Source organism: Sinohyriopsis cumingii, chromosome 7 (genome assembly GCF_028554795.1).
Source record: "Sinohyriopsis cumingii isolate HCF-2022 chromosome 7, ASM2855479v2, whole genome shotgun sequence".
In the NCBI taxonomy this organism is placed as follows: Eukaryota; Metazoa; Mollusca; class Bivalvia; order Unionida; family Unionidae; genus Sinohyriopsis; species Sinohyriopsis cumingii.
Window position 1 is genome coordinate 136,789,175 of NC_142967.1, and position 142,026 is coordinate 136,931,200.

Here is a 142,026-nt window from a genome sequence, read left to right on the forward strand (position 1 = left end):
TCTCTATCACACGTAATTATAATAATGTGTTTTCGCTGCAATTCATTTAATTGTTCCTGCGTGAACAAAAAATGTTAATTGCCGTATTTATCAATAATTATGTTAACACTAAATTGTTCTGTATTGACTAGGGACGGTGTCATTATTGTTCTGATGGCATTTTCAAGTACCTCTTTGTCGTGTATAAAAACTCCTGAATGTTGGTACATTATATAATACTTCTTGATTAAAAATCGTTAAGATCTTACATATAAATTTATACTAAGAATTGCATTCCTTAAATTAAGCAAGTGTCCGGTCTGGTCAGTTAGTTTAAAATGTTACCTTGATAATAGCGGATTATGACATCGTAGATAAACCGGATTGATCGGTTCTTGCACGATCAAATATTCAGGTGGTACTTGAGGCGTAAAAGTATACAAAATGTCTCCTAGCTGAACTTGAATTGATTTTTCAAGACTTGTTTGATAACTACCATCGATTGCATCACATAAAAGTTTCACCGCTATCGTTGAAGTTATATTTACAATTCCGGGTGAAATATAACGGCCTTCACCGTATCGACTATTGTTATATCTGAGAATATATTCTGGCTGTTGCATTTTTAACACTGCTCAAGTATTTTAGGAAAATATTCATTGATGATATCATTGACTAATTGTTTTAGTTAAATCCAGGAAAATTAAAGGTTGCTAGATCCGCTTCTGTTATCGAATATTTTTTCATCAAAAATTGGTTATATATGTATTCCGACTGAATTACCGTTTTGTATAATACTTTGATAAACAATTTCTTGGTCAATTACAATTTTGATTTAATATTTCTATTTGTTTGATTATTTCTTTTGAAGACGATTAATATAATTAAACGTAATTTGTAATTTTGATATCATCGGCGTTGGCATCCGCCCTTAGGGGTGTTTCATACACCCACCATACATACATACATACATACAAACATACATACATACATACATATATATATATATATATATATATATATATATATATATATATATATATATATATATATATATATATATATATATATATATACGAATATCACCGACGAAGAATAAATAGCAACAGCGTAATCTGGTGAATTTATTTCTATCCCTGTTAAAAAATTTGGTTAATGAACCGATATAGCTATTTTTGATTCTCTTCTTGTAACAGATTATATTCTGCGCTGAAATTCATCGTTCATTTGTTCGATTTCATAACTGCCTGTTGGTATTCGAACAACCTGAAACTCAGGAGCTAACCCACCAAATTATTTTGAGCTGATATTAGGCCAGCTATAATATACTCGCAACTGCGCTAACGCTATTTCTTTTACTGGAATTGCAGTTGGAGAATTAACACTATTCGGGGTTGATTGAATTTATTGATATCATCGGGATTTTTTTGCGGTGCTGTATTCGTGATGATCTGTTGAAGTAGTTCTGTCATTATTTAAATCCTGATTAATTAAATCCGGATTACTTATCACTGTGTTGTAAATTTCAATCATCGCTGTAAATTCAGACTCTTATATTTTTCCGTCGTTGAGACTTGCCACTATCAACGAAGACAACTTAGAATACGCCAACGTAGCCGCATGTAATTTTACGGCGTAATCATATAATTTTTTTATTTGTACACGTAGATATTATTTTCGCGATAATATTAAAAATACCGGCAATAGAAGATGACGAAGAAATACAAATAGTTAAAATTACGGCGTCTTCATTGGTACTGATGATAATAATAATCCAGCACCAGTAACAACATCCGAAACCGTATAAACAACAACGTAGATAACAACTACACGGTTTTTTTTTTTATATATTTTTACTCTATACTCGTCAACGATATTTTTTAGTTTTGTTTGCCATCGTGCTTGATTGTACCTAAATTTCTGAACATTGATTGGAAGGTTCATTATATTTGTTTTAGTAATTAATTGAGGTGTTTCAGCGACAAATTTCAGGCACCACCAGTAAGACGCTGCGGTTAATCTTTTATCAGATGATTCCAGTATAAATGTTTCTACGTCTCCTTTAATTAACACAATAGACACGGTTCCAGAAAAATTATCGGTTGAATGACGCCGATGATACGTAGTAAACGTACTAAATTTTGCACCGCTGAACACGGACAGCCTGTACACACCAGTAACTTCTGCAGTATGTTTGATAGTGTTATCTTGCTGTGACCATGTTGAGAATCCTGATGACACTGTGTATACTATGTTGATAATCTGCTTGTGGGGAATTTAAATCAAATTAATTGTTTTAACGATATCAGGAATTCCACTTATAATATCTTCTACTTTTTTAAAATCGTTTCAATATCTGATATAGCTGCTTTAATATCGCCGATTTTTGTGTTAATTTCAGAGTGTTTTACGTCAACATTCAACGTACTTCCAAAGAAATCATCTGCGATTTCATTAAGTATTCGAAAGTTTCTACGGAGATTTGAAAACATATTTACGTGAAAGTCATATTCAGCTCGCAGCGTGGTTAATTTAGTACATACTATTGTATAGTTATTGTCTACATATTTTTTGTTGCGACATCTTCATCAGATGTTGGATCTCTTAAAACAACTATTTTATTTCCGTTCATGCTGCGTTCATCTGTCATCGTATCATTGGTAGATCGTAAACGATTAGCAACACCTTTTTCAATTTCATTTCTAATAGTTGCGATTGATATATTCGAGTCTCTGATTCTACTGCCGTCAGTAAATACTGGAATATTATCTGTAGTAGCAACGAGAACTCTACGAACTATGTCATTCCATTTGATGTTACTCGTCTTTAAAACACCGTATTTATCCTGAAAACAACAACTTCATCTCGGTCAACTCCAGAGAGGTTCATATATATTTAATCTGTGACTAGTTGGCAAAACACACCTTCCATGAAATAGCTTATTCATGACCTGAGAATCACAGATTTCAAAATCTGCATATATTTGAACTATACATATATGACAAATAACTACACGAATGGTCTGTATTGACAAAAAACGTTCATTTTAATGTTTAACCATAAACAACATGAACTCTAGTTGAAACGTTATTTTTCATCAATCTTTGAAATATGATATTCCAACTGTATTCATAAATCTAATTGTTTTTTTTTTTCTCCTTATATTTGTTTTATACATATAACTCTTGTCGTTCGTAAACTTTACTTTGACAGTAATTTTCCGTCAAATCTAACACATTATTAAGTACGAGATCACTTAAAATTAATTGTCTCGTTTTCTCAGCTATTTTTTTTATATTTTATTTCCAATTTTGACTGTTTCACCAATTTTGATTTCGGAGCTAGGGACGTGTCACAGTTGTCAGGAAAGCAAATAAATGGATCAATATTTCTGATCTGTTTTTGTTTTCTTCTTTCTTTTATTCATTATTTGTCTCAACTGGAGTCATGTTCATTACTGCATGAAGAGTGTTACACACACACACACACACACACACACACACACACACACACACAAACACGCAACGTTATAAGCAGGTATTCTAACCCAGAACGCTGCAAACATCAACTGTAGCCTAGCTAATGTAAACCAGCACCCCACCATCACAGCCCTGCGCTGGTCCCCACAAAGGATAGAAGTAGGTCGAACGGATGGCTTCGTGGCGCTCACTCGGTTGGCACTCAGCTACATGTAGAAATCCACTGGATTTATATTGAGAGGCCCAAACGCATTAAATTATAATTATACAATAACATCTACATGGCAAAAAGAGAGGTACGATTATATGATTATATCAAACAAATTAATTAATAATGACATCAATATAATCCAACAGGTTAGAGAGTAATAATCCATTCACAGCTGGAATCGAAACCATGCTGCGCATAATGTCGCCTAGTTCCCATGCACGAGCTTCCCTATATATATATATTCCTTTTATACACTAATGTCGTCTGTCTTGGCGTTCGAGTACAAAATACACGTGATCTGTTTGTTCGATCGAAGGATCATTTGTTGTTAAACTTTTATGTGATTTCTCCTTTGTTTCATATTTGGTATTTATTGGATTTTGTACCGTCTGGGTATTCATATATGTACAAATATTCCGTTCTGTTTCTGAAACAATTTCATCACTCTGATTCTTCTGTGCTTCTAGAATATAATACACGTGACTCTGCCGGCAATAATTCTCGGGGTCGTTTTGATCATTCGAATTCTCTGCCTCGCTTTGAGAGTCCAGCTGATATCTCGCAGGATTTGGTCCATTGCCATTTTCTTTTCTGCTACATACATCTATGCTTTTATCAATGCCTCTAACACCAGGTGTTGCCTCCAGAATGAAGTAGTCATGTGACTTTGATTCATCGCCAGACGCGTCACCTGAAATAGATATGTCCTCTGCGGAGCCGTTTATGGGTTTAAGCTTCGTTGTCAAAATGGGAAAGCCACTAGCGCCTATCTCAACAGATTCATGTGATGCTAGCTTACGAGTGTAAGTGATGCAGGGACTATTTGTAACAGAATCACTTTCTAGAACAGATGCATTGCTTACGTTACTGTTTCGGATACTGTCGTAATCATTTACAGAACTATATCCAGGAACCCCATGGCCGCCATTTGCTACAATGTCATATTTCAAAGCGTCGTAAGTTTTGGCCCGCCTTACACTTGAGTAGATATCTTCATACTGATATACTTCCGTTAAGATCTCCTCTTTCGCAGGTCTACTTTTGACCCCGTTCTCACTTTCAGCACCTCTCTTTGAAAGGGCTGTCTGGGATGCAAGCTAAAACAAACAAAACAGAACATGAAAGTAGATATACATCCGGTTGTTATCATCATCCGAGGATTTTGTTTGTTTCTTTGTTTGCCAGTTGACTGTTTCTCTTTTCTTTACTGCAATCTTTAGCCTGTCATGCAACGTATTTAGGTTATGGTAGTCGCAAAAATGGTGACATGATTGGGATGCAGAAAGATAAAATCGATATTAACAGCAGTTACAATTGTTATCTAATACATCTGAGTGATTGAATTTGAAAGACTAAAGCAACATGTTGGGCAAATTCATGTTATCTAAATACTGTATGCATATATATATATATATATATATATATATATATATATATATATATATATATATATATATATATATATATATATATATATATATATATATATGATCTATTTTTAAATATCAAATATTAAACATAAAAGACAACAACTGATGACAACTGATCATTTAAATAATTCAAACATTGTTGGTTATGGTGTATCGGCTATATATTTGAGGAAATATTCCCACAGTATTACAGTATTTCAAGAGTTAACATGACTGAGCTGATAATGCACACAATGTTCCCAACTATCACTGGATCTGCCTGCAAGAGGATATTTGTAAAGCAAATGAATAGCCGCGTGCCAGTGTCAGTTTTTTAGCATTACTGAATTATGATATTTTGAAGTAGCCAATTAAAGCTACTATGTAAGCTGAAAAAGAGTGGAATACCTTGATATCAGTTTTCGGCTTTGTTTGGAAGCAACTGAAAAATAAAATGAAATTAAACTAGAAAATTAAAATGGAAATTAAAATTAAAATGAGTCTGAACTCATGAAAAGTAATTCTTTCAATGAAAAATATGTGGATGTTAGATAATAACAAAAATGGCTGATGATAAGTGAAAGTAGGTCAGTTTTTCAATATTGTCTAAAATGTTTATGGAGCTATTTCTTCGTTTTACATTGTATTTTGTTGTGCTTGAATTTGACTGCGACCGAAAAGATGCAGCCAGACGCAGCGGTCCCTTCTAATATTCTAATTTAATCACTAAAATGTAATATTAACACGTCGGCTATTAAAATACGGTGCAAATTTATGTCGATCTATGAAAAGCACATTAACTTGGGGTCAGAGATCAATCAATTAGATTTATGGGGACAGATGCTTGCAAAATCGCTATACTGCAATGATGTATAATGTCTGTGTCGGGAGAGGAAGTGATACGTAATTAAGCCTTCGTTATTTTGCCGTCAGACTGACTAGAAAAGGGAAGGTTAACTTCGATTTAATATCGGAACTGTCAGAATTCAAACTGACCAGAATCAGGTTTGGAAATCTAGAAATCAGCCTCACCGCAATTTTTGCGACTTGTCATAAAAGGTGGTAGATATATTTGATCCTGATTGGTTACGCCAAATAAGGGGCGTGGTACCCACACGACGTTTCATAGTTTTAAAATTGTCCTCGTCGAAAACTCGTGTCAGTCTGCATTTTCCCGCAAGAGTGAAAATATAAGGGACTTTGAATTTGGAAGCGAACAAAGCTTGAAAGCACGATGTATTTGCGTCAGTCTCGTGTAATTCGTTGATACTAAAATAATGGCTTGTTTGAATTTATTTGCTTATATTTGCATGAATTTATTTGTTTACATTTGTAGATCAGTTCTCTTGATATGAGTATAACTATGTTTGAGTTCATCTATCTGAATTCGTACAATTATCTTCTTTACATATGTTTGGCGAATTGTTTGAACTTGTCGTCTGGTTTGTATATGAATTAAGTATTCTAAGATATCATGCATTACTTTAGTTGACATGAGTTACAAGATTCCATTTGAATTCATTGATCTTAGATGATTTCGTGTATGCTAAGACTCGAATGTGTGTATTCGCTGAAAATAACGTAGTTAAGTCATGTAATGAATCTTTTAATTTTTGTAATTTCGACGAGAACGGAACTGTTATGTCTCATGTGAGGTTAATGGAAGTCAGGATGGAATAGCCGTTAGGAAGTACATTAATCTTATGAAGCTAGGATTTGTAATGGTCTGTCAGGTTTAGCTTTACTAGATAGCATTTGGTATCTGTTTGAATTCAGATAGAAAGATATCTGACATAACGAGAGGGGAGTAAGGATTTATTCCCAGTAGAATATCTGACAGAAGATTTAGATTGCTCTCTGTTTTATTTGAAAGGGGAAATAGCTCCCCTGACGTATCCACTGAAGTATCTACTGACGTTGTTTTGTGAGTGCGATACGTAGTTGTTTTGTGGGTGCTGTAAGTACAGGTGTTTTGTCAGTGTGATACGATAGGTTGTTTTTTTTTAGTGCTATACGTACAGTCGTTTTGTCCTATGGATGTATATTAAGACTAAGATGGCGACTCCTGTGATGGCTCCAACTAGGAAAGACACGATAACAGCGGCAGCCATACCTCCTGCACAATTCTCTTCACAATGTTCTGTTATAATAATAATAATAATAATAATAATAATAATAATAATTGAAAGAATAAAGTTTTTATTTGATTTTTGTTTTTTGTTTTTTAAATGGACAATATTATATGTACCCTCATAAGTTTTCTGACTCTCATCAGTTTTCTGACTTCAAACGGCACTTAACTTCCATTTTAACTTATTATGCATATATTAAAAGTGACTTAATGTCTTCAAGGTTTTGAAAGAAACCTGTAATGTACTAAAACATACTAAGTATGACTCAAAAATAGTCATGTATGGGGTATATGTTGGACGTACTGATAAAATGACCGTGGTAAAAAGCCCATATGCCTCCACCATATAAAGCGATATCAACATGTCTGTCAAGTTCTGCTAATACACTTTAGAAACAAAAACAATGCGTATGAAATACGTGAGCAAAAAACAAAACAGAAAAGTGAAAGTAAGAAAACAATTACATAAAATGATATTATAGATGTAATAAGGACAATAATCTGCAACATAGCCATTTAAAAGATACATTGTGTACCTCCGGAACGGTTGGTCCATTCCTTCGATGCCTGTGTGAACCAATTATATTCTTGTGAAGGGGTCGTACTATCTTCTGAAGGGGTCATACTATATATGCTTTTAAGTGTAGATGCAGTCTTTTGTGTGTTAGAAACTGACTCTTCTTCTCCTCCTGTACCTACAACACGTACGCTTGTGCGAGGCCCTGTCAAATGTGGAAACAGAATTAACTTCCAGAACAGCCACTAAACACGCAAACAACAAAACAACAACAATAACAGCAATACTACTAATAATAACATTTTTATCGGCTTAATAGCATGTTTCAGACATGGAAGAAGACGTTACTATGAAAGGGGGAAGGAGGAAGAGAACTGACTAGGGAGAAAAGGCAAACATTTCATAATTTTACTTTGATCAGAAAAACATTCTGTTTTATTACGTATGATTCGAGAACACTGAAAATCAAAATAAAAATTTACTAACCATGATGACTTAGAGGATTTTGAAAATTAGAAATCACTAATCATTCATATATTTTGGTATGCCCATCCCGAGAAGAGATAGGAAAACATTAAAAATCAAAATTAAAAAATTACTCCACCAGCGACATCGAAGACAGAATATCACGGGACTGCAGTTGTATATCAGAATTCACTGAACTGAGTGGCATGTGTCTACGCCATTATTATTCTGTGTCATTACTTGTGCTTCACATTCCCAGAAATCTTGAATCAATTATTGACCGAATCATACTGGCAGTCAAGTTATGAAGGATTTTTCAGGAATATATATATTCAAATTTTTAAGTAAAACACTATTTCGATAACTTATCGTTTATTTTACAATTAAATAGAATCGTATTTTGCTGTGAATTTTATAGAATTAAAGGGTATAATTTCTGAATTGGTGTTGTCCAACGTCGCCATTGGTCATTACCATGCTGCCTTTTGGCCATTAAGCAGCAATTGGTATAACTATGTTGTTTTGTGATCATCGTGAGAAAGAGCATACGTTTCTGATGTACTTAAAGGCGATAAAAAATATTAAAGCACACAACGGCATGACATTATTAAACAATGTTTGAATCTGCGGAACTATATTAACGTGTCGTCATGAGACACTTTCTATGAGATACCACTGCAAAACCTCTCTACAGTAACTCAGTGATACACCCAAACGTATCTGCATTATTTAAGTGCCTGCGTGTCTAAAGTGAACTTATATGCAAAATGCTTATCTTTGCAAAATGCCTCTAAGTCATTTCAACACAGACACCTGATCATAACTGACATATATAGTCACCATCTCCTTTTTAAAGGGATCTTGTTTAGGATCAACACATGAAAATCGTGAAATAAATTTTGAAATAATTCTGCTAAAATAAATCAATGGGAGCGCTTGAACACTTCATATGCCAAAACCAAACCAAATGAGAACAAAATAATAGAATCATCACTAAACGATTTTCAGATTCATTTTCCATAAATATTAATGAAAATAAGTTTGTCTTGGCATCAATCAATATTTTGGACGAGGTTTTAAAGGATTTTTCCCATATTTTAAAACGCATCATTTAAAAAATTCGAATGTTTCAAGAGACCCATTCATTAAATTAAATAAGCGTAACACATGCATTTTGACAGAGAACAAAAACAATTTAAACATATTAAGTAGAGACAAACTGGATAATGACATTAAACATTTATCTCATATTTTACATCTAAATTTGGCCAGAAAACAAACGAAAGTAAAAGATGGACATTTACGAAATTTAATATTTACCATTGCTCTTAGAGAGGTACAAGCCGCTCAAAAGAAATTCGTACTTGGATTTACCTGAATGAATTAAGAACATAAATGTTATGATCAGTATGAAAAGTATCGGTGCTATATGATTATGCTGTGGGGCCTGTGTTCAACGCGATAAAGAATAATGTATACATACCATCAAAACACATTTTGCTTTGGTTTAAATGATATGCATATAATAAGGGGACGTAAAATTATTTCGATTTGAATTTATATATTTGCCAATATTGGTGAAGTGTTTAAACTAATTTATATCAATCATGTTAGTATAATTGAAATAGAGATAGACGACGGCATGTTGACCTGTTAAGCGTACTTCTATATGGCGGTTTTAGTGACAATAAAGAGCGAATGTACATTCAAATTAAAATCTGTTAAAGATTAGAGTGATCACAGGCATTATTTGTAAACTAAATGCTTGAAGTTTGCAATACACACGTCATAAAAAGTATCAGAACAGAAAAAACTACCCTACGATGTAGATAATTATAATTATATAGCTATTATGCATAAATCATATCCTGTTATACAAATTTTAAACTATTAGTATCAGTAAATAGTTTTGTGTGTCCTTTTTTGTTGCTAAAACAATCTGTCATATATTGGACAACAAATAAACAAAAGTATTTCATCATTATCAATTCAATCCACGCAACTTTTCAATGATGTAGAGAAACAGAATATATGTACCTATTTTACGGTACGTTTGGATACGATTGCAAAACGGTGCTTGAAAATTTAAGACCATGAAAACCTATTGTATCCTACCTATTAATTTAGCCAAAACGAACCTAACATTTGGAGTAAATAAAAGGGATGAAAAGTTAGAGACTTTTAGCATTCAATACCATGGGACTCTATAAAAATAAAATTAAAATATATCCTGCCGGAGTAAAGCCTCCGCACCTAAGACCAGCCCCAAGCTTAGCGACAAATCATCTAGCATCAGCAACACGGAAGAGATAATTATTCCGATTGTCTCTGCCAAAGTCATGGTGAAACTACTAGACCTTTCATAAGTGCATAAAGAATGTAAAAGATTGGTTTACATTACTGGCAAGTGACTCGTTGATCTTATCTGCGAGCTCTACAGTGCTCCGCACAACAAAGAGACATGTATTGTTCCTGCGGGAACTGCGTCGTTGAAGGTGGCTTTTCTGTTCCGGTAGGCATGGCTCTTGCCGGGTACAGCACTCTCTGACTGGATATAATGTAAACAACCACTAGAAATGGATCGAAAAGCGCTACTGACACGTTCTGATCGATAAGCTACCCAATAAATAAAAACTGCAAACTCTCGCACTTCATCCAAGACGGTCAGTTACATTAAGTCGCTCGCGCCTTCATAATTGCTAAACTATTGTCTCCAATTTGTATTGCCTGCAGAAGCTTAGTGACAACCCAGTCTGTCAAGTCCAACGATTTAACATAGTACAGGTCGGAACCACCGCCCCAATTCTGATCCCCTCGAAGCATGACTTTGTTTTAGGGTTGGATTCGCCGTTCTCAGAAACCTTTCCACAAAGGTCTACCCTATAAAACCTCCAAGATCCTACCGCAGCTGCATAACAGCAAGCCAAGAATTAGGTAACTAACCTAGTGCACGTACTTCCGGCTAGATGATATAACAAGGCCGCCTGTGTGGCACCTCAAGAACGACAAGATAAAGGACACAATACTGGATTCATACATCCACTTAGTCATTGATCAGGCAAGGCTAGAGCTTTCTAATGGCTTCCGACCCGATTTGCACTTTTTCCTAAATCGCATGCGTATCCTGCTCCACAAGCTTCTCAGTGGGTTAAGCAACACTGCGCTTTTGGTGCACACAAATAGCATCGACACAACTTTGTCGAAAGAGGAAGCTCGCCTGTGACACAAGAGTCGGCTTTTCCGTTATTCCTGCTCATAAGAGGACAGTTGCCTATGGCAAGATGTGGGGCAATTCGATATATACACCAACTTATGTTTTCCCGTACACCTGCTAAAACAAGAGGACCACAATATATGTCCTCGAAAAACTGCAAAAAATTAACATGGACGACAAATGGAACGAAAAGTAGACCTCAAGACAAATAAATATAGGTGCACAGCGGAAGGGGACTGTGTAGACCGTACTGGCATTACGTCATGTGAACCTTTAGAAGCCCAAAGTTGAGCGGCACAAATAATAATAATAATAATAATAATAATAATAATAATAATAATGAGGACTTTGTATAGCGCCTAATCGTTCGATGCTCTAAGTGCTTTACAACATAAGACAACACCTATAAGATAAAAAACATACAATGATATGATTACAAAAACAAACACCATGAAATTAAAAAACATTGAAAAAACATGCTGAGAATATTTAAGGTAGGAACCATTATTAGGTCTTTAAGTTTGTTCTTGCAGTCGAAATAAGTGAGTTATGAGAGCCCTCATGAATGTGATCACTGTGTCTTTGTGTCTAAGTTCAGTGGGCAATTCATTCCACGTTGCTGGGCCCTGGTATGCAAAAGAACGCTGTCCATATGACTTTGTTTTCATACTGGGAATAATGAGTATACGATTGAACCACAGTAAAGCTGTATCATGAATGCCAAATACATGCTGGAGACGGTGAAGTAATATACCATGGTATATTGTGTCAAATGCTGCAGAAAAAGCAAGGAGGGCGAGAACTGTAATCTTTCCGCTATCCAACGCAGACAGAATGTCATTAACTACTTTTAGAAGAGTAGTTTCAGTACTGTGGCAAGGGCGATATGCAGATTGTACATTGCTAAAAAGACTGTTTGAATTTAGATGAGATACAAGATGGGATAGAACAACCTTTTCTAAGATATTTTTGCATGAATGGGAGATTAGAAACTGGGCGGTAGTTCTTTAAAATCGTTACGGTCAAGTGTTGGTTTCTTCAGCAGATGCTTTACAATGGCAGTTTTGAAAAATGATGGGAATTCCCCAGATGAGAGAGAGGTATTACTAACATCACTTATTGAAGGCAATACTGGATCTAAGCACTCAAGCAGCAGTGATGTTGGAACTGGATCAAGTTCACATGACTTTGGTGCACTCTTCATCAGGATTGTACGTACGAAATCCATAGAGACAGGTTCAAATGCTGCTAATTGTTGCCGCTCAAATTCTGTATAACAACTGTATGGTGACGTCGAGTCAATTGAAATTGTGGTGTCAAGCCTATCTCTAATGATTTGCACTTTGTCACGGAAGAAATTTGCAAACATGTCCGGAAGGTCGACTGGAGAGAAGGTAGTTGGAAGTGGTGTAGATTTGTTCCTTGACATTAGCTTGTTAGTAATCCCGAAGAGCTCTTTGCGGCTGGAACTTTACATGATGTTAGTAGTATATTGGGCTGATTTCGCTGCATGGACTATATTTGTGACATTCTTCTTAGCGGCTTCATAGATTTGCTTATGAATAGTGAGTCTGGTGGAAAGCCAAAGCCTCTCAGTTTTACGGCGGTCTCATTTAGCAGTGCAAAACTGGTCCCTAACACTGCTATACCATGGAGAACACTTTTGAATTGATACTCTGCACTTGGTAACTGGGGCATGTTTGTCAAGCAATGAATGCAGGCAGTTATCGAGTTTTTCTGCTGTAGGAGGTAAGCAAGTTGTTAGTTCAGCTTGGATGTCGTGCATTAATTTGGTTCTATTTATCATACGGAGGTTTCTCTTAGTAGCAGATACAGGTGGAGGATTAGGGACTGATACGTCAAGATGGCATATAATGCAGAGGTGATCTGATGCAAGGTCATCGGATACCAGGGAGGACCGTAGAATATTATCATAAGGTCTATGAAGAATCCAGTCTAAAATGTGACCATGTTTATGGGTGGGTTGGTTAACTGAATGTTTGAGGTTGAAAACATTAATGGAATCTATGAGTTTTGATGTATTTGGGTTTCCGGGACAGTCAAAGTGACACTTAAAATCTCCAAGAATAATCAGGATGCCACCTATCGAATTCGGAACTGAGGAGATTCGGAAACTGCTCCAAAAAGAGAGAGTCAGCCAGCTTGTTTTTTCTACTAGGAGGAGGGCGGTTTAGGCAGAAAAAATAGACTGACCTTTGTTCCATTGTGAGTGTGGTTTGGACTAGTTCAAACGATGTGTGGTCGAAATTGAATGTTGTGGTGTGGTTAATACGTTTTATCATGGAGTTCTTTGTGATGACAGCAATTCCACCTCCGCGAGAATTACAGGGGGACGACTTGATGGAGTAACCAGTGGGTGTTAGATCCACACACTTGAGCTCATCGCCTGATGTTTTTAGCCATGTTTCTGTCAGGAAAAAGACGTCAGTATTCTGGTCGTTGATAAAATTAACTATTTCTGTGCGCTTTTCCGGTGGTCCTACTGAATGGGTATTGAATAATGCAATACGCAGAGGTATATATTGGATAGTTGACACAAAGGTTGACGAATTAATAGGGATTTGAATTAGGTTATCTAAATTAACGGTCGAATTTTTTTTAAATTGTTGAGCCGAAATAAGGGAGATAACTGGAATTATTCTTCCTGTTCTACGCCGGCTAGCTTTGAAACAACGTTTCTTTTTTCGCTTCTGTTTACATTTAGGTAATGATGAATGTAGTCCCAGTTCGTTTAGCCTAGAGCACAATGTAGTGTGGAAAGCCAAGGAGTGATCATTTAAAGCAAATGATGAGGGTCCATCGTAGCATAAACAGGTTGACTGGCGAGTATCAAGTGATGGCGGTTTGTTCAAAAACAGTGGAGCAAGACAGCTGAGAAAAAGTCTAATTGTTCTAATTTCCAAAACAAGGAGATGAAGAAACACATACGAATTTAACATCCAATATATAATGAACACAATAACGTAGATGAAAACAGGCAACAAGCACAAATATGAAAACGGCACTAAAAACGGAACAGCTGCTTCAAGCAGGTTAAGCAATAGCGGCGATCTTGTTTAATAAGAGATTCCCAAACGCAGCAGCAAACTGATGTATCATGCTGGGTAGTAGCGACAACATTGAGAGTACTGACACGCATAGAAACGTCGTTTTGTTTACCTTCATCATCAGTGTTTGTCCGCTCTTCTTGCAAACGCATGAACCATCGGCATCGTCAATGCATGCCAATTCGTTTCCTTCAAGCTTCACACTGATCCTTTTGACGCTGGTATTTACAATTGTACTGTTCGTGTCCAGAACTTATGAGCAGCCGCTCAAAGCAACTGTGCCGGGCACAATGACGTCTTTGCTCGTAAAGTTTTAGCAATCTGTTTTGTGGTATATGTAAATCAGATTATTAGTCACAATGACTGTGATCCGTACTCTCTCAAGGCTAAATGCGTGGTGGTGGGAGTGAAATGGGTCGAGTTTTTTTCTGTGCTGTACCTTGCTTAAGTTTATTGATATTCAGTTCGCATGTTCTTCCAGTAATATATTATGATTTGTATTTGTGTCGCACGAGTGCTTGATTTACATATATGTAGACATTAAAATGATCTGCTTTGACGGTCATGAAGATGTGCTACCCGTGGAAGATGAAACCGCATTCACCATCGAATCTAATGAAGCAGAAGATTCATTGGCTGAAATCTCTTTTTGCGCCAGAGAAAAGACGATGACGTTCCACTTAGAAGCAAGATCTGTCTGAAGCTATGGGACTTGAGCAACACATAGCCGAGTTACATGCGCATGGCAAAGCAAGGGGATTACTGACGAACGCATAGGCTGGAGTAATTTCAGATAGAAAGGGGGGATGGAACTGGTTTGTACTAACACACAAAACGACCCAAGTAATTTTAGATCCATTCGAGTGTTTGTGGGCAGCAGGTCTTACAAATAACTGCCACAGCTCGAGAAGAAATCCCAATCGATAACAACTGCTGATAGACATCGAGTTCGTCACTGGGTCGCGCTCTGAGTACACGCTACTAAAACCTTGTGGAGCTTACAGTTTTCGATATGTACATCAGTCAAGAAACTGTAAGGTTGACCGAAACCGAAGACGAAACGTTACACAAGGAGATAAAAGATGACATTAATCAGCTAGAAGACGAATGAGTACAACAGCTAGAGGTTGCCAGCATTGACCAAAAAGGACCTACGTATCCCAGTTTGCCAGCTTCGGATGATTATCAGCCTGTTCCTCGATGTGGACACAACACGGGCGGAGCGTATGCAAATCATCTTTCGCAAACAAGGCGTGGTATCGCCTACATTGTCACAGCAGTGGGTATCAGTATATGCACAATCATGTTCGCGATCACAAGTGGTACATGCACAAGTACGCGACCTCTCGTGGTTCAGACTAAACCTGACCATATGAACGCAAAGAATTGGCATAAAATGGAGCTACATTTTAAGGAAAGAATTTGAAGAGAAACACCATTTTCTATATCACGAATTATTATTTTAATGGGGCTTAAACATCCGGCAAGGTATCATTTTAATGAGGACACGATAGATAGACACGATAGTGGAAATATTTACTAATTCAAGTTTAAATGTTTAAGCTTGAAAAGCAATAAGCTGAACAACATATTGTTCCTCATCTTCGCCCAAATCAAGCATATCAGATCAGATTAATACACAGAATAAACGTGTCTTGAAATTATCCCGAAAATCGATCTTGCGATTAAACCACTATGAGGCTGATTACGCTGAATTTGTACTACATTAAACATTTTCCACATATGATTGAAAATATATTCCTGTAACAAATAGTGTAGATAACCGTGATACGTTTTATCTATATAACCTTCACGTTTATTATTTGCAAAAGAAATTACCATGTGTTGTCCCTCTTTGAGAACTGCAGTTTATTTGTAGACTGCTCGACTGGTTATGTGCTAGAAACAGAAGGAGAGCTCAGTATTAGTCTTTAGTATAACTTCGTACAGTTTCTCTATGCTCGATGCCAAATAAAATGCAACGCAATACTGAAACATTGGCTTAGATATTGATTTGCAATTCAAACTTAATAATGCAATTATTGCCAGTTCTAGAATATATGTTGTACTATTTCAAAATATACGTGTGTGTCAGAATTAGAATTTACTAATATGATAAATATGATGTAAATAATTACAATTGTGTCTTGACTCTAAAAACGTTCAAAAATCACAAACTGCATAGATATTGGTCTATATGACAACCTGCAGTGATTTTAAAAATGAACACGATATTCATATAGTTTGGGCAGAATGCATTGTGCGACACTTTGTTTTAAGGACATGATACGATCTATTGAAACGCAGCATTTAATATTGATGAACTCCACTTTTTATGCCCCCCCCAAAAAAAAAAAAATTTTTATTATATTAAAACATGTGAATGATGAAAACAAACATAGATTTATTCCAACTGTTTTGTAAGAATTCTCCTCAAGTTCAACCTGATCTATTTTAACCTAGGTCTAGCAAATTATTATATATGTATCTATGCGAATGTCTGAGTTTAAATAGTACGTTTGATCTCAATAACTATACCTGTGCACAAATATTCCGAAGATGTTAAGCTGTCTGGAAAATGATCTCGTTTCCATTTATTACACAGTAGCCTGCGTGAGAAAATATGGAATATCTTGATATAGGCATCCACGTCGGTGAATTTCATACATATAAACACGTGAATACTTTGGAATTTTACCGTTATAGAAACTTAACTATGCGCCAAGTTTTATGCATCCAAAGTATTAAGTCACTGGAAAATGGGTTTTCATATCTGAAAGACAAGTCTGATATCGTTCTTTTACAGATAAGATACATTTTCAATATGTTCAAGTACATTTGTCACATCATTCAAAATATGGCGTCACTCTTTATTCATGTGTTTTGTTGCATCATTATTTGAACTTTTATATTAATGTAAATCTTGTATAAGAAAACATAAATTCTACTATCGTAAGTGTCAGAAAAGCACGCAGAGATATAGTCGACTTTTATTTCAAAGATGTTTCTGCCTGCACTCAGCTCATTCTGTTGGAGCTGAATGAATTTAGTAATGATTGACGTAACACAATACAATTTGTTTAAAACATCCACATAGTTCTAGTGAGTTTACCAAGAGATTTTCATAAAAATGCAAAACATATATCTTCTTACCATGGCTCCTTTTCTAAAAATATCTTCATAACCACTTTTCGGTCTTCTGCACAAACCGTCATAAGGCCTTTATGCAACATAAAGAAAAATAAATTGTAATTCTAATTATTATTTTCAACCACAAAATACAATGCTGTTTGTATGGCTTCTATTTTTGATCACAAATTGTTTGGATTAGACAGGTCTTCAAAAACCCTTGATAAGTGCTTGCCCTAGCTCACAGAGTTAGGAATGGTGTTCTGGTTGCAAATCTCTAAAGACGTACAACTTTCCTGCTACAGTTATATTAAATTGCTTTATTAATTTTGTCTACAGATCTTGGCCCACCTGAAATAGATATACATAAGAAAGTTCTATTTATTCCAGTGCTCTCTTTCTCCTTTATAGCTGTATCATAAAATTATTGAGTTAATGAAAACTTGACTACTATAAATAAAAACATACAACAAAAATGTTATATAGTGATACTAACAGTACTAATTACAAATTCAAAACTTGCTAGACCAGTCAGACTAGAGTGTAGTTAATTAAATATCATCTGCTTACATGTTTCAGTTAAGTAACTAGTTTGTAGCCAAGTGACGTATACGTAAACCATCGAAATACAAAACGAAAGGTCCGTGGTTATAAACTCAGCACAGATAAGGCAAGAAAGCTACCGGTAGCTACAATTAAAGCTTAACAGTGACGTTTTACCAAATTCATCGGAACGTTATCACGTCTTCATAATGTCAGCGATAAAATATGACGTATTGCTGCAAAATAACTGATGAATAAATCGGATTCACTGGACCACTGGCACATGTTCATGATTTTTGCCGATAAAACGATGATGTATTTGTACACAATACATGATAACGTAAACACTAAGACTTACATTCAAATAGATCAACGTATCTCCTCAAGAGTAAATCAAGACGATGGCCCTATCTTTTATGGACTAGCTGTTGCAAACATATCTAAACTTTGTAATGATGTACGAAGAATTGTATTTACTACGTGGTTTTCCGGATATTTCAAATTACACAACATTTGCGACATTTCAATCTTGAGGTATATAGCAGTTCTTGAGTAGCTGGTCTGCACTCTAAAACTTTAGACATTTTTGTTTTGTAACTGCCTTTGCAACTGAATTTGGTCTTGTTGAAGACACCTGTTTGTAAAGGACAATATCAATACGCTGGATATGTCCCACAAAAATACGAGTTCTTCTGTTTGCTGTGCTTTTTTTTCCTTCGGCAGTTCCTTTTGCTGGTCCTCTGTTTGTTCAAGATCATTATCTGTTGGATGTGCTTTTCATTTTCCTTCGAAGATGATACGCAATTATTTTTTCATGTCCTCTGACTTTGTTCTTGATCTTCATCTCTTTCTCTTAATTGCTTCTGCTCGAGCTATTCTACAATATTTTTAAACATGTGTAATTTAGTGTCTAACGTGTCCCTTAGCAATGACAGTTTGGTTGTCATGAGGATGTACGCTTCGTCGGTTGTAATTTACCTCTCTGTTTTAGCCAGATTTTCTTCCACAATGCAAGTTATATATCCTCATTTCTTTTCCCTTCGCTTATGAAACTGATGTCAATCTCTTTTCTGTTCTGAGTGCGTCAAAAGTCGTCTATCTCATTTAAGTGTTTTACTTCTACACATTTTTTAAACTCCATATAGGAATCAACGGGAAGGTATCTACTATGATGTGTGTTGTGCACACTGAAAAGAGTTTTATCAAAACTTGACAAACCATTTAAAAAGTCTGTTACTATTTCTGGTGGTGGGGGTGTTTAGTAGATTTCACCTTAGTGCGGCATAAATGGAAACGAATTTTAAACTGCGAAAATTGAACCGGATTAAAGTATTTTTATCTGAGAGATACAACACTGTATAAATGTTTCAAATAAATGCAAAGTAGCATGAAAATTAAGTTTTGAACAGCAGCTGGCCCAAGAGTAGCAGGTATACCTACAGGTGTAGTTGTTTTGTTTTTTTTTTTGTTTCAGATGTTTAGTCAACAATTATAAGGGATTGTTTCAAACCTATTTTAGGAGGTTGACCTTTAGGAAAGATATAAATTATTATGGGATAGTCAATTCTACTATCAGTAAGCTAAACATTATCTAGGACTTGACAAGCAACGCAATAAATGACAATGAATCAAGTATGATGACTTTGTTTTGACATCCATGAGTATAGCAGGTACGAGGGAAAAAATGCAATCAGGAACAAGATCAATTATTATGAAAGGTAAAACGTCAAGGACTTAGTAAAGATGACTATACAGTATCTTTCTATAAAAAAAAATGTTTGATGAATGGAAGAAATTAGAGAAAAGAGAATTTTGAAAATGCTAACTCAAAAAGTATATAATCATTACCACATAAAAGGTACAAAATGAACAGAATACATTTCAATGATATCTGAACTTCTTCTATGCAAATATTTCTCATCTGTGAACCTTTATCCCTCAATAAACAGAACGTAATATTAAAATAGTGAAATGCAGACAGAGACTTATGGTCATCCAGAGAAAGATCTGCATCTAAACAATCCAACTGTTAACAAAAATTGTAAACTATCGATATCATTGCCAAGAATATAAAAATTGTAAACTATCGATATCATTGCCAAGAATATAAAAATTGTAAACTATCGATATCATTGCCAAGAATACAAAAATTTTAAACTATCGATATCATTGCAAAGAATACAAAAATTGTAAACTATCGATATCATTGCCAAGAATACAAAAATTGTAAACTATCAATATCATTGCAAAGAATACATTTTGTTCTTGATTAACACAATATTTTGGATGAATTCAAAAACAATATAATTTACTACATGAACGATAAAAATGAAATACAGACAAGTTCAAATTCTGATAGCTTTTACATCTTCAATAAATATATATGAGAGGCCATCTGTTAATGGCAAAAACAAAGAAAGTATACATATTGAATGCTGGGAACAATTTTAGAGTTAAAATCAATCCAAGTTATGAATACACAGTGTATCCGAAAAAACAATGCTAGTTACTATAGCTTACTAAGCCCATATTGTCACTGGGATCAAAATATCTGGAACCAGAAATAATTCATGTCTTCTTATTAAACAATATTAGAGACTTTCTCGCTAGACATATTTTCCACAAGGCTTTTATTGAATACATTGTAAATTGCCAATGCAGACAAGTGCATCTGATAAACAATTAACAGACTGAAAATCAGCATAAAAGATCAAAATGTACAAGTAATTTCGTGCATGCTTGTAACATATTGTAGCACGTTGTATTTGATTATATAGCATTCTTTTTGCCAGATCATTTACCGAGCATTATTTTTTCATACTGCAAGTATCGCATTGGTTCTTTTCTTATTTAATTCTATGGACATTCAATTCAGTATATTACCAGTAGCTGCAGAATTAATTGATTTTTTTTCGTTCTGTGCAACACAACTGTTCATATTTGGCCTTTATTTCTGTTTGCGACCCGCTGTGTTAGAATTCGTAGACGATACGTTCCTTTTGTGAACGATATGTGTTAACAAAAGCGAAAGCCTAATTTATTTGCGCTATGAAGGTCTGACTGTCAGGGCTGTAAACCCGAATATCATTGCGGATACTTTCAATGAAGTTCCTGTTTTTCCCCTTTTACGCTGAGGACTTGAAATTAATCAGATGTATGTACTTTCTTAGAGTGAATGCCGACATTCCTTCTTTTTAATTGTTTGTATCCCCTTTTCACTGGCTTTCGATTTCGCTGTATGTCTGTCTTTCCTGAATAACATGGTCAATTAGGTAATTTGTCAATTCACTGTAATTAATTATTCATTAACGTAATGGTTGTGAACTGTTTAATAAACTTGTTTTTTGTGATATTTCGACCAATATTTAAAAATAAAAATAAATTGATCCCTCTTCCTCTCAGCATTCATTGTATACACCCATTTGCAGTCACAAGTAGTCACATTTGACAATGATGTCAACAAATATTTACACATTCTTACAAATAGTACTTCTGATATTTTATAATTATCTTCTCTCTTCTTTTTCTCTTTTTGTCTAAAGCTTGTCCACGCTCACAATATTAAACAAAACTCCGTGTTCAAATCTGAACTCACGATATCAAATTATGTTTGTCGTTATTGATGCCAGATAGGTATAAACTCGGTCAGTCTTTCCACAAAGTAAGCAAACATTTACAATTCCACCTTGACCAAGTTTCAAAATGTTTGCATTTCAAATACTTAATAAGGTGAGGATAGAAACAACCCAAACGGAATCCATTCACTTTAGTTTACCTTAAAACTTGAAGAGAAAATCAGAAGAAAAAGATGCCATACAGGGTCAAGCAAATAAAACTGACGTAAACCTTCACAACAACAATGTTACAACTTTACACGAACCTGCCAAATTATCTGATGCAGCTACTTGTCGGTTTGTTTATAGAAACTCCGATACATGAGATTTTGTTGGACACCAATTTAAATGATTTCAAAACATGGAAAGAACAGCTTTAGATGCACATAAATTGTTCAAAAATGGTGAAGTCTTATAAGAATGTAAACGCTGTAAGAGAATAATTAGCTTAGCAACGATCAAGGAATAATATTCAACAAAATACTGCAGTAAATTCAACAAAGAAAAAAACAGAGAGATAGATTCTTTAGAAATCGGCAAGGAGAAAATCGAAAACTCCCTGGAAAACTATATGATTTTACAACTGCATTTGGAATGGTCATATACAGACCTGGAAAATGAAATTTAATAAAATCACAAAGAGAATAAACAGTGCGTTAATAATTTTAGCACAAAAAGTACTGAATTGAACAACAAGATAACAGCTCATACTGATATCCTGTAAGTGGTACAAACTGATAATGCTTTAAAAGATATAAGAAAACATACAGCGGTCGTCAAAACCAAACTAAATTGTGATGCCAGTACTATAAAGGCTACGAAGTCAACTTACGATTTGCATACTACTGACTTGAGCGATAAGACCAAAATGATAAAAGATGTCATCAAATTTAACAGAGCATTACATGCTATGATTGAAAGATCAAAACTGTATAAGAATGAATATGTTGCTGCAAAAGTGGTTAATAAAACAGGTGTGCTATAATTTATTATTGACGAATTTAAAAACAAATTGGCAATGTAAATGAAATAAAGCTGATTTGTAACAAGATTTTACAGCGGGGAGATGCATTCAGAACGGAAATTGCAGAACGGAACTTGATCTAAATAAAACATTTAAGTTAAGTTGTAACGCTGATACAGTTAAAATCGAAATAAACGAAAACAAATGCACACATTCGAAATTTAATTGACCATGGACACGGGAAGAAATAGTCTTGCACTGGTTATTGTGAATTAAATTAATTGAATGAATTAAACAAGATAAACGAAAATAACAAAACCGAGATTGATGAGAAAGGTAAACATATGCATTGATGTATGTTGCTTTACAATTTTCAAATAATGCTAAGTCAAAGGAACCCACGTTGTTATTTAGAAGTGAAATATAACAGACGTAACTACTAAATATGCGTGTACACTAATCGAGTGTATAATTAGCTACGCAAAAAAGTAAATATTTTTGGGTATTTTGGAGTCTGAAACTACACTTCCATTAGTATACACTTTTGAATTTAACAACGCTCCATCAGGTTTTATCTCGTATAAGTTACACACATAAAGTAGATTTCATTCAACTAAATTAAATCAGGCTTTTACACAATTTGTATCAGCATCAATAATGAATTCTGATTTATTTACCTCATTGTTACATTGGTTTAGAGGTAAACACCAAAAGTGTTTCTTACTTAGTTTATGCGTAACAGGAGTCTGTTGCTGATCTTTGCAGTATTTACAAATCAAATACATAATGTCTAGGAGGGAACATTATTTCAACAATTTAATTCAAACAAAGAAAGAGCCAATTTCTTAGTGGGATGTAAAATAACTGACAGCGGTATCTAAAATGAAAGCAGAATGGTGATTTGTTGGTTGAAACAATAGCTATGGTCTAACATTCACAGGAAGAAATTATTGGTGAAACAAATAAACTAATGGTCTAACATTTACAGGAAGTAATTATTGGTAAAACAATAAACTAATGATCTAACATTCACAGGAAGTAAGTATTGGTGAAACAAATAAACTAATGGTCTAACATTTACAGGAAATAATTATTGGTAAAACAATAAACTAATGATCTAACATTCACAGGAAGTAAGTATTGGTGAAACAAATAAACTAATGGTCTAACATTTACAGGAAGTAATTATTGGTAAAACAATAAACTAATGATCTAACATTCACAGGAAGTAAGTATTGGTGAAACAAATAAACTAATGGTCTAACATTCACAGGAAGTAATTATTGATAAAACAATAAACTAATGGTCTAGCGTTCACAGGAAGTAATTATTTGTGGAACAGTAGTTAATGGTCTAACATTCACAGGAAGTAATTATTGGTGAAACAATAGTTAATAGTCAAACATTCACAGGAGGTAATTATGTTATAATTTAATCAAATAAATCTGAGACAGAAAGAAATGGGGATTCAAATAAGTATTGCAGTATAGAAAGAAAGTGTAAAATGCCACAGAAGAGGGAGCAAGATACGTGAATACCTCCATACATGATTTAAAGACGAAGGCTGGATGACTCATTCTTTAAACAACCTAGATGATACTTTTGCTCTATGTGTATTTACTTATTAATGTAGGCATGCATGGAACTAGTTCAGTTTGTGAAACAAATACTGTGGTAAAACAATGTCTGCTTACAGTCTGATAGAGGCTGACAACAATGACATTCCGTATACTTTACTATTCTCCGCTCAACTGTAATATTCTGTATACTTTTTTATTCTCTGCTCAACTGTAATAACCAACAACCACGTATCACGTTGTCAGTCAAAACTTTCGTGTCGTCATACGCAACGTTACATCTTTAATTGAACGCTTTGCATCAAGGATATTTATAATACAGGCAAGTTCATATATTAATAAGTTTCCGTTTCATAAAAGAAAAAAAAAGATTTTTGTAGAATTAAAAGTATAAATTTTGTCTGATTAGACATTTCTTGGTTCCTTTGCATACTTTATCCGTTGTGAATGAAAAAGTTAAACCCTTAAATCCACAAAACTCTCCGATTTAAAGAGGAATTGTTCACTATCTGTACATAGATTAACTGTTATTTTGTTCTGGGACTTGTCAATCGTTTACGAAACTCACCGTTATTCATTAGTTTGAATAAGTCTTCTGGAAATCGCTTGTTGTTTTCTTTCTTAAATTTGTTTTCAGTTCAGTTTAGGATATAATTGATATTTTTCAATCATTATGTCATGAGAAAACATTTTCTTTGAGTGGAATAAATGTCTCAGTTGAACTTCCAGTGCAAATCCAAATAAAAACATTTCCCCAAATAGTTTAGGCGTCATGTCTATCAGATGTTTTATTGCATATGTTGATTCGCTTCAATATTCAGCCAGCTGTTCTACAGATTTGCCACTTTCGAACCAAAGACAAAAATATATTTCATTCAAATTGCAGTACTACAGTTGCATTCACACATTCAGCCAGGGAACGTCGACCGATGAACATCGTGCAGTGCAAGGCAGCCGACCACGTGCTACGAAGCAGTGCAGTGTAGCTTACCACCGTGCCGCTAGTCATAGAATATTCACCTTGCAGCACAAAGGGCACTACAGCATATAGTTGTACTGGAAGACAGAACGACACGGAGAATTATACCGGACAGCAAAATACTAGGGAATAGAGTTAATGGAGGGAGCGAGGAGTGGACATAGCTGCGGCACGTGGGCCGTGACTAACCAGCAACAAAAAAGAAACAAAGGGGGCGCGACCTTTAACACGGAGCATGCAGCCCACGGAAACCTAGCTAACCAGCCTTCTCAGCCGTTGATAACAGCGAAATACCAGTGTCTTGCTGGATATTAGCATAGAATTAATTCCCTATGCCGAAAAGTCGTCATGACTGATAATATCAGTGGAGACCAATCCGGACCTGTCGGTGACGTTCCCGAACTCGATTTGAAAAGGTCGAGCAACGTATCAAATTGCCTGGTTGAATGTTGGGTTCTCATTTTGGCTAGAGAACCAGTTTGATAATATCTATTTCATAACTAACCTAATTTGACTTGTTTTGGTACCGCCGTCTAAATTCTTATACTCAATTTTAACCATGCGTGACTCAAACTGATACAAGTCGTTTAGACTTCACTGATTGGTTCTTATTTCATATTTTATGTACACTTTGTACACTAAATTCAAACTTGTTCGTAAAAATTTATTCAAAATTGATAACTCTTTAATTTGATTAATTGCAGAGGTGGCTTACACATTATTGGTATTATTATTGTCCATTAGTAAAACTGGACTTAATTTGAAATAAGTACGGGCTAGTGTTTCAGGAAGTACACAGCATCCATGGCTGGCTTGCCGACTGCTTTTTCCTCCTTCACCATGCTCGGACAACGTACACATGGCAGTATGTGGAACGATTTCCACCTGCCACACGACCAGGTGTCCTAATGTGACGTCATCGCTGCAGACCAATCGTAGCGGGCGTCACATACTGCTTGGGTTGACACCTGGGGCGATTCAATGCATCTGAACTTTTATAGTAACATGAGTTGTATGGTACTATTCCCTCTCATGTAACAGCCATTCAGTCAGATTGTTAGGGACTTATTAGTCCTACAATATGAAGGCTAAATTAAATAGTATCCGTTAAGTATGGAGACACGTAGCCATGTAGAAAATGAATGGCATGAAGGGATATGGATATCATTTTGTCTTAATCTGTCCTTTGTACCTCTCACTTGCAAAATCTTATAGTTATCCTTATTGCTAATCAAAGTGAAGATTCTACAACTGAGAATAAAACAAGTAGGTAAATATGTTTGTTATTATAACATGCACTCACTCTAAGATCAATTACCTTCTTTTGCAATCCAGTTCTCTCTCTCTCTCTCTCTCTCTCTCTCTCTCTCTCTCTCATGATTAATGTGTGCACTGATTTTGGAACACCACTATTTCTTCATTCATTTAATGTATTATATATGCATTATGCATTGTACTGACTTGAATTTTCAGAATACGTCAGATCAATAAAGTTCTGATATTTTCTGTTAGGACTGGTCAATGACTCTTAGACTATCTGCAGACATGGTTGTCCTTTAAATTGATGTGTCCTATCCTTTTTAGTGACCCTATCAGCAGTGATCTCCTTACTGAACGAGTTATATTTCTCCTCAGTCTTCCATATGATTTTACCTTTCACTTAAACCATTTTTACAAGTGTCTGAAAGAATTGTGACTGTAATAACAGGAGCAGCAATGGTATGTATTTTAATTTTTTTTAATTCAAAGTGTATCCTGTACGTCTATGTTTATCTGTTTAGTGATCATGGTCTGTATAGTTTGTTTTCACATATGTAACTCAATTAATTCAAATAAAAGTTGTTTTTTTTTTCTTCTTCTTCGTCGTGAACACCATAGGTTCTGCTTTTTCTGTCCTAATTCTTTCTACGCTATTTATACAGTCTTTCTCAAAGCACAGCAATATTGATGAATGCAATATGTGTCTCTGTTGGTCTATATACTGTGTGATTTCATATGACATACATAAAGAACCCGGTAATGTTCTTGATTTGTTTGATTATCGAGCATCTGTCAGATATGAATGGACATTTCGTACAGGTTTGCCAAAGGCACACTTCCGGTACGCGTTGCCTCTGTCAGGACTGTGGAGTACAAGTTTCTGCCTTTCGCATTATAAAACTGTCAAGATCAGAATAAATGGAATGCATAGCTTTTAATTTGATGTAACGTTCCTTTCCAGGAAAGACCGCATGAACAAGAGAGATGTATTCCCGACATGTAATGAATTTACCACAATGTGATGTAAAAGACTTAGTTGATATATGTACAAAATAATTTTCCAGCTATGATGTAATGGAACCACATGATATGAAATACCATAAATGAAAACAAGAATAATCACTTCAAGCAACTGTGTTGTAATGATTCATCCTTTCCAAAATTTAAAGATGTACCTCATGGTATTAAATCCACCATTCTGTGGCAAATATCACTCTCAAACAAAGACCTTAAACTGGTGAAAAAAAGTTAGTCAGGATTCTAATCACTCCATGCAGTATAATACTTCATACTTGTCAACATTGCAGTACTCCTAATCACTCCATGCAGTATAATGCTTCATATATGTCCGCATGGCAGTACCCCTAATCACTCCATGCAGTATAATGCTTCATACTTTTCACCACTGCAGTATTCCTAATGACTCCATGCAGTATAATATTTCATACGTGTCACCATTCCAGTAGTCCTAATCACTCCATGCAGTATAATGCTTCAAACTTGTCACCACTGTAATATTCCTAATCACTCCATGCAGTATATTTCATACTTATCCACACAGTACTTCTAATGACTCAATGCATTATAATACTTCATACTTGTCGCCATTGCAGTACTCCTAATCACTCCATGTAGTATAATACTTCATACTTATCCACACATCAGTACTCCTAATCACTCCATGCAGCAAAATTCCTCAGACTTGTCCACTCCGTGTAATTAGTACCTCATATTTGTCACCACTGCATTACTCCTAATCACTCCATACAATATAATAATCAAACTTATCCACACCGCAGTACTCCAAATCACTCCATACAGTATAATGATCAAACTTGTCCACACTGCAGTACTCCAAATCACTCCATACAGAATAATAATCAAACTTGTCCACACCGCAGTACTCCAAATCACTCCATACAGTATAATACTTCATACTTATCCACAGTGCAGCATTCCTAATCACTCCATGTCGTATAATACTTAATATTTTTCCACCATTGCAATAATGAGTTATCTAGTTTGATCCCAAAGTATCAATACCTTTAATATTCTACTTGCTGTATATCTTCATAACCTATCTAACGAAGAATTTGTTCAGCACTTACTGGGTGGCGAATTCCCCTGCACATGTGGACTGAATGACCCCGAAGTCTACATCATTGTTATGATGTCAGCTGCAACATTTTCCACATGACCTCACGTCATTGCTGAGTAAGCGAATCTATGAGTGAGTGATATGTCTGTAGATAACGCCATAAAGATCAAGATGATAAAACACGTGTCAGCCTTTCGTAAATGGAATGGACAATTTTGACCTTGACATTTGAGTTAAATGCCTTCTATACGAATTGCGTTATTAAATCAATCGGAACGTCTCAGTAAGATACCAGTCATACATCAAAACAAAATGGTATTCTTAGCTATGTATGTATGAGTTTGTGACATATGTGTAATGTACGTGATATCCTTGTCAGTCTTACATCTGTGCCATTTCTCTGTATAGTTCCTAATCATATAGGAAGAAATATTGATGGATTGATTGATTATCGAAATCTTCATCTTTTATTTATTGATCAAAATATATTTCAATATATTAATATATTTGATAATACAATTACGTCACTATTTTATCTGCACAGCTAAGGCACTATTTTACTAGGCTGTTTATTGCTTCTTTGTGGAGACAGCTTCAGGTAAGTTCCTGCACACACGAGCCCATATTCCCTCACGACTAAGAACACATCACCAAAAATTAATGTTACTCAGTCGGTGTTATATGCACTCGTGTGTAGCAAACACACTCGCATGACGACCTAGTAATTAATTCTCATGTATCTACACAGTCATTCCGGATTCCTATTAAAGAAATCAAGGTATATAAAATTAATTATAGAGAATTATAAATATACACCAGACAGGACGGAAAGTGCTAGTTTGGTGATGTGTGCTTAGCCCTGGGGGAATATGGGCTCGTGTGTGCAGGCAAGGCGATGGGTACCGTTTACCCGCAGACCTAGTTTCGAATCCGGTTTCTGACATGCTGAAATGTGAATACCTGTGTAAAGCTTATTGTTCCTATATCTACCTGTTGATCACTGTCGTTACATGTATTAATTGATTTTAACTCTATGAGTACGTGTATTCATTAATTTTAACTCTATGAGTACGTGTGCGAACATATTTGTGTGTATTGACGTATTTCATTTGTTAAAACAAAACCTGTTACAACAATTAAGGACCACATGGCAGTTGGGTCTTTCATGACCAAATGTGTAATCTTTGTTAGGTATTATGATCATTATTAGTATCATCATCATCATCATCATCATCATCATCGTCATCATCATCATCATCATTGTTTTATATATTGTGACTAAGACGAAAGTCAAAATCTTGTCATAAGTTATATAATAATTTATAAGTTAATTACATCACTGTTTTTGTTTCCTTTGACGTTGAAAGCACGTCGAAATCATGTTATACCGAAAATCGTCATTGATTTAAGCTATGATGTACTCATAATGTAACTAATATTGTCACCTCTGCACATTATCGAACCACAGACTTATCGATCGGTTTTCTCATGCTCTTACATTTACGCCACACTTACGTTCTTACTACTGACGTAATGTTTTTGCCTGTCAAATTTGAGCAGGCGGCATTTTATCATCATTTACGGAACTATTACGATTTTACACAGCACAATAGTAGTGGCTGCAATAGAGTAGCGAATATATTTATTTATCTGGAATTTTAATTTGTCCACACGAATTATATTTGTATTTACTAGTTAGCGAAACGAAATATTATGGGGGGGGTCTCACTCTATTGGTTATGACTATATATTAAATACTCTCAAAATGCTCTCATCTTGAATGCCCATTTGAATTCAAACACTGCTGCTTTTTATTATTTTGTATGTCTTCAAGCGAAAGCCCAGTTTTTAGAACATTACGCTTCAACTAAATGAGTGCCGTTATTTTTCCAATATCTTGTAAGTAAATTATCTTTCTTCATCCGCTATTAAAATGTAGCTTAAATGTGCCGTAAGGTGAAACATTTTTTGAGCCTGAGGTCTGTCCCCTATGTGATTTTACGACGGTGCTTGGCAGTGCTATTACGCTCCTGTGGACTAAGTGGTTAGGGCATCCGCCTCGGATGTGGGAGGTCGCGGGTTCGAACTCCGGCCGAGTCATATCAAAGACATAAAAATGGTACTTGCATTAAGAGCTTAGTGTTAGGACTGGTCGACCTGGTATCATGACAGTATGACTCGGTGAGACATGATGCTACATGTCTACGGCATGATATTTCAGTATTCGACATCGCAATAAACTGCCACACTGCATATATCGTAGCGATATGACTAAAATTGTTAAAGCTACGTTGAAAATACAAAAAAGCAGTGCTCTTATTTTCATGCTACATGCCATCTTTACATTGTTCACATCTTTATTTCCAACAACTTGTGCTCTGGTCCCCCGCAATGGCAGTGCCTGATTAAGGCCTTCCAGGACCCTAAGCACTTAAATAGTATGCGCCCCCCCCCCCCAACAAAATGTGTTACCATTACTGCAAATCAAAGTACTCGTTCATGCAGATTGAAATGGTCATATATAATTAATTTTATTTCATCATCAACAATTAATTTGATTTTTCTGGTGTCACTGTCGGACTAGTGCCCTTAGCACGTGTTTTGTGTGCTTGATAGGTAATCCGGCACTGCGCCAAAGGGCTTCTTACGTTTTTGCTGTTAGAGCGCCCGCCTCAGATGCGGAAGGTTGCGGGTTTGAACCCCGGCCGAGTCATACCAAAGACTTATAAATATGGTACTAGCAGCTGTCTCACTAGACGCTCGGCATTAAGAGGTTAGTGTTAGGACTGGTCGGCCTGGTGTCATGATAATGTGACTGGGTGGGACATCGTGCTACATGTCTGAGGCATGTGACCCAGTGCTAGACATCAATATAATCTGCCACACAACAGACATTATAGCGATATGGCTGAAAAAGTGTTAAAGCTGCGTTAAAAATCCAAATCACACACACACGTACTTACGTACATACATATATACACACACACGTACGTACGTACGTACATCCGTACGTACGTACATACATACACACACACGTACGTACGTACGTACATACATACATACGTACATACATATATACATACATACATACATACGTACATACGTACGTACGTACATACATACATACATACATGCATACATACGTACGTACATACAGACATACATGCATGCATACATACATACGTACGTACGTACATACATACATTCATACATACGTACATACATATATACATACATACATACATACATGCATACATACATACATACATACATACATACGTACATACATATATACATACATACATGCATACATACGTACGTACATACAGACATACATGCATGCATACATACATACGTAACATACGTACGTACATACAGACATACAGACATAGATGCGTACGTACATACATACATGCACATACACACACATACACACACACACACATACATACATACATACATACATACATACATACATACATACATACATACATACATACATACATACATACATACATACATACATACATACATATGCTTTTGTTTACAGCTCATCATAAACATCACTCCACTAGTTCAAACTAGCTTTTCCGATGGGGTAATATGCATGTGTTCAAAGCTAAGGCTATTCGTTGCGAGGCACGTCACTGTTAATTAGCGCCAGGCAATAGTGCATAAATGATGTCCTTGTTTATTGTCTATTCACGGCAGTGTGTGCACTCCTTCGATATTTTGACATGCAGTTGTGGAGATATGATTAACCTGAGTATCTTTTCCAATATGGGTTGTCTTGGTAACCAAACACTGGATAAGGACAGTTTTGTTTATTTAAATGATATGTTGATTATTGTCCACTTATGCGAGTAGTTACCATAATTTAAATTGATATAACAATGCGTTGGATCTGCGCTTTTGCCAAAAGTCTGACAGGTTTTGATAGTTGTCAGTTAACAAATAATTCAATGATTTTATGGTAATAATCATTTAAGTTTACAAGTCAACCACTCCCATAGTTTCATGATTTTACAATAATAGTAATAAAACGACGACGACGACCACAATGGCGATGATGATGATGATGATGATGATGACGATTAAGTTTCTTCATAAAAATCCAGCCGTCGAGCAGCATTGATTAATGGGGAAACATAACCTGCCATTTTCATTACATAAGTTGAGAAACAACTATTTTGAGGTAAAAGAAAATCAAAATGTGGGCGGCCTTGTGCGTCTCAGCAATATTTTCAATATGATGTTGTATAGCCAATGAAATGTGCATTGTGCCCCCCTCCCTTCCCCGCCCCTCCCAACCCAAAACCCTATGTGGAGTCAAGCAAATGTGGAGTTCGTTTACTGAAAACAGTTTTTATGCATATGGGTTTAACTTCTTAAAGAGAATAAAAGCGAATCATTCATTCAAACTACACGCAATATTAAAGCGATGCGAACAAAATATGTTTGCGAACTTAATACCACATAGCGAGAATCGTTCAAGTGCGATCGCAAAAACACATACCATACAAAATTTGCGATCTTAAATAGTGTAAGCAACAGATATGCAGTCGTTAAAAGAAAAACAAGCCAAACTTCATAACAAACGGTTTTGAACAAATTCGCCACATTATAAATCAAAGAAAAATACCATCTTTTCAGTAACTTAGCATTAAATACCGGCATTAGATACAAGTATTCTCTTCTTTCAGTTAGACTCGGATGATTAGCATAGCAAATACTCCGTAGATTAAAAAAAGCAGATTCTTTACTTGAATTTTGACGTGCCACGTGTGGCTGAGACGATATGGAAAATGAATTTTATCTTATGATTTATATATTGAATAGCAATACATAAAATTCGATTTGATAAATATAAAACACTTATAATTAAGACTTACACATTAGAAGTAACAGCATGCATCTTTTCCAATCCGTCATGATGATACACTTTGTTCAGCGAAAAACGTTGCTAGTAAGGATTTGTCTGTCCTGGACCTTTACTAACCAACATCCACCTTTCTTTGTCCTGTATTTGGATCATCTCCACATTTAAGACGAACTAGACAACGAACTGTCCAGTATTGCTCATTGTTTACGTTCCTAATAGGTGCTTGCTTTTCAAAGTACACGACAACAAAAAAAAAGACACACAACAAAAACAGGTAATTAATCAGACTGTGCGAGGAAAAAATATTTTAAATATAACGATCGTAAAACAATATGTCCTTGTGAAACACGAGTCTAACCCATTCATGGGACAGGCTGTTTAGAAATAAATAAAAGAGAACAGGAAGAGAATAAACTTTTAGCATATGTTGACCTGCACGTAACAAATGGAGTATCCTGCTCCATCCATCTGTAACGGACGATATCTGTCAAACGAAACATAATTAAAAATTCCACTGCACCCCGATATATATTTGGTCATACATATAAGACCCGCGTGCATTTGCACTATTTACTCCAAATATATTACACACATTTATTAAGTTCAATTTGTAGGTTCTTAATGGTACTTTGAACATACATATATATATATATATATATATATATATATATATATATATATATATATATATATATATATATCCATTTTACCCAGCAGATAGGCTTCAAAGACTATTAAAATAACACGTTTTCATTTTATCTATTTATTTATTTATTTCTTTATTTATATTTCACACGATCAGACATTTGTGTCAAGAAATAGTCTTTTTCTCAACTTATTATCTGAATAATGAAATAGTTCATGCCTTTATTACATAATATAGCAGCCTGAATGACATTTGTTTTCATGTCCATCGAGATCTATCAAAATAGCTTTTTAGTGACCTTTGTTTCCCCTACTCGTTATAAACAGTCACACTGTATGAATAAATCTATATGTAACTTAGGTTTGAACAGTACTGATTCAATAGAACATTTTCATGAAAGATTTATAACAATATAATATATGGGATTCAGTAGAAAGCTGAAAGCTTGTTGAACACTGCCCCCCCCCCCCCGACGCACTTAATCAAAACACACCTTAAAAGTGATACATATTACTTATTCCCTTATATATAGAACATTAGGGTGGAGTTATGATGTTGTCCATGGAAGCCGTAAAGGTGAGCCGCATTATTGGTGCGGTCGGGTTATACACAGGTATTCTGTTCTAAATATTACCTTTATTTACTTGATGCGTGGAAGAACACGTGACAGTTTCCCCCACTGTCATTCGTTGTACCATGCACAGTGCAAGGTACATAGAAGGCACTCAATAAACACAATAAACAGATCAATTAATGATGAATGGACAAGCCATTACCAGTTTTTTTTAGAAACATCCGTCACAAAAAAAAAGTTGTACGGATCAGATGGATTTGTGAGGGCTGGGGTTTCATGGATCTGTCAGCAAATTTTCTAATATCAGATTAGCGGATTAGCGTTAATTTCGAGCCCTCTTGTACTTCTGTAAACTGAAATGGCCTTGTCATCATTTTAAATTTGTAAACCTCCACAGACTTCGTCAGAATTTGAACCTATCACGCAACATGCACAAAGCTCAAACGTTGATAGTTTAGACTTGTATATACTGCTTCAAATTGAAACGATACAATATCAAAAGCAGCAAGGAGAGTGAACATACTCTAATTGACTTACCCCGCCAAATCGCAAAATAAGCCTTCTAAATCCCCCTCCCAAAACATCGCAATAATCACCAAAAAAAATTTTTAACAATTTGCGACCGGTGACTGGAGTACCGAGTATGAGACAGCACCCTCCCTGCTGCTGTTAATTAAATAAAATTCTATAAAATAATGAAACCGGCGCTGGAATCTCACACAGCTCGAGAACGACTAGAGGCAATTAAAAAACATCGCCGTGAGGAATTGTGTTAAGCAGCAACTACAAGCTCGTCGGGGGGCTCAGGTGGAATTTACGGAGAGTGCAGAACAATTATTTAGACCAATTGTCGAACCAACCAAAGAGATCGCTGCAGCTACAACAGCATCACAGAAGGTTATCGAAACATTATCAAAACAAATTAGTGAAGCTATGGAGTCTGCCGATAAAACACGTGCTGCAATCGAAAATAATGTCGAGGATCTACCTAAATCAGAATTAAAAACTAGGTATTTTGCTCAGCAAGGCTGCATGACAGTTATGGGTGATCCTGTTGCTGCTGCAACGACGGGATATCAACTACGGCATCAGCTTCTAAAGCCAGAGTATTATAACGTTTCAGAACACAAGTGGGTTGCTAGAGTATTTCGTGAGTACAAGGATATTTCACAAATCGGTAATAAATATAAGCGAGAATATGATAATTTTGTTGATAGAGTTAATGAAATGAAAAAGGTGTTGGCACGCCAGTTACATCACCAGAAGCGCAGCGACCTCGACGACGGAAACAACCGCCACCTGACCCAGGTGTAACTGGAAGTGGTATTACTACGCGAGGAAGTGGTCTTGTTACTCCATGTCCTAACAATATTCTCGATGACGTATCGCGATTAGAAATCCTCATTGGAGGGAAACGTGCTGGAAATAATTCTCTAGTAATTATTAATCAAGCAGCTGATATTTGTCGACGATTATTTACAGCCGGTATCATGGACATCAATGCTTATGGGGAACTTACTGATGAAATCGATGATGGTTATTACAGTGATTAGAAACATGAATATTAAATAAAAATGATCATACACAATGCTCAACAATAACCCGTAATGGTCAGAGTAATAAATTCGCGATTGCCAGTCTATAAAGAAACTTACGGAGATGGACTCGGTGATGCTGTTCAGGGTTTATTTAGAAGGATGGCCCCAAAAGCAATACCGATCGCAAAACAATTATCAATGAAAGCTATTGACGTTGTTCGTGAAAAAGCTCCGGGTGCAATCGGCGACGTTGCTAGTAAAGCATTTTCGGCAATCAAGGATAGACTAGCACGGTTAATTCGAAAATCACAACGAGTAAAATTACCCAGCACTGACGTTATGCCTGTAAATGTCAGTAAAATAATAAATCAAGCCCCAAATCAGAAACTAGCAGAATTGGCCGCGGTGAGTACACTACTACAAGCAGAAGAAAATTCGAATACAAGTTTTATTTCAGGAAGTGGTCTTCGTGTTAGACGATAAACGTTATAATAAAGATGTTTAAACGTATATCCGACAGCGCGTTTGACATGGACGAACCTGTTCTTAAGGATGAATCTGTACGCGATTATCAGTATGATTCATATTAAGCACGACAGACAAATCAGCTGGACGAATTGAATTACAAGTTTTTAATTACAAGTTCAGGATACAAGCAGATATTTCTTACCCTCTGAAACATTTATTGAAGTAGAAGGTACCCTCTGAAGCATTTACTGAAGTAGAAGGTGAACTTGTGACAGACGTTGCCGCTAATACAGAATACAGAGCTAATATCAGAGTTGGTTTTGTTAATAATGGCATCATGGCGTTATTCAAAAGTGCTATGTACATGATTGATGGAAAATAAACTGAGACAATCCAAGATAACGTCGACGTTGCCACAACGATATTATGTCTAGAAAGGTATTCAGATGATTATAATAAATCAGCTGGTCCAACAATGATGTTTGCCAAGAATAATACTGACTATCCTGATGACAGGCCGTACCGTAAAGTACAAACAGCACGGAATACTGCGGTTGATCCACAACCAGATGGAATGATACCTAGACCAGCTGCTTCATTTTCGATATTACAAAACACCAACGACGAATACAATTTAGGATTTAGAATATGTAAATCAATGTTAAAAAGTAATCGTAGAAGATTTTCATGCGTGATTCCACTGTCTCATATCTTTGGATTTTGCAGAAATGTTAGAAAAGTTATTTCTGGAGCCAACATACAGTTGTACTTGTGCGCAAAGGCGATAATAATGATGCTATCTGGCGATAAGGTAGCGCTGCTACTGGTAAAGTAATATTATTGACACTTTCGTTGTGGATGCCGGTAATGACTCCATCACTTGCTAAAGAACAGCGGTTGCTTTCTTTTATGGACTCAGGCGGTAAATCGGTATTATCGTGGTTATCAACAACCACAGATAGTAATCAAAGTGCTATTGATGGTTTATTTACATGGCATATAGCATTACAGCAATGTGTTTCTGCACCAAGGCATATATTCGTAGCGCTTCAAAATATTGCACGATTAAACTCTCAAGAACGTAGTCCAATGATATTTGATAAACTCGGAATCTCTGAAGTTTCCTTAAGAATAAATGGACATCAAGAACCATCTGAAGACATATTATTGAATTTTGATCAAAAGTATGTAGCACGCGCATATAATTTTTTGATGGCATTTATGGGACATGATCTAACTATTAGACACTGGTTTACAAATGTCAAACTAGATTTGACAACGCTATATCCGATTTATTACTTTTCATTGGAACATTTAGACTTATTTAGACAATCTGTCGTTGATGTAAACTCAGGTGGTGTTAATTACGGAGCAATTGCTATTATACTCAGCGACAAAGCAATGTGATTTGAAGGTGTTGGTGGACGAATGCGAGTTATTGATGCATCAGTGGAAAATATGTAAAAGTAACTGAATCGCCGCTGATATTATAAAAATGTCATATAGTCACGTTAATGTTACTCTGACTCCTGGCCAGATTAAAAAATCCGGAACTACAATAATGCTAAAAAAACCAGTCAAATTATAGGCGGTGAAAATAATTCAGTGATGCTAAACAAGCCAAGACTGGAATACGAACTACTCTATCCACGGATGCTATTTCAAATATAACTGAATCAGGTGGTGTATTTCCACTTCTTGCCGCGTTACCAGCATTAATAGCCGCTGCAGCCCCAGCTGTAGCAAAATCAGCTGCGTTAGGTGCTGTTGGAACCGCTGATGTATAGGCACTAAAGAAAGCAATAGGACAGGGAATTCTACATGCAGAAAGCTTGAAAAAGAGATCACGAGCACAACAACCCCGAAGACGTCCAAAAAAGCCGAGTATGCCACAACCGGGTCCTTTAAGACTGCCGGTTTCAAGGTACGGAAAAGGACTCAGACTTCCGCGGAAACTGCCACGTTGACACCGGTAACGGTGACGCCAATGTCAATTTTTGTTTTACTTGATGCTGCTGCGCGATTAAATATAAGAGATTTCAGAGGTGTTTTATGCGTGATCGCTTACGGAAATAAAACCAAACACCGTTGAAACAGGAATTAATTATCTCGATGCGAGTTCTGGTCCCGGTACTTATTGGGTTGACTACGCGATTGATCCAAGTGGAATTGTTTATTTTGATTCGTATGGGTTAGCACCGCCGATTGAATTTCTGGAATATACCTAACGCGGCAATAAAATCACTGCGAATACTACAACGTGGTATTCAACATTACCAACACAAACGATGACAGATCCACCAACATGTGGCCGTGAAGTAACTGCTGTACTTGTCGCGATATCAAAATCAACCAAACCACCTCATAAACTCGTACACGAGCATACAAGTAGCAACTATTAAACAGATCTTATTAATTAACATGGTTGATATTTACGGAAGATCTTCTATAGCTATCAAGGGGAAAACTCGCGGCGATATTGATTTGTCGAATAATGCAACTAAAGATAAACTCGCTGATATCAAGGACATCTCTGGAGTTGACAGCAACGAAGTTGCTATTTTTCAAGATAAATACGGTGCTTCAAAAACTAGTAATATTAAGTACAATGACATAAATCGCAGAGTTCTTGGTGCTACCATGGCGGATAGCATTCCTGTGTTTACCGACGACGGTAAGATCAGAGACTCAAGTATATCGTTCGCAAATATTAGAAATGAATTTGCCGGTCGTTTGTGAAAAACCGGTGATAAAATGACAGGTGAACTTAGCATGAAGGGGAATAAAATAGTTGTTTTAAGAGATCCAACATCTGATGAGGATGCCGCAACAACATAAATACGTAGACAAAGTAGACGCCAGATTATTCACGTTGCGGGCCGAGTATGATGTTCACGTAGGCTCGTTTAATAATACTCGTAGGAATTTTCAACAACTTAAAGGAGACTAGAAATCAAAATTTTCCTTTTACGTATGTAATTCTCTACAGATTTTAATTCGACTGCAATGTTTATAAATTAAATATCGTAAGCGGGTAACGATTATATTGCGTGGAAGATACCACGATTCCGTAAATTGCCGAGTTTTCCGAGTTTTGATGAGACGACAGATCACGTGGTACCGTGACGCTATACTAGCCAGTCCTCGAATACAAACATAAACATTGGCGAGCGAGACAGACAGGAGACCAGATTTGGGTTGTACATTCAAAAGTTGAATCTGCAGTCTGATATAATAGTTTATGTACTGTACTGGTAAGTGCTAAAAGAAATTTGTTAGGCACAGGCCCCGGGCTGGTGACTTAAATAAACTAAAGTCCTGAATGAAATTCGACAAGCCCGGACAGTTCATACCTGTCAACTCTCAAGCCGGGAGAAAAAACATCCAGATTTTGGGGGTATTTCCTCATCTACCTCCCGATCTCGTAATATCTCTCAATTTTGCGCAGCGAAGTCCCGATTATTACATTATGTCTGTCAATTTTCATTTGTCAGAAGGAAAAAACCCAAACTCAAACCATTTTTAAATATAACGTATGCAATCCACAGTCTAAACTGCCACACTGCAGACATCGTAGCGATATGACTGAAAAATTGTTAAAGCTACGTTAAAAATTCAAATCACACGCGCACACGTCTAAACCGGCACTGGACGAAATAATTAATATCATACAACAGTTTTTTTCTTCTTCAGGAAATAGAACGTGAAGATTAAACATTATTCAAGTAAATTTCAGATTTTTTAAACAACTACAGCAGTACTATAGTATTAAAAAAATTAAAAGAATAAAATTGTCACCAATTAGTTTAAATGAATGATCACTTTGAAATTTTCTCTGCAAACAAAATCGCATCTCCATTTCCGCCAAAGAAACTCGGCCAGTTAACACCTGACATTCCTCTACCGTATATGAAAAGTTTAATTATCATGATTAAATTACAAGGAATAAAACAAAATATACCATGCAGTATATGTAGGCCTAAATAACTAATTCTGAATAAATATTTTATTCAGCAAACTGTTACATGCATTAAGACTTAAACCTAAGGAAATAAGGTGGGGCATAAAACGTGAGAAAAACAGTTGCCTCAAGTACGGTAACTTGTGACTGCAGATTTGAACTGTTAAAATGAAGTCCATGGCATCGTAAGTAACAACAAAATAGGCATCGTTTATTTGGTAATCAATTGCTGGTGCTTACGCATACACACACTGTCGAACATGGTTTCTTTGAAGTATGTCCGAAGGGAAGTCCTTTTCACAAGATCAATGCAAGGATAAGGATTATGTTCTTTAGTCACACCGGCTTTATCGTTTGCGTACTTAAATCAAAACTTTAGCTATTTTGCAATTTAGCCAGAACTGACCAGAATATGCAAAAGGGGCTTGTCATGGTGGAATAATAAGGCGTATCACAGGGAGAAAAGGCACGTCAAATGGGCGGTCGCACATTGGGGCAAGGGGGGGGGGGTCAGTAGTCACCCCCCGTTCTATTGTCAGACAGTTAATGTAAAACTTTTACCTCTTTTTTTTTAATCGCTGCTTTTTAAACTGCAAAAGGAATAGTTTTATATCAGTTCCAATTATTACAGATTACCGTTTATGCATACTACATGTATACAATGCATTTTTTTTAAATTTTTAATTTTTATAAGATTACTGAAAATTGTGTTTTCTCGAAACACGACAGCTTTAGACTATTATTTTTAGCAAAGCTTCCATTTGATTAAAATCAAATCTAAATTTCACCTAGGACAGTGGCGATTTGATTTAGATTGTGCCGTGTTAAGGCATGTATGTCAACATCTTGAAAATACATTTACTCATTTCACCAGCGCAATCAAAGTTTCCTCAGGCAAACAATTTTTGTTTCGACAAGCCTGACGGGCACCTCACTTTGAATACAGGATGGGCCGGAACTGAAACCAGAAGGAGCCGAGGGTGTCGGGCTATCAGATTTGTTTTTAGCACTGCTGTTTTTAGATAAAAGATATGTGGATTGATTGTTGCATTTTGTGGTCACTTACTCGTCCTTCTGCCTATTTTCGTAACTCACACATTTAACACTTTTCCCAGGATTTAAAATGTCCAAAGGTATGTCTGGAACAGCGCCAACTTTTAGTCTAGGCCTAGCATTTGCGTATCTTTGAGCTGCTATTTTTTCATGATCCCTCTCGTAACATTCCTTTGAGAAATGTAACGATCACATAGTGCTGTATGGTGTTGCTTTGAAATCGACTCGTTTGTAATAATGTACCCATTCTTTCATTATGCCTTTATCTTTCGGAAAAGATTTTTTTAAATTTATGTCAACAGGCTTTTCTTAATGTTCTATTACACCCGTAAGCAACGCAAAACGGTATTGTCTTTTACTCTGGCAACTCCCACTTGGGCTGCTGGAGTCGCTACTATGACGTCACATCCCGAAAGTAACCGAATAGGCGCGGAAATTTTGCATACGAGGTCACGGAAATTCAGCTCCTAGAAGATAGGCCAATATTTAAATATTGGCATTACGGTCGCAGATGATACTTCAGAATAAGGTTTTCAGCTATAGTACTTTTATTATTATTCTATATTTCCATTGGTTTCTGGTCTCCTTTAAGGAAGTCTCAGAAGATTTTCTTTGGAATTCCATATGCGGCGCCTGTAAAACTCAGCGCGGTTATCAACGACGTCCACGTAAACAAGAAAAATATCAACGCGATGATGAATGAAATTCCCACTATTGCCGAGCGACTTGACAAAATTAAAATGCCTCACAAACATAATATTAATATTGTGTATACAACGCAGTGTTTTTGTTTTTTTTAACTGGACGCCTCAAAGTAACACTATCAGATTTTCCGCCACCGTTAAAGGTATCTACAGATTTACAGTTTTATCAGCTATACAATTTAATGTGTCTTCAAGCACGTCTACTGGTGTTAATAACGTCAGTGCAATAATAGACAGTGGCGTCAGTGAAATATTTAGAATAACACCCAGCGAAATCGCTGGAGGTGGAAGTTTGGCAACAGCGTCACTTACATGGTATGTAGAATTTGTAGTTGATCTAAGTTCACCAAATTAATAATAATGAACGTGCAGAAGTTTAGGTATAATCAAGTGCGTGAATGGCAAACAGCATTAAAGACCATAGTTGACGAGTATACAACCAAGGTAAAAAAATATCGTAGACGCGCAGTTATTATCGACGTTGTGGTTTATTCAGCGTCTGCGTTTATTGGCGCTCTAGGGTTATCTTCGTTAGCAGCAACGGTAGTGGCGACACTTGTGCTTACAATATGTGCGGGTGAGTCTACGACAATTGCCGGTATTCTTAATATCATCGATACGAAGATATCCGCGTGCACGAGTACAAAATTAAGCAACTACGTGGTGCGATTAAACTCAGCCACGACCGCGTATTTTAAAGTATCGTCGCTGATATCATGAAGCCTTAATGGTGTAATATCAGATTCTGAGTTTACCGAGATGGTTAAAATATACAACGAAGTAACTGATTTAAGCAATCACAATAATTTAAATCAAGATGAAAAGAATAATGACGGAATTGTTCCAGCAGATAGCCGCAAATACAACCCCGCTGAAATTCATAATGATATCAGCAAGTTCAACTAATCCTGAAATTTAATATTGTTTTTCCAACTGCAATTCCAGTATTTAAAAAAAATCGCATTGGCACACGAATATATTACATTTGGCCTAATATCATGGCAAGATCGTTTGGTGGATTGGCTTCAGATAATTCGTTGGTGTTTGCGAATACAAAAATCTCCCAGATGGAACCCCCGACTGGCAAGTTGTAGGCGTACCCACGGGCATATATAAAATCGAACAAATCACTGATGAATTTCAGCGTACAAAAATCGCTAACTGGACGGGAATCCAAGATAGCTATAACAGTTCAAGAACCAACTTTGTCGGCGGCGATAGAAATATTTAGGTTGGCCTGAAGTAGCTCCGCCGGTTACCGCACCAATACCCGAACCTACACGGGTTACATCTGAGAATTGTTAGTACCATGGAATTAATCCAGGTTATAACGATGCTGGTTTATATAAAGCAATGAAAAAATACCCGTTTGGCGGCAAATTAATATACGATAATGATAGAATAACGTGTGAGTTTGAATATCTCGAACCTAATGGCGATATTATTAGAGCAGGTGGTAGAGAAAAAAACTTTCGTTCTTTATTTTAATTATATTAATCGCGAACATGAACTACAACGAGAAAACTTGCTTCAGCGTTTTACAGAGTATCTTCTTGACTTGACCTCTGCGCGAGATGAGATTAAATCAAATTGTATTTGACCTTGAATTTGTTTATCAAAATACTATACAAGGTATAATCAAGTCAGAAAACAGATTTAAGTAATTATTTCTTAGTAAATACTCGGTAGCAGAAGCAGATCTACCGACATTTAATTTTCCTGGATATAATGCAGCCGAGTTAAACAAATCTGTCAATGATATCATCGATCAATCTTTTGGAAAAAATAAGTGCACTTAACAAAATCGCTGGAGATAATATTCTTCGCGCTAAAAATGACAAATACGGTGAAGGCCGCCATATTTCGCTGGGAAGCGTATATATAACATTAACTATCGCGGTCAATCTTGTATGTGATGCAATTGATGGCAGCTATCAAATCGACATAGATAAATCAAATCAAGCTCAGCAAAGGTATATTCTCTTTACGTTTACGCCTCAAGTTTCTCCTGGATATTTAATTGTGCAATAACCGATTAATCCGGTTTATCTGCGCTGTCATAATCCGCTATTATCGCGAATGAATTTAAAACTTGTTGATCAATCCGGACACTTACTTGATTTGCGCGGAAGAGTTTTACGTTTGTCGTTGTATGTAAGGTCATAATGATGGGTAATCATAGTGGTAATCATTACGGTAATCATAGTGGTAACAATGACGGTAATTATGACGGTAATTATAATGGTGATTTCATCGCCGTGGACTAAAAACACCCTTTTACGACATCACCGTTTTTTGCGTGTTTTACGGGGTTTTGTACCGCTATAATTATCATAATTACCGCTATGATTACTCCATAATTACCATAATTACATATATGATTACTCTATAATTACCGTAATTACCAATGTAATTACCGCGCTGATTACTGCGTTATTTACCACCATGATTACCGCCTATAATCCTCGTACTCCATTTTTACAAAGTATGCAGGAGACAGAACCATTACTTCCTCGTCGAATATGCTGGCTATGAACTCCCTTCTACATTTGCGGTTCCAAAGTTCGGTTGATCCAATCATTTTCCATTTGCAAAAATTTTGCGCAATTATTATAATTATTATCAACATTGTGTTTAATTAAACTTAAATTTGTTAAAGTAATATATGAGTGCACTACGAGTACCAAAACATGAAAATGAGTTTGCAAGATTATCTCGAATCACTGATGTCGCCGTAGCAAAAATTCCTAAGCACGAATTAGATCTTGACAAAATATTCGCGTTGCCGCTGGCAAGGAGTTCGTCAAGGTTACCGAGTAGATCCAAGTTAATTAAAAGTATCAGAGAAGCTAAAAGAAGATTTTTTCGTGACGGCGCAGCTAATACGTGGTCAACATTTAAGATCAACGATGGCGCCGGTGTCGACTCTGTCAAGAGAGTCACCAATGCCACAATGAACGACCAGCGAGCATTGACGATTATTAATTACCTTTTTGGCAACAAACAATATTTCATCAAAATAAAGTTTGCTGTACTGACAGAGTCAACGAAAACTTAGACAAATATGACCCCGTTTATCATAATAAAACCGTTGCTGTGTTAAGTAAAATTTCCAAGCCAGGAATGCTGACTGAGATTGACAATTAGCAACGAGCATATCCTGTAGCCGCGGTTATTTATGGAATTTATCCGATTAATGATCCCAACATTGGTGATTTAGCGCCAATGAAATTGTCGAGATTAAATTGTGTACCCGAAGGAGTAACCGAACATTTTACAAACGCCACACGTGGAAATGGGTTAACGGATTTACGCGCAAACAAAAAGGTGAGGTGAGTGGGCCGAATCGGTCAAAGATACCGGAGCTACTATTAATGATGTCGCCGATTTAGAAAAAAAAACTAAAATCTCCAATAATAGTAGCAACGATAACAGGGGAGAGTTTGTACGATTCAAAGAAAAAATCAGGAGGAGTGTGAATTGAGATTATTGATCATAATTCGCATGCGTGGACTAGCGCAATAACAATATCTCCAAGAGATCGAACCGTTAGATTTTACCACCGAAATATGTTTGATTTTATCGCCGATACGAGTAAGACTGATCCCGTATCAGCATGGTTATTTCGAAGTTCAGTCGACGATGAAACTGATGATGATCAGTTTGTACGACCCAACGGAGACATTTATCGTTTAGAATCTCTTCACGATTAAATGAGAAATCTTGCTTGGCGATATACACTTTTTGACTCTGTCAACGACGATGTCTTGTTAAGTAATTGTTTTACCGTTCCTGCGGTAGCCGCTCATTTTGTTCAGGAAATGAATTCATGGAAGCCAACACGCAGTGAATTTCTTGAAGACGTTAGACCTAGTTGTGATTTTATAATCGCTGACACAATAAACAAAAATACGTTTATAAGTCGAGAAATAGCTTTTTGTCAGATGTAAGTAAACTTGGCACAATTGTAAGTTATACTGATGGTGAGTCACCGAAATTTACTTATTTAAGATCTTCAATGCTCGCGTATGTTTCTATAAATCTATTATCGATGGAGTTTCCACAGATTCATTTTATATCGAAAGAAAATATTTAGAATTACTCAAGTTTCAAGGCCTTGATAAATCAACGGGTTGAGCTCGTAGAGAAGAAACGAGAAGAATTGCACTGCTACACCGAATCCGCTGATGTTAAAATCAAGGATACTTATATCAAAATCATCACCGAGACAAGTGCCAAAAGTGCCATCTGTGTACGATCCAGTATCCAGACATAATGTAGTTTATTTAAACGGACCTGGGGGATGTGGTAAAACAATACTAGTTATTGAATTATTTCGGCGCGGAGAATATCCGGGAAAATAAGTTGTACTGAAACCCAGACATAGATTCCCAAGAGAAAGCGAGAACGGGAAGTAAATTCGTGCACATATCATAGTTTTTTGTTTTTGATGGAACGGAGACGCATGGACTCCCGATCGAATGGGCGAGAAATATATTTCAGCGATTATCGTTTGGGATGAGATATGTACAGTGTCGCTGGATGTACAAAAAATATTTCTTTTAACAAAATAAAAACCGCTTTGATAATGTGCGGTGATCATGGTCAACTACCGTCGTTTGTTGGAAATTCTCCGCACGAATGGTTAAAGGATTTTTGTGGATTAATACTAGGAGAACAGTGATACCGGAAACTCCCATAAATCAATTTTGAAGCACATGGAAACCAAGCGACTTAATAGTAGCAAGTAGAAAGATAATTCGCGATGAACTTCAACAACGATTATTTGAAAAACACAAGGAAAAGTATCCAGCGCTACCAACACCGTTATGTTATTGACCGATCGACACGCGGCGACAAAATATCGACGTTGATATACCGGGACGGACCGAGAAATAGAATCTCGTCTTAAATGATATTGTCGCAGTTGATGTCAGTGTTGTTGAGGATGCGCTGAAAATGGACAATTCTCCGTGGACGCTAGGATACTCAATGACGATCCACTAATCACAAGGATTAACTATTTCTGATACGCGAGTTTGGATCTTTGATGATCGTATCGAGTGGTCAAACTTAATTTATCTCGCAGTGTTTCAAGTCAGAAGAATATCTCAGTTGCGGAGAATCGTCATAGACACTATAGAAACTACCAGTGATGTTGTTGACAGCGAGAAATTTTTTTAAGCTGGTTATAAAAAGCTTTACAAAAATATAAGCGCGAATTTGATTTCGATGTTGAATTTATCATGACGCTGAAACAACAACAGAATAATCATTGTGCGAGCTGTAACACAGTAATGTTGTTGAGCAATATTCTTAATAATCTAAGACAATTTACCATAGATAGCAAAGATAGTAGTCTTGGTCATACACGCAAAAATACAATGCTGACCTGGCACCTTACAACGGTGATCGTGATGGTAATTCTGTGTCTATAGGAATTAATTGTAATTGTTCACGTGTAAATCCACGTTGAGGAGCAGTTGAATCTAATCTGTAGATTGCAGGTCTACCTGTAGATGTAACCACGCTAGGAATTGTATGCGTTGTAATACTCCAAATAGGATCAGTTGCTCCTTTTTTATCACCTTTAAGTTCATCAGGTTCATATAAATATCTTACAGTAACTTTATCCAATGCTGGTTGTTTTCAAAAAGCACGTCGTTGTACATGTATATGTTGTTTTGTGATCGCGTGAATAGGTTTCAACGCAATTGTTTAAGTTACTTCATTGTTTAATGTAAATATCACACTTGACAATCTTACAACCCATTCACGAGATCTATCGTCGGTCTGAACTATTTCCTTCGCGTATTGATATCCAAATAACCGCTCTGCAAGTGTTTGACTAAATCGTTCAACAATTGCCTGATCACGATGAATTGCTGTATGTCTTCGTCGTATTTTGACGTTATATCGTTTCATCAGCAACGATACTGCACCCTGAAATTCTTTACCAGGATCAACTTGGTGCAGCTGTGACCATCGTAGACCACCACGTTGATAAATTCGTTCAAACGCAGAAGCCAATTCAGTTGCTGTTTTAGTTGATAATGGTTCTGCTTCCTTGTATCTACTTGCAACGTCAACAACCGTTAGCGCGTATTTGTATGTTTGAAGTCTTCATGTTTCGATAGTATCATGCGGTAAAATTAATATATCCGCCTGATGAACTTCATTTGGCACGCTGACATCAAAATGTGCATACTCGATTCGTTTAGATGGTGGTAGTTAAATTTGCCATATTGTCTGTCTTCCTAACCAATTTGCAGCAACAACGCGTGTAACGTTTGCTGTGTCGGCGAGTTTACTAATCGCTGCTCTACCCCAACATTATCATCTTGGGCTATAATAAATCGATTCCAGTATTTTAATAATCGGATGATTAATTACCGGTTCAGGAAACTCCGTTTCCCAATACTAGCTTACCTTTCATCGCAGATCGCACCAACCAGTTAGCTAATGATTCTTTGAAAGATTCATTTCTTATGGAATTAACCATGAATTAATTTCGCATCTGCAATATGTCGCTGCTGAAGATCCTTTACTCGATAAGCTACATCATGAGCGTGGCACGCTTTATCAATAGCGTTTACTGGATACTAACCAGGCCTTGGCCGATCTTGATTATCAAGCCTGATATCAAGTTTGATACTAGGACCTCAATAGTTATATCCTGGAAGATGTTTTTCTCCTGGGTATTTTCCCCACGGAGTTCCTGGCAATTTTCCCAACGACGTAGCGATATCACCACCGGTCTTTCTTGACTTGTCACCTGACTGTGTCAGGGGAATTAATTTATATTTTTGTACCACTTTGTTCACACTTGCCTGTAACCACGCGCCTTTTATTTTTTGTTGTTATAGTTGATAATTCACTCGTACGGATGAATGTTTTACATCGAACGCAATATAAATCCAAATTTATTTATTTTTTGTATAACATTGATGTCATTGATTTCTCAGCGACACGAGCGCGGGAGCCAGTAAAACACCATCCAGGGATACCAAATTCTATTGGAGCTATTATTATAGGTCCATCTGGAAGTGGTAAAACACAGTTGCTACTTAATTTAATAACGAAATAGATCAAATGGGATAAGTTGTATTTGATAGCACCATCAGTTGATGATCAACGATGTTATGAAGTCTTCAAGGATTTTTAATGAAAATGCAAAATTGTTAAATGAAAACGGCGATGATATTATTGATTTTATCACTGATATTGATGAAGCACAGTCCATAGATGACCTCAATGGGTCTATTAATAATTTAGTTGTGTACGACGATGTAATGCTGGACAAACAATCAAATCCAGCTCGGATGTTTTCCCGAGGAAGACATAAAAACACAGATGTGATTTATGTTACTCAGCGGTATACACAAATACCGAAAGTGATCAGAAATAACTGTAATATTTTAGCTGTATTTAACGGAGTTGATAGACATACGTTGAGAGCTATTCCCCAGACTTGGTGTTCCGGGGACACGGATCATAATCTTTTTAAAAATTTCTTTTCACGGGCACAGTCAACCGCGCATGGTTTTATAACAAGAAATTTACACGATCCTCGATCACGATATCGAATCGGTCTTGATAGGATATATTTATAAGAGCAGTAGGAAAAAGAGCAGCAGGGAGGGTGCTGTCTCATACTCGGTACCCCAGTCACCGGTCAGACCTTTTTAAAATTTTGTTTGTGATTTTTTGCGATTTTGTGGAAGGGGGGTTTAGAAGGCTTATTTGGCGATTTGGCGGGGTAAGTCAGTTGGAGTCTGTTCACCCCCGCTGCTGCTTCAAAAGCAAAAAATTAATTTTTAAAATAGAAAAATTATCATATAGTCACAACGACATATAAACCATTAGGTTTATTGGCACTACTTCTCTCAATCAAAAATGGGCATCGAATTCGCTGCGTACGTTTTTCACAAAGAAAATACCACGCTTGATTGCTTTCTCATTGCACTGCGAAGAATTTTTGAAATATAATACAGAAAATCACTGAAACTTTTTATCAAGAAAAAATGCTACGCTGTTGTGCTTGGGTCGCTTCCAATGCACACTGTCGTTATCCTAAATTGATTTTAGGGAGAATTTGAGGAAGTTTTCGTAAACAAAAAAAAACCAACAGAGACAAATGTCTGCGCGCGACCATCCAGTCAGTTAAATGCTGACAATATCAAGAACAAGACAAAGCTATTTACTCGAAGGTAATTTCAAAGAATAAATAATGACCTGAAAATGTTTATTTCACTTAAAGTTAAATGTGAAAAGTAAAATGTTTTGTCGATCTACGGCGAAATCACGAATTGACTACAATAGTATAATGTACAGGCGTTGGACTGTTGACACGATTTTAACTCTTTTTTAATAATTTTTTTATTTACTCTGCTATATCTTCGTTTATATTTTTTTTATACTGAAGAGGTTGAAATTACATTGGAAATAGCCGATACTATACTTCATAGATTTATCCACATAAATGTGCACCGAGTTAATGCCATGGCAGGTTTTAATAACTAAACTGTTCCGACGATATTGTTCTGTCTATTTTGGCAAAGAATGTTTAAAAAAGAACTTGTGGCCAAACATATTTTGGTGAAACCTTTATATTTCCCATATGACATATTGTAATCTTTATATTGTGGCATATTGAAGAAGTTCGACATGAATGTGTCAAGGGCAATGATCTTGTTTGGTTGGGGTATTTTTTCTTTTTTTTTTTTTTCAAGGTTTTAAACCATTACTTGCTAGTCATTTTACTTTTATAAAGTAAGCAAAAATGTTGCATATAATCATTTGAGTATGGTCTAGCAAAATCTATGTGGTTGTACTTTAGCTCTCTAAGGCAAACGCCATTGTTGTGGAACATTTGTTCCACTCTGCTGTTCAGGCACCTACTTAAAATTTAGAAATTTGAAACCTGTTAGTTACTTGATTAATGTGTGAACATTATCCTTGTAATCTGAAAACGCAGTATGAAAAAGCCTATTAAAATTGGTTTTCTTGGATAAACTTAATACAATACTGTGATCTGAGGGATTTTAAATCATTTCCACCCACACATTATGTTCTGTAATGATCTTAATTCTTTTCGATATCTATACTTGCATACTTGGAATTGACATTGTTAATAATAATATTACAAACTATAAAAATAATGAGTAAAACAATTTTTTATCACCGGTCACAAAATGTACTTGTTTTTTATTTTACCTGACGATTATACATGTACGATATATATTTTGTAACTTTGATGTTTTTCCTAAACATAGTTTATTTATTATTTGATAATAAATAAAACAATTTTTTATCGTTGATCGTTGGTCAGAAAAGGTACCTGGTTTTATATCTTTACCTGACAATTATTCATGTACGATATAAGTATGGAACGGCTACGAATACGTAACGAAAGTTTTATTTCAAGCAAACTAAACAAAAACAATGTTAAAGTTATACTAGATTTTTTTTCTGTATTAATTCACGTAGCCAACTTTTGTAATAACAAAAAGATTATGTTATTGTGCCCTCTTCTTGCAAAATGTCTGCTTGAAATATATGGGAATGTTCGCGACATATTTTCAGGTAGAAATTATATTGTATTAGAAATAATGTTTCCTGTATTGAAAAATGTATATGATAATAATGATATGGCAAATAAAGTTTTGAATTGTGAGAAGTATCTATTCCAAATATCCGTCTTTCTGAACACAAACAAAGCACACTGTCTAGCAGTTATCGCATTCTTTGTTTGCCTTTAAAATCCAAAATATTATTTGACCAAAATTAAAATGTATTAGGAATGCAAATATAACAGTCAGACAAAATAATTCTATTAATTAGTTGGTCTGACACAATTCTGAATCACAATTATTACTTTCAAGGCAGTAACCATGAATTCATCCCAGTCTATTTTAGATTATCCAGAAGTGAAATATTTGACATATAGCATGCGGCTTTGTTTACGGTCCAGTCTCTAACAAAAAAATGCCGGTTGACCTATAACAAGTACATCGTCATTCATCTTTGATGATACTACAGATTGGCATTTGATTGATTCTGACACACTGTAAAGGTCAGTAATGACAAACAAATGGTGAGACTATATGGGGAAACTAATTGCCATCGGATTACAATTACCCCCCCCCCCCATGAGGCCGACCAAAATTCACTTATTATAATAATTAAGAAAGGGCAGAATTGATACCTTATTAAATTGTATAATGAAAACTATAGGATGTAAACTGCCCCTACTTCCCTGATTCATGTTGACGCATTTTGTTTACTTCCTCTACGTCATTTTGTTTACATTTGTAATGCACAAAACCGAGCCGGTCAACCTATAATAAAACATTACAGGATTTATAGAACTAAGGTTGATTCATTTGTAGCAAAAAGCGATACGGTAAAAGTAGCATAGTGTTGAATTCTTATACATAAAATAGAATAAAAATAATTGTGGTCTGATACCCGTATCAGAAGTTCCTTTTCGATGGGGGTATGGTGTGTGTGTTTGATCTCTCATTTGAGACAAGAACTTACACTTAATTGAAAATTCATGCATGTGTGGTGCATTCTTTAGATAACTGAACAAGAGTAAAAAAAATTATTGCAAAAAAAAAATAGATTCAAAAATTAGGTTTACTTATTTTTCATTCAATTTAATTTTCAGCATTGTACAACGTGATGAGATCAGTGATCATACTTTATTTTCTTACTCAGCATCATTAGCCTCGCTTTCATCTTTTTATCCTGCATAGAGTCCAAATTGGATGGCTTTGTCGGAAATACACGTAACTAGTTTTGGCACACAGTGTGTCCCAATTTACAATATTTGATCTTGGCCAGGCCTGTAAAGTCTAGTGGTCATGGTCATCTAACCGTTAAGTCACCAATACCTTGCAAATGATAGTAAATGCTCACAGACTCATTTGTATGGTTTAATGAGATAGAACATGAAGTGAATCATTTCTCATAACTCTCCGTGCACTTGTTTTGCTGAGACAGTTGTAGAGAATTCAGAGACAATTAAATGTGGAAAAGAAGTGTTTGTAAAGGGCACGGGGAATATTTTCCATTCCTACTTCGTATAAATATGTAGAAATAGCATTTATTTATAATAATATTACTTTTCCTGCAGCAGTATAAAATTCATAAATACTTTAATTTTCATCACAATGAAACACATGAATTAAAGACCTTTAACTCTGAAATAATTCTAGAAATATTTAAATTATTATGATGCATTTCTCTTAAAGAGTAAGTTGACAATAGTCTATATGTCAATATCCTGCCCACAGAATCATCCGTCCTCATATTGAAAAGGCAAGATCGGAACTATGCATTCCTTGCAAACTTGTTGAGATTTTTGGAGTTCCCATGGTTACTCGGTTTTCAAATGTCCATAAATCTGATTTCCCTCCTGAATAACTTTACATTTTCACATTATCTGATCTCTTTTAATGAGGCTATTGAAATTCAGCTTCCCTATCCATTTAATACAGTGCATATTTTGCACGTGATAAAATGTCCACACCAGAATCCTCTTATTATATAATAGCGGAAAGTTTCAGGGTTGTTATTCAATCTGTGAAAGATTAATGAAGCTCTGCCAACTGTATTCCTAGTGTTACGACTCTATGGTCTTAAATCAAACAATAATAAAGCCAACAAGTTTAGTCAAGTTCAACAAATAATTTATTTCCCTTAATATAAATTGAAAATTTAAAAAGAACTTACAGCATTGTGAAATAAATCCCAAATAGCCCTAAAATTCATACCACAAGGAAAAAATATGGGTTATTCCGAATGAATTCCAATGGTGTTTCGAATGAATTCCAATATTTGAAAGCACTGATGTACCAATAGCATTTAATAGTGATTGTATGCAAACAGTCTTTATATGCCACAAGGCTATAACCCGAAATGTCTCCAAATGAATCCACAATAATCCTAGAATAGTGATTTAGTCCCAAAGTATTGTTTAGCACTTTATAATTCCAGTGAATAATTTAAAAATATAAATTCTCTCAAATATCAACTGACCACGATTAAAAGATTGATTATACTTTGGATGTTAAGATAAGGATCAAGACTTTCTGTTTACTTCTCCTTTATACAAAAAGTAAGACATACTATCAGAACCAGGATAAGGGTAATAATCTCATCAAATTCATAAACAAGATTACTTCTAGAAACTTCCATGGTCAAAAGGCCACATAGACATGTTTACCTCCAAATAATAACGATCTTAATTTAAAATCTTAAATCATAGATAAGAATTAGCTATATAATATGTTGTTTATAAAAAAAAACAGCATGTCAAGTAAACCCAAACACGTTCCCTCAGTTATGGACAAAAGTCAATTAAACAATACACATTAAATATACATAACATATAATAATGGACAAAACCCAATCCACAATACAAATTAAATATAGAAAACGCTACAAGAGTTCACATTTCTCGTTAATGAAACACTCAGTGATCTATTATTTGCTTCACATTTCTGAGCATCAGTATACAGTTTCATTACTTCACATGCTGATACACTCAGTCTCATTTTCAAAATTTAAAGAATTAACACCGTCAGATTCCATGTCAGTGATTTTATGGGATCTGAGATACTTGTAACAATACCTACAATTACTGGTCACATCTCCACCACATATTACAGATTATCTTGCACGCGGTGACCTGCCTCTACCACAGCACATCAGAGGTGATTCAAGAACTTTGGTCAGTGTTACTAACATTAGTCATACCATTGACAGAGGGCAGTAAGATTGCTGCACACTCTGGTTGCCTACCTGGACATTGTAAACCCATTCCTTGTCCCTACAGCCAAGCTCCAATTCAGCAAAGTTTGGAAGCAAGCATTTATGATAACACTTCTTGTCAGCCATTGTTTCACTTAAAATACCAACAGCCTGTGAAACATTATGACCGGGCTTTGTACGACTTTCTGTAATTGTTGACTCGTGTCTGCTATTTATTGTCATGTTTTAGTACTGGGTTTGTTTCCATGCATCACATTAATATTTGTAAATAATTAAAGTTTATCAGCCATATTCCATTAATTTAACTCTGATACATTCTTGGCCACCATATGAAATGTCCGCTGCATGTTGCTTCTGGATGGAGGTGGCATATTCATGCTAGCCATAATCAAGCGTGTTTTTGTATTACATTCAGGTATGTCCTGAAAACCAGAAGTCCAATATTTGGTGTGGCAATATTTGGTCTTCGCATGTTTGTCTTCACTTCCTGATACAGCTTCGATTTAGGTACTTGAAAGTCATACTTTACACACTTTAATATTATTTTCCAGCAGACTCTTGCTTTCATCTTCTTCGCAATCTGCATTTCAGGGTTATTGCAGTAGGTGTATGCTTGGTGATTAGTCTTCAGCGATATTTTCCATGCATCTGCCATTATCTGCTAGTCTCGTGTTGGTACCAGGAACATGCCGCAGCAGTTGAAACCGTTTTGAATGTACTCTCATAGTCTGGTATTGATACGAAGTCACCATCAGCATTTCACGTGACTACCACGGAAAAGTGGACTTCACTCGTTCTGGGCTGTGGTGCAAAAGGGGCAGTCGGTGAGTCCTCGTTGAAAAGAATAATGCCCTTATTTCATGGAGAATTACCGCCGGTTTCTTATTTCTTTTCTTATGGTCACCGTTCATTGTTGCATTCAGCACTACGCTTTGCATTAATCTAATCAACGTATTGTGCAGCTCCCACGGTTATATGTAATTTTTCGTATCCTGTCATCTAGCATGACAACTAGATGCATCCTTGACACCTTGCAACTAACACATGTCAAGTGTAGGTATTTGTTTAATGCCATGTCCAGGACCTGCTGATTTTGGTGTATTAAGTTTTTTTCTGATATTCTGCAGGGCGTTGTCATGTCCCATTGCCACTAGATGTAGTACCCTATACATGTCTCACCACCTATGCTCAGCAGATTTGTGCAAACTTTTATCTAAATTTAACAGTTTCTGACTTTAAATTCTATTATAATTAAAAATTAATTAAATTCAATTTGTTTCAAAATTGTACTATCATCGTTTCAAAAATTACTGTCATGAGCACTTCTGAATACAGATATTCAAAATTACAAATAAAATTTTACTGAATAAAATAATTTGATTAAATGAAAAAAGTTATTACAAACTGAATTTCTCGCTTGTGAACACATCAAGTCATACACTGCACCTTGCCAAAAATGCAACAGTACAGCGCTTTAAATGGCTACAAATGTGTTAGTAGTGGATAAAAATTGACAATATATACGTTTAAAATAAACCTTTCTTGAAGGTATCTTAGTTTGACTGGAATTTACTGCAAAAAGTGTAAACTTGCAGTCACCAACCCCACCCTCTCCTTTAAGAATGCATTATACTGACTTATGTGGTAAAGAAACTTACTGTAATATTTATAAGGAAGACTTGAAACTATGTATTTGTATAGAAAATTCAATTTCCTTGTTGTTAAGGTAGCATTTTTCTAGATTTTTAAAGAAAAAGAATTTCACAAGTTTTCCTCATCGTGGCGTACTAAGAAAAAGACCCTCTATATCTTAGTCATTGTTAAAGGAACTTTATATTCACTTTATTTTGGTTTATGATTGATAGTTGTGCTTGGGTTATAGAGTATACAGATTGGCATTATTTCAAATGTACACCTATCAAAAAGCTGCTAGCTCCGCTTGGTCATTTTCACTTCCTGACCTCAAAGGTAAATTGTAAATAAACAAGCCGATAACTGTTTTTTTTTACTTTGTATATGTTTTGTAATTCCTTCATTGCACTTTCAGAAGCTTTTACTACTTAATCTGAAAAATTAATTTTCCATACTTTAATCACTACTAAAGATAGTGTACTTTGGAATGATTCAGTTTGAGTTTTCAAGCACATATGGGACCAACCATTTTGGTCAGTTATGTGCTTAGATCTTGTACATTTCTTACTAGTACAATATACGCAGAACATTTAGCGACAGTACATGAAAGTGGCATAGAGGTATGCCGACATTCTCTCCATTGTCTATGTTGCAAATGCAAACAAAATCACCGTACGCCTGTAACTCTCTCAGAAGTAAGTAATTATTTGTAGAGCGCCTCTTTAACAAAAACAGTAAGATATTAAATATCCCTGTTACTTCCTCTACGTCAGTTTCTTTACAATCAGTAATGCACAAAAAATACAGGCCCCTCATCCTATGATGAAAGCTTGCAGGATTTATTGAACTAAAGTCCATTAATATCTAGCAGTTCTGGTAAAAGTGGCATACTGTTGAAAGTTTATACACAAAATAGAAGAACAATTGTGATCTGAGGCCTATCGTGAAGCAATGCGCTGCTGGAACTGGTAGCATTATATCACGCATGCGAAGCTAGGTTGGATTTGCATACCGAAGAGTTCATATTAATGGAAGTTAACACGTTTACGGACATACCTTCAGATCTAATATGTTATTAATGCAGTCATACAACTTTAAATTCGGTCCGTCAATTAAGCCATTAGCTCCGTATGAATATTGCCCAAATGTGGAAAGCCGCTTTAGAGTATGGGGAGCAATAAAGAATATTATTTATACGACGTAATATTAGTCTGACACTTATTTCGTCTGTTGTAATCTCATTGTAGTTGTAATCTGATTCTTTTCTCCTAATGGGAAGATCGTAAAAGTATGTAAATATTACTTTTACTTTGTGTGAAAAGGTGTGTGATTGTCGTTTGGTTGCATCGAAAGGAGAATAGTTGCAGGACCACCATCTAAATAACTAAAATAATTTATCATTGTCTGTTTTTTGCCAAAATTAAAATTAAAATCTGATAAAATCTTTAAATAAATTCAATTATTTATTTCATAACCCCACTTCTACCTCTCTCTCTCTCTCTCTGTCTCACACACACACACACACACACACACACACAAACACACAAACACACACACAGACAGGCACACACACTATGAGAAAGAAACGCTGTTTGAGACAACTTACTAAATCTACATAGCAAGTCCAGAAATACAGTTCGCATTAAGAGGCTCTTTCCATCACAAAATAAATATAGTAAAGCCCAACATTTTCTAAGTGCTTGAAAAGTCATTGCCCTCTTAAAATCCATACCTCTCTGACACTGACTCAGGTTTGAGAGATTCTACACAGCACAATTTCTACATTTGTGTCACAAATATGGTCCCAGATATGAGAATTATAAGAACAGAACCGATACGAAGGACACGTGAGAACATATAGATGTATGTAAATTATGTTAGAAACAAGAGAATTTAATATGTAAACCAATTATGATTAATTTTTTAGCATGTTGTCTCGAGTTAGATATGACTTAAACAATTATTAGATGCAGACCTGACATAATGACTTAACTAGTTTTAAAAGAGGGTTCCATTACGTGAAACATCTTGTTCAGAGGCATTCCTTAAGTACATCAAAACGATATAACCCTACATGTGTGACACGTATGTACAACATACAGTTCATCTTGTAAAGCACACAGTAAAGTGAACAAATTAATCTTATACACTAAACGTACAGGAAAAGACACATAAATTACACGCTTTTGTTTTCTGTTGTTGTTATTGTTTTTGTCAGGAGTGATGTTGTCGTATTTTTTAAATGAAAATCATCAGAAAGTAATGCATATATGAGACATATGTGGACAACATGCCAATGACAGATGTCACGAGACAAATCAATCACTAGGTGATTATTTATAGCAAAACCCTGATTAGAATGATGAGAAACAACAGGCGCAAGTGGGTCGAACTTTGTTCACCTGACTGACATCCCTAAATGCCAAAATGTAAAAGCGGGTTATTTTTATCATATGTAAAATGAGTCAAAGTAACAATTCTTGTCAAGTAGAGAAAAGGCCCGCCTCCAAGATATGTGTAACGATATTTGTCAATAATAGTAAGTGCCGTCCGTCCGAACAGATAACGAATCTTATCAAGTAGAGAAAAGGCCCTACCCTAGGTAAAGATATTTGTCAAGCCCTCTGCCTGGAAAGGTGGAACGACATTTGTCAAGCAGAGAAAAGGCCCTACTCAAGGACAAGAGTAAATGCCTTCTGCCCGGAGAGATTTAACGAATATTGTCAAGCAAAGAAAAGGCCCTAGTCCAGGACATAGGTGAAGATATTTTTCAAGAGGAGTAAATACCATTTGTCTGGACATATGTAACGACTCTTTTCAAGTAGAGATAAAGTCCTTTGCCAGGACAGATGTAACGATTCTTGCCAAGCAGAGTAAATGCCCTCTGACCAGACGAATGTAGTGACTTTTGTCAAGTAGAGGAAATGCGCCAGACAGATGTAAAGATTCTTGTCAAACAGAGAAAATTCCCTCTGCAAGGACAGACGTAACGATGCATGTAACAAAAAGTTTCCTCTGTCTGGACAGATGTAACGGTTCTTGTCAGGTAGAGATATGTCCTCTGCCAGGACAGGTATAACGATTCTTGTCAGGTAGGGAAAATAACTTCTGCCAGGTCAGATATAACGATTCATGTCAAGTAGGGGAAATAACTTCTGCCAGGTCAGATATAACGATTCATGTCAAGTAGGGGAAATAACTTCTGCCAGGTCAGATATAACAGTTCATGTCAAGTAGGGGAAATAACTTCTGCCAGGTCAGATACAACGATTCATGTCAAGTAGAGAAAAGGCTCTCCGCAAGGACAGCAATTTTTATTTCACTCAACTTGCCGAGTAAATAGTTTACAAAGCACTGAATAGTATCGTTATGGCATTATTGTCACTGTTTAACAAAAGTATTACAGTCTGTACATTGTCTTTCCTCAATAAACTCGACGAGTCGACCTAATTTATCACACTTGGAATGCTAGATCATAACCCATAACCCATTTCCATCATAAAAATAAGCCACAAACAAATAAGCCACAAAAAATAACCCACATAAATATAACCCACATAAAAATAACTCAAATAAAAATAACCTAAAAAATATAACCAACATAAAACGAGACATAAATGTAACCCCCAAAAATAACCCACATAAATATAACCCACATAAAAATAAGCCACAACAAGAAAACTACCAGGATAAGTTCTTTTCTGTCTAATTATTTCACACAGCCAAAATTTCACGAAACTTTTCATACATTAGCCACAGTACTCCATATTGCATTGGGGGCCCCGAGTGGTCGAGTGGTCTAAAGCGCTCTCCGTTACGGGTCACTGCCATCTCACCTCTGTCTGCGTGGGTTCGAGTCTCGGATTCAGCCAATGTGGGTATGTGAGAAAGCTTGCCAGTAGCTTCTCGTGGGTCGGTGGTTCTTTCCGGGGTTTTCTCGGGTTCTTCCTCCACCATTAATACTGGCCGTCATGTATAGCCCATCGTGTGCTGAAAAATGGCGTTAAACCCTACAACAACAAAAACAACCATACTGCATTGAATCGTCAATTCTACATCAGCTGAATAATATTATTAGTTCTGTATGTGCTGGCAAAAGACAAGAATATTTTTTTAATTTGTCAATAGTAGTTAAGTAAAATGCCGTAATTGTATTTGTTAATAATGTCAACAACCCACTCAGTTAAGTTTTCTGCAAAACAAGATTGGTATTAAAATGACGAGAAAGATAATTTTTCTCCTTATTGAAATAGAATGTAGGCCGATAAATCAGCCCTTCACCCGTGATGATATTGATTTTCGGATGAGGGGCTGATATCACCTATTCATTAAAAGTTGCAATTATCTACCTCCAAATTTGCTGCACACATCGGTGTACATTTTATACGCTTACCGGTATTTCTCGTGGCTGTGCAGCTACCGTCAGCTGTAGAGTTCTTTTGGTGACATGTACATTATATTTCCGGAGCATATCATACGTTTGGTGATTGTAAATCCACCTGGAATAACACAACTATCTGTCCGGGGGCCATTTTGAATTTCGCGCTTGATATGGTAGATACCAGTTACTGGTATGTGTCTAAAGTGTACGCAGGTTTGTTCCGGAAAGATTTGCATGCAGCAAAATTGCACAGTTTAATGAAAAGGTCACATAAGAACCACATATCGTCCATCAGTATCAAAACAGAATTTGGGGGTTGTTTGATTTATTGAACTAAACAGAATGGGACCGTGTGGGATTGGAGCTATTGTAGACGCATATCAAAGGCACGTGAAGGCGATGTTTATTTATAATGCAACACAGTGGTAATTTAATCTGACACACCCGATATCACACCCTTCCACCGCTGGCAAACTAACGTAAACAGCTGAAACACTACAGTGTACATGCAAACAAAGCGTATAAAAGGATATAAGAAAATGGTAATTTTCGTCAGTGGATACGATCAAAGCACAGTTCATCGATGCATTGAATTATCAACATATGTTATCAATGTATAGATTTATTTAATATGTGCATTTAACAAATAAATATAATCAGTTTATCGATTTATCAATCGATAAGATTAATGTATGGATTTGTCAACAAATGTGATTCGTGTATCCTTCATCAACAAGTATGATTGTGAAATAGATAGGCATACATTTAATGGCACTGAATGTTTGGTAGAAACCCCAATATATTGTACATCAACATGACGGACAATGAATATAAGTATTCCGAATCCACCAATCCCAGTAAATGGTTGATGACTGAATGATTTCATGTAGTCCACTACTATCGGCCCATTGAAGGATCAAACTGGAACCTCATTACTCCGCAGACCGCTCCGGTGGCCTAGTGGTTAGAGCGTCTGACTCGGATGCGGGAGGTCACAGGTTCAATCCCCAGCCGAATCATAAGAAAGACTTATAAAAGTTGTACCGACAGCTGCCTCGCTAGACGCTAAACATTAAGAAGTTGGTATTATGACTGCTCGGCCTGGTGTCAGGTTAATGTGACTGGCTGGGACATGATACTTACATGTATGCGGTATGACGCCCCAGTGCTAGACATCACTATAAACTGCCACACTACAGACATCGTCGCGATATCACTGAAATATTGTTAAAGCTAAGCTTTTTAAAAAAATCCAAATATAAAACACACACTACTCCACAGACACGTTGGACCAGAACGTTTGGCCCTTCACACTAAGTCGACCAGTATCATTCAATGACCAACTTAACCGTACAAATCAATGAGAGGTGTAAAACCTGAGACAAACCTAAAAATGAGTTCATGTACTTATACAGTAATAAACATTACATGTATGCAGATAAAGTGACTTCGCTCGCTACTCGTTAAACCCTATTTTCAAAAAATAACTGTACTATGTTATTAATATAATAACTACGTTCGTGCATGCGTCTGTCTAACCTGAACCAGTCTTATATTCTCTCCGATAACATGTCGCTATCTGACATAGGTCTTACCTTCAAGAAACTCTCTAAGAAATTACGAAACATTTAAGATATGCATTATTTTCCCACAAGGAAAGAATAGCAATAAAGAATAAAGTTTCACATTTTCACATACCTCCACAACTGAAGATTGCGTACAAGGCTCCTATGTGTTGTATTGATATAAGGAAAAACAGCACTATTATTACTACGAACGTGGTCAAATCCACGCCCGAAGAACACGGGGTAAAATCGTTGTGTCATCCGGGGTCCCAATCAAATACCTGCACATTTATTGATATTCTGTGCCATTTTATTTTTTTACAGAAATCGTTCAATTTCAGTTATCTGCAACTGTTGCTTGCGTTGTTGTTAGTGAGGATACGTCATCTATTTTAATGTGAAAGTATCAGGTTATAATGACATAATAACAGCCACGGGTTGGGGGGGGGGGGCAGTTTAAAATGACCATTATTAAAGTCTGAGGTTGTATTTTTTATTTTTTATTTTAGCATGCGATGGAAAAGGCACTAACAAAATGAACATTTTCCTAAGAATAACTGTTTAACAAGGTCGACAAAAGGATCACGGACCCATTCAGTTGTTTAAGACAGGTGATATTAGCCATAGTTAATGGCGGTTGTAATAAATTAAATTCAAACTGATGTAAACCACTGTTACATATTTGCTGTACACAAACCAATGTAGGCCTCTGATCGGCAGTTCCAGGTTTATAGTTGAATGCAACTCAGCTGCATTCATCTCCCATATAAATAATGTCACTGCATTGTATGTTTCAAAACTTAAACTTTACTTTTTTTCTTCTTGTTATATGCGAAATTTGTTTCATTTTTACGATTAAAAAAGGACTGTCAAACATTTTTCAGAGTTTCTAAAATGGGACAAAGATTATTTAACGAAAACATTTTAGTTTATAGCAACAGGTCAGTGGCAAATAAAAAATGATCAATTCAAATTTACTCTGACAAACCGTTCAAAGTACACGAGTCCAGTCTAAATGTGAGAGTATCAGTCTGCAATCTAATGGTGAAGACGGTCATGCCTACAGACAAAGACCGGTACGTGAGAATGATGGATGACGTAATCAGTGATGCTACCCATCAAGGTCCGCCTGACTTTGCTTTTCCCACGACACCCAATTACAATGAAGGAAACATTTTCATCCTTAGCAACTTTTACAATCATTTCCTCCGCCTTCCCCGACAAGCTCTTTACTTTGCCACCAATCTGAAATAGTTCAGATTAAAATGGGTTTTCAGCATACAAAATAACAAAACAAGTTAGAGGGAAAGATATTGACTGATTTTTGTACAGCAAAATGCATTAATAGAATCCATTGCATGCATTGGTCTCGTAATACAAGGGTCGCGGTTTCGATATCCGTGAAGGCGAAACCAGGTGGACCAGAGTCTCTCTCTCTCTCTCTCTCTCTCTCTCTCTCCGGATTGCTGATATTATCAGCACTTGATCACATTAATTACTTAGACTCTTTTGCCTGTGTGTTACACCAGCATCTAATTACATTAATCACTTAGTCTCTTTTGCCTGTGTGTTACACCAGCACCTAATTACATTAATCACTTAGACTGTCTTCCCTGTGTGCGCTACCAGCACCTGATTACATTAATCACGTAGACTCTCTTGCCTGTGTGCCACGTTACCTGATCACATTAATCACTTAAGGTCTCTTGCCTGTGTGTTACACCAGCACCTGATTATATTAATCACTTAGATTCTCTTTCGTGTGTGCTATATCACCTGAATACATTAATCACTTAGACTATCTTGTCTGTGTGGTACATCACCTGATCACATTAATCATTTAGACTATCTTGTCTGTGTGGTACATCACTTGATCACATTAATCGCTTAGACTCTTACCTCTGTGCTACATCACCTGAATACATTAATCACTTAGACTCTTACCTGTGTGCTACATCACCTGAATACATTAATCAGACTCTCACCTGTGTGCTACATCACCTGATCACATTACTTACTTACATTCTTCTGATTATGTGCTACACATATTTAGAGACCCACATTCACTGGACTGTGGACGTCATCAGCACCTGATCACAGTAATCACTTAGACATTTGACTTTGTCCTACAGTATGATAAGATAAAAACTTTTCGGGGGTATCGATTCGATGTATCTTCTGTACCTTCTCGTTCATATTAAAACTGACGTGATATTCCTTATGATGTAAATTTAATATAGGCCATGAAACATTTTTCTCGATTACCATGGTGGTTAAACGTTCAATAGGGGGTCGTCCATTAATTATGTCAACAAAATGGGGGGGAGGGGGTTTGAAGAAGTTTGACAATTGTTGACATGGGGGAGGGGGAGTTCAAGGTAAATTGACGTCAACAATGTTGTTTTTTACAATAAATTTAATAAATCAAAAAATAGGAAATTAGTCGGTGCGTTGGTATGGCACACACTCGCTCGCCCGTCAACAGCCCACCAGTTTAATCCTAAACCGGTTGAGCTCTTGCCAAGGAAGTCATAGTTTTGCATCATATTTTGTTTTTATTCATTGTAGATTGTAGACTGTAGACAGATTTTTAAGGGAAGTTGTTACTAAATCGTCGGGTGTATCGGTTCCACAAGAAATTAATGAATCAGCCACTATGCCCATTATAACAATTGAGGAACATTTGGCTTCCCCATGGGAAGATGATAGAAGCTAGAATATAAACTCTCGATTTTTTCATGAATTCAAAGTGTTATAGTCAATTTCAAATCTGTTAAACAAGTTAAAAAAAAATGTATTAAAATTTATTTGTAGACCTTTTAATTTCCATAATTCTATTTTTAGCATAAAAGCCAGCCGTATAAAATATTGTTAGTGTGTAGGGGGGGGGGGGTAAAATTTTATCAGGGGGGTCACTGAAAGTTTGACAGTTGTTGACAAGGGGGGAGGGGGGGTAAAAAATTGCCTAAAAATTGTTTACATAATTAATGGACGTCCCCTAGGTTCTGAGGCTAAGATATACTGGTTTACATTCAAGACCCACAAGGAAGTCCTTTACTTAGTGTGGTCTTAAAATGGTTCGCGCACAGCATTTATTCTGCAAGGAACTTATCATTTTAGAGGTGTAATTATCAGTCATGTTATTTTCTTGACCTTAAGAAAATCTAACCGTTGCTTATTTTAAATTTCTAAAAGAGACTGAAGGACTCACGGTACTAATTATATGGAAACATGGGAACCTGTCTAGAACTGTCAGTAGATAAAATAGTGACTATATGTATTTGGCTAGCCAGAGTTGGTTCATAATCTCAAATAAAATTCTACTGAGAGAAAAAAAAAATATTTTTTTCAGAATTTATTCTATTTGCAACAGAAAAAAATAAAGTCAGTATTTTACTGATGGAATTGCAGTCCTTTTACAGACAAACTCATTACTGAAATTAATGCCTGATTATGTAGGTCAAAATTTGGGCCACATATAGATAATAAAGCATGTCTCATGAGTCATGACATACGGTTTTCTCCACTAGAAGCTTACAACAAGAATGGGTCTGTACTGAGAAATGTTAGGTTTGATCATGAGCATTTAGAAATTTTTAGTTATTGAATTTTTTAAATCATGATCTTTCGATAGATTCGCTATGGACGCTGAAATAATATCACCGGGAGTCCTAAACGAATTTGCAGATTTCCCATATGATGTGGATCCTAATAGGATAAAGAAATATAATTCATTGCCAAGATTTTATGAAGTTGTCTTTATGAGTTATCCCACTTAGATGTTGTATGATTCCAGTGTTGAACGCGAACTTATTTGACTCGAAGTACTATTTCAGTTCCTGTAATAAATCTATGCAAACACCATGCTATTATTTTATTTTTTATTTTTAAATTTCTGGGTGCTCATGATCAAACCTTTATTGTTCAGTATACATGACCCCCGGGATAAAAATTTCTGGGCAAAGCTATATGAGCCGAGGGAAATGTTCTGGATCTACTTGTGTTAACATGCGCTATTCGCACCAAACAGTCAGGTGATAATTTCAGTAATGAGTGTTCCAAACTCAATTAATTTAAAGGACTGAAATGACATTAATAAAACAATGTCTCTAATTTTCCGTTAGAACTAGTATTACTTCTCAAAAGATTCTTTTTACTAAAATCGAACTTTCATTATCAACCAATCCTGGCAAGCCAAACCCGTACATACTCCATTTTACCCATTTCCAGACTGCTTCCCATTTTGCCATACCGTCAGTAGCGTGAGTTCAACAGTGCCAGGCTTCTAACTACGAGAGAAAATCACCCATTAATCCTATATCTCGCTGTATGTCGTGAGAGAAGTGTAGGATTTATAGACCGTTTCTCTGTTGCATATAACTTGGCTCATAAGCGAAATTCCAGAAACCGGGAATAAAGTAGCCAAACGGAGTTTGGAGGAGTAATCTCCGGAAAAACTCCTACATTACCACTGATGCCTTGATGATAACGAATCAACAATCTGATTTAGGATTATCTGAGCTGGCATCCCCCATCTCGAAATTTCATTAGAAGTTGACCTGTTACACCTGCCTGCTTACATACACACATACAGACATAGGAAATCTTTAGAAATTGAGGCTCAGTATTCGACTTACCAATCTGTACTTTTTTATCTTCTTTATAACTAAATTCTGGTTACTTCCTGCATTTATTGGATTCATTTGCTTGTATATAAAACATACATGCAGCTCCATATCCCAAAATGGTGTTTTATATCACACATACCTCCGAGTGTCTGAGTTTTTGGCTCAAAGTTTCCAGGAAAGCTTTTTCTTTTGTTTCTTCTTTTGCAATAGCTGCTTGAATGCTCTGTGTGCTCGCTGTGCCTCCAAGAGCTGCAATAATAATAATAATAATACCAGTGTCGATGATGTGCTTGCTTAATATTTTACTTTTATATATAATCACTTGTTTGGAAACATTTGTAAACTACGTACGAGTTGTACAAGCATTCTTTAAGGACTCGCGGTACTGATTAACTCCCACATAAATCTATGAGATCATCTTCATTTTACACATTTAACAACTTTAAATGTATGGTTTTCCATGATCAAACCAATGGCTCGCTGCAGAGAAACAGGCTTGATACAAGTTTTTTGTGGAGAAAACCATATCAGCCGCGGCATCGTTATTATCTACATGTGTTACTATATGTATTTTTTATTTCGTATCAGTAGAATCGGATGCTAATTTCAGTACTGAGTGTTCCAAAGTCAGCTCTGTATGAAACGACGAAAATTGCATCAATGGAACATTGCCTTTTCTTTTTTTTTTTTTTTTTTCTTTTTTTGTTTGGTGTTTAGTTACATCTTGGCTAAGCTCTCAAACGATTCTTTTGCTAATATTTTACTTGTCATCAGTAACCAATCATGGACCTTCAAATTCGTCTTTGTACTATTTTAGGTTCACTCAATTCTAGACTGGTTGCCATTTATCTGTATAATTAGTGCCGTGGGTCCTTACAGACACTATGTAAAAGGGTGGAATACATGTACTTACGTCCCTGGATGAAAGAGTGCGTTCCTGGACAGTGTAGAAGTATGACATAATGGTTTGGTCGATGAAGATTTTCTAAGTACCCTGAAAGTAGAAACAAAAAGGAATTTAACTAGGACATGCTCTCATTGCAACGCCTGATCGGGTCAAGTGTGTATGTAGGGGGTGGGTGTGGGGTTTCCAACATTTCGAAAGGATCCTGACTTTCATCGAAAGGGCACCAAAGCAAAAGTGTATGTGTCTATTTACTCGATGTGTGCATAATACAAATTAAACGTGGCCAAGAATAAAACGATGGTCAAATTTCAAGTGACAAGTGACTACGTTTGTGTATGTAGAAGGGTTTTATTGTTTGGGGTTTTTTTGGGGCGGGGGTTTGTTTGTTTGTTTTTTAGCCGGGGAAAGGTCCGGACCCTCACCCCTCCTATCTGACCCTGCATTAAGTGGAACGTATATCGGGGAAAATAAATTGTGACGGAATCGGAGTCATTGCAACACAATGCCGCCGTCTGTTAAATGCCAAATTTAGTATTAATGAGTTATAATGTAGTATTCATTATTAATTTTAATTAGTATTAATCTTCTCCTCCTATTTCACGTTGAATTGTACTGCACATTCTGTACGTCACAAATACACTGTAACATATCTTCAACCATCTTCCACTTACAAGACTGTTCAGTTAAGTAATCGATGTAAATTTATCCACAAATACCCACTCTAATGTCAAGTCTGTCGGAGTTAAATACTGAACTGGGTCTTGAGTCAAGACTAGAAGGAGATAGGGTCTAGTCGGGTTCAACGCCATTTTTCAGCACATGATGGGCTATACATGGTGACCAGTATATTTTGGTGGAGGAAGGCCCTGGGAAGAACAACCGACTCACAGGAACCTATTGGCAAGCTTTCTCACATACCTATGTTGGTCGAACCGAGACTCGAACTCAGGCGGACAGAGGTGAGATCTGTGATTCAACTGCATAAACGGGTGCCTTGGTCCACTCGACCAACGGAGACCGTCAAATATCAGATTCGGAGGAGATGGAAGTAGCAAGGGATTCAAAAGACTAGTGCACAACATCGTAATTTTTAATTAGTTTCTCTTCATATTTATATCTTGAAACATGTCATCTACCCAGACTGAAATATTTTGGTGGTGTGGGTCTAACGTCATTTTTCAGCACACGATATACAATACAATTCGGCCAGTATAATGTCAAGGAAAAACCCGGAAAAACCCCGGTAAGATCCACCGCTCCATGAGAAGCTACTGGCAAGCTTTCTGACATACACACGTTGGCTCAGACGCAGACTCGAACCAATGCGGACAGAAGTGAGATATATGGAGGGGGATTACCGCCATAATTATATGCGTGTATTTCCTAATCTTCCTTGATGCATTATTGTAAATGGCTGCTTGCAAGTGCTACTTTCATAATTATATCAATGTATATTGTATTTCCATTGATGCAAATTTGTACGTGGCAGTTTGCAAGTGCTACTTTCCTTCTGCATTATTGTAAATAATAATTGCATTATTGTAAATAATAATAATAATAATAATAATAATAATAATGAGGACTTTTTATAGCGCCTAATCTTTAGAAGCTCTAAGCGCTTTGCAACATTAGACAACGCCTATAAGATAAAAAAAAAAAAACATAAAATAATATTATTACAAAAACAAACTCCATGAAATTAGAAAACATTAAAAAAAAAACATGCTGAAAATAATTCAGGTAGGAAATATTATTAGGTTTTTAAGTTTGTTCTTGCAGTCGAAATAAGTGAGTTTTGAGAGCCCTCTTGAATATGATCACTCTGTCTTTGTGTCTAAGTTCAGTGAGCAATCCATTCCACGTTGCTGGGCCCTGGTATGCAAAAGAGCGCTGTACATATGACTTTGTTTTCATACTTGGAATAATGAGTATACGATTGTCAGAAGAGGAACTTAAGTATCTTGCTGGTGTGTACACATGGGTGAGGTCGGATAAGTATGTTGGACTAGAGTCCGACAGTGAAACGTAGCACAGAGAACAAATTTTGTGTTTGATTCTGGACCGAATGGATAGCCAGTGTGGGGTACAGAGCAGCAGGGAGGTGTGCTCTGATCGTGGTACTCTAAGTATGATCTGAGCAGCTGTGTTTTGAACTTTTTGAAGTTTCTGGAGTAGATATTGAGATGAACCAGAGAGAATTGAGTTACAATAGTCCAGTCTTGAAAGTACTAATGAACACACAAGTGTTTTAGTGGCATCAACTGAAAGATATTTGCGAATTGACCTGATGCGTCTCAGCTCAAGATATATGCAGCCTTGCATATGTTCATGACATGTTGGTACAATGTGAGAGTACTGTCCAGAGTAACGCCTAGGTTTCGTATTGATTGTGTGAATTTAATGTTGGCGTTGATGATATTTATTGTTTGAGGTAAAGGATGTGAATGAGAAAGTCTTTATGTTTCGATCAGAATGACCTCAGTTTCATCATCATTCATCTGCAGCTTGTTACATCTTATCCATGATTTCACAACAGAAATGCACCTCTCTACACCTTGGATGGTAGCATCAACTTCAGTTGGGTGGCTAGATTTGTATATTTGGGTGTCATCAGCGTACAATTGGTGAGACACTGGATGATAATCTATGATACTTGAGAGCGACTGAGTGTATAGAGTGAAGAGAACAGGTCCAAGAACAGACCCCTGTGGAACACCACAACATAGATCAACTGGGCTGGAGTGTATTCCATTTGCAGATACATTTGCAGATACAATTTGTGTCCTGTTGACCAAGTAGAACTTGAACCACAGTAAGGCTGTATCATTAATGCCAAATACATGCTGGAGACGGTGAAGTAATATATCATGGTCTATTGTGTCAAATGCTGCAGCCAAATCAAGGAGGGTGAGGACTGTAATCTTTCCGCTATCCAACGCAGACAGAATGTCATTAACTACTTTTAGAAGAGTAGTTTCAGTACTGTGGCAAGGGCGATATGCAGATTGCTAAAAAGACTGTTTGAATTTAGATGAGACACAAGCTGGGATAGAACAACCTTTTCTAAGATTTTTTATATGAATGGGAGATTAGAAACTGGGCGGTAGTTCTTTAAATCGTCATGGTCTAGTGTTGGTTTCTTCAGCAGAGGCTGTACAATGGCAGTTTTGAAAAATGATGGGAATTCCCCGGATGACAGAGAGGTATTAATAACATCAGTTAGTGAAGGCAATACTGGATCTAAGCACTCAAGCAGCAGTGATGTTGGAACTGGATCAAGTTCACATGACTTTGGTGCACTTTTCGTCAGGATTGTACGTACGAAATCCATAGAGACAGGTTCAAATGCTGCTAATGGTTGCCGCTCAAATTCTGTATCCCAACTGTATGGTGACGACAAGTCAATCGAAAGTGTGGTGTCAGGCTTATCTCTAATGGCTTGTATTTTGCAAATATGTTCGGAAGGTCGACTGGAGAAAAGGTAGTTGGAAGTGGTGTTGATTTGTTCCTTGACATTAGCTTGTTAGTAATCTCGAAGAGCTCTTTGCAGCTGGAACTTTCCATGATCTTAGTAGTGTAGTGGGCTGATTTCGCTGCATGGACTATATTTGTGACATTCTTCTTAGCGACTTCATAAATTTGCTTATGAATAGTGAGTTTGGTGGAAAGCCAGAGCCTCTCAGCTTTACGGCGGTCTCTTTTAGCAGTGCGAAGCTAGTCCCTAACACTGCTATACCATGGAGAACACTTTTGAACTGATACTCTGCATTTGGTAGCTGGGGCATGCTTGTCAAGCAATGAACGCAGACAGTTATCGAGTTGTTCTGCTGTAGGAGTTAAGCAAGTTGTTAGGTTAGCTTGGATGTCGTGCATTAGTTTGGTTCTATTTATCATATGGAGGTTTCTCTTAGTAGCAGATAAAGGTGGAGGGTTAGGGACTGATACGTCAAGATCACATATAATGCAGAGGTGATCTGATGCAAGTTCATGGGATACCAGGGAGGACCGTAGAATGTTATCATCAGGTCTATGAAGAATCCAGTCTAAAATGTGACCATGTTTATGGGTGGGTTGGGTAACTGACTGTTTGAGGTTGAAAACATTAATGGAATCTATGAGTTTTGATGTATTTGAGTTTCCGGGACAGTCAAAGTGAAAGTTGAAATCTCCAAGAATAATCAGGTTGCCACCTATCGAATTTCCATAGTCCAGGAGATTCGGAAACTGCTCCAAAAAGAGAGAGTCAGCCAGCTTGTTTTTTCAACTAGGAGGAGGGCGGTATAGGCAGAAAAAATGGACTGAACTTTGCTCCAGTGTGAGTGTGGTTTGGACTAGTTCAAACGATGTGTGATCGAAATTGAATATTGTGGTGTAGTTAAGACGTTTTATCATGGAGTTTTTTGTGATGACAGCAATTCCACCTCCGCGAGAATTACGGGGGAACGACTTGATGGAGTAACCAGTGGGTGTTAGATCCGCACACTTGGGCTCATCGCCTGATGTTTTTAGCCATGTTTCTGTCAAGAAAAATATGTCAACATTGTGGTCATTGATAAAATTAACTATTTCTGTGCGCTTTTCCGGTGGTCCTACTGACTGGGCATTGAATAATGCAATGCGCAGAGGTATTTCTTGGATAGTTGATACAAAGGTTGACAAATTGACAGGGATTTGAATTAGGTTATCTAAATTCACGATCGAATTTTTTGTTTAAATTGTTGAGCCGAAATAAGGGAGATAACTGGAATTATTCTTCCTGTTCTACGCCGGCCAGCTTTGAAACAACGTTTCTTTTTTCTCTTCTGTTTACATTTAGGTAATGATGAATGTAGTCCCACTTCGTTTAGTCTAGAGCACAATGTAGTGTGGAGAGCCAAGGAGTGATCATTTAAAGTAATTAATGAGGGTCCATCGTAGCATAAACGGGTTGACTGGCGAGTGTCAAGTGATGGCGGTTTGTTCAAAAACAGTTGAGCAAGACAGCTGAGAAAAAGTCTAATTGTTCTCATTTCCAAAAGAAGGAGATGAAGAAACACATACGAATTTAACACCCAATACATAATGAACACAATAACATAGATGAAAACAGGCAACAAGCACAAATATCATGGAAACGGCACTAAAAAACGGAACAGATGCTTCAAGCCGGTTAAGCGATAGCGGCCATCTTCTCTGTCTGCTTACAAGTACTACATTCATAATTCTAGTCATCAATTTTATATTTTTCATTGATCCAAGCTATAAATGGTTGCTTGCAAGTTTTTCGATCTACTTTCCTTCTGCGTCATTGTATGTTGCAATTTGCCATTAGTTATTAGTTATAACATTAGTTATTTTAGCAAAGCAAGGATAACGGCCATCTTCACTGACTGCTTGCAAGTGCTACATTCATAATTCTAGTCATGAATTTTCTATTTTTCATTGATCCAAGCTGTAAATGGTTGCTTGCAAGTTTTTCGATCTACTTTCCTTCTGCGTCATTGTATCTTGCAATTTGCCAACTACTGAATTTATTCTTTAGTTTGTTGTATGACAAACGCTATGTTATTTATTACAAGTTTTGTATATTCTGTTTATAAACTTTACAATTATGTCATTCCAACTGCTGTTTTCATACAGATCTGGCCTTGCAACAATGTAAATACTAAGTTTTATCAGTATAGTCTTTGTTATCCAACTCGTGTCGCCATCTGTTGTCATAATGGCATACTAGAGATTAGCAACGCATTATGACAACAGACGGCGCTCTAAATTTCTAAAGATTTTCCTTTGCCAGAAATAATTAATGCCCCCCACGGAGCTTACGGCATCCATTTTGTGTCGATAACTCTTTCAGTCCCCTTTTTAAGATGTATGTTAGCAACAAAGTTTTATTCGTCTATAAAATCATATGCTTTCTCGAAGATCTAAGTGATTTATAGCACCTTACGAAAACAAAAACGCATACACTACAGCAAGGTGGTCCATCTTTTTCAACCCCAGTTTTGAAGCACTTAAGTATTTACCTTCACCGTTTAAGAAATCTACTTCTTAGTGATATCTCTCATTACTTTGGAAACATTAGTTATTTTAGCAAAGCAAGGATCAGAAATGACAATGATATATTCCCTCGCACTATTCGTAACGAGCTTTCGTCAGACGAACCCTGGTTGTAAGGATTGCATTGTACGTCACCCATTTTGACGCACCTCACATACGTCTAGCTTTTCCTGTGATACTCTTGTACATAAGCTCCCGCGGAAAAAAAAAAACTTCAGCGCAACATCAATAGCACATTTAAAAGTAAGTTTATAGGTAAAATGACATTAAAAAAATAAGCATTCCTTAAAGGTGTTCTTATTCTTATCTTCATTTTGGAACCTATTTTACTGTGGAACATATTTTGCCGCAAAAACAGAAATAATCAAACTGTAGAAAATGATGTTCGTATCATGACACAAATGTTTACTTGTGATTAGAAGTATTAGATTTAGTGTACGATTTTTTTTTCCAAAACTTAATTTGCATTGTTAATGTACAGAACCTGTACTTTTGAAATTTTTTTTAAAAACACAGCTTTAAAACTGGTTTGCATCCTTTAAAACTGTTATCTCTAAAAGTGGAAATAAACAGAGACAAAAGATGTTACATGAGATTTTACTTTTATTTATTGTAATTCTTACCATTATCAAACCAATTAAAATTAATTATTTGGTTCAAGAATTTTAAAAATATGAATATAACACCCTTAGGTTCTAATTATTCAGCTGCTCTCTGTCACATTAAAGATTTTAAAAAAAGCTTTAAAGAATTTTTGAAATATGAATGTATTGACGCATGATTCTGACTTATTAATTGTGCTGCTCTTTGCAATATGAAAATAGTTTATTGAATGATCTATGATTAAACAAAGAGAGAGAAAATGCACCAACATCGCATATTTCATTAATTTATTGTAATTATATACATGTATCATGGGTCGATGATTGTGTTTTGGGACAGTCTTCAGCAAGTATCAACAAAAGAATTGACTTACTAATCTTACTCGATAACTATACAGGGTAGAATTTTACAGATCACTGTCGTTTTATTTGGTTTTATTCTGTTTAATTGCTTACAGGTATCCTGGGTAGTTGAGGGTGTTTTGGGACAGTCTTTTGTTAGGGTAGACATGGGGTCTTTCTTTTGGTGATAAATACCAACATGGGAAGATTTAAAAAAAAAAAAACTCTCCTGATCTTACTCGATAATTACACAATGCAGGATTTTACTGATCATTGTCTTTTTAAAGGTTTGATTCAATATAATGGTATACATGTATCCTGGGTACGTGAGAGTGTTTTCGGACAGTCTTGAGCAAGCTCCATTACTTTCAGGGTGACAGATAGAAATATTAAACTGTTTTATGTCTAATTCATGCATAAGTTGTTGGAAATAATCAAACATATAATTTGCTGTACAGATATGCGGAGGCAAACAAGTCTTAAAAACATTGCCTAAACTTTTAGAACGGTTTTTGCTTTGATATTCTTCAAAAGAACAGACTGTTGAAATCTTGAGGACGCACATTATGGTCAACAAGTATTGGTTGCTTGACTTGGTATTATGTAAAGAACCGATAGTCTACCATTTTTCTGTTAAATGGCTTGTCAAATGGTCAAATGCAGGAATAGGTTGCAGATGTGCCTTAGATATCTTCCGATTGGGGTTTCCTACCATTTGACAAGTGTAACAAGATCTATGGGACTTATAAACATCACTTTCAATTTTAGGCAAATAAAAATGATTAGGGATCTTGTGATAAGTCTTACTGACACCAAAATGACCAGCTTAAGAAGTTTTATGGGCTAGACTATGCATTTCCTGTATATATGACTTAGGAACAACAATTTGATTGTTCACTGACATCTCATCACCAGCAGGTACATCAGGTGTCTCCATTTTCTCATAATGACCCCATTTTCACAAAGTAACAAACTGGTACATGTGTGGCTTTACTTTCTAAAACTCAGTCTTGTATATTCTCTGAGGAATAGTATTTGGGGACCTATAACTCACATTTAAATGACTTGCATGCTTATAAAGTAGATGTTACTTTCTGCTCAGATATCTTGCAACTGCAGTCAGAAATTGCTAGTGGTTTCTGTTATTCTGTGAAGAAACTAACTTACTTATGAATCTCTCTCTCTCTCTCTCTCTCTCTCTCTCTCTCTCTCTCTCTGAGTGATTAAGACATTTAAATTATGGAATTATGGAATTTACCATGTCAATTGTTACAAGGCACATACATTAGGGATAAAAGGCCAAATTTAAAATTTCATCTCAGATTCATAAATACAATAGTTTTGTGAAGGTCAAAGTATCAGAAATAACAAATTAGCAAATAAAATATAATCGTTTTCGTGGCTTTTTGCTCATAGCAAGTGCAAACATTTTTGTTTTCTGCCCGCAAAATAAATCTCCAAAAAGTGAGCATTTTTGTACACTGTATATATTGAATACAGATCCAGTAATGGAATGTTTTGGGGGATTAATTCTTGAAACGGACACTATGGAATATATCCTGAGCCTTTTTGAGTCATAATTTACAAATGTATGTGGTATACAAAAGGTAATGTGTCTTGGCCAATCCAGAATTTACAGTTTTAATTCCTCAGAATTTGCAATGATGAGTGTATGTCCAATCCAAAAGCCAGATTGTGTGGAAAGCTTGTCTTCATTCAAGTTTTATTTCATGTGAAAGTGAAAAAAGGGATTGGCAAATAAATCTATAAGAACAATGTAACAAGACAATTCAGGTATTTGTTCCTTATAATTGCCTACCTGTATGATAATTTTTTTTCAGACTAATTCATCTAACAATATTGTTTTTATGAGCGATGGTTTAAATTAAACTTTTTTCTCTCTTATATTTCCTATGAAAAGTAAGACGTAGGACTTTATATTGTTTTTATTTATTTATTTTGCTTTATTGCATAGTTGTATTGTGCTGATATTTTTAGTGTTATGACAGTATTAACTTATATTTTAAATAGGATAAAATAATGATAAAATCACAGACAAATGAAAATGTTTATGTGTGGGGGTGGGGGTGGATGCTACAACAGCCTGAGCTGTGAGTAGCCTAACAAAATTTACAATTTTGTTTAGAAAATTATGGGGGGGGGGGTCTTACTCTTCTAAAAGAAAAAAATCACATCAAATAGAAATTTGTATTAATCTTTTTAACTACTACATTACTTTCATGTCCAAATGTATCAAGCAATTTTGGTTCTGTGTTGTAGCAGTAATAATACAATCAAACTGAGCTGGTTACTGGTAGCGGTAGCAATGTTATTTATATTCAATATATTATATTTTTATACTTGCTACCAAAGGAGTCTGACGTTTTATAAGTGAAGTACTTTACAATCATCTAATCTGTACTATAAATATCGCTACATATATGGATGACTACGATTTTAGATAATTAAAAAAATGTAGTTTCCAGTTTGATATCTGTTGAAATAAAGCATCTCATAATTGTATGGAAGTGTTCTTTATGTTTACATATAGAAAATATATTTCATACTCTTAGAATTTCTTTTCTTATAAAATGAAATAAGTTCATATTTTTGTAGCATATATACTTTGTATGTGATGTCCTTGTTTCAAGTCATTTGCCTCTTGCTATTTTATTGGAATTGGAGATTTAAAATGAAATTGGAGATATGATATACATGTCACAGACAACGAGTGACAATACTTGCTGACTGTTGCATAATAATCCATGCCATACATATATTCGAATTCTGTACAATTCGAATATTGACCTTACTTCTTGTTATATATATATATATATATATATATATATATATATATATATATATATATATATATATATATATATATATATATATATAATTAAACTGCCACTATAAACTGTAAGCAGTAACATTTAATTACATAGGGTTGACAAAATAAACAGAATCCTCATCTCTGTAATGTACTCGTACTCTCTCTCTCTCTCTCTCTCTCGCGCGCGCGCGCGAATAAAGAAGAAATGAACGTATGGCCTCGATTTGCAATTATCTGCAATTTGCTCAAACCTTATGAGGTCTTTACTGATAGAAAAATGTAGAATTTGCACTGCACTCTAAAATAATAAATATGTTCTAAACTGATAACATTGTGAATTAAAATATATAAACAAATTGCCAATGTGGGTATGTGAGAAAGCTTGCCAGTAGCTTCTCGAGAGTCGGTAGTTCTTTCCGGGCAGTGGCGTCACTCGGGTTGGTGTCACCCAGTGCGGTAGCTCATGGTGTCACCCCCATGGTCCTCCTTCCGTAACAGACCATACAGAATCCTTAGTAATGTCATTTTGGTGTCACCCCCTCTGATGGTGTCACCCGGTGCAGTCCGCACCCCCCGCATCCCCCTAGCGACGCCACTGCTGTGCCTGCTAGTCATGTATTTAACTATGATCGGTTATCCGCTTATGAAATCCGACTAGACCGAGCAGTGTGTGCTCTGTAAAATTTGCAATTTTTCATTTTGGTGTCACCCCTCTGAGATGGTGTCACCCGGTGCGGTCCGCACCCCCCGCACCCCCCTAGCGACGCCACTGTTTCCGGGGATTTCCCTGGTTCTTCCTCCACCATTAATACTGGCCGCCATGTATAGCCTACTGTGTACTAAAAAGTGGCGTTAAACACTACAACAACAACAACAACAAAATATGAACAAATTAGGGCCTTAAATCTTGCTTGTAAGCGGCTACCCTATTCTGCCACCGTGCGGCAGCGGTAAATTAAACAGACAAAATGTTCAAATAAAATGGGGTGGGAAGGGTCAGCGGAAATAAAACGTTGTGTAAATACATCTAATTGTATTACAATTTGATATAATTAATTTGTTTTGTGCTACTTGCAGGCTACCTCTCTTCCGAATGTTAATACTCTGAGAAATCAGCTGCTGTAATTTAATTCGAATGATATTTAAATAAGACGCCCAAACATGCCCTAAAGTGGTATAACCTCTTGTTGCTAGGGTCAGGGGAGTAGTCGTATGAGGAATTATTTTATGCTAACTTCCTTGATTCTAAATTGCAACGTGCTTGATGCTACATTATAGTCATGGTTTTGGAAGGTGCAGTTTGTGTAACTTATGATATAGCAAGTTTATAAATAGAATGTTAATAACTGACATAACACCCCTTACAAACTGACAAACTACAGAATTAATTCAGTAGATGGCAAATTGCAAGATACAATGACGCAGAAGGAAAGTAGATCTAAGCACTTTCAAGCAGCCATTTACAGCTTGCATCAATGAAGAATAGAAATTTCATGACTAGAATTATGAATGTAGCACTTGCAAGCAGCCATTGACAATAATGCTGAAGGAAAGTAGCACTTGCAAACTGCCACGTAGAATATTTGCATCAATGGAAATACAATATACATTGATAGAATTATGAAAGCAGCACTTGCAAGCAGCCATTTACAATAATGCATCAAGGAAGGTTAGAAAATACATGCATAGAATTATGGCGGTAACCCCCTCCATTGAGATAACAGTGATCAGTAAAGACTTCCGCTTTAAACCATCCGGCCACGTGGAGGCCCCACGCAGACCGAAGCAAAGAAACCTACTCAGCCACTGCTCACGACCGCTGCTCAGCCGGCTCCTTATTATGAGCATAGTAAATGACCCTATACAGCACGGCCCTTTCCAAAAAAACACCGAAAAAAGGACACGAATTAGCGTTTAATTCGCGCGCTTTTAAAAGCCTCCAGTTGCTGCGTTCCAGCAATCCTCACGTGTGTTCTTCCTTGTAAGCAAAGCATCATGCTTGCTTTGTTTGCATTAGCTACGATGAACATTAGTAAACATCTGATGAAATAATAATAAATTGTAACGACAAGTCGCATTACTTTGGAGTCTAAATTCCAAAAATAAATTAAACTGAGTTAAATAAATGAAAAGTAACGAAAACTAACCAAAATTAGATGGCTCTCAGGAAATTAACGAATAAAAAGCAATCAAAATACAAAAGTATACTTGAACGAGTATGGGGGAGGGGAAGAGTTCTTAAACGAGTATGGAAAATGGGTTTTAGTATTATTAATTAAAAAATAATTTTAGCACCTAAAACGTACCTTAAAAGTTAATTATCAAATGTAATTTAAAGAAGCAAGTGACAAGCTAACATAGCTACTGTCGTTTTTTTTTTTCTTTCTTTTCTTCCTTAAAGTTCTTCGATTTCGTTTGCAATCATGAAATTATCGTGGCAACCATTGGGCAACGCCTTTGTAGTTTTAATACTAATTGGACACCTGAAGGCTTGCAACTGTGAGCGAAACGAAACATTGCGAAGGTAGTTGATTTTATTTATTTTTTTTAAACATTTTGGCTCTTTCTCCGCTTCTTCCAATCCCACACCCCTTAAAAGCTGACTGCCTCTCCCCCATTTGGCATGAAGCTTCATAGTGTATCAAATTATCGCAATATTTTTCAAATAACTGACGATAACACTGACAATAATTATTTATCAAATAGCGTCAGGTTACAATAAAATACATATTTAATTCATTTTCAGTTTCTTTATAATTTAGAATTTTTGCTAATTCCTTTTTCAGCTAATTTAGTTCAGTTTTGCTCATTTTCTTGTATTTTTAGGTGATTAGGCATCGTGCTCTTGAGTTGCCACCCCACCCACATCACCGTTCCTCCGGGTGGTTGAGTGGTATAAGGCTCTCGCCTTTACAGATCACTCATACATCTCACCTCTGTCCACGCGAGTTCGAGTCTAGGCTTGGCCAACGTGGGTTTGTGACAAAGCTTGCCAGTAGCTTCATGTGGGTCAGTGTTTCTTTCCGGGTTCTTCCTCCACCATGTATACTGGCCGCTATGTTTAGTCTATCATGTACTGAAAAGTGGCGTTAACCCCTCGAACCCCCCATCTCCTTCCCTTCCCTAATAGTCTTGGTAAGAAAATGTATCCTATATAAAGACCCAATTACAAGTGACAGCATTTTTTAAATGTGTATGTTGTTCAGAGTGCAGGGCAGTGAAGTAACAGCTGTGAATCAACTATGCCAACAACCTCCTGGGAAACCGATAGTGGTTTAAAAAATAATTAAAAAATACATGTTCTAATGCTAGAACGAAGGTCTGTACGTTGAATCACCAGTCTCCCTTGAGTCAGACTTCTTCACTAGTCATTGTCTGCACACGTAGTTGTAGCTGCAGCAAATTATTGTTCTTGAATTTTAATTGGTACAAGTTACTGATGAAATGGGTCAAATTAGGAAGATCCTGATAGAACATCATGTGATTTGATCAGGAGTTATATTGTTTGTTACACTAGTTACTTCTAGCAAACTGTATACACACAGATCTGCAGGCGCATAACGCGTAGGCTGATCTGGGCCTATGGAGTTGGCAGTTTGACTCGACGTATCAGCGGGTACTTACGGTATTTTTGTAACAACATTATGTAGGTAAGTGTCAAATATGTCCGACCTGAAAGAAGGGTTGATTTACGATTTTTTTTAAAGACCTTTTTAATTGGTTACAAATCTGTGTCATTTTTCTTCTAACAATAACCATTAAAAATATAAACTAGGTACATGTAAACATTCGTGAGGCATTAGAATATGCCTTGTGTTTTCTGGGCCTTGTAAATAATTTTTTTATTTGCCGTCTGCTTGAACCCTTTTCTTGTAAACATGCTGTTGATTCAACAGCCCATTCTCTTAATTTAGCTACCTGCGTGATCACACAGCCTGTATATCATGTTTCAAGGAGCAAATCGCACTTATAATCCCCTTTACCTTGAACTTAAAAATTGTTCATATAAACACCGCCTTGTTCGTCACGTTGTACTGAACGAATCAAACGGGACATTCATAATTATATTTGCGTTCAACTTGAAATTGTTGAATCGTGTACGCCTCCATCTGCATGTACACCATATTTATTTACTAAATCGCTAGCCTATACCATGTACTGCGATTATTAAGTTCGGGACGTATATGCGTACGTGCACATAGGTCCACGCGCATGCCATTGCGTGTTATCTCTGTTGTTTTTGTTCTCAGTTTGATTTCTTTGTCATCCCCTATTTATATTTACACCAAATTTTAGTGCGCTTTCACTAAATAATACCACTATTACTACTACTACTACTGCTACTACTACTAATAATAATAATACTAATAATAACAGTAACAACAACAACAACAACAATAATAATAATAATAATAAACTTTATTACTGTAATATTGGCCATCAACACACTGACTCTAACTGAGAAAAAGTTTGTTTGATAAAGAGCACAAACACGTGGGAGCAGGACCGTAGAGCGATCACGGGCCCTGGGGTAATAAACACCTAGTTATTGTTCAAACAAAAAAGTTCTTCTATAAAATTAAAAAGTGTTATATCCCCGATGCCCCTCCCCCTTGTCGGCCCAGTGTAGAGATTATAAGTATTATTAATTTTCTTTGGAAATTTATAGAACTTAATGTAATTTGAGTTACAGTAAATATTCGAAGGGAAATAAGTATTTTTCAAGTTATTTTTACACTTGGGGCATTTAGCGATAAGGTGAAACTCGTCTCCTATATCTGCACAAAAAGACACTCGGTAAACATAGAGGCTATTTTTAAACCTACCTGCATTGACCATTATGATGAAAGTTTATATTTTTAACATGCATAATAAGCGATCACAATACGAAGAGTTTCAACAATTTATATAGTATGGACAACTCAAGTCGTTTCTGGTCTTATTATAAAATCGTAATATATCCACTGAATTTAAATCTCAATTTTGTTCGTGTAGCAAAATAACTTTACACCGTTGTTTTAATATAATGAAAAAGAGGTTTCTCGTCTCGCGCCTCTTAGTTTACCTAAACGTCTCCCATTACACGCATTCTGATTGGCATATATTCATTCTGAATTTTTTTTAAAGCCTCTTATTTTGACTTTCTAAATGTTTGTTGATTTTTGTATTTAAATAAGATAGGTCAAGTTGAGTGCGTGTACGTGCAGGTATCGCCCCGGTACATTCATGGCATGTGTGAATCATAAATTAAGCATGGAATTGGATATAGTGTTATGGAGAGTCGGAATAGGCTGGATTTCACAGCAGATGTGGACACGACTGATGTCTTTTGTTCTCAGGATTGGCAAGATATACATAGCGATCCGTCTTCTGCTTTTTTTGTGTTGTTTTTGTGTTGTTTTTGTGGGTTTTCTGTGGGGTTTTTTGTGGGGTTTTTGTGTTGTTTTTTTGTGGGGGTTTTTCTTACCCGCTCGTTTTGCATAGAATTCAATTGAACTCAGGACCTGCAAGAGGAATATTAGGGAGGACGCCGAGAAACCAGACACTTTTGAGTATCGGCACTAGAGAATATGCCATTACTACACGCAGAGACAAGCGAAACAACGATGACTTTGAAATATGGACTGTAAATGCTTCCGGTATAAATGCATGGGTCGGTCAAGCTTCAACAATATGTACCATCGGCGAAACTCAGAAGGAAACAACTCCTAGAGGATCGGTGAGGGTTACATCCCCACGGTTTCCTGAATCACAAGAGCTTTTACTACAACAGGAATTAAGGTCCATATTTCGCTCTGACGGATGCGTAAATCTGCAAAGATCCGAAAATCTACTTCAGATCATGAGCGATACCCGTGCATATGTGGGACGTTTCAATGATCGTTTCGACCGCTTGAAACATAAATGAAGAATAAAAAAAGTCAAATGAATAATTAAAGGCGCAAGATAACAACTTATAAGAAAGAGTCAACGATCGTACTGAATCACTTAAGTTCAGAAGTAAAACTTCTGACAAAGGAAACAAATAACTTGAAAATACAAAAAGCCCATTCCCGCAAAGGCAGCCTAATCTTCCACAGTATGCTAGAAATCAAGAGTGAAATGTGGAGCGACGCTGAAAACTCTGAATCTATAAGGAAGTCTTTGGATATAAAATAGAAAATTGAAATTGAACGAGCTCACCTTCTGCATTCAAAGCGGAATCCACGGCCAGCGATTGTTAAATTTTCTAGCTTTAAAGACAACTATGAAGTTCTAAAGAGGTACATAGAAATGTCTAAGACAACCCAAAACGAGGAACATGAAAAACAAAGAAAGGGATGAGCAAATGGAACTGATAGTTAATATCAAGATGTTCCATAGACAGCTGACAGTGCCGGATGAAACCCTGTCGAGGCCCTTATGCAGTCGAACTCATGCCCCCCCCCACCATCGCAAATTATCTCCTAATACGTTTATCAGTATTATTTTGATCCGATGTCGCTGGTCCCCTAAAAATCGTGGGTCCCATAGGCATGTGCCTAATCTGCCTATTTGGTAATCCGGCACTTTTAGCTGAAGACTTCCCAAAAAGATTACGTCGAGGGTGAACAGATCTGTATCCTTTCTTCATCCTCTATTCTTGAAATGCGACAAACAGACTTGTTACCATAAAACATTGCCTAAAACAATACCCCAAAATAGGTCTATAGTATTTACTTATTTAAAGTAGGGTTACGCATGATTTGCACATAGTCCCTGACTGTACTTACATGACCTGATTTTATTATATATTCACTTACTCACATCGTCACTTATACCTGTTAAGCTGTAAAGCAAAACGGTATAAGTTCATAGGGTAAAAACCTTGGATTAAATGTAATACTTAAAAAAATGTAATGATTGTAACTTTCCATATACCTAATAACCATGTCTGAAAACCATTGAGAAATCGGAAATAAATGAGTTGATTGCAGATTGAAATTAAGTGACTGCCAAAGTTTGGTTGCAGCGTCTGTTACCGAACCAGACTGCATGTTTGCCACATACGTCATGTTTGAATGCACAATTACACAGAATAAATAAGAAATGTCTAATAGGTAAAATGAGAACATTTAAATCATTTATTTCAAAGACTGTACGCTCTGAAGTCTGTTGGAAATGGCCGTACTATGATGATTTCTCCCCTACACAAACAATGTGTGTGTGTATATATATATATATATATATATATATATATATATATATATATATATATATATATATATATATATATATAACTCATGAAGTGAAAACACTTTCTATTGTCACCTCACTCATAACATATACTAAATAAACGTAACTGTCCTCTATTTATCCGTGCGAACAAAATGGATAGGTATTTGAACGGTTCATTGAAACATCTATTGCTTTGGTAAAAGCGTTGTACTCGTCAAGATTCAATTAGAACAGTTAAAATGACGAGCACCCATATATTCAGGATATCAATGAGCAATTCATTCCGTAGGAGGAAAATCTGTTTTCGTGCGATATATTGAAAGAGTTCATCAACGTTGTATGTAAAGCTATAAGCTCTACCCTACTCACCACTCCAGGGTTCCTGGTTTAGCAAATAACTGAACAGAGTATGAACTTTTACCATAGTATTGCTAGTTTTTTGATGATTGAGATTGGAATACTAAAATGACATATTACGATAACACATCGAAATGCTGTTGTTGTTCTTGTTCTTGCTGTTCTTGTTTGGGGCTTTAACGCCATATTTCACCCCAGGATAGACTGTAAACGGCGGCCAGTGTATCTGGTGGAAGAAGACCACCGACCCATAGGAAGCTACTGGCAAGCTTTCTGACATACCCACAATGGCACAGCCTGAGACTCCAGCCCACGATGGCAGTGATGAGATCTGTAAAGGCGAGAGCAAGAAACTCACCCAGGGTCACCCATCGAGATGCCAAGAGCTAATGGCGAATACTATGCAGCAGGAGATGACACTGACGAATATGGCAAGTTCAAACAGTCTATCATAATGTGACTGCTTGATTTAAAGAGTTTTGTTGCGGACGGTCTACATGCTTTCTGTACGACTTTGTACGAAGAAAAGAAAGCATTCGTTGGCATATAGATATACGTGGTAAGAAATAATTTAAAATTCCATGATCCAAAGGTTGTTGTAATGGTGCAAAAAGTTTCGATAATTTCACAAAATACATTCTGTCGCGGTCAGAGTGACACGTAAACATTAAGTTTGACTTATGGGCTAGACTTGCAATAACTTGCTAACTGCGAGGGATGTGACCTGCTCTTTTTGAGTCCGTTCGATACCGGTCCGACAGATACGTCAGTATAAGGCCATATAGCGGACAATGACAGAGTTGAGACAAACCAGAGAAACAAAATTTGGGTAATCTTGGGCCATTGGAAATGGATGTCATTAAATTATATTTTCCAGGATAGTTATTAATAAAGGCGGACTAGAGAGGATTATTCTGACTTCGCTGAGTATTAAAATTGTTTGGCAGTTAGAGAAAGTAATACTGATTGGCTAAGCTGACGAGCGCGCGAGTGTGTGTGTGTGTGTGTGTGTGTTTCCCTAGAATGAATTAAGGTTTTACGAAATTCCCCTCTCAAAATTAGCCAGTCTAAGTTCTGAGGGAAGCAGGAATTTAGCTCCGAGGAAAATTTATAAGCAATTTATCTCGTTAAATAAAACGTACAAGGAACGTAGGTCTGGAAGAATTTTGTTCTACCGGAGCCAGAGAAGAGACAAAGGGAATTCTATGATGATAAGTGAGAGAGGGTTCTGGAAGGCGCAGAGAGAGAGAGAGAGAGAGAGAGAGAGAGAGAGAGAGAGAAAGAAGGAAAAGAAATACGGCAACGCCGACCTATCACTAGCAGTGGATTGGAAAGATCGAAAGCAGCCAGGTGATGCTGAAATGCCGGCAATTTGAGTTCAGTCAATCACTCGAATACATGATGAAATTTGTTATATTTGTATAACCGAAAGGCTAACTGAATTTCGCATAAAGTTTGCAACTCTGTTTCTAAGAGAAAGTGAACTATTCAAATGTCATGTTCAATGTAACTGATTAAATTGTTATATATTTTACATACGGTGGTTCATGTTCTTTTGTTCTATATCTCTGTTCTGATCTCTGTTAATCCATTCATTAATTTCATGTTTTGTTTAATTGTTTACTCAATCCGGGCAATAACACCAAGGTCGACATCTCATTGATAGCGAAAACCAAAGCATTATAAGGAGTGGGGATCACATCTCCCACCTCTGACAGTTGTTTATCCTGAAATTACCAAGAAATGAAGATGCTTAAATCTTACCTTCACAAGACCTACAATGATATAAAAAAAAGTGCAGACGGTATAAATGCATTTACTTACGGCAGTTGACAATAAGCCAATTCAGCAGTCAGTTAAATTTCATAACAATAAATAAATGAATGTCTCAAGAAATAAATGTTTATGCTATCAAAAATTTATAGTTGATTAGGAGAACTGGTCATAAATAAAAGAGACTTTACAAAGGCTATTAACTAACACAAAGTTTGAACATCTCGGAACTTAAGGAGCAAACGAAGCATACAGAGAGCATGTAAAGAAGGAGAGAGATAGAGAGAGACAGAGATAGACAAACAGACAGACAGACAGAGAGAAAGAGAGAGAGAATATATAAAGATGCTCGTGTCTCAAGGAAAAAAAGCATTCAGAGAGCATGTAAAAATGCTCGTGTCTCAAAGAAACAAGCATCCAGAGAGCATTAAAAATGCTCGTGTCCCCAGGAAAGAAGCATACGGAGAGCATGTATAAATGCTATTGTCTCAAGGAACACGTATTATAAACTAATGAGGGAGTTTTATATACCATAAGGTCTTTAAAAAAGTAATTAGAAATATAAAAAGTATTTTGTTTTGCAAAGCAGAGGTCCCCGCTATTCTTTCCAGAATATGCTCTGTTCTCCCAATAAAAAAGACCGGTGACAACGTTGTGCCAAGTACAGGATTCATCGTGGCGTCTTCAAATCAAGTAGGTGGAAGTCAAAAGGAAAAATAATAGAAGGCAAGTTGACAATGGAGCATCAAATGAAGCAATAAGTGGCATTTATATAAAAGTAACAAATAAAAATAATGTTAATGATGGTCAAGGGTTATCCACTGCCTTTTTCAAAGGATATAATAGAGAATAATGCAAAGATTTAAAAACTGGCCTGTCAGTGACTGAGATTGTTAAATATCTACAGATTTCTCTAACTGCAAAATTTAATAAAATAGCTAGAATAAAGTAAGTCGAGTACATGGTACATGCTTATATACATACGTTCCCTGACTGTGATGAGACTGCCTGGGTATCAATAACTTTGGCTGTATTACACATATTGACATTGTCATTTGTATTGTAGTTTTTCATTGTCCTTCTTGACACAGATAATAATAATAATAATAATAATAATAATAATAATAAGTTGTCTAGTTCATCGCCGACTTAACGACAGCTCACATTTTTGCCATGAAAAGAAATCAATTGACTATTCTATAAAGCACATTTTCGTTCAAAGTTTTTCCCAGTTTCCGTTCCCAACATTTATAGCTTGCCATGCGATACATCCATCAATTCTTGAACGTTTTCAGTCCTGTCTCGTTATTTATACTCTCTCGATCGACATACAATTTTCACCATATTTAGACATTATGAACAGAAATAATGAGATACTGACATGCGAAAATGATTTAAACTGATCAACAATGTCTGAATTCTGATTTTATCACTATAATTTGAGCGACGTTGAGGATGTCAATGATAAATTCATGTTCCTCCAATCTTGACTATGTCCCAATTTAGCGCTTGAATAAATAAAATCCAATACATTGCATTAAATTAAAATACACTGTCATTGGCGTCCATCATTGTGCCCCACGGGATCCCTTTCCATTTAAAGAAGAAAGTAGTATACAACAAGAATCATGTTTCATTATTTGTATTCTAAAGCTACGTCCATGGACAGTTATTTCAGATTATGATGGCTGGTATGTTACTCTTCCAAAACATTCAAGTCTGTATCACAAACCGGCTGTCTCTGGTTTTATTTACTTTTAAAACCAGACTGAATAGGATTTTGCTGTCTGCCAAGGCCAATATACCGTTCTCTTGCATTTCCTAGAATATTTAACCTTTCCCTGATGGTTCTTATCGAAGAATGTATAATCAAGCTTAACCAAGTCGTTTTCCATGACATAATAAACGAGGAAATCCTCTTGCTAGCATTAGGAATCACTAATGAAAACCACAACAGGGAACTCGTGGCACAACTGTACAATATATACAATATTTTTTATCCTATGTTCTAAACTATTTGGTGGCACTTAAACAAATTGAGGAAAGCTTACCTTTAATGAAGATTCTTAACGTCCATTCACAGCAATCAAACGTTATGTCATATTTTGCCCACATGCTTTAAAATGTCCAGAAATGAGTTGACGGAAAATGTTGTCAGAATGTTTGGATATCTCCTTTCCATGCTAAAATGTTCGAGCTCCGTAAATTGTAAAATAGAATATACATTCTATAAAATGGTACGTGGTACTTTAATGATCTCTGTTAAAATCGTTTTAATCCACGGCACGACTTTGTTTTAATCTGGTCTAATCGTTTCTAGGTTAGTTTAAACAAGTTTTAATTTAAGTAGCTTAAATAACAAAATACTTTGAAAAAGTATCATGGCGTTTGCAATGAGAGCTAAACTGGATGACGTTACTGCAGACCATGTTGACATGTCTGTCTCTAATTCTCCGTGTGTGGATATATTCCACGTTTTTACACTTTGGTCATACAATTATTCTTTTTTATGTTTTATATTGATTCATACTACGGTCTCATATTAGGACTATGTTTGACAAGTTCTAGTATACGAAATCACAATGGAAACATTTCGACCCGGACAGGATGGAAACGAGGACCAAAACCAGCATTTATCCAAATGTCCGGCTACTGACAGTTATCACAGAGATCAGGCAAACATATTGACGCCAGGAAATATTATTAGTTTATAATCTGTAATCTTGAATGAAAATTCGGTGTGATTACTAAATTGGAAAACTCACCGCCTGTGATTTCACGTCAAAGAACGGAGCACAATTCTCGCTTTCATTTGATATCATCCACCTACCATTTCGTTCTAATTTACGTCATTGTGTTTGGCAAAATTCACTGCCTAGAATAGGCGATCACCTTTTACGTTAAACTTTGTTTACTTTTGATTTTAGGTATTTGGGGCGACATAGATAAAGGCATTATGATAGCCACAAGGGAACGGGGTTCGGTTGCGACTATGCCAAAGTCTCATTGCTTCATGTTAAATTCTCTGTTACAGTCACTAAAGGGCTATCCCAATGGTTCTCAAGAAAGCGAGTTTCAAATGTTCCTAGAAATAGTGTTCGTATAGACGTACATAGAAAGGTTTCAAGATAAACAAACTTGCGCTCCGTTTTACTGGGTTTAATGCTGCACGGAAAACAAGTCGGTCTGGCTGAACCGATCTTACTGCAACATCAGTTTATTCGTAATCAAAAAAATCAAAAATATTTACAGAACAGATTATATAAGCCATCTTATGAATGGAAAGGATATACATATTTAAGTATTTAGCAATTCAACATAAACAATTTTAAATATAAACTAGAAAATGTTTGGATAATTTATAATATCAATATTTACAATTTTAAAAGGCGGCTGGTGATGCTTCTCAACGTACAGCGATTTTGTTTCTTCATAATTGTACATGACAGTTATATAATCGTTACAAGTTATGCCGTTAAAGTAATGCCGTTAACATCCTCTTGATTACAATAAGAATCGTCTAATTTAAATGATACCTATGCATGTACAAGATACATAAGTGTCTAGACTAAAGTCTACGAATAATTAATGTCGGATAGAAGTGCTTTGTTTGCACAATTATATTTTAATTAGTATGCGTAATAAAGAACTATCCGTAAGTAATGTATGCTAGGAATAGTACAACCTTTCAGTCGCATAAATATGTATTTATCTTCATGGCTATGTGCTCTCTCTCTCTCTCTCTCTCTCTCTCTCTCTCTCTCTCTCTCTCTATATATATATATATATATATATATATATATATATATATATATAGAGAGAGAGAGAGAGAGAGAGAGAGAGAGAGAGAGAGAGATGTCTTTCTAACATGAAAGTCGTATAGTTTCTTTTTGCAGTTGTGACCCTAATTATGTTAGCGGAATATATGAAACAAATGACGCAGTACTATATAGAATCTAATATTTACTAATCGGTCACATCCTTAAACAAAGCATTCATTAATCATTTAGAATTAGTCTTGTGACTGATTATTAGCGATACTTTATAAGGAGTATTTATCATTCCTATTTGCTTTTATTAGTCTACCTTGCTTGTTTGTTTTGGGTTTTTTTCAAAGTACGAATAATTTCTGTTATCGCTGGAAAAATTAAAACTCTTCACATTTTGCTACTGCACGCACATTTGGGATTTTTCGGAGAGCCATTTTCCCCATAATATAATTGAATTTTTAAATAATTTATTTCAAGCGACCACAGCTGTTAACATTTGTTCCTAACAAAAAGCATATTCATGGCGAGTAATCGCAAAATAAGGAAATAGTTTTATTGATTTAAAGGAATTCTTTGGTCGATTAACAACTATTTTTAAACGCGTAATGTTCTGGGCTACTTTAAATGCATTTGGACTGACTCCTTAATTAACATCCTGTTCCGATTGGGGATGCTGTATATTCGCAATGTGACACTCTGATTCAGTTATAATATTGGCAGATAATGGGACGATAGGAAACTGGTCCGTTTCACACATCCGGGAGCTGATTTTATTTGACTAGGACTGTCCGAATACAAAAAGCATAACACAGATACTAATAAGTACATTGCTGATAATGGCATCCATGAGATGTCGGACTCGAATATCGAAAAGGTTAATGGAAGCTGAATACGGAATTAGCATCCATCACATTCTTTGCAAAAGGTGTCACGTTTATCTGGAAAGAAATTTCGTATAGAATTCAATATCTTTCAAATACAAATTTAGAACTATGTTTTCTGTTATTAGAATACAGTCAAGTGTCAAATGGCCTGTGCATAAATGTATTCATTATATCCTGAGCTCGTATTATCCAAACGTGCTGATCACGAAATTCAAGAGCATGATCTTTTAAAAAGAATAAAGATGGAATCGAAGAATTTTCACGATTTGTTTTCACTTGTGGTGCATTTCTAACGTGCCAAATTTCCTTTGGGCAGGATTAAAACAAGATTTAAATTTTCAGTTTTCCATATATCTGGCTTTCAGATTTTGAGCGTAAACTTCAATCTGAGCAACTATAGTATTTTCTGTAAAGCAAGAAAAATAAACAATCCAGATAAATAAGGCGGAGTAATCTCACCATTTTGACAAGAAAACAAAAAGTAGCACAACAATCTTGCGGAACAAAGTTGTATGAACTGCACAATTTGTTTCGTGTACATATGTGGACTTAACACAGCAATTAAACACATTCAGACAAAAAATTATAATATTAACTGAATTAGCTATTGAATGTTGGTTTAACTGAATCAGCGCTGTAGTTTCTGTATACACAGTATTATTTTGTCACGTAATCCCACTACTTATTACGTTCGTTTTCTTAAATTTCAAAATGGCTGCCTAAGCTATACATCTGGGTTCTTTCACATGAAAAGCCGAGTATGCTTCTATCGATTAATGTTTAATTTCTTGCTAGAAAGAGGTTGGAGAATAAAGGACCTGGAGTTTTGTGTTTTTTATATTTTTATCAGCAAACAGGCTGACCAGTAACGTTTGTAGAACTCGTATGGTAGAATTCAGTTTTCGTATTCTTCTGATTATCAATTCACATATGGTCCACACTACAAACCGTTAGTGAATGTCTAAAACTGTGACACAGAACCAGGACTATAAAGAAGGCCTCGTACAAGAAAACAGTGATAAAATTGTGTTATTTTGTGCTTCATATGACTCTAACGGAATCATAAAAATCTTCGAACATAAACTTACAATTAAAGGCGAATTCCGAATGCTCACTCCCGTCCATCGCAACTAGAATGTACTTCTCTTGTATTGTCTCCATTACTAGAGCAAATTCAATCAGATCCAAATAGACAAAGTTTTGTGGTAACTGGACATTTCTCACTTCATCCTTCCTTTGTATCCTATGTCTGCTTTGAATAATCTTTCGGTAGCTCCTTAACTGCTAATGATCAGTCGGAACAAAACGACATATCGTCCAGACTTCAAGTTACCTTACCCATCAAGGATATTCGCATGATGTAAACGTCGAAGAGCAATTAAACTTGTATGTGATGGATATAAATTAATCGTACCTGCAGGCTAAATTACCATCACTTGCTTGTAAAGTATGCGTTCACGTTAGCGTTGGAAGGTAAAATAAGCTATTTTAGTTTTCCCATACTGCCAGTCCAAAATAACTCTCTCGTACTGGCCAAACGTGTGTAAGCTTGAAAGTTTTATATTAAGATTATTTTCATTTTCCCCATTTATTTTAGTTGATTTTCATCCCACCAAAAACCCAAGAATGCTTCGCCTGCTCATTTTCGCCCGCTCATTCGATTGTTTATTTCTTCACAACCGAGGCCATAAAGCAAACAGATGTACTGCGTAATGACGTAACCGATGAAAAACAAGTTGGCAGACGGCAGTTTCTTTGCACAACAATATCCAGACTAATCATTTGGTCCAGGTACCTCATCACCTAACGATTCGCCTTTAAGAAATTTTCAGATTTTCATACAAAGGTTGTGGCACAAGCTTGAGGACAAGAATGACCAAAACAGATGAAAATACGAATGGCTATCAGAGCCTATAATTTTTAGAAGAACGCATTATCTCGTCCTTATTTGTATGGGGCAGAACTTTAAGGACCTAAACTGGCCCACGTCATAATCACGTGGTTTGATGATGTACTGAAACAGTAACATGGGTAGTTACGAAAATAAACTTCACATATAAATCAAAACCCTTAAGCAAAATATTGACTTACCAAATGTCATTACCCCGATACTCAGCATTTCGTTTTGATCTGCCTAAACATTACAATTATCTCAAATTATACCATGTATTGTCATACGAATATGTCATTTAAAATGATACTACCACTCGTTGTGTGTGTGTGTGTGTGTGTGTGTGTGTGTGTGTGTGTGTGAAATAAAAGCTGCGAGGTGACAAAGCAAAACTGGTGTGAAACAGGCCCATGCGGTTTAGGAATATACCGATTGCTTTTTAATGAGCACAAAGCTAATTAGATGATTACACCCAAGAGAAAAGAACAAGACACAAAAACATAATTCCATTACAGCATCTCTATGATTCGTGGCATAGAAATTTGCAAAACCAATGGAAGAAAATACGAATAAAACTAAAATATGTTTTGTTCTTGTTTCGCACCAGTTTTGCAGTGGAACTTTTAGGATCTGCTTGTTTCAGGCGAATAGAACCAGATCAAACAGTGGAATTATGACTGACCATGGAACTAAAAATAATTAATATCGACTGGAAAACACTCGTTTAATAGAAAAGAACTACGACAAAAATAAAATATGTACGATCTTACACTCTTTTGAAATTAAATTCATGAACCGAGTTTATTAATCTCTAAGGTTTTGGAGCTATGGCAAGCAAATCTTTTACGTTATAAATCGAGTTTCATAAATTTCGTTTAAATTTAACACAAATTTTGCTATTAGTTTTAATCAAATGGTGAATCTCAACGAGTTTATTCAATGAAACGTAATAGCTACGTAAAATCACAAATGCAGTATGTCCGGATACCTCGGACATTGTGCTTTTCTTTATTATAATTCATTATGTCATTTGCTACGTCATCAGGAACCAAGTGGCATAATGGTTAGAGCGTCCGCCTAGGATGCGGGAAGTCGCGTGTTCGAACCCAGGCCGAGTCATAAAGACTTTTAAAAATGGTACTAACAGCTGCCTCGCTAGGCGCTCGACATTAAAAGTTAGTGTTAGGACCGCTCGGCCAGGTGTCAGGCTAATGCGAGTGGATGAGACATCATGCTAAATGTCTGCGGCATGATGTCCCAGTGCTAGACACCACTATAAACTTCCACACTGCAGACGTCGTAGCGAAATGACTGAAACATTGTTAAATATACGTACAAAATCCATATCACACACACATCATCCGGTATTGTCCTATAATTTATTACTGACAAAAATTTGCAATATTTTGTCAACCTGGCTAGCATCGCCGTCAGATAATAATATGTATGAATAACCCTAACACGTTTGTACATTGAGAACCAGAAATGTTTCGTTTTAAGGGCAAAACGAAAACCAAGTCCTTGTTTGTTGCTAAGACTTTGATTCCGAACCAGGAAAAGGGATGTTAATATTTTAAAGACACAGACGTAATTCACACTATACTTGAATATGACAATGGTTATTTTTTTAAGCAATCAGCAATAGCTCTCAGTGTTCCAATTTTATTTACTGACGTCAGTAGTATATGGGGTCACCCTAGTGTCAAGGGGACTTACCATGCAAAAACAGTCGATGCACTCTGGCGTCAAGGGGAATTTAACATGGGAAATTTTAACATGGATGGAACTGTAGAGCGTCAAGGGGAATTGTACATGGAAATTGAACAGGACCGGTACTTTAACGTCAATGGGACTTTAACGTTAAAATATGGGGTTTGCACTTTGTCGTCAATGGAAATTGAACATGGGAATGTCACCTGGATGTCGATGGGAATTGAACTTTGGGTGACGTCATGAGGTTTATAGGGTCAAAACCTTTTATAGGGATTTTAATGTATTTGTAAGGACAAAGGGTAGATAGGGACAAACATACAAATACACATTTAAACACACAGAAAAGACGACAGAAATGTTCTAAAACAAACCTCACAGAGAGAATAGAGGCTCAAAAAAGAAAAGTCTATTGTATGGGTTCAAAACATTTATTCAAGTATATACATGGGCTCTCTGGCCTGTGCTTTGGTCTAAGCACTATCCATTTAATACATAAACATTTCTACATCAAACAAACCTATTTACTAGTTATTTAGTTCTTGGCTCTAGTAAACCTGTTTACATTTAATGTTCATTTATAAGAAAAAGCTAACACAAAACAAGTAACATGCAATCAAATAGGACAAAGTTCATGTTTCTCTCTCTCTCTATTCGTCTCACACGTTGTTAAAAATCTGGTCAGCTAGCACTTGTGTCCCAGCGTAGATATTTCCCATCACTTAATCCGTTTCATTCATAAATCGGCTGTTATATCCATCGTGCTAGGTACACTTATCAGTAAGCAGATCAAGTGCAGTCATCGTCTTCTTCCCATGGAGGTACAATGTATACCATATGAATGGTTACTTTTCCTTCGTTGATGTCAAATTTTCCTCTCATCGACTGCACGTCTTCAATAGCCCTCAAAAGTTTGGACGAAGTTATTTCTGCAGGTGTGCTAAATCCGAGACATACAGGTGAGTTCAAACTGTCGTGATACATAGATAGGCTCAAACGACCTCGATCTTTGACTTGGCAATGACATTAGAGTTCCTCTAACAGTGAGCCAAGTAGGTCCGTAATGAAACCTGCTACTTCCTGGGCTGAAATGTCAGACGCGAAGTCTCTAAATTTCACCGTGTAGGTGTAAGTTGTCGTTCTAAATTTTCTTGAGGTCGCTGTCTGAGTCATTTGGATGCTAAAATACTCCTGTAGGTCTACTGAATCCTTTCCCTTCTTGGACGCACTTTGCTGTGACGGTATGGTAGTGAAAGAGGTCAGTGATGTTTGTTCCTTCTCTTTTTTCATCTGGGTAGAGTGATTCATCTTTCTCGTTGCTTGTCCTCGCAATGAAGTGTCGTTCTTGGAAGTCGTCCCTTTTTATACTGGGTGATATCAGTATGTCCATAAGGTAAGTTTTTGTGGTCTGGAAGTTTCACTGGTTGCACGTAGTTTGTCATGGCGTTAGTACATAAATAACTAAGATGTGTTACTGCATTGGTGATGTGATAGTGAGGCAAAGAATCACACCCGAGTTTCTCGTTGGACTTGAGTCTTACGCTCTATACTTGCTGTTTGAAGGGATTCATTTTTTCTCAATTGGTCTTAGTAGTGACAATGAACTGTTGGTCTTGGACGTTGTCCTTTTTTATATGCTGACCAATATTGATGTGACCGTACGGCAAAGTAAAGTGGTTGGGAAGTCGCACTCGCTTCTGGTACACGATTTGATAGACTTTTTCCAAGGGTCGACTGACGATGTGGTGAGTGGGTAAACGTACAATCTTGTTCGGCTGGTAGGTGGTCACTTTAAAGTTTGCATCCTCTCCAGACTGCAAGGCTTCTTTCAATACGCCAAAGTTGACCACACGACTGGTACGATAATTCAGAGTCAGTCCTTTCACTTTACACTCTGTGTGCACTTCTCCTTGTTTGTCCCGGTATTCGTAGCCATAATTTTTGGGACCGCCACTCGCGAAACTTAGAATCTTGTCGTCAGGATGTTCGTCTGTCCAGGCTCCTAAACGGTCTCCTTCGATGTTAGGGTGCTGTTGACTCGGGTGATGGATGTAAATGCAACTGTCCGTGTCAAAGTACAGGACGCGATCCCCTAACAGTTCTAAAGCTTCGTACAATTTTAAGCGAGCATGAGCTGTCACGTAAGCCGCAATGATGACATTTCCAAAAGGGTCGTCTTGTACAAAGTCCAGATCTTCTTCGTAATTAACCAAGATCAAATCCTCGCGAACGACGTCCACGTGTTTCATGTATTTGGTTTTGTCGTGAATCATCTGGAAGTAGCGGGAGGGTTCTGTCAAATATTCCGTCTTGGGTAAACACGGTCGTTGTGCCATTTTTCCCCACAAGCAATTTAACATCACTTTGGCAAACGATCGCCTGCCTTCGTTTTTCTCTATGTGGTCTAAAGTGATGCCTTCTTGTTCCCGGTATTTCTCTTTGAATTGTATTTGGTCTTCGGGAGTGTGACACCAGGAAGGATAGCCGCTGGCTTCTTGCTTCAGTTTCAAAAAGGCATCCACGTAGTCGGCGAAAATGCCTTTCTGAGTAGGGTCACCCTTGTGGTATTGTTGTGTCTTGGGAAAGTGGCAAATTTCGTACACTTCTAACAGTTGGTATCCCATGTCCATAGCTTTGAACAATTCTACGCTGACCCAGGTTCCCGTCAAGGCACGTTCTTCCTGGGTGTGCTGACAAGGTTGGTCTTGGTTGCACGTTTCGGCACAAGTACGGCACAATGGAAACATCAGTTTGCCTTGACAATGGTGAGGTAAGACGGGATGGTATAGGTTCGTGGGAGGCAAAACTTTGCACTTGATCAAGCCTTCGTATTGTCGAATGTTGACCAGGTCGATGTGTTCCGTCAGCAATCGCGGGTGCCCTGTAGGAAAGCGACAATATTTGCACACGTAGGGATACAGCGAACACACATCCAAGTATTTGATTTCTTCTCCTTTCTCTTCGTCGGCTTGATACAGCAAACAGGTGGCATTGGTCCTTCCTCCGTACAAACTATCCCTCGGGTTCAGGGGGTCCATCAGCTTGTAACTTTCCACGACACGTTTAAACTCGGGATCGATTTTCAAACGGTGATCGTATTCGTGTTCCCACATTTCCACCACTTGGTATCCTTGCTGTTCTAACTTCAAGCGTCGCTGACAAGTGTCCTGGTACAGGTCTTCCATGGTCCGTTGTAAAAACTGATTTTTAGTGTCATGGTCAGGGTAGCAGACGGGACATCCGTGAAATAAGCAACCGTTAAACTCATACACGATCTTGGGGTTTTTTAAGTCCCAGCCATCGACCGAATACGTTCCGATGGTCCTTTCGCCTCCTCCGTTGCGGGCATGCTGAATCCATTTGCCTTCCTTGTCGCACAAGTAATGTAACCAGCGTAGAGCTTTGACCGAGTATTGACGCTTGACATAGTTGGTCGTTTGAGGACTGATGACAGCCACGGTCTTTTGAGGCATGAATCGTTGGCGGTACACTAAGGAACACGCTTTGGCAATGGTGCAAGCTTCTTTCAAAGGATCGACCCCTCCGTGTTCCATGAACAGTTCTCGAAATTTTCCACAGCAACGTCGTAAAATGTCCACGTCGGAACGACAATACTTTAACATTTCTTCCTGAAAGTCGAAGGGGTCAGAGGCATGAGCCTGGTACCAAGCGTAGAAATCTTCTCGTTGTTCGGTACGCATGTTGTCGGGGTCGTAATAGTGAGCCTCAGGCAAATGGGGTAGAACGGCATGTTGATTGGCTTCCGTATTGAAAAAGTGAGGAAAATAACCTTTAGCCATTTCTGTCATTCCAAACGTTTTAGGCATTCGACTCAAAGGCATGGCCAAGTAACTCATCGAATCTTTAAACTGCACTTGTCCCACTTGCATGAAAATGATTTTGGCTCCGTTCAAAGTGACTTTAGGACGTTCGGTGCCATGTTCCGTATAGTACCTCAAAAGAAACTGTCCATCGTATCCGGAGAAATTGTGAGCCATCACTGTGGCATGGCGATGACAATCTCGGTAACGTTCGATGTCCTCTTTGCTCCATGTCTTGTCGATGGGGTCTAAGACCCATTTGGCGAAATCGTCTAGCGTCTTTGATCCTCGAAAGATTTTTTCACGCCCTCCAGGAATTTTGCTGCAGTGAGGGCAATAACTGAAGATAGGTTCTTGAATACACTTCTCGCACGCTCGATGAGCTACGCAGAAATTAGGAATGTGAATGCCAGTCTCTTGCATGCATTCGAAATCGAAAAAGATGAAATTGCCTTTCTTCTTCTTCTTGTGACCGTCCTCTTCCTCTTGTTGGGGTTGGTATTTTTGCATGTAACATTGATGTTCCAAGTCCACGATGTGGTGACAAATGTGACATTTTTTCTTTCCTGAACATACGTGTGCCTTGGCACTATTGGTACGTATGCCTTGTCCACACGCGGGGCACAATCTCAGCAGTTCACAAGCGCATTTCTTCTGTGAACCTTGTGTTTTCAAATGTTGTTGGTAACAGGTAGGACTGACAAACGTGCGCTGACAAGCTGGACAATGCACTGGTTCTTGTCCTTCGTCCAGACAAGGTTGAGAGGCCAAACATCCTGAGCATTTCGATCCACAATGTTTGTGTTGTTCTCGATTTTTATGGCCATAGTCACATTTCTCACAATAATAAACATATCCCAGGAATCCAGTGATACTGGTAATGGTATCGAAATGTTCATCGTGATGATAAAGGTGAATGTATTTTCCATCCTTAAAATCTTGGCCTCGAAACAACAGAGGCCCACGCACTTCTTGAGGGTGCACTTTCAAGGTGTAGCGTGGAGCTAGGACATCTTGCAATTTTTGCATTTCAGGAATGCCACAGGGTGTGTCTTTGGACAGGACAGCTTGTTGCAACAGGAGTTCTGCTTCGTTTCGTTGTTTGGCTCGGTCCGATTGTTGAATAGTTTTCCAGGCTCTTTTCCATTCTGCCGTGTCGTTCTTGTTGGCATAGGTTCGTCCCACCACGATGACTCGGGCTAAGCACATCTGGTCTTGAGGGTTGTTAATTTGGACGAGACTCTTTTTGGTGCTGCGAAGGTCGTTCACCAATAAGACCTTTTTGCGTCCTGTCCCTTGAGGAAGAGAGACGTGAGCCATTTTCAGTGTGGCTTTACCATCGGTGATGTCAAACTTGTCATTGGATTGTTGCACCTGTTGTATCTTGTCCATGACTTTGGAAGGGGTCAGTTCTGCGGGTCTGCTAAACTCGATCCAAACAGGGGATTTCAAGCTGTCGTGTTGTATGGATAGTGTCAAGCGATCGTCTTCTTTGGGTTGACATTGTCGCTTGAGTGTGGTGAGCAAAGAATCCCACATCTCGGTGATGAACCCTTCTGCTTTCTCCAACGGTACGTCGGACTTGAAATCTTTAAACTTCACCGTGTAGGTGTAAGCCGTGGTTCTAAATTTTCTAGAGGAGCGCTTTTCCGTCTCTCGAATGTGATAGTACTTTTCAGGGTTGACTGGTGAACTTTGGTTTGGAGTAGACTCTCTCTGTCTGGTCGCAGACGTGGAAGGTGTTGGTTCAGGTTCGCTCATGTCTTCTATTTGAGCGAACACTTCTTTTCGTGTGTGAGGCGATACGTCACTTCGCTGCCTCTTACGTTCTTCTTCTCTCTCACTGAAATCGTGCGATCGTTTCATCTCGATTGCTGATTCAGAAATGATTTAACCAAGTTCATTCTTTCCATATATACCCTCTCTACCTCTCGTTGTGACAGTGACTTGGTATATTTCACAAGGCAAGTGAAAGCCAAGCATATAGGAACCCAACGACAGCGTTGCGTCTTAAACACCTCATGCATCTTGACGACCCTTCGATTCAAACCCTACCACGAAAGAAAATAGTTGCAAGAAAAATAAAACAGACAGTTGGTGTCTTCAAGAGAGCTAGAGACGGCACTGTGTCGCTGGGACACGTACGTACTCCAGAAAACTACGCTACTCGACAACGTGAGTGTGCTTGTCAGAATGTTTGAATAAGATTAAAAATGTTTGTCAGTTTCAAAACGCGAACCAGTACTGTGTCCGTTTAATATTTGATGTGGCAAGAAGAAATGGTACAATACGCAACAAAGGGTTTGTACGTTTACACTCCAATCTGTCTGTACTGCAATGGTAACAGCGCTGTTGCGTTGGCATTATTTTGCCACACTACCTTTTAAATAAAACAATGCATCACTCATCATAAACGATTTCATTGGCTATACTTATTTTCTTACCGCTTTCGCTTCGAATTGACTTCAGTACCTTTTCGCACAGCGACAAGATCGGACGTGTTTTTTTATTCTGCGTCTGGTCGCTACACTACTTGCCCTGAATTTACAACCAAACAATGTGTTACACATTGTAATTGACTTCATTGGCTAACCGATATTTTACACTTCTGTCTCTGTTGATGTGAGTGTGCTTGTCAAAATGTTTGAGTAAGATTAAAAATGTTTGTTAGTTTCAAAACGCGAACCAGTACTGTGGCCGTTTAATATTTGGTGTGGCAAGAAGAAATGGTACAATACGCAACAAAGGGTTTGTACGTTTACACTCCAATCTGTCTGTACTGCAATAGTAACAGCGCTCTTGCGTTGGCATTATTTTGCCACACTACCTTAAAAAAAACCCCAATGCATCACTCATCATAAACGATTTCATTGGCTAAACTTATTTTCTTACCGCTTTCGCTTCGAATTGACTTCAGTACCTTTTTGCACAGCGACAAGATCGGACGTGTTTTTTTTATTCTGCGGCTGGTCGCTACACTACTGTCAACAAGCCCTGAATTTACAACCAAACAATGTGTTACACATTGTAAGTGACTTCATTGGCTAACCGATATTTTACAATTCTGTCTCTATTGATGTGAGTGTGCTTGTCAAAATGTTTGAGTAAGATTAAAAATGTTTGTCAGTTTCAAAACGCGAACCAGTATTGTGGCCGTTTAATATTTGATGTGGCAAGAAGAAATGGTACAATACGCAACAAAGGGTTTGTATGTTTACACTCCAATCTGTCTGCACTGCAATGGTAATAGCACACTTGCGTTGGTATTATTTTGCCACACTACCTTTAATAAAACCCCAATGCATCACTCATCATAAACGATTTCATTGGCTATACATATTTTCTTACCGCTTTCGCTTCGAATTGACTTCAGTACCTTTTCGCACAGCGACAAGATCGGACGTGTTTTTTATTCTGCGGCTGGTCGCTACTCTACTTGCCCTGAATTTACAACCAAACAATGTGTTACACATTGTAAGTGACTTCATTGGTCAGTCGATATTTTCCACCGCCTTAGCTTCAAATTGGTTTCACTTGTTATTCGCACCGTGAGATGATCAGACACGTTTTTCTGTACCTGACCATTAGTCACTTCACAAACAATAAAACTAAAACACAAATGATCACGCCATGAGCGGCTCATGGAAATTATGTTAGTCATGTTACGAAATATAGCACGACTTGTTTGGATGTACTTTTCTGTGGTCACTCTTTAATTACATGCGTCTTCAGTTCACTCTTGTGATATTTTTTTAAAGGGTGTATTTTTTCTATGGATGTGATTGTGTTATGTTCTATATGTTCTTTTATGTTTTCAGTGATTTTACTTTATATCTATATTTTAATTTAGATGTATAGACTATGTAGTCTGAAATAAAGAATTCTTATCTTATCTTATGTAAGTGGAATGAGTGTTTCTTTGAAACTTTCATAAGGAAAATGTGCCATAAAAACAAACGTACGTGTCGTCATATTTTTAAAGTAGGAATACATGATCTCTCTCTCTCTCTCTCTCTCTCTCATTGTAGTTTTGATTTATACCCTAATGGAATATGTTCCCGTTTATGATGAGTGATGCATTGGGGTTTTTTTTTAAGGTAATGTGGCAAAATAATGCCAACGCAAGAGCGCTGTTACTATTGCAGTACAGACAGATTGGAGTGTAAACGTACAAACCCTTTGTTGCGTATTGTACCATTTCTTCTTGCCACACCAAATATTAAACGGCCACAGTACTGGTTCGCGTTTTGAAACTAACAAACATTTTTAATCTTACTCAAACATTTTGACAAGCACACTCACATCAACAGAGACAGAAGTGTAAAATATCGGTTAGCCAATGAAGTCAATTACAATGTGTAACACATTGTTTGGTTGTAAATTCAGGGCAAGTAGTGTAGCGACCAGACGCAGAATAAAAAAACACGTCCGATCTTGTCGCTGTGCGAAAAGGTACTGAAGTCAATTCGAAGCGAAAGCGGTAAGAAAATAAGTATAGCCAATGAAATCGTTTATGATGAGTGATGCATTGTTTTATTTAAAAGGTAGTGTGGCAAAATAATGCCAACGCAACAGCGCTGTTACCATTGCAGTACAGACAGATTGGAGTGTAAACGTACAAACCCTTTGTTGCGTATTGTACCATTTCTTCTTGCCACATCAAATATTAAACGGACACAGTACTGGTTCGCGTTTTGAAACTGACAAACATTTTTAATCTTATTCAAACATTCTGACAAGCACACTCACGTTGTCGAGTAGCGTAGTTTTCTGGAGTACGTACGTGTCCCAGCGACACAGTGCCGTCTCTAGCTCTCTTGAAGACACCAACTGTCTGTTTTATTTTTCTTGCAACTATTTTCTTTCGTGGTAGGGTTTGAATCGAAGGGTCGTCAAGATGCATGAGGTGTTTAAGACGCAACGCTGTCGTTGGGTTCCTATATGCTTGGCTTTCACTTGCCTTGTGAAATATACCAAGTCATTGTCACAACGAGAGGTAGAGAGGGTATATATGGAAAGAATGAACTTGGTTAAATCATTTCTGAATCAGCAATCGAGATGAAACGATCGCACGATTTCAGTGAGAGAGAAGAAGAACGTAAGAGGCAGCGAAGTGACGTATCGCCTCACACACGAAAAGAAGTGTTCGCTCAAATAGAAGACATGAGCGAACCTGAACCAACACCTTCCACGTCTGCGACCAGACAGAGAGAGTCTACTCCAAACCAAAGTTCACCAGTCAACCCTGAAAAGTACTATCACATTCGAGAGACGGAAAAGCGCTCCTCTAGAAAATTTAGAACCACGGCTTACACCTACACGGTGAAGTTTAAAGATTTCAAGTCCGACGTACCGTTGGAGAAAGCAGAAGGGTTCATCACCGAGATGTGGGATTCTTTGCTCACCACACTCAAGCGACAATGTCAACCCAAAGAAGACGATCGCTTGACACTATCCATACAACACGACAGCTTGAAATCCCCTGTTTGGATCGAGTTTAGCAGACCCGCAGAACTGACCCCTTCCAAAGTCATGGACAAGATACAACAGGTGCAACAATCCAATGACAAGTTTGACATCACCGATGGTAAAGCCACACTGAAAATGGCTCACGTCTCTCTTCCTCAAGGGACAGGACGCAAAAAGGTCTTATTGGTGAACGACCTTCGCAGCACCAAAAAGAGTCTCGTCCAAATTAACAACCCTCAAGACCAGATGTGCTTAGCCCGAGTCATCGTGGTGGGACGAACCTATGCCAACAAGAACGACACGGCAGAATGGAAAAGAGCCTGGAAAACTATTCAACAATCGGACCGAGCCAAACAACGAAACGAAGCAGAACTCCTGTTGCAACAAGCTGTCCTGTCCAAAGACACACCCTGTGGCATTCCTGAAATGCAAAAATTGCAAGATGTCCTAGCTCCACGCTACACCTTGAAAGTGCACCCTCAAGAAGTGCGTGGGCCTCTGTTGTTTCGAGGCCAAGATTTTAAGGATGGAAAATACATTCACCTTTATCATCACGATGAACATTTCGATACCATTACCAGTATCACTGGATTCCTGGGATATGTTTATTATTGTGAGAAATGTGACTATGGCCATAAAAATCGAGAACAACACAAACATTGTGGATCGAAATGCTCAGGATGTTTGGCCTCTCAACCTTGTCTGGACGAAGGACAAGAACCAGTGCATTGTCCAGCTTGTCAGCGCACGTTTGTCAGTCCTACCTGTTACCAACAACATTTGAAAACACAAGGTTCACAGAAGAAATGCGCTTGTGAACTGCTGAGATTGTGCCCCGCGTGTGGACAAGGCATACGTACCAATAGTGCCAAGGCACACGTATGTTCAGGAAAGAAAAAATGTCACATTTGTCACCACATCGTGGACTTGGAACATCAATGTTACATGCAAAAATACCAACCCCAACAAGAGGAAGAGGACGGTCACAAGAAGAAGAAGAAAGGCAATTTCATCTTTTTCGATTTCGAATGCATGCAAGAGACTGGCATTCACATTCCTAATTTCTGCGTAGCTCATCGAGCGTGCGAGAAGTGTATTCAAGAACCTATCTTCAGTTATTGCCCTCACTGCAGCAAAATTCCTGGAGGGCGTGAAAAAATCTTTCGAGGATCAAAGACGCTAGACGATTTCGCCAAATGGGTCTTAGACCCCATCGACAAGACATGGAGCAAAGAGGACATCGAACGTTACCGAGATTGTCATCGCCATGCCACAGTGATGGCTCACAATTTCTCCGGATACGATGGACAGTTTCTTTTGAGGTACTATACGGAACATGGCACCGAACGTCCTAAAGTCACTTTGAACGGAGCCAAAATCATTTTCATGCAAGTGGGACAAGTGCAGTTTAAAGATTCGATGAGTTACTTGGCCATGCCTTTGAGTCGAATGCCTAAAACGTTTGGAATGACAGAAATGGCTAAAGGTTATTTTCCTCACTTTTTCAATACGGAAGCCAATCAACATGCCGTTCTACCCCATTTGCCTGAGGCTCACTATTACGACCCCGACAACATGCGTACCGAACAACGAGAAGATTTCAACGCTTGGTACCAGGCTCATGCCTCTGACCCCTTCGACTTTCAGGAAGAAATGTTAAAGTATTGTCGTTCCGACGTGGACATTTTACGACGTTGCTGTGGAAAATTTCGAGAACTGTTCATGGAACACGGAGGGGTCGATCCTTTGAAAGAAGCTTGCACCATTGCCAAAGCGTGTTCCTTAGTGTACCGCCAACGATTCATGCCTCAAAAGACCGTGGCTGTCATCAGTCCTCAAACGACCAACTATGTCAAGCGTCAATACTCGGTCAAAGCCCTACGCTGGTTACATTACTTGTGCGACAAGGAAGGCAAATGGATTCAGCATGCCCGCAACGGAGGAGGCGAAAGGACCATCGGAACGTATTCGGTCGATGGCTGGGACTTAAAAAACCCCAAGATCGTGTATGAGTTTAACGGTTGCTTATTTCACGGATGTCCCGTCTGCTACCCTGACCGTGACACTAAAAATCAGTTTTTACAACGGACCATGGAAGACCTGTACCAGGACACTTGTCAGCGACGCTTGAAGTTAGAACAGCAAGGATACCAAGTGGTGGAAATGTGGGAACACGAATACGATCACCGTTTGAAAATCGATCCCGAGTTTAAACGTGTCGTGGAAAGTTACAAGCTGATGGACCCCCTGAACCCGAGGGATAGTTTGTACGGAGGAAGGACCAATGCCACCTGTTTGCTGTATCAAGCCGACGAAGAGAAAGGAGAAGAAATCAAATACTTGGATGTGTGTTCGCTGTATCCCTACGTGTGCAAATATTGTCGCTTTCCTACAGGGCACCCGCGATTGCTGACGGAACACATCGACCTGGTCAACATTCGACAATACGAAGGCTTGATCAAGTGCAAAGTTTTGCCTCCCACTAACCTATACCATCCCGTCTTACCTCACCATTGTCAAGGCAAACTGATGTTTCCATTGTGCCGTACTTGTGCCGAAACGTGCAACCAAGACCAACCTTGTCAGCACACCCAGGAAGAACGTGCCTTGACGGGAACCTGGGTCAGCGTAGAATTGTTCAAAGCTATGGACATGGGATACCAACTGTTAGAAGTGTACGAAATTTGCCACTTTCCCAAGACACAACAATACCACAAGGGTGACCCTACTCAGAAAGGCATTTTCGCCGACTACGTGGATGCCTTTTTGAAACTGAAGCAAGAAGCCAGCGGCTATCCTTCCTGGTGTCACACTCCCGAAGACCAAATACAATTCAAAGAGAAATACCGGGAACAAGAAGGCATCACTTTAGACCACATAGAGAAAAACGAAGGCAGGCGATCGTTTGCCAAAGTGATGTTAAATTGCTTGTGGGGAAAAATGGCACAACGACCGTGTTTACCCAAGACGGAATATTTGACAGAACCCTCCCGCTACTTCCAGATGATTCACGACAAAACCAAATACATGAAACACGTGGACGTCGTTCGCGAGGATTTGATCTTGGTTAATTACGAAGAAGATCTGGACTTTGTACAAGACGACCCTTTTGGAAATGTCATCATTGCGGCTTACGTGACAGCTCATGCTCGCTTAAAATTGTACGAAGCTTTAGAACTGTTAGGGGATCACGTCCTGTACTTTGACACGGACAGTTGCATTTACATCCATCACCCGAGTCAACAGCACCCTAACATCGAAGGAGACCGTTTAGGAGCCTGGACAGACGAACATCCTGACGACAAGATTCTAAGTTTCGCGAGTGGCGGTCCCAAAAATTATGGCTACGAATACCGGGACAAACAAGGAGAAGTGCACACAGAGTGTAAAGTGAAAGGACTGACTCTGAATTATCGTACCAGTCGTGTGGTCAACTTTGGCGTATTGAAAGAAGCCTTGCAGTCTGGAGAGGATGCAAACTTTAAAGTGACCACCTACCAGCCGAACAAGATTGTACGTTTACCCACTCACCACATCGTCAGTCGACCCTTGGAAAAAGTCTATCAAATCGTGTACCAGAAGCGAGTGCGACTTCCCAACCACTTTACTTTGCCGTACGGTCACATCAATATTGGTCAGCATATAAAAAAGGACAACGTCCAAGACCAACAGTTCATTGTCACTACTAAGACCAATTGAGAAAAAATGAATCCCTTCAAACAGCAAGTATAGAGCGTAAGACTCAAGTCCAACGAGAAACTCGGGTGTGATTCTTTGCCTCACTATCACATCACCAATGCAGTAACACATCTTAGTTATTTATGTACTAACGCCATGACAAACTACGTGCAACCAGTGAAACTTCCAGACCACAAAAACTTACCTTATGGACATACTGATATCACCCAGTATAAAAAGGGACGACTTCCAAGAACGACACTTCATTGCGAGGACAAGCAACGAGAAAGATGAATCACTCTACCCAGATGAAAAAAGAGAAGGAACAAACATCACTGACCTCTTTCACTACCATACCGTCACAGCAAAGTGCGTCCAAGAAGGGAAAGGATTCAGTAGACCTACAGGAGTATTTTAGCATCCAAATGACTCAGACAGCGACCTCAAGAAAATTTAGAACGACAACTTACACCTACACGGTGAAATTTAGAGACTTCGCGTCTGACATTTCAGCCCAGGAAGTAGCAGGTATCATTACGGACCTACTTGGCTCACTGTTAGAGGAACTCTAATGTCATTGCCAAGTCAAAGATCGAGGTCGTTTGAGCCTATCTATGTATCACGACAGTTTGAACTCACCTGTATGTCTCGGATTTAGCACACCTGCAGAAATAACTTCGTCCAAACTTTTGAGGGCTATTGAAAACGTGCAGTCGATGAGAGGAAAATTTGACATCAACGAAGGAAAAGTAACCATTCATATGGTATACATTGTACCTCCATGGGAAGAAGACGATGACTGCACTTGATCTGCTTACTGATAAGTGTACCTAGCACGATGGATATAACAACCGATTTATGAATGAAACGGATTAAGTGATGGGAAATATCTACGCTGGGACACAAGTGCTAGCTGACCAGATTTTTAACAACGTGTGAGACGAATAGAGAGAGAGAAACATGAACTATGTCCTATTTGATTGCATGTTACTTGTTTTGTGTTAGCTTTTTCTTATAAATGAACATTAAATGTAAACAGGTTTACTAGAGCCAAGAACTAAATAACTAGTAAATAGGTTTGTTTGATGTAGAAATGTTTATGTATTAAATGGATAGTGCTTAGACCAAAGCACAGGCCAGAGAGCCCATGTATATACTTGAATAAATGTTTTGAACCCATACAATAGACTTTTCTTTTTTGAGCCTCTATTCTCTCTGTGAGGTTTGTTTTAGAACATTTCTGTCGTCTTTTCTGTGTGTTTAAATGTGTATTTGTATGTTTGTCCCTATCTACCCTTTGTCCTTACAAATACATTAAAATCCCTATAAAAGGTTTTGACCCTATAAACCTCATGACGTCACCCAAAGTTCAATTCCCAATGACATCCAGGTGACATTCCCATGTTCAATTTCCATTGACGACAAAGTGCAAACCCCATATTTTAACGTTAAAGTCCCATTGACGTTAAAGTACCGGTCCTGTTCAATTTCCATGTTCAATTCCCCTTGACGCTCTACAGTTCCATCCATGTTAAAATTTCCCATGTTAAATTCCCCTTGACGCCAGAGTGCATCGACTGTTTTTGCATGGTAAGTCCCCTTGACGCTAGGGTGACCCCATATACTACTGACGTCGGTCTACTTTGAGGGGGTGTTTACGAACTTTGAAGTTGAAGTATCCATTCCAGACGTTCAAGTTACAACTTTCTTCCGTACAATTATGTCAAAATTACATTATTTCACTCCTTTCGCACAATCTTCTTATCAACTAGACCTCAAATGACCAAACTAGTAATTCCCTCAAGGAAGCAGCTAGGACTTCTACAACATTACCTAGAAATCCCTATATGTGAAATGTCAAGTACAAAAAAAAATCCTGTTTGATGAGATGTCTGTCCCTTTACGTTTGTTGAGATGTCTGTCCCTTTACGTTTGATGAGATATCTGTCCCTTTACGTTTGATGAGATGTCTGTCCCTTTACGTTTCATTTGATTGAGAAGACACTATAAAAATTGTTGTTTGGAACCATTGTTTCCTCAGTATTTGTTTTTGGATGATTTACCATCATTTGTTTTAACCATTTTTTTTTTCTTCAATATTTTTTTAAAAAAAATAACTTACGATTGATGAATCAATACTATGTCTATGGACAACGAAAACTGTGCTGATTATCACGTGATATGTACAGGTCAAGCTGATAGTTGCTTTCTATTTACTTGATTTAATGTCATCATGCAGTATCCATGGTGAACGCGCTGCATTTGTTTCTGACGAGATAAGAAACGTACAAGACATACAGAGAATGGTTTTGGTTAGGTTGCGATGCTTTGCTATTTTTTGTTGGATTTTCTTTAGTTGGTTGTCGTCGTTATTGTTGTGCTGTTGCTTGTGTTGTTATTGTATATTTGCTACGTTAATCCAAAATACATATACAGGCTCTAAATCCCTATTTATTCATGATTATATCAAATTTTACATTGTAAACTTTATACGTCCTTCTACTAATGTAATCTTGCATTTAACTTAACATGAAAATCTCCGTTCTATTTTTATAGAACACTGCCTCACTCGGACACTCATTCATACACATTTTATAGAACACTGCCTTACTCGGACACTCATTCATACACATTTTATAGAACACTGCCTTACTCGGACATTCATTCATACACATTTTGTCGAACATTGCCTTACTCGGACATTCATTCACACATATTTTATCGAACACTGACTTACTTGGACATTCATTCAAAGACATTTTACAGAACACTGTTTCATTCGGACAATCATTCATACACATTTATCGAACACTGACGTACTCGGACATTCATTCAAAGACATTTTACACAACATTGTTTCACTCGGACAATCATTCATACACATTTTATCGAACACTGACTAACATGGATTTTTATTAATACGCATTTTTATAGAATGTATAGAGTTTAAGGGAATATTGTGGGATTGTCACATAAAAACTTGTCTTTAATTAACCATTTGTAGGTTGAAACGTTTTGCCTTTCCATCACAATTACTGTGGTGTGCGTTTCGATATTGGTAACAGACGGTACACTCAGATTTTTATTGTCACTCATCTATCCTTGGTTTCTCAGTCATTTTCAGTCATGATTTTTAGTGTCAACAGAGTTAACATCGCTGTTATATTTAATAAAGCGCCTTTCCTTTAAATAAAATTGTACCGTTTGTGTGGCGTTCTGTCGTATTGGGGTGGGGTTCTCCCGATATAATTTAATTAAATTAAATTGAAAGTGCCACCCTGGCTCGTTAGGTTAGAAAGTTAAATTAGTGATGATGTAGATTTACAGCTCTGAGCCCCCAGTCAGCAATGCCGACGGTTAAATTATAGAGAACACGAAGATGAAATTCAATCAATAACAATTTAATAAATGTGATAATTTAAAACGATAACTTCCAATCACTCGTCTTTCCCTCGACCAAGTGACAGCCTAATTCATCCCGTGATTTACAGTGTGAGTTCGATTTTCCTCCTGTCCTTGCATCTACTCATCTATTTCTTCCCGCTGATTCTTCCTTCTTTCCGTTTCTCTAACTCCTCCTTTGTCTCTGTTTCCCTCTCTACTATCTCCTCCTCCAACTTCGCTCCAGACTTCAACTTCTCCTTTCTTCTCCTTTCCCTCTCTATTATCTCCTCCAATTCCGCTCCCAGACTTCACTCCACCTTCTTCTCCTTCCCTCCTTTCCTCCGTCTCTCTATTATCTCCTCCAATTCCGCTCCCAGACTTCACTCCACCTTCTTCTCCTTCCCTCCTTTCCTCCGTCTCTCTATCCGAGACAACGGGACCAAACTTTAACTGGTCTGTCCCTCAAAGCTTCCGTTTGAAGCTTTCTGTACTTAGACCTTCCCGCTCTAAGATTTTCCCGCCAATAACGAATAGCTATTCGGAGTTACGCTAACCTCTTCTCTGGGTAATTTCTCTCAGCGAACTAACTTTTGCCGGAAAACGCAGGGATATCATTCTACCCAAATCAAGGTCTCCCCCATCTCGATTCTGATTGGGTGGCGCTGTGCCCCTGTCCAATCGTCTTAGCGGCCAGTTCAACCTGTCTGTCTGTTTGCAGGGGAAAGAAGTTAGGACACTCCCACTTCTTCAGGCAATTTCTTTTGATCTTGGAAACATTTCGACACCTAGGTGATAATTGGCTGTCTGTGACTTCGCAACTCCGATGTCCGGTTCTTCTATTCTAGCCACAACAATCTTACGTAACGGATTAGTGCTAGCCTTCGGCAATGTTCGACATCAAACAATGACCCGTCAGAATTACCTTGATTATACATGTTTCAAACTGGGCTACTCTGGGTCGGGGTAAACATGACAGTTTGTCGTAAAATGCAGCAGGTACTGTAGGGCTGATATAGGGTTCAGTCACTGACAATTTGCACCATTCATGTGTAAAGCCACTTTTACATAAGTTAATACATAAAACCTACTTTTTGCCGTTCGTATTTTTTCATGCATTTTTATGGCACTTCCTTGTTGCTTGCATACATATACAGTCTTGATATATTTTTAAATCTCTTCACCCTGGTGGAAACCAGAGAGAGAGAGGAGAAAGAGAAGAAGAAAAAGCGTGCAATAGCCCTAAATATAACAAATCCGTTTGAATAAAATATAACAGGGCAAATGGGAACAGAAAGTAGTCCCAAAAGTAATATCGCCACTGAGGCGATAAAGGTGGAACCAATACAGTTATGATATAATTTTTGTCCCACCGGTACATTTTAATACCTTATTTCGAAATATGTAATATTGATATGTACATTGACTTCAACATACATTTGGATTTTTTTTCATGAAACTCATTGATCGCATTTAGTCTTGGAAATAATGAATAAAAGATAGTGTCATTCTTTGTACAGTATTCAGTCTGGGAAACATAATGACGTAGTTAATGAAAATTTAATTGGTTCATTACAAACGTTCCAGTTAACTAACATTAAATTTTTGATGCATAATAACCCGAAGTACTTTAAACGCTCTGAGAGTCGATCATTGTTAAACGTTATTTTCTTACGGTCCAGTATATTTGCACACAAAGGCAGATTGATCCAGCGGGATTTAGGAGAATAATAGGATACCAGGAAAACTATCCGCTTTACGCATATCGAATTTTGTTAATAGATCGCCGGAAAAAAATCCCAGTGCCTGGTGGATTACAGCCATATCAATAACGTCAATATTTCTAAGGTTTGTTTTCGTTTTGGAAAAGTCAATACAGGTTGTTCTAAAACAAATATTTGTCCTGTACTATTATGTTTATGACAATGGCGTCACAGATAGATTGTATCTTTGTGATGGATGCGTTTCCGCTGAAATATAAGAATGGAAAAGTGACTCGAATGGCAGAAACGAAACGATTATTCTAACAGATGTAACCCAACGCAAGTACGTTCTTTAAAAAAGCACCTCCTTTAATTATGTGGATAAATCTGGAGTTAGTTAGGAATGCATGTTATGGATTACCCTCTGCTATGAGAGCCGCATTTAGTTTGGCGGTTAGCGTCCCAGACACTGGACCAGACAGGCGCGAGTTCGAATTATGCCCTCACCAAACTATGTCATTCGCCGTGGGGTGTCTGTGGTTAAGAGACTCGACTTCAGTTGCCTCGGTACGTTGATGGCACCGTTAAAAACAAAGCAAATATATAAACTAACAATATAGGAACAAACAAGTAAACCAACAATATACCAACAAATAAGTCAACCAACAATGTACCAGACAACAAGTAAACTAAATGTACCAAGAAACAAGTAAACCAACAATGTACCACCAAACATTTCAACCAACAATGTACGAGCTAACAAGTAAACCAACAATGTAGCAACAAACAAGTCAAACAACACTGTACCAGCAAACAAGTAGACCAACAATGTAACAAGAAACAAGGCAACCAACAATGTACCAACAAACAAGGCAACCAACAATGTACCAACAAAACAAGTAAACCAACAATGTACCAACAAACCTGTCGACCAACAATGTACCAAGAAACAAGTCAACCAAAAATGTACCAACAAACAAGTAAACCAACAGTATACCAGCAAATAAGTAAACCAACAATGTACCAGCAAACAAACCAACCAACAATGCACCAGCAGACAAGTCAACCAACAATATAACAACAAACAAGTCAACCAACAATATACCAACAAACAAGTCAACCAACATTGTACAAACAAACAAGTGAACCAGTAATGTACCAACAAACAAGTAAAGCAACAGTATGCCTGTGATCTAATTCAGGGGTCGGCAACCTACGGCACGCGTGCCAGACTTGGCACGCAGAGCGATTTTCAATGGCACGCGGAAGACCCCCCAAAAAGGTAATAAGTGGGAAAAAATATTTTTTTCAATGCAAGTCAAAACAACGTACGTCAGCATAAGGGCTGCTGCGTGCACTGGACGGCGCAATATAATTTTCTTAATATTTCTTGCATTAGCTAGGTGTCGCCACATGTCCGCTTTCACTGGCCAGCAGCAGGCTATATTAGTGTAGCGCCGAAGGCACTACACCAGTCACTGCATGCTGCCGCTACTGAGGGACGCGGCCAACGTGTTAAACGTTTGTAGTTTTTTTTTTTGCTATTTCTTATGTTCTTGTATTAAATACAGTACCCCTAAAATGGCCGAAAAAAGGCAAAAAACTTGATTAACGCCCATTTCAAGAAAATTGGACAAAAGAATATGGATTTATACAACAAAAGGATCGTGCTGTTTGTGCTTTCTGTTGTGAAAGTGTTGTGTGTCGTACGACTAGTGTACAAAGGCACTATGAAACCAAACATCAATCGAAGTTTAAAACCTCTGAAGAGAAAAGTGAAGCCATCAAAAGGGCTATTTCTGGTTTCAAGAAACAAACTGGTATTTTGAGTCAAGCAGTTGGAATGAAGAATAAAGCTACTGAATGTAGTTACAAAACTGCTCAGTGTGTGGCTTCGAAAGGCAAACCTTTTACAGATAGAGGGTACATCAAAGAAACTTTTATGAGCAGTGCATTCACTGATTTACCAAACAAAGAAACTATACTGTCTCGGATTCAAGAAATACCAGCTTCTGCAAATTTAACAGTTAAACAAAAGACTGGATTAAATCAAGCTATTTTATTTAGTGTCGCTCTTGATGAAAGCGTTGACTTGAATGACTTGTCACGCCTAGCTATAGTCGCACGATATTGTGAAAATAATCATATTTATGAAGAGTTGTGTTGCTTGTTAGCTCTTGATGATACATCCAAAGCAGAGGACATTCTGACTGCATTCGTAAGCTATTTCAAAAATCAGAACATCGAGTTGAATAAATTATTCTGTGTAACAACCGATGGTGCTGCTGCAATCAGCGGCGTCGCTAGGGTTGGTGTCACCCAGTGCGATAAACTCATGGTGCCACCCCTCCAGACTTCCACCATGGATTTCTTCTTCTTAAAATAAGTCCACAGTATAAAAATGACAAAAATAAGCACCAGACGCTCTGCAGACTGCATGGTGGCACCCTGTGCCTGCTAGTCATGTATTTAACTATGATCGGTTATCCGCTTATGAATTGTTAAGATAGTCAACTTTATAGTTTCCCGCTCTTCATCGATTCACAAGCAATTCAAGTCTCTTCTACAAGAAATTGAGAGTGAATATGCAGATCTCCTGTTGTACAGCAATGTTCACTGGCTCAGCCGAGGTAAAGTCTTGAATTGATTCGTTTCTTGTCTGGAAGCAATTAAGGTGTTTCTTGATGAAAAAGAACAACATTTTCCGGAATTGAATGATGAGGACTGGCTGTTGAAGCTGATGTTTCTGACAGACATAACGACACATTTAAATGAGTTGAACTTGCATTTAGAAGGACAGGGTCAAACAGTACTTGAACTTTTTGGCTACTGGAAAGGATTTGCGTTGAAACTGGACATATTTTGCCGTGATATCAACGCCAAAACATTCAAGTACTTCCCAAATGTGAAGGTTCATTCAGATCGATTTACAGTGAATATAGATGAGATTCAGAAGCACACTGAAGCACTCAAAGTGGAGTTTGCTAAGCGAAGTCAAAACTTTCAAATTCATGGACCCATATTTTCATACCTCATCAAGCCTGAGTTGCTTTATCTGACTACTACCCAATTAGATCTGGATCTTTTTAAGTGGATGGATATTGACGATTTTGAAATGCAGCATGTTGAATTTAAGACATCAGAATTATGGACATCAAAATTTGCCGAATTGCGGAAATCTCTGGAAGGAAACTGCTTAAAAAAGTCAGCTGCTATTCTCTACTGCTGGACATCCCTCCGTAAAGCATTCATCTGTTTGAAGAAATTTGCATTTGCTCTACTTTCAGCTTTTGGTTCAACTTATATTTGTGAACAGATTTTCTCTCACATGAAAGCTGGTTTAAGTCCACAAAGTCGCCTAACACCTGAACACTCAGAAGCCTGTGTGAAGCTGAAAGTGACCAAATATGTACCTGATATTGAACAATTAACCAAGAGCATGCAAGGACAAGACTCGCATTAATTGAGATACAGATTAATTACATTCAATTGAAGTTTTACATTCAATTTCTTTAATTAAACATTAATATAATAAATTCAAGACCAAATTTATTTGTTTTAATAGTAGTTTTATATATAAGAGTACCTATATAGTATATAAAAATATGGTAGAGCAGGTAGGCTTATAGGAATATAGGTTGTTGGCACGCTGATTGAATTATAAATCCTATTTTGGCACACTATTATCAAAAGGTTGCCGACCCCTGATCTAATTCTTTCGTTGTCTGTTTCTATCGGTTCACCGGTTTTGTTTAGTGTGATTGTTGTTATCTGGATATAATTTCAAGTTAGAGGGGTTCGTGAGAAAAATCGATGCGTAAAATTAAATGCCGCAAATGGCTTTTTCTTCAAAACTTGAAAGAAATGCAAATAGTATTCGATCCTTAAAAGCATCATGGCCGCGACAAGTCCGCGATATTAGCCGCAAATAAAAAGTAGGCTCAAGAATATCCTATGTGTAGTCATTACGGTTTGTTCTAGACGATGAAACGTTAGGAAAATGCATTTAAAAACTATTGACAAACAATTCAGACACTAATATTTCTGTTTGTCAACAACAACAACAAATAATGTTCGCTTTCATGTGAATTTCTAGGTTTATTGCACACTGACACAGGCAAGTTGTAATGCGATGATTCCAGGGCCGGATTATCCATAGGGCCCTGGATAATTCCATGTTGTGACCTACATGACAAGGTTACAGCTCAGAAATCTTTACAAGAAAAACTTACAATTAAAGGCGAAATTTGCATGTTCACTTCCATCCATTGCAATCAATATATTCTCCTTCTCCTGCTTTGACCTCATTACCACTACATTTCCCATCCGGCCCAAATGAACGAAATTAGGGGTCAAGTACAACAGGGGTCCTGGGCCCTAAAATGTTTATATCCTTCTTGTGTATAGTATGTCTTCTTTGAAGACCTTCAACGGTTAATGCTCGAGAAAGACGTTGTACAGCTTAATCCTGAATATAACCTTACGTTGCGCTCCAAGAATTTCGCGTTATGTCCTTGTTGTAAAACATATTTCACGTCTTGCATTTTGCGTCTCATGTACTTAAAACAACTGTCAACATGAATTAATATTCTTCCCTGTATTTAGTGACATCAGACATTGCTCTCCTACTTGTATTTAAAACCGGTAACGTTATGATGGTGTACTGGTGGTGTACGCCTCTATGACTCGGGGATCTTTTTCGGGGGTGGGGGGGTGGAAACGTTTTTTTATCTGTTTTTTTTTTCTTATTTTTTTATTTCATTTTTTAGTGACTACAAAATCTCTTTTCATTTATTTTACCTGAATATAACGTAGATTATTAATGATTTAGTATATAACATATCAGAAAAAACATCATTCACAAATTTGTCAGGCACAAAATGAAACAGTTTAACAGAACTTATAATATTTTATTTCGAATATTATTTAGCCCATGTAAATATACAAATACATTCACAAGTAATTTTTTCAAGTTTTTTTCTCAGAATGTAGTTTAACGTCTGGTATTTTTCATGCTAATTATCCATAGTAATTTTTGTATAGATTCTGCATCAATGGAAGAAAGAAAAGTAAAAGTTAGTAAGAGGCCTAGGAGGAACAGATATTGCTCGCCTGACTGACATTTGCCTAACAGCAGCATGCAAGGTTCAGTTGAACAAGAAAACTGGGTCAGTAGTACGCCTTCTATTGGAAATTCTTTCATTGCTGTTGATTGCGTATGTTGTGAAAACAACTGCTTCAAGGCCGCTCTAGGCTTTCGTACATCATCCATATTTGATGTGCATCATCTGTGCATATTTGGAATTCCTTTATGCCTGGAGGCTTTCTGTAAGGTTTGGGCAAAATCTGTTAAGCATTCTTTCAGAAAAAGTCATTTAAATATTTTTTGGTTTGGAGCAGCAGTGGCTATATTTGATGGCGGATTGGATGTATTAAAAAAAGTGGAAACACTTGTATATTGGATGTGTTCTGTTCCATTTTGTTGAATCTATTGATCTTGTGAAGGAGTAGCTTACATGGTGGTTTCTTTATCTTTCTACTTTTAATAGCTGCGGTCTTACTTGATCGCGAAGCAGCATCAGTTTCACACAGACATAGTTATATGCAAGTATGTTTTCTGTCAAACTTTGTCAAATTCAGTTGGACTGGGTTTTAAAAGAAGTCGTTTAAATGTCTTTCTGTCTTTAGGAACTATGGCTATATTAAATTGAGGGTCAGCGACGTTGTATAAATTTAAGAGGCCTTTGTGCCAAAATACTTTCTAATTTGGAAAAACTGCATTACAGATATTACGTTCTTCTTAAAGAGTTACACATGTAAAGTGAAGTTTACATGCACAATAGAGAGGATGTTTGCATACCTTTATGCTACTTTCATGTACTGTGGCTGTGATTTCTTTGGATATTGTACTTGTGGAATTTGTACATGATCTTAGCAAACAACTAACTAAAATAGCTTCTCACATGTGCTCGAAAAGTCAAAATGAATTAGTCTAAATTACACTATATTTACCAGTTATTAAAATCGGGGAAATGAATTTTGCCAGATTAGACAATACCAGCTTCTGAAGATGCAATGAATGAATTACAAAATATATAAAAAGCAAACAAACGTTATCGGTTAATTTTTTTTGACAATTTACATCGAACGTCCAGGAAATATAAATGGCCAAGCGTAGCAAGCAGTCTTTAGATAAGAGAACATATGAAGTTAGGCCAAGGTGAAGACTCTATAACCCAAATTTTATTCATTAATCATACACCAAAATAAATGGAATCAAACATTATTTAAAAATACCGAAGATATGCAAGGTCTTTCTTAAATACCCACGACAACCAGTGAGGAAAACCTGACAATCTTTTTATATATAAAAATAACTGTTTGCCAAATACGAAATTGTAGAGCGCGACCTAAACGATTTTGGAGAAGCATGCTTTTCAAGGTGGGGTTTTTAATGTTGTAGTAACGGCAACCATATTTGATGGCAGATCGGCATCAATATGATAAATCTGAAAGATCTTGATGCTGACATGGCTAGATGATCAAATTATGTTCAGTGCAGTTGGATAAAAACTCCTTTAATGGTACTTCTTTTTTAAAGGTCCCCATATTTGAAGACGAATAATCATGAGCTGCAAAAGCGTGAAAGCACTCTATGCGAGGATATTTTCTTTCGAATTTCGTGAAATTATGTTCAGAACAATTGATATAGAGGTTCTTTTTATATTAACAGCTGCCATATTTGATGCCAGGTAGGCATCTTTTTTTACAAAAGTGAACGAACGCGTAGCAATCATTTAAAGGTTTGTCTACAGTTAGTAACCGAGGTGTTCTATTTTTACTAACAATGGTTACATCTAAAGTTAGATCAGCATCCTTTAAATAATTCGAAAGGCCTTCCAGTAATGAATCTTTTATTTACTCAACTTTGACCAAATTTGGTCCAGAGCTTTTGAAGAGAAGTTGTTTAAAAGGCAAAAGGGTTCTACTATTTGTTTATTAACGGCACACTATTTGATGGCGAATTGTCATCATTTGTAAAAAGCGATGTTTTATATTTGGTCAAAATTGGTATAACGGTCCTTTTTAGAGAACGTTATAAACAGCATTGTTGACTGGCGCACGACACAAGACACTACGGACTCTGAGCCATACAATACGCGCACACGTCCTTACGACAAGCGAGCTATAAACTCAAGAACGAAATGTTTTACTAGCGCAATTGGAAGTATTTTTGGAATGCAATGTAATGTATTAAGGCTTACATAAGTTGACTTTAACGGCGCTTTAAATACATGATTACCTATATCATATCGAGGAAATGGGAATGCCCCTTCTCAAGTACTCATCAAGGAAACCAACCCGGATTGGCAAGGACTGGTATGGAACACACTGTCCTTTAATTGCGAGTCTGACGTTTTACACCTGAGCTACCGCGGCTTCCATAGATATTTTACATTTGAATACCTGATTATGCAATCATTTTCTATAATAGCCAGGGCCGGCCTTGGGCCGGTTGGGCGATCCCACGCTCACAGGGGCCCCGCGAGTTAGTAATTTTCTAAAATATATTTATAGGGAGAAAGTAATTGTAAAGCGATGGAAGAAAATTTTAAGTTCGATATCATATAAAACTTTTTAAAAGTTTATTTCCAAATGCCATTCTCACAGAAGGACATCGAGTAAATCCAGAAGAGCCCCGCTAAAATGATCAAATAGGGCCCCGCGTTTGCTAAGTCCGTTCCTGATAATAGTTACTTACGGTTCAATAAAAGTGACTAGACAAGCAAAACTGATCCGATGTTCCGACGATGTGAAAGTCGGAGGATGCCATTAATAACACGTTCCTGAATTCATTTTCACGAGTCTTCGATTTATATGGGAGATGTTATGCAACAGGCACGAACAAAATCACGTTAAAAAGCGAGAAGATTCGTCTGGCTGCAGCCATTATACGGCTAAAGCATTCCCTTTGTATATATGTCATCGAATTGTTCCTCATTATACAGACATATCTAGGGTATGAAGCTTTTTTATTAGGATTTCCCGGTTTATTCATCTGGCATAATTCCTTTTGTTCACGAGAATATCATGAATATTATATCAATCAGAATTTTATCCACCTATGTTTAGAGAGATTCTGTACAGTCAAAAAAGCAAGAAGCAATGCTAGTAGTATATAGGGATACCCTAGCAACAATGGGAATTAGCATTACAGACCCCCCCCCCCCCGGGACTGTTTAGCGACTATGTAAATTTAACATGGAGAAAAATCGTGGGACTGTTTAGCGACAAGGGAAATTAACATGGGAAATAGATTTTGGGACTGTTGAGCGACAAGGGGAATTGAACATGGGAATATGGGACTGTATAGCGTCAAGGGAATTTAAACAGGGTGGGACTATATAGCGACAATGGGAAATTAACATGGGATTTAAAAAAAAAAATAATAATAATAATAATAATAAAGAGGGTTGGCAATGGAAAGTCAATCTCTTTTCGAGACCTATGAGTGGCCCTGAAAAGGGCCTTTGGGTTTATGTTAATGTATCCATTAACATAAAGGGCACCGTATTGGTCTTCTTCTGTAGGACCGTAAATCAGGACTCTTTTGAGGCATCCTTGTCTTTCTACGTAGATCCTACGTATCCACAGACTGGTGTCTGTCCTGTGGACAACTGTCCACTTGGACCGGACATACATGGGTATGTCCGTCCGGAACATCATCGAAGACACAAGCGTAGACGATTGCACATCGGTCCACATCTTGAGGCGCCGAGAACAGGTGAATCAATGCAGTGAACTTCACTTATTTATAGGTAGAGGAAGGATTGAAACGGATTGAGTTTGTTGACCAATCCAAACACGCGTTACAAAATTCAGTCAGCCCGCATCCAATCCGAAGAGAGCAGTCTGTGACGTCACGTGGTCTATATAGATTCGCCAGCGCCTGTGTGCAGTTAATCTATGCGACAGTGATTCAACATGACGGAAACTCAGAAAACGATCCATTGGGGTGCACCAGCAGTGGAGACCGCCCAAGGGAACCTGGACTTACTTTCAGAAGAGGTAAATTGGGATTTTGTGGATTTTCTTACCTCGCAAGAATTTGTTCCGGAACCTTCGTCACCTTCATTACCGCAATTGGAGAATTTTAGACAGAGACAGAAAGAAGAATTGGAGAAATTTATACAACGACAAAAGGAAGCGGAACAAGCTTTTCTCCTACAGCAACAGCAGCAAGAAGAAGAGGTAAGAAAAAAACAAGAAGAAGAAGTAGCAGCAAAGAAACAAGAGGGTGAAAATCAAACGGTCACGGTACTGTTGGACATTTTAGCGGAGTTAAGAAGTCTGAAACAAATGCATCAGACTTCTTTATCACGACCGAAGAGAATACGACCTTCCCGAGCCAAACACGTCAACCCTGTGACTAAGCCTACCGTACCACCCTTAGTGATTTCAACCAAATCAACATCATCAACAGTACGCAGTCCAGAAGTAGGCCTTGGCCGTGGCAAAGGCTTAAGGCAGTTAAAGTTGATTGTTTAAACTCACCCCTACACCAAAAAAGGCCCTTTTCAGGGCCACCCACGTCTCTCGAAAAGAGATACACTTTCAATTGCCAATAACTGAAAAAATAAATAAATAACCATTTTACCCTTATAGTACGTGTCTGTGTATGAGTGTGTGAGTGTAGGTTCTTATTTTAAAATCAAAACTCAAAGACACTTACCTAATATAGTTAATTTATTCTTTTCTCAATAGTTACAATCCAATTCACAATTCACAACAGAACACTTTAAAAAGTTCATTGACTTCTTCTATCTCATTGTTTACTCTCTCTGTTTTTTTTTAAATTTCATCACCCTCACAGTCTTTTCCTCCCCATCCTCTTCACTTTCTTCCCTTCTTCTTTTCTTCTCCTGTTTCTTTTTCTTTACCTGGCTGCTTTCTTCCTCTGAAGAATCCCTCTCTTCTTCTGAAGAATCCCTCTCTTCTTCTGAAGAATCCCTCTTTTCTTCCGACTCCTCTTGTTTCTTTTTGGGGCAATCTGGAGACCAATGTCCTTTTTCTTTACAATAACAACAGGTATCTTGACTTTTGTCTTTTCTAGCCCCTGTTTTTTTTTCTTTTTTTGACGGTCTGGACACTCTGAAGACCAATGCCCTTTCTTTTGACAGATATAGCAAGTATCTTGACTTTTATCTCGAAAGGAAGGAGAGTAGTCCGTCGGCTGGTCTGAAGAGAATTTTCTAATGACCCCTCGCAAAGCTCTGATGAAACGTTCGATTTGCCTAGTCTCTTCCATCGTTGTGCTCGGTTTGAGAGTGAAATGAATAGTGAAAGGACAAGACACACACCCTTTTATATACGCTGGTTTGCTATGACTATAAATTAGCCCATGGTGTTTAAACTTGAGTCATTTGACGTTTTTCACTCAAGATGAAACGATCCTATTCATTCGAGAAGAAAGAAGAAGAAAGTAAGAGGCAGAAACGTGATCTATCGCCTCGTACCAGGGCTGAAGTCTTGGCACAAATTCATGCCAGTGATTTTGAAGAGGACATGAGTGAACCAGAATCCGAACCCTCTAAACAAAGTTCACCACCCTTAGTCAACCCTGAAAAGTACTATTCCATTCGAGAGACGGAAAAGCGCTCCTCTAGAAAATTTAGAACCACGGCTTACAAATACACAGTGAAGTTTAAAGATTTCAAGTCCGACGTACCGTTAGAGAAAGCAGAAGGGTTCATCACTGGGGTGTGAGATTCTTTGCTCACCGCACTCAAGCGACAATGTCAACCCAAAGAAGACGATCGCTTGAGACTTTCCATACAACACGACGGTTTCAAATCCCCTGTTTGGATCGAGTTTAGCAGACCCGCAGAACTAACTGCTTCCAAAGTCATGGACAAGATTCAACACGTGCAACAATCTAATGACCAGTTTGACATCACCGATGGAAAAGCCACACTGGACATGACCCACGTCTCTCCTCCTCAAGGGACTGGACGCAATAAGGTGTTACTGGTGAACGACCTTCGCAGTACCAAAAAGAGTCTCGTCCAAATTCACAATTCTCAAGACCAGATCTGTTTAGCCCGAGCCATCGTGGTGGGACGAACCTATGCCAACAAGAACGACACGACAGAATGGAAAAGAGCCTGGAAAACTATTCAACGATCGGACCGAGCCAAACAACGAAACGAAGCAGAACTCCTGTTGCAACAAGCTGACCTATCCAAAGACACACCCTGCGGCATTCCTGAAATGCAAAAATTGCAAAATGTCCTAGCTCCACGCTACACCTTGAAAGTGCACCCTCAAGAAGTGCGTGGGCCTCTGTTGTTTCGAGGCCAAGACTTTAAGGACGGAAAATACATTCATGTCTATTATCACGATGAACATCTCGATACCATTACCAGTATCACCGCATTCCTGGGATACGGTTATTACTGTAAGAAATGTGACCATGGTTATAATAATCGAGAGCAACACAAACATTGCGGATTGAAATGCTCAGGATGTTTGGCCTCTTCACCCTGTCTGAGCGAAGGACAAGAAAGAGTACATTGTCCTGCTTGTCTGCGCACGTTTGTCAGCCCTGCCTGTTACCAACAACATCTGAAGACGCAAGGTTCACAGCAGAAATGTGCTTGTCAACTCCTGAGATTGTGCCCTACCTGTGGACAAGGCCTATGTACCAATACTGTCAAGGCACACGTATGTCGAGGAAAGAAAAAATATCACATTTGTCATCACATCGTGGACTTGGAACACCAGTGCAATGTGCAAAAATACCAACCCCCACCAGAGAAAGAGGACGGTCACAAGAAGAAAGGCAATTTCATCCTTTTTGATTTCGAATGCATGCAAGAGACCGGCATTCACATTCCTAATTTCTGCGTGGCTCATCGAGCGTGCGAGAAGTGCATTCAGGAACCTATCTTCAGTCATTGCCCTCACTGCAGCAAGATTCCCGGAGGGCGTGAAAAAATCTTTCGAGGACCGAACACGTTAGCCGATTTTGTACAATGGGTCTTAGACCCCATCGACAAGACGTGGAGCCAAGAGGACATCGAACGTTACGGAGATCGTCATCGTCATGCCACGGTGATGGCTCACAATTTCTCCGGATACGATGGACAGTTTCTTTTGAGATACTATACGGAACAAGGCATCGAGCGTCCTAAAGTCACTTTGAACGGAGCCAAAATCATTTTCATGCAAGTGGGACAAGTACAGTTTAAAGATTCGATGAGTTACTTGGCCATGCCTTTGAGCCGAATGCCTAAAACGTTTGGAATGACAGAAATGGCTAAAGGGTACTTTCCACACTTTTTCAATACCGAAGCCAATCAACACGCCGTTCTACCCCATTTACCTGAGGCTCACTATTACGACCCCGACAACATGCGTACCGAACAACGAGAAGCTTTCTACGCTTGGTACCAGGCTCACGCCTCCGACCCTTTCGACTTTCAGGAAGAAATGTTAAAGTATTGTCGTTCCGACGTGGACATTTTACGACGTTGCTGTGGAAAATTTCGAGAACTGTTCATGGAACACGGAGGGGTCGATCCTTTGAAAGAAGCTTTGCACCATTGCCAAAGCGTGTTCCTTAGTCTACCGACAACGATTCATGCTTGAAAACACCGTAGCTGTCATCAGTCCTCAAACGACCCACTATGTCAAACGTCAATACTCGGTCAAAGCCCTACGTTGGTTACATTACTTGTGCGACAAGGAAGACAAATGGATTCAGCATGCCCGAAACGGAGGAGGCGAAAAGACCATCGGAACGCATTCGGTCGATGGCTGGGACTTAGAAAACCCCAAGATCGTGTACGAGTTTAACGGTTGCTTATTTCACGGATGTCCCGTCTGCCACCCTGATCGTGACACTAAAAATCAGTTTTTACAACGAACCATGGAAGACTTGTACCAGGACACTTGTCAGCGACGCCTAAAGTTAGAACAGGAAGGATACCAAGTGGTGGAAATGTGGGAACACGAGTACGAACACCGTTTGAAAACCGATCCCGAGTTTAAACGCCTCGTGGAAAGTTACCAGTTCATGGACCCGCTGAACCCGAGGGATAGTTTGTACGGAGGAAGGACCAATGCCACCTGTTTGCTGTACCAAGCTGACGAAGAGAAAGGAGAAGAAATGAAATACTTGGACGTGTGTTCGCTGTATCCCTACGTGTGCAAATATTGTCACTTTCCTGCAGGGCACCCACAATTGTTCACCGAACACATCGACCTGAAAAACATCCGACAATACGAAGGCTTGATCAAGTGCAAAGTTTTGCCTCCCACGGACTTGTACCATCCCGTCTTACCTCACCATTGCCAAGGCAAACTGATGTTTCCTTTGTGCCGTACTTGTGCCGAAACGTGCAACCAAGACCAACCTTGTCAGCACACCCAGGAAGAACGGGCTTTGACGGGAACCTGGGTCAGCGTAGAATTGTTCAAAGCTCTGGACATGGGATACCAACTGTTAGAAGTGTACGAAATTTGTCACTTTCCCAAGACACAACAATGTCACAAGGGTGACCCCACTCAGAAAGGCATTTTCGCCGACTACGTGGATGCCTTTTTGAAACTAAAGCAAGAAGCCAGCGGCTATCCTTCCTGGTGTCACACTCCCGAAGACCAAAAGACATTCAAAGAGAAATACTATGAACAAGAAGGCATCTCTTTAGACAACATCGAGAAAAACGAAGGTAGGCGATCGTTTGCCAAAGTGATGTTAAATTGCTTGTGGGGTAAAATGGCACAACGACCGTGTTTACCCAAGACGGAGTATTTGACTGAATCTTCCCGTTACTTCCAGATGATTCACGACAAAACCAAATACATGAAACACGTGGACGTCGTTCGCGAGGATTTGATCTTGGTCAATTACGAAGAAGACCTGGACTTTGTACAAGACGACCCTTTTGGAAATGTCATCATTGCGGCTTACGTGACAGCCCATGCTCGCTTAAAATTGTACGAAGCTTTAGAACTGTTAGGGGAACGCGTCCTGTACTTTGACACGGACAGTTGCATTTACATCCATCACCCGAGTCAACAGCACCCTGACATCGAAGGAGACCGTTCAGGAGCCTGGACAGACGAGCATCCCGACGACAAGATTCTAAGTTTTGTCAGTGGCGGTCCAAAAAATTACGGCTACGAATACCGGGATCCACAAGGAGAAGTGCACACGAAGTGTAAAGTGAAAGGATTGACTCTGAATTATCGTACCAGTCGAGTGGTCAACTTTGGGGTACTGAAAGTCTGGAAAAGATCAACACTTTAAAGTGACCACCTATCAACCGAACAAGATTGTACGTTTACCCACTCACCACATCGTCAGTCGACCCTTGGAAAAAGTCTATCAAATCGTGTACCAGAAGCGAGTGCGACTACCCAACCACTTTACTTTGCCGTATGGACACGTTGGTATAAAACATTGGTTGTAAGAGGATAGCCATCCACCAGAAGGATGACTTCGCCACAGCAAGAATCGAGTGAGAAACCCGATGAGAACTCCAAGTTCAAACCCTACCCTTTTTCAGTCTTCTTACCTGACTATTGTGATTGTGCCCGTCGATTGAACACGTTTCAGAAATGGCCTACGGATAGGGAAGGATTATCTTTTTCGCATGTTTTAGCTAGAACAGGATTTGTCTACTTGGGACCCGAGTCAGGATTGGGATACGAAGTACAGTGTTTCGCTTGTGGCCTGAAGTTACGAATGGATCTATGTATCTACAAAGATTCAGCTCTTCTGGAACATACTCGATGGTCTCCGCATTGCCCTTACCTTTCTATGGCCTTTCCACCCATGACATTACGGTACAATGATGACGGTACCTTAGAGACGGTACCTTCCAAAACAAGACATAAAAAAAACATAAAAAAGGAATGATGTACAAGCTTGAGACTGCGTTGCGACTAATATAAAAAGGGGCTATGGTCAAGATCGATAGTTCATTGGGACTACCAAGACCGAGCGAACAAGATGAATACTTTCAGAGAATCACAAAACAAGTTTAGACAGGCACAATTCAAGTGTGGGGCTTCGGAAGTGGAATGCGATTGTGAGCCTTGCGATGGGTACGATGCTGTACGTTGTGACCTTAGCGATGCCGTAAAGCATCGTGGGAACTTTGTTCTCACTACCCCTATCATGGAAAGTGATGCTGTGCGTGTCAAACCTGAGGGATGCGAAAGCGATGCCGCTCGTGCTCTTGGACATTTTAGTGGGTTTCGTTTTAAAGGGGAATGTTCACCTTCACGTCTAACCCCCTACGGATGTCATCCAGCCCTGAGCAAACTCCTGCCTATGTCACTCAACCCTCGTCGAAACGAACTTGTAAAAGACGAATATTCGTTTCCTGTGCGTTTGTCGGAATACTGCGACTTTGAAAATCGTCTTCAATCGTTCAAAGGAAAATGGCCTAAGTATCTGGGAGGCCCGACCCCCGAAGAATTAGCCAGAGCCGGATTTTTCTACTTGGGCGAAGGAGATAAAGTCAAGTGCTTCAGTTGCGGTGTGTCACTTCACCACTGGGAACCGCAAGATTCGGCCTACGTAGAACATGCTCGATGGTCACCGAATTGTCATTACTTACCCTTAGTGGGACCGAGACATTAAAGTAACTTACCATGTCGTTGACGAAGAAGAAACCAGTTTGGCTAGGAGTCAAATGTTTGACATCACCGAGGCCAGTATTTAAACTTCATTTCAAAAACGATATTGAATCATTACCTAAAGAACTACAAGAGAAGATTTACAAGGAAGTTTGGCAGGGACTTGCCAGAGTGAAATCTCAATGGGTGACTGTAGAACTTTTGTGCCGAGAAATTCACAAGAGGAAAGTGAAAAAAGTCAACCAGTGTGTTAGATTTCTCTGGGTCAAGGGTGCATTCATCCTATTATATCGCTTTAGACCGTTTACATCAAAAGAGTTCAGTGACATTCTTGGACGTTACCCTGAATGGCAGTGGTCAGAAATCACTCACTATGTGGATTACTTTTGCTCTAGGAGAATATTGTGAATTGTACGGACTGACCTATTCATGGATACTTTACAAGAGAACATTCGTGCTTTGCCTGTGGAGTTGAGAGAACGCATTTACCGAGAGCTGGTCAAAATACAAGTCAAACGTAAAGAACAGTTGCATCCGTTACGTCACCAGATCTTTAACCACTGGTACCTGAATGGTATAAGAGAACTGATTCGTCAGAAATTGTTTCAGTGGTCAGACCTTGTTCAATACTTCCAAGCCCCCGATGATCCACGTGTTGATCATTTTGGTTGCTTCGAGATTCACCTAGTACAACACATTGAGGAAGACAAGGTACAGGATTACCGACATATTTTACGTGGAATCTACTTAGCGGAAGAGGAAACTTCTAAACGAAGTCTGACGTTTCGGTTACAGTATGCAACATTTAAATTCCCCACTGGAGAACGAAGATCTCTGGCTAGAAAGTACGTGTATTGTTTCCGAAACAAAGAGACTATAAAAACAGGCTGCCATGCCGCGACTTTTATTGCATGTAATCCAACAGATTCCGTGGAAGGAACTCAATGACCATATTCAAACCGTGGATCATTACCATCGATTATTACAAGAACTGTATCCATTCAATTTGGGTCGACAAGTGGTGTGTGTCTTAGTGACTTGTTTTCTAGGATTTCGTTTACCAGCCGATTCCTTGTGGACTCTTTACGATCAGTACTTACCACACCCCCAATGGCCTCAAATCGTCACGAAAGACTCCTTTTGCTTAAAGCCTTGCGGTTTCATCTGGATACTTCTCGACCTCTACGGGAAAAAAAGATTCGTCAACTTTTAGCTACCCAAGACGTGTATGATGATGTGTGCGTAGCTTGTGACTTACACCCCCACTGGACAGATGTTCGTGCCTGAAAAGAATGGGATTTTGCGGCTTGGACCCAAGAAGTGGCCCAGTATGCACGAGAGTTGTTCAAGGAAAAAAGTTACTTTTCAACCTGTGTTAGTGACGGTGCCAGAAGAACCAGTCACCCAGGACAGGACTGTCGTAGACAGGCCTGAAAGACACTTTCGGGAGGACACTTGTGTGACCTTACCCCCTATAGAACTGGTCAGAACTTTACCCAAAACATGTTGTACAGACACTTGTTTTTATTCCACGTTGATGGTTATCATGTGCCTTCTATCCTTGTACTTAAGCCTTTGGCTTTTATGTATTTTTGTCTTTCGTATTCATGTTTAAAACATTCAATAAACGTGTTCTGAAAAAAAGTATATAAACTCTCGTCTTCTTTGTTTTCGTGTCACAAGTGACATTCCTGACACTATGGCTACCTCTGCTGTCTCTGCTCCCTCTTCCTCCACTGTCAAAGTCATCGACGAACACTTAGATCGTGCCAGTTGGGAGGCTTTGTATCTTCGCCATCCCTTTAACATGCTCATTGCTGAACCTAGCAGTTCAGGCAAAACCGAATTCGTCAAACGTTTGATCGAACATAAACATCATTTGATCGATCGACTACCTCAGCGGATCGTGTGGTGTTACAAAGAGTGGCAATCGGCATACAGCCTCTTGCGAGAAAGTCAAGGCGATTCCATCGTGTTTGTGGAAGGCATTCCTAAAGAAGACGACGGCATCGTCTCTGACTCCCGTCTAACCCATTTGGTCATTTTTGACGACATGTTAGGAGAAGACGAAGAAGAAATTAAACTGTGGTTCACGCGCAAAGGGCATCACCGTAATGCCAGTGTCGTTTACATCACCCAAAATTTGTTTCAACAAAGTAAAGCCCATCGCATCATCAGTCTCAATGCGCATTACGTGGTCTTGTTTAAAAGCCCTCGAGATAAATCGCAAGTGCAAGTCTTAGCCAAACAGTTAGGAACGCCTTGGCTCACTCAGGTGTACGACGATGCCACTCAAACTCCACACGCCTATTTACTCGTCGATTTGAAACCTACGACCCCCGAGGATTTGCGATTTCGTACCCACTTGTTTCACCACTGGTGCCAAGACGGAGGGCCTGTCCTGTACACGTCTCCGTCTTCGACTTAATTTCACTCCACAAAAAAATCTATAAAAACCTCAGACCCTTTTCGTCTGTCTCACACAACGTCAACATGACGTCCCTTCAGTCGCATCTTCCCGTCAAATTGATTCGTGCCTTGTATGGCATCAGTCGAGAAAAAAATCCACAAATACGAGCTCGTGTCTTAGAAGCTAGTCTCAAAGAAGTCTTACGATGGTTCACGGTGACGGCACGTCAATTACTCCAAGGGATCATTCAGATTCCTCATCAAACCAAACGCTTTTTTGATCGAAACAAAGTCGCTTTGACCCAACTGGCCGATCCCCGCATCGACACTCAAACCAAAAAACAAATCATTTTGAAACCTGGAGGGAGCGGTACTCTAGGAGGGGTCATCATTCGCTCTCTCTTAAGATGGGATCCTAATGCCCCCAAACTTCTCCCCAAGAAAAAAGTCAAACGAAGCTCCAAGAAGAAGAAGAAAAAGACCAGGTCCCCAAGGAGAACTTCTCCAGTGGCGGGACCCTCCTCTTACCAGACACCACCCCGGAAAAAGAAAAGAAGCCCCCAGAAAAAGAAACAGAGAAAAAGTCCCCAGAAAAAGAAAAATCCACAGAATAAAACTAGTCGCAAGAGAGGCACTTCTTCGGCCAGGACGCAACCTTACACTCGCAAACCACGACCTGCCACGGCGGTGACTGCGTCTCCGGCAGCCTCACGTTCATCCACTTCTCCGTTGATGACACCAAGAACTGAAGAGTACTTGGAGACGTTGATCAGAACAAGAACTTCTCCACTGATGACCCCAAGAAGAACTTCCCTAGTGGCAGGACCCTCCAATTTAGTGGCAGTGGCTGCTGCTCACAAAGTACCTTCTCCCAAAATCAAAGTCCAAGAAAGATCGGGCATGTTACAAAGTTTACTGGATTTGTCCAAGCACCAACTGGCTCGATTTAGACCGTTGCGTACCCCTGCACGACGTGTCATGCCTGTCCTCAAACTGATACGACGTAAAGACAATCAGTGGCGACGCGTTCCAGTATCAAAAAGGCCTGTGACCAAGTCGGGATATCAGTGTTTTTGGTGCTCCTGAAGACTCAAAGATGTCACCCTCCAGAAAACATCCCTCTTCTAAACAGCCCCAAGGAAAGAAAAGAAAAGGACTGCCTCCTCGTTTAGTCAAACACGGGGACATGTTATCTGTCCTGTCCAAAGCTTCTCCACCTCTACGAAAACAAACTCATTTAATCAGCCTCCAAAGAGGTCATCGATACCGTGTGCGAATGTTGTTTGAACGTCTTGAAAGGCACGATCCCTTTGTCCAAACACCAGAAACAATGCTTAGGCAAACATCGTCACGTTCTTCGCCAAATGGTTCAAAAGAAAATTCCCATTCGTCAAAAGAAGATGTTGGTCCAACGTGGAGGTATTTTACCCCTCTTGTTAGGTCCCTTGCTGAAAGGAGTCTTGGGAACCGTGTTGGGAGGACTGGTGGGAGCAAGATAAAAAGGCCCTCGGAAGTCCCAAGATCTCAGAATCGACCCCTGACAACCCCATGGAAGGACGAAAACTGGCTTTAGTGCCTTACAAACGATGGATGGATTACCATCGTTGGCAAGAACAACGCACCCCGCATTTACCTCCCAATCCCCATTTGAGCGAGATGTCCCAGTTACAACACGAATTGCAGTCCTTGATGGATCGCCAAGATTTGTCCGAAACAGAAAAATCGCAAAAGTACGGTCAACTCTTGCAACGACTGCAACTCTTTCACCAAAAAAGCTTTAGACGAAACAGCTCTACCCACTCTGAAAGATTTTACGACCTTGATGAAAAGTCCAGCACCATCACCAGTACCAGTACCACCACTACCAGTGACCAAGACAGAAAAAGGAGAAGAAAAAGAAGAAGAAGGGTTTCAAACTACACCAGAAAAAGTACGCAAGTTAACAACACCACCTACCTCCAGAATTGGATGGATTAAAAAGATGATGGCCACCCCTTCTTCATCACAAGAGAAAAAGAAAGTGAAGACAGAAGTGAAACAAGAACCGATATCCCCTGTTCACACATCCTCCTCCTCGACACCTATTGCCGGTCGCACACGCAAAGCATTGCAATCCAAGAAAATGCCCCAAGAGAAAAAGAGTAGCATCCTCCAAGAGTGGGTGTCTTATTAACACACAAGCACAAAAAATTGGAAAAAGTCTTAGCCAGCATTTACTACGATCCCTTTCATCCTGCAGGTTACGCAGGAGTTCAAAAATTGTATCCTGCTGCCAAAATGCGACTGAAAAGTCTCCGTTTACCTCAAGTGCAACGATGGTTACAAGAACAAGCTACCTACACTTTACACAAACCCATTCGACGCAAGCTTGCCAGAAGTCGCACCCGAGTGGAAGGCATCGATCATCAATGGCAAGCCGATTTAGCCGATGTCTCTCATTTGGCCAGCTACAATCGTGGCTACAAATATTTGTTTTGTGTCATCGACGTCTTTTCCAAATTTGCCTGGGTCGTGCCCTTGACTTCCAAATCGAGCAGCGAGTTAGTGCGAGCCCTGCAACGGGTGTTGAAACAAAGCGGTCGTCACCCTCTTCGATGGCAAACGGACAAAGGTACCGAATTTCTGAACCAAGCTTTCCAAAAAGAATTAAAGAAACGTGACATTCATTTTTTTACCACCGAGAATCCCGAAACCAAAGCCAGCATCGTGGAACGTTTTCAACGTACTTTGAAAGAACGCATGTGGAAATATTTTACGCATCACCACACTCTGAAGTACATCGACATCTTACCGCACCTGGTGCAAGCGTACAACCAATCTTACCATCGAAGCATCGGACGTGCCCCGCAAGAAGTGACTCCCGACAACGAAGTGTTGGTGTTTGAGTGCCTGTTTGGTACGTCCCCGACGAGGGCTGTCCCCAAGAAAAGTGGAGTGTTGGCCGTAGGAGATTGGGTGCGCATTGGCAAAACCAAACGCATTTTCGACAAAGGTTACTTATCTAACTGGACGACCGAATTGTTTCGTGTCACTGGACGAGTGCGTGGCCGTCATCCTGCCGTCTATAAATTGGAAGACATGAACGGAGAAGTGCTCAAAGGAACGTTTTATTTGCCCGAGTTACAACGTGTCACCAAAAAAGAAGACGACGTGTACGACATCGAAAGCATTCTCGAACGTAGAACCCGTAAAGTGGGCAAACGACGTGTCAAAGAAGTCAAAGTACGTTGGAAAGGATATCCACCCAGTTTTGATTCTTGGATCGACGCTTCGCAAGTCATCGACTATAAAAAGAAGTGACCATCATGCCCTTTCACACAGACGCAGCTACATCGACCACTCCTTCACCCAGTTCTTCTGTACAAGATTTGCACAAACAACCCTTGTGGGTGTGGTGCGGAGAACGTGTGCCTAAAACGCATATCGTCTTTTTCTGCCAAATCTTCGTGGTGTATTGTGTCATCGGGGCAGCCATCGCCAATCTGAGTTTGCAACAAGGAGACAAACAATAGTGGACCATTTTATTGAGCAGTTGCATCGGTTACCTGCTTCCCAATCCCTCCCTGAAATTCTCCTCGAACGGGAACCACGGGAACCTTGTGTCCAGTGCCAGTGCCAGTCACCACTCCAACCACAATAACAACCCCATTTTGGGCGGAGACACGTCTCTGACGTCCAGTAACCCCTCGGACAGCCACAGAACTCTGGAATTATGAGTCACCAAAACCAATTTTACTTAACCTTACCCAGTGACAGTTCCATGGAGGTGTTTCCCCACAACACGTTGTGCTGTTACACGGCCAAATTACCTCAGGCCATCCCATTAGAGCACGAAGCCCATTGGGAAGTGGCTTTGGTAGAAATGATTTACCCAACACAAATCAAAAACATCACTGAAACTCAAAACACGTTTGACGTCGAAATTCTGGACCCAACAGTGCAGCAAACCATGACGACCACTTCTCAACATAGATCATTTCTTGCGAAGGACCCATTACCCCGCAGCAGCAGTGACACTTCTCCTCCTTTTTACGTTTATCACTTTAAAATTAACCCAGGCCATTATTTTAGTGGTCAACATCTCGTGGAGGCCATCGCTGACAAATTCTATGCAACATTTGACAAAGTTCTGACCGGACTGAAAAAACGTGTCACCATTGAGTACCACAAACTGCCTCATCGTCTACTCATTAAATTTGAAAGTGAGGAAAAAAGTATACATATTAAATTTTGCCCTGAATTGTATGACATTTTGGGTGGAGACCTCAATATGGTCACGGATAGGCAGACCAAAAAGATTCACATAGCAGAGATTGACAACAACGGGCATTTTGCGAGGTATTTTCGTTTCCCGGTAGAACTGAACCAGGGACTGAATTTGATGTTTGTGTACTCCGATGTGGTGGAGTATAACGTGGTGGGACACACCTCCGTGCCGTTACTGCGTGTCATTCCTTTCAAAGTAAATTCTGCCACGGCCACTGACGAGGAAGGTGGAAACACTTATCACGTCAACCGCGAATTTGTACATCCTCATTATTTGCCTGTCAGCAACTCGTATTTGGACACGGTCAACATTGCTATAAAAGGAGATCTGGGACAAAATATTCCATTCACCAAAGGAAAAGTCACGGTGAAACTCCATTTTCGAAAACGGTTCTCTAGCGACTCGTAAGTCATGTATCCAGTGTACCGAGGGGTTGCTCGACAGCGAGGACACGGTTTAGGAGATATGCTAAAATCGGCCTTTCGTTCGGTGGCTCCGGTGTTGAAACCGATGGTGACACGCGGATTGCACGCCTTGAAAGATACGGCACTGACACAAGGCAAAGAATTTCTCCAAAATGTCATCATCGACAAACAAAACCCCAAAGAAGCTTTCATGAGGGCAGGCAAAAATGTCTTGCTGCAAACGGGTAAAGACCTTTTGGGCCGACGAGAAACACCTATAAATGCCCTGCACGCTACCGAGTCAGGCATTCAGCAAGGACAAAGCAGAAAGAGACGACGAAGAAAACACCCTTTCACCAGACTTCACACGTCTAAAGCTAGAAAGACAAAGAAAAGAAGAACCGTTCGAGACTTAGACGTTTTCGATTATTGAGAAAGAACAGAAAAAAAATGATGCACCGAGAGTCTTGCGCTTGTTCCAAGTCGGAACTGGATCTGTTTGCCATGCCCCCCACCATGATGACGATGCAAGGATCCCAGTGGGTGGAATTTCATCCCGTCTCCTCATTGACCGATTCCGCTTCTATCGAGTTTGAAATCAAAGGACAGCCCGAAGATTACATCGATCTGAATAGCAGTTACTTGTACTTGAAAGTCAAAGTTCTAGATAAGGGAGGAGATACTATAGTAGACGAGAAAGTAGCTCCCGTCAACAATTTCATGCATTCCTTGTTCAGCTCAGTGGACTTGTACTTGAATAACAAACTGGTCAGCAGCAGCATGGATACTTACCCTTACCGTGCCTACCTGGAAAATTTCTTGACGTACGGAATAGACGCCAAGAATACTCATCTCAATGCCTGCGTACTATGGGAACCTGACGATGCGGGCGAGTTTAACGAATTCGAACCGGATGCAACCAAAACACCACACAATGAGGGATTTGTAGAACGAAGAGACAAAATATTAAATGGAAAGAGTTTAGAACTGATGGATCGTTTGCATTTGGACATGTGGTTGCAAGAGAAATATTTGCTGAACGGTGTAAATGTCCGCTTGAGACTGAATCGTAGCAGTACCGCTTTCCATTTGATGGCTGATAGTGCTGGCGTCAGTCCCAAAAGCAAAATCGAGGAGGCCAAACTCTACGTACGACGCGTGGAAGTTTTACCTAAAGTGGGAAACGACATCAGTCAGACGTTGAGCAGAACGACCGCCAAGTATCCCATACGACGTGTGGAAGTGAAAACGTTCACTATTTCCCGTAACCATCAATCCATGATCGAAGATCATCTGTTCCAAGGACAGTTACCCAAACGTTTAATCCTTGGTATGGTCAACAACGAAACCTTCAACGGAGACTTCGATAAAAATCCTTTCAACTTTCAACACTTCAATGTGAAGAAAATCGAAGTCAGTCGCGAAGGCAAGACCTTGTGCACCCGACCTTTCGAACCTGACTTTACGAAGATGAATTACTTGAGATCGTACTTGTCCCTGTACGAAGCCACCGGTCAGTTAGGAACCAACACCAGTCACGGCATTACGTACGAAGATTACGCAGGAGGTTATGCTTTGTGGGCTTTCGATTTCACCCTTGACCAGGGCAGCGACGAGGGACATTTCCACCCTATAAAATCTGGCCAGATTCGTGTGGAACTTCAATTTACAGAACCACCGGAGGAGACAGTGAACGTCATCCTGTATGCAGAATTCGATAATACGATAGAAATCAACAGTTTGAGAGAAGTCATTCTAGATTATTAGAAGCCATGGAAGACTGTTATCCCGCTTTACCTAGTGGAGAAACTTTGGACATGAAATGTGAGGAGACTGTGGAAGAAGTTATCATGATGAAGTCAAGATGGCCAGAACAAGAAGCGCATTTAGTCTCCTGTTTTGCCAAACACTTGGTCGAAAAAATGACGAAATTGATCAAGAAAAATTGCTATGGATGTCAAAACGATCATCCCAGTCAAATTCAACACGATAAATGCCTGATGCTGAGTCAAGAAGAAAAATTGGACGAGTATCTGGACGAAGCTTGGAGTCTCATCTCGGACGAAGTCGTGTTGCATCAGTGGTATAAAGACTTGCGTGAACATTCTTGTCCACCATTAACCACTCAAGAGATCCATCGTATCGAAGCTCTCCTGAATCAGAGTGAGGAGACGAAGCGAAGAAACGGTTATTTGTCAGACATTTTCAAGCAAAAAGTCAGGATCGAATTGATGACATATTATTACCTGTGAAGAAGAAAACACACAAATCAATGGATACCTGGGAACTTTATTACCTTTTGAACCACAGTTCGTACACGGCTTCTTGGAATCATGTCGTCTGTGCTAAAGATGAACTCCCTCATCGCAAACCTCAAGACCATCTAGCTTATGTCATCAACACGGACGACAGTCATCTCCCAGGAACCCACTGGGTAGCCGTTTACTTTCCTCAAGAAGGATGTGTGAAATATTTCGATTCGTATGGATTGCCCCCTTTGGAAGACGATATCGTCGACTTTATGAGAAGAAATGCTCAGACCACCCGATTCAATAATGTGAAATTACAAGGCACAGATTCTTTGGTGTGTGGACAATATTGTGTGTATTTTCTGCATCATCGCAGCCTGGGCTATTCCTTAGAACATTTAGTGACTCATTTTGATCCTCGTTCTTCTTCAAGAAACAATGTGAAAGTAGATCGATGGTTTTGTGACCAGTATGCTTATCTTTTGTCTCAAGCTAGGAAACGTAGTGTCCATCAATGGCCTAATGACTTCCAACAATGGAAATCACAATTTCATTCACAACGTTGCCAACCCTGTCCAAAATAATGTGTAAATTGAAAAAAAATGTTTGATGTTATATTGTTGGATTATTGTTAAAAATGTTAAAGTTGTTTGTTAGTGTTAAGTGATTTTGAATAAAAAAATGTTGTGTTTTGAAAAAAATGCTTTTGTGGTTTGTTTGGCTATAAGAATGTTGATTTATGCTCTTTGACTTCTTACTATCCCTCTCATGACACTCATTGAACGTTGCGGCTCGAAAACCGTGTAGGGATGTTTTCCTTTACGTCCGCGCTTTGACTTTAAGAACCGGGGAAGTTTCCAGTCTAACCATCCATTGTCGACTCATCCTCCTACGAAGATGTGCTCCAAACTAGCTAAGCTAAACGAAGCCTACGTGAATTTGCATAGGGTCAGACACAGTCTGATACCAAAGCCAGAAGAGATAGAGAATGTGAGAATGCTAAAAGTCACTGAAGACCTGATAGAAGAGCTTTTCAGAGAAGAAGTGAACAGGGAGAAAGAAGAATGGACAGAGAAGTACAGACTTCAGAGACAGCAGCAGCAACAGCAGCAGCAGCAGCAGGAACCTGAACCTGACAGAGGCTTTGTCGATTGTCGTATCGACACCAAAGAGTTCTTCTTCTCTTTCAGAAGAAGCAGACCTATCGTCAGAAAGTCTATCCTCAGAGGACGTCGGATTCTTAGAAACTAAAAGATTGCCATAGCAAACAAAAAAACAGCCCTTTTCAGGGCTACCCAATACTCTAGAAAAGAAATAACAATCCATTTGCCAATGTGTGTAGGTAGAGTAGTGTGAATATAAACACTAACTCTTTTTTATAGTGTGAGGGTATGTGCTTGTGTATAGGATTGTGTGTTTGTAAGTGCTCACGTACGTGTTTGTGTGGATAGTAGATTAAGATCATGGGGTTTTTTTTGCTGTTTGACGTGTGGGGAGAGTAGATTTGGGGTTTGATTGCTTTGAGTATGTGGATAGTATATTGAAGTGATTAATGAAAATTTTTAATTTAGTAATGGGTAGTATAAAAAAGTGAGTGAGTGTTTCTTTTAGGTCCGCGCGTTGTTTGGTCATGATCTAGGTAAGATCAATTTTGTTTTGGGGATGTTTTCCATCACGTCCGCGCTTTCAGTATAAATTGAAACTCGTTCGACAGTCTAGCTACCCTTGTTGATTGATCAAGAGAATGAACACCAGACTAGCAAAACTGCTTGAACTTCATGTACACCTGGAATATGCCAGGCGTATATGAATGAGCTGGCTGCAGAGGCCCTAGTAGAAGAGGGAAGGATGAAAGAGGAGGAGAGAAGAAACAAAGAAGAGGAGGAGAGAAGAAACAAAGAAGAGGAGGAGGAAGAAACAAAGAAGAGGAGAGAGGAAATTTCAGAATCCCAGAGGCAGAAAATTGGGATTCTGAAGCCACTTATCCCGCCTCTGCTCTTCCCCCAAAACGAGTGAAAAGAGACTGGGGAAGAAGATGTGTGTGTGGTGCCAGGCCTGGAAGGCGCCATCATTAACCAGGTGTCATGGAGTTCAAAAAAACAAACAGCCCTTTTCAGGGCTACCCAATCCTCTAGAAAAGAAATAACAATCGATTTGCCAATGTGTGTATGTAGAGTACTGTGAATATAAACACTGACTCTTTTTTTCCTAGTGTGAGGGTATGTGTTTGTGTGTTTGTGTTTTTGTGTTTGTAAGCGCTCACGTACGTTTGTGTGAATAGTAGATTATGGGTTTGTTTATTGTTTCTTAGCGTATGTGGAGAGTATAGTTTGGGTTTTGTAACCGCTCACGTACGATTGTGTGGATAGTAAATTATGGATTTTGTTTTAATGATTTGCATGTGTAAATAGTAGATTTGGGGTTTGTTAATTGTTGCTTCACTTATGTGGATAGTATATTATATGAAATGAGAAAGTAGGGGATGTTTTCCTTCACGTCCGCGCGTTGTTTTGTCATGATCTAGGTAATATCAATTTTATGTCTGAGGGGATGTTTTCCATCACGTCCGCGCTTTCAGTATAAGAACCCACAGTATTCGTCGTTCAAACGATTCTACAAAGAATAAAAAAAGAAGATGGCTTCGAACCAGCTTGATAAAATGAAAACATTGCAAGACGTCCATGACAATTTGGGTATGATGGAGCCAATGTTAGTGAGGTTAAACGAGGATCACTATTCTTATATCCCACATAGAGTGAAGATGGAGATTAACAACTTAAGAAAAGTAAAGGAAATGATAAGTGCTGTGATGAAAGAAATAAAGGAGGAGAAGGAGGATAAAGAGGAAAGGATAAGGATAAGAGCATAGAATGAAAAAATTGAAAAAGAAGAAGAAAATGAGAAGAGGAAGAAAGAAGAGGAGGAGAAGAAGAAAGAAGAGAAAAAAGGAAGAAAAGAAAGAAAAGAAGAGAAAGAGTGTAGGACAGAAAATAAGAAGTTGGTGGAGAAATAGAAGAAATTAGAAGAAGAAACCCAAAGGCCCTTTTCAGGGCCACTCATAGGTCTCGAAAAGAGATTGACTTTCCATTGCCAACCCTCTTTTTTTATTATTTTTATTATTTTTTAAAAAAAAAAAAATCCCATGTTAATTTCCCATTGTCGCTATATAGTCCCGCCCTGTTTAAATTCCCTTGACGCTATACAGTCCCATATTCCCATGTTCAATTCCCCTTGTCGCTC

At 38.0% G+C, this 142,026-nt stretch overlaps 2 protein-coding genes and 1 long non-coding RNA gene across 5 annotated transcripts; all 3 read right to left on the minus strand.

Moving 5' to 3' along the window:
• Window positions 1-3,006: 3,006 nt before the first annotated feature.
• Window positions 3,007-63,142, minus strand: LOC149796211 (uncharacterized). 2 transcript variants are annotated; one of them, XM_089966167.1, is made up of 9 exons: window positions 61,269-63,142; window positions 17,627-17,693; window positions 17,012-17,082; window positions 16,313-16,372; window positions 9,512-9,565; window positions 7,746-7,931; window positions 7,098-7,218; window positions 5,487-5,520; window positions 3,007-4,766 (listed from the first exon to the last, which is right to left on the minus strand). In XM_089966167.1, exons 2-9 carry the CDS (start codon window positions 17,686-17,688, stop codon window positions 3,924-3,926), a joined length of 1,431 nt encoding a protein of 476 aa, XP_089822293.1. In that variant the 5' UTR covers window positions 17,689-17,693; window positions 61,269-63,142; the 3' UTR covers window positions 3,007-3,923. The 2 variants fall into 2 exon arrangements, with proteins under 2 accessions (XP_089822293.1, XP_089822292.1); XM_089966166.1 differs by lacking the exon at window positions 61,269-63,142 and adding an exon at window positions 33,530-33,872.
• Window positions 63,143-63,263: 121 nt separating this feature from the next.
• On the minus strand, window positions 63,264-118,354 carry LOC149796212 (uncharacterized). Of its 2 annotated transcripts, none has more exons than XM_089966168.1 (4): window positions 118,039-118,354; window positions 68,363-68,443; window positions 67,589-67,698; window positions 63,264-64,066 (listed from the first exon to the last, which is right to left on the minus strand). In XM_089966168.1, the coding sequence occupies exons 1-4, from the start codon at window positions 118,130-118,132 to the stop codon at window positions 63,860-63,862; spliced, it is 492 nt and encodes a 163-aa protein (XP_089822294.1). In that variant the 5' UTR covers window positions 118,133-118,354; the 3' UTR covers window positions 63,264-63,859. The 2 variants fall into 2 exon arrangements, with proteins under 2 accessions (XP_089822294.1, XP_089822295.1); XM_089966169.1 differs by lacking the exon at window positions 118,039-118,354 and adding an exon at window positions 93,242-93,786.
• On the minus strand, window positions 112,108-112,789 carry LOC149796213 (uncharacterized). Its single transcript, XR_016422503.1, has 2 exons — window positions 112,496-112,789; window positions 112,108-112,423 (listed from the first exon to the last, which is right to left on the minus strand). It is a non-coding gene; the product is annotated as an uncharacterized LOC149796213 (long non-coding RNA).
• Window positions 118,355-142,026: the final 23,672 nt, after the last annotated feature.

What these genes read in the sequence shown, in the direction of transcription:
- LOC149796211 (XM_089966166.1), bottom strand. Translation starts at nt 33,569, where the DNA reads ATGACGGATTGGAAAAGATGCATGCTGTTACTTCTAATGT. An exon ending in TTCGGAATATTTGTGCACAG is followed by an intron (nt 16,373 to 17,011) that starts GTATAGTTATTG and finishes TTCTGTTTCTAG; the next exon opens with CACATAACCAGTCGAGCAGT. An exon ending in AGCCGAAAACTGATATCAAG is followed by an intron (nt 4,767 to 5,486) that starts GTATTCCACTCT and finishes TGTTTGTTTTAG; the next exon opens with CTTGCATCCCAGACAGCCCT.
- LOC149796212 (XM_089966168.1), bottom strand. Translation starts at nt 118,132, where the DNA reads ATGGGAAATGTAGTGGTAATGAGGTCAAAGCAGGAGAAGGAGAATATA. An exon ending in TGCAAATTTCGCCTTTAATT is followed by an intron (nt 68,444 to 118,038) that starts GTAAGTTTTTCT and finishes TTCTACTTTCAG; the next exon opens with GGTACTTAGAAAATCTTCAT. An exon ending in AAAAACTCAGACACTCGGAG is followed by an intron (nt 64,067 to 67,588) that starts GTATGTGTGATA and finishes GAACTATTTCAG; the next exon opens with ATTGGTGGCAAAGTAAAGAG.